This window comes from Oryctolagus cuniculus, chromosome 4 (assembly GCF_051225735.1).
Source record: "Oryctolagus cuniculus isolate XC-2025 breed Fujian yellow rabbit chromosome 4, ASM5122573v1, whole genome shotgun sequence".
In the NCBI taxonomy this organism is placed as follows: Eukaryota; Metazoa; Chordata; class Mammalia; order Lagomorpha; family Leporidae; genus Oryctolagus; species Oryctolagus cuniculus.
The window spans coordinates 109,786,834-109,903,275 of NC_142870.1; the positions used below are offsets into that span (position 1 = coordinate 109,786,834).

The following is a 116,442-nucleotide window of genomic DNA, read 5'->3' on the forward strand; positions in this document are numbered from 1 at the left end:
TTAACTGCGGATTTTATAAAAAGGGGAATGAAGGCAACAGCTCACAAGGTTTCTAAGGAGCTGCTGTGTGGGGTCATATTTATTTGCTGCTTTCTGAACGCTTGAAGCTAGAAGAGTTTTAGGTTTCTTTTCCTCATGTGTGACGCTGCCCTAGGGAAACCAGCTGCAGAGGACACGCTCCTGTCTCACAAAGGACTTTGCAGAAGAGCTAACATTTACGACAATCATCTATGGAATATCTGAGGGCATTATTTTCCTGGCCTGCTTTCAACATTTTTCCCTTTATTTCAAATCCATGCATCATTATTTTTTCTTTCCCATACCCTTTTTTAATACAGCCTCATGGCTATCTGTTAACTTTTTGAAAACAGAGAATTTAGAGACAGGAGGGTTCATAAAGCAGCCAGTGTCTCCAATTTCATGACAAGGTCGTTAAAGCCGCAGTTACACTAAATGCCACATCCCTTCCACTACCCACATAAAAGTTGACTGCAATGGGGCACTTGTTTGCATAAAGCTAATGAGTTTGGAGGAAGATTTTTCTAATGATTCTATTCATGCCCTGAGATTCAAAGCATCATTGTTTATTCTGCACCCACGGATTCCTTTTCCCATTTGTTTCTGTGTGTGGCACAAGCTCAATTTGTACCACATTTGCACACACCCTTAATTTTACCCCAAACCCACTATCAATCTGAATGTTCCAAGTTAAAACAACTGTTCACATGACACATCAATGTCCTTTCTGGGGCCGTATGTCTGTGAAGGAGGATGAAAAGATTCCACTTAGGATGCAAAGTACATTTCCTCACCTTCCAATCTGTTCCCTATCCCCTAAGAAGCACCCGAAGCACTTCCCAATTCATAGCAACAGTGAGAATCAGACTGACTCAGTACTAAGATCCAGGGTTTTCAGCAGCGTGATTTAATATGCTTTTTCATAGCTGAATACACAGAAACCCCTACCTACTGATCCCCACATTCTGGCTTCCACAAAGTAAACAAAGGAAATATTTCCATTAGGCCAAGATACGAGGTAGTGTTTCCAAAAACATGTTTTCTCTCCCCGACAGTTCCATATGTGGTGATGAGCCTGTACAAATTAGATATGATTAGAATACCCAGTTGCCCTGTGAGTTAGTGGTGTTTTTTCTCCAACAGCAATAGCAGCCATTTGCTGAACACTTACTATGTGCCAGGTACCATGCTAATAATTTCTATACATAGTTTCACTCTAGTTACCATCCCCAAACGTGGGCAGTATTATTTCTACTTTATAGTATTTATTTATTATAGCATTTATTGCAGCAAGAAAGTAGCACAGTACAGGTTCTCTGTGGTTGGGTCTGACTCCCAACTGACAAAGCAGAATGATTGGAGGCATAGTCACCTCCTGCCTTGGCAGGGAAAAGCAGATTGGATCAGCCTCAGAGCCACCGAAGATCTGAGGAGCCTGCTGCTCCCTGGGCAACCCATCTAGCTTAAGAAGCCAGCAGCATCCAGGAAATCCTTACTCTATCAGACTCCTGAGAAGAGAAAGTTGTTGCACAACAGATGCATATTCTGTAAGTTTCCAGAAAAAAAATAATTGCAGATTTTCTGATCAGGAAGAACTGATTTCAATGCAAAGTGCTCAAGGTTTCCAAAGCAGGACCAGCTGTGGCCGCCAGGGCTGCTCACCACCATTTGGTTAGCACCCACACCCCAGCTGGATCGCCATCCGGTGACCCCTGAGACCCAGCACAGGCCCAACGCTGGCCTCTCCCGGGGAGGCGGGGTGGGGGAGTGACAGAAAGCAAACCAGAGCCACACAAAGGGAGCCTTCACTCTCTCTTGCCCCTCCCACTCACTGCCAACAGGGGAAAACAAGGCACTTTTTGGGGCTCTGTGGGGAGATCAGCAGGTGCCACACTTGAGACAATGAGCTTTACATTTCCAGAGACGCTCATTGCAGTCACATCCAACCCCAAGGCCAGGGGTGGCCCGCTGAGCAATAATACAGACAGGAGCAACCCACGAGGAGAAAATGCAAAGCTGTGCAGGCGCCATTCCAGCCAGCGAGTGTGCACAAAGGTGCAGCCTGCCTGGGTGGGATCAGGCCACTCAGCACCCCATTTTCCCCATACTTTCACTCCAGGAAACAGGGAATGAGCGACCGGCATCTACCACCAAGCCCCACCTTGCTTTCCTCATCTATGATTCTGCCTGCCTTCGCCAGCCTGCCTTTAAAAGACAAACTAAGTCAGCAGGAAGTTGCAAACCACCAGCTGCTTTTTTATTTTCATAACCCTGATTATGGGGTTTTTTCCCCAAAACCAGTCTGTGTATACTTTGCTTTTATCCCTCTCTTTTCCCCAGGGTCAGCTGGTTCGCTTTAGTGCATTCGCTCTCTGCTGGATGTGCTATACTCTCATATGGAAGCCAGAATTTCTCAGGAGTAGCCCCTCTGACAACACGTTCATCCCTGGGCCCTGCCATGCTCAGAGTCCAAGAAAGCCTTCTGGGCTTCAGTGAGAATGCAAGGAACTGGCTGGAAGAGCCTAGGGAGAGGTTTCATCTGGATTCCACAACCCAGTTCGCCTGTAAAGCCGCTAGAACGGAGTAAAAAGGGGCACCTGTGAGTGGGATGGGGCACAGGATGCTGTGTGTTCTGTGTGCACTCTCACATGTTCTTTGTGGTTGGAGTCAAAATTGCCATGCCCAGACCCTTGTCTAGGGTTTCCAGAGGGCCTTTTCACTCCTGTCACACACACACACACACACACACACACAACCCACTTCCCCCCACCTCTGGCATCACTGTGGGTCAGGCTGAGAACCCCCAGGTGGGGCATGGCATCAACCCCCCAGCACCCTGTCCCCTCACTCCTCAAGCACAGGGTCTGGCCTTTCAGTTTGGGGATGAGCTCACTGACCCAGATCCAGGCCAGCTTCTCCTCACTGGATATGCATTTTGCACCAACAGCTGCAGCTTTTCAGATTCATATCCTCTATTAGGGCTTAGAACTTGCGAATGGAATTAGCGTTCAGTGGGGGGATAATGCAGAGAAGTGAAATCATCGAAGGGAGCAGGGCTGGCAGCACTGTCCCACGGGTTGTAGAACGGCGCCCCCGGTGCTCGGCGCAATCAGCGCAGCAATACGGAACAAGCGCAGGCCAGCTCCTGGGCCGCAGCCATCCCTCCCTCCAGCTCATGACCTGGCCACCTTCACTCCAGCTCTCGACATTCATCACTGGATGCCTCCGCCCTGGGAAACTCCTCTACTCCTGGTTGATGCCTTCCCAGGGGTGTGCGCAGCCCAGAGGTGAGTATCTCTTTTAGCTGGGCACAATTGCAATGCCCAAGCATGCTCAGAGCAGAGATGGTCTTTCCACGCCTCCCAACACTCTCAATGCCTACCACGACGCTGGCCCACTTGCTCTACTCCCGCTTCCGGGAGGAAAGATGGAATGATTGTCTGCTGGTCTGCCACCCTTGACACCTTGTTTTTCTCTTGCTCTCCTCTTTCTCCATTTTCTTTCTGTATTAACCGAGATGCCCTATATTGGTTGCACCTAAGAATCACCTGGGGAGCTTTCAAAAAATGCTCTTGCCTAGCCTAATAGCCAGAAAATTCCAATTCAGTTGGTCTGCAGTGGGAGCTGAGTGTCCATGTTCTGAAAGGGATTCCACCATGGGGCCACGCTATAACTCCTTCGGCTCGCCTGGTCTCTCCCTCGGGGATTTCCTGCCCTCAAAATCCTCCTCTTTCAATTTATTTCACGCTCAGTGTCCCCCACCCACAGACCTATCACCGTCTGTAAACTGTCCATGAACTAAAAGAGGTCACGGGTTGCAAGCATTTCTCCCCTACAGATTCATCTGGCCACCTTTCACACGTCTCTTAAACTCCACGAAGCAGCAGCCCTGAGGTGTGAGACTCATCAGGTTCACCCCGAGCTGGGGCGCCATGTAGGAAGCCGTCTTACCCACTAGGATGAGCAGAACGCCAGCCAGCTGTGCCCGCCTGTACTTGGCCACGCCAGGCTCATGGCCCATTCGGATGCAGGGGAGAACAGTGAGCAGCAGGAAGATGGCCGGCAGACCCAGGACGGAGGCAGCAATCATCAGGGCTCGGCAAGCTTGAACGTAGCCTGGAACAAGAGAGCAGATGGCCTGGGTTAGGCCACGGTCCTCCTGGGTCCTGCACCCTGCCTCGAAGGAATTCAGCGCCACCTCCCTTCCTCCCTCCCTCCCCATTCCAGGATGTAGGGCACGCAGAATGTTGTCCAAGATCACTGTGCACTTTCAAATTGTAAAGCAACTCAGCAACAAGAAAAGGGACTGGAGACATGGAAGGGGGAATCTCCAGTTTGGACCACATGGTCACTTCCCGAGATGGAGCGGCCACTTACATTATTACATCACTTTGAGAAAGGTCCAAATGAAAACTCAAATCCTCCAAGTGTTCTGTGGTGTTCTGTGATGTTCTGAGCTGGTTGCAGTCTGCTCTTGATATACTCTAGGTACTTGTGTGATCTTGGGCAAGTAACTTAACTGACATGTCTTACTCTCCTCATCATGGAGTGAAAATAATAATAGCAGCTGCATCTTTCCAACAGAATTCTATTGAAGATTAATTCATGCAGTGCTCAAAACAGGGTTTACGCTAAGTCATCATAACAAATTTGTTATTACTGGTAGTGTAACTCTGTGCCATGCAGTACTTTTATCACCAGAGGTACCAGGTGGTTTTCTCCCCAACAATGTCTTGTTAGTTTACATTGGGTTTGACTAGCGTATGGCCCTGAACTAGACTAAGCTAACACTCGGGCTTTCCCTTCTTGCTGTCTCTCTGGAGGCTGCTCTGCTCATGAGTTCTCCCTACAGGTGGTCGGGCTCCGTCTCCTGCCTCTCCCACAGTGCTCTGGGCGTGCCTCCTCAACTGTCCACCATTGCTTCAAAGAACCTCTCCAAGCCCCAGCCCTGGGGATTTTTGCAGGACAAACGCCTGCCTTGGTCTTCAAGGAGGTGACACAATGGCCACAACAGATGATGTTAAATAAACAATGTTGAGTAAGGGAGTAAGTGAATTGAATAGGAGGGTACAGCAAAACTGCCTTGAACATCATACGGATGGGTAAAGTCCCAAGAAACAGCTTTATTAAGAAGCAAATTATGTGTGCAATACTTACGTAGAAAAAGTCTGAGAAGATACAGAGAGAATTTCACATGCTTGAATCCATTGTCTTACTTTGAAATCTATCACTTTTCACTGCATCACTCTCCCTATTTAACAACTATTTTTTGTTACTATATTTAGTTCTCTCCATATTTATTCATAGAGATTCACAGATGGTGGCCTGAGGGCCTGAGTGAGGCAGAGTTCATGGCACAGCCAAGAATCAGCCCCAACTTATGCCTCACACACCAGGACCTTTGCCAAACGCAGCCAGCCTACACTCAACACCAGGACCCAACCTCAACAGGGCAGCAAGGCGTGTTTGCCAGCATTCAGACTCCGGAAGGGCCCTCTTCCAACCACCGCCCACCTCTGCTCCTTCAGAGTTCCTGATGGTCACGCGAGTGTCTGGGGACTTGAGGGCCCCTGGAGGAGCCATCCAGAATTTGAGCCCAACCCTGCCCCTGCAGCTTGTGGATGAGCCTGGGCAGACACACAGCAGGCAGTGAATGAGATTCAGAGATTCTGAGACGAATGACGTGGGCTGTGCACGCGCTGCAGTACCAAGGCCATGTCTGAAAAGCAAGATGGAGACTGAGGCCTGTCCCGGCCCCTACCCAGGGCAGGTGGGGCAGAAGCACTGAGCTCTCCCCAAAATGTACTACTACCTCCTGGGTGGTGGTCCCTCTCCTCTGCAAGCAAACCGCTCACACTGAATGCTCAGCAAACTCCACTCCAGGGCGAGGAAGCAGAGAGTAATTCTATGCTTCAGTCAGAAGTTGGTAGGAATGCTATGCAGCTTACTGACCATTTGCAGAACTTCTGCTACACCAAAGGAGGGTTCCACTTCTTGTCTCACTCAACAGTTTCAGCAGAAAGGTGATTGGTTTGATTTTAATTTTTAAAAGGAGAGAATGAGGGTGCATGGAGATAGGCAAATCACCCAGATAGTGAGCACTGGCCCCTGGGGTCTGCTCCCTGTCTACCAAGGCCAGCATTAACTGAGGCTGGACCCAGTTCCCTTGGGTTCCCTGATTTCTACTCTTCTGCGCGAAGACAGTGAAAGGCAGAGCTGGCAGGCACCGTGTGCACCTGCTGTGTGCACCTGCTGTGCACCCATGGCAATGCTGGGCACAGGCTCGGATGCAAAGGCCACAGGGTGCTATCTGTATCTTCAAGGAATGTAAAATGTAGGGAGAAAAACGGATTTCACCTTCACCAACAACCCATGAAAACCAGAAGTAAGGGGTTCAGACGAGGAGAAGCGGCCAAGTAGAGGAGCAGCAAGGGAACTGATCGCAACTGTGGGGAAAGAGGGCGTTCCTGGGGCGCTGAAGTGGAGCCACGGACTCCCCTGCCAGAAGGCACCAAGGCACAGCCCCGGATTCGCAGGTTTCTCCGCATTTTAAAAAACGCGAGCAGGACTTTAAATGCGCACACGATCCACCACGGCTGGCGGGACAAAAGGCCCCGGTGCAGAAGCCAAGGTGAGGATGAGCCTGTGCGCAGTCCGGGGGTTCCCCCGCAGAAGACCCGAGGGGGCGCTTACGACCTCGCCAGCCACCTACCCCAACTTTCCTGAAACCGCCCAAAGGGTTTCTATCGGGCAACACCTGAAAATGGGCTTGGGGGCCGGCGGGCGGGTGCTTGTCAATCAATTCTGCCCCCACCCGACTCCCAAACACAGCTTGGCGTGGGGAGGGACTCTCTGTCTCCTCCAGGAGCACCCAAGCTTCCCGCTCCGATCAGAGGGCTCGGAGCTGGGGAGGGGGCTCTGGGACCTGATGCCCCGCGGGAGTTGGAAGAGGCAGGGGTGGGGACCACGCTGGGGACCAGGGAGATAGGACGGACCCTAGAGCCTGAGGGCACCAACCTGGAGTTTGCTCAACTGCGCAGTCTAGAAACGTCCTGGGACGTGAATCGCTGGACCACCGGGCGCGCGCAGCTGGAAGAGCCCTAGCCTGGCCAGGTCGCCTAGCCCGCCCCCACGAGGACAGGGACACCCAGCCTGCGCCCTTCCAGTCGCTTGAACGCGTTTTCCTCCTTGTCCCCTCACCTGCTGGTTTGGAAACTAACGCGAAAGCAGGGGCGCGAGCGGGAGGAGGTCGAGTCCCCGTCGGTGGGAAGATGGGGCAGGTGGAGTGACGGACACCCAGTTCCTGCTCTGTGTCTGTCCATTAAATTTTCACAGCGACTTGGGCACCGTGGCCACCAGCAAATTATCACCTACATCCCCAAGTTCCAAATTTAAAAACAAAAATATATACTGAGGCTGGGAGAGGTTGAATTCAGATCTTGCAAGGTGGGGGTCCTTACCCGGCAGGATGAGGATGTCCACCAGGGGCTTGCAGTGGTACAACCCCGTGGCCATAACGCAGTCGGCCCACAGCCCCTTGGAGCCCAGTTCGTCCAGCTTGCGGCAGGTGGGGATGGTGTAGCCGCAGGTCACCACCCAGTCGTTGGTGGATGTGGTGACGATGATGCCGATCCAGCCCACGAAGCTCGTGACGAAGCCCACCACCTGCAGGCACGTGGCCACCATGGTGGCCGCCCCGACGTCCCCGCGCCTCACCCCTCACTGGCTGTACCGGGGGACCCCGGGCTGGACAGCGCCAGCTCCTGCGCTCGCTAGCTGCTGGTTGCCGGCTGCGACCGAAGGCGAGCGTCTGCGAGTCGGGCTCCGACGGCGCGGCGGGCGCTCGGTGGCGGGGACCGCTAGGAGCGCAGTGCGGGGACAGCGGCGCTGCTTGGCGGCGCGCCCCCGCCCCCCTCTTTAAACCCCGTAGCCCCTGCCTGCGAGCGCCAATCGGCGACGGCCCGGGGTCGAGGCGGCCAATCGCTGGACGGGGTCCGAAGTGGGCTGTGGAAGGGAGGAGTGACCCGAGGTGGGCCCCGCCCCGCCCAGCAGCCTGGCTGTCGGCGTTGCAAAGTCAAACAATTCGCTCCAGGTCCGAGTCGCGGAGAATGCAGAGCGCGCGCGTCGGGCTCGAGCAGTGTCTGCTAGTGAATTCTTCGCCCTTTCTGCTGACCTTGGGTCTCCGTTCCGCTCCGTCCGTCACTGCCCTCCCCATGGTGTCCGGGCTGTGTTTCTGACTGGTAATTGCCCTTAGCATCCAGCATACCGTCATCACTAGTAGGAACAAAACTGTTCTTTCCGTGGTCGAAATCCAGGAGGGAGCACTGGCCGTCTTAATGGTGACAACACGCAGGGATCTGAGCTGCGCCCTGGGCTGTGCGCCTGCCTTTTACAAATATTCGCCCATCTGATGCTCCTGACAACCTCTGTGGAGCAATAGTTGCCCGTTACACACAACAGGCACGAAGAAGCAGCAGGAGCGAGGCCAGATGGCCCAAGTTCGCCCGACCAATAAGGGACAGACTCCATGAGCCCGTCTCACCTCACGTCCAGAGCCATTTCTGGGAGTCTGTCATGACGATGAGTTTCTGAAAATTCCCACAGGCCTCAAGGGCCCCGCTTGTGACACCCTAGAAGCCAGGATGGCTGCTGCTTTGGCGCACTGAAAATAAATTAATAGCTTTACCCCACTGAGAAAACCTCCCAGGCCAGCCACAAGTGCAAGCTGCCGTCATCCCATCCGCATCCCATCAACAACGTTCCCGCCCCTTTCCCTCCATGCATCCTGATAGGCCCCACTACCTGCATCATTTTTGTAACTCCGAGGGAAGTTCTTCTTGTTCTCCTTGGTCTCATTGGTACTGAACAGGTTTTTTTTTTTTTTTTAAGATTTATTTATTTTATTTGAAAGTCAGAGTTACACAGAGAGAGGAGAGAAGGGGGTTGGGGGGTGGGGGGTCTTCCATCTGCTGGTTCACTCCCCAGTTGGCCGCAACAGCCAGAGCTGGGCTGATCCGAAGCCAGGAGCTCCTTCCCGGTCTCCCATGCGGGTGCAGGGGCCCAAGGACTCGGGCCATCTTCTACTGCTTTCCCAGGCCATAGCAGAGCTCTGGATCGGAAGTGGAGCAGCCAGTCCTGAACCGGCACCCATATGGGTTGCCGACGCTTCAGGCCAGGGTGTTAACCCGCTGCGCCATAGTGCCGGCCCCAACACTGCGCAGCTTTTATGCCCTTTGAGACATCATGCCTCTGCTCATGCTCATCCCCTTGGAGCACTGCCTTCTCACCCACTAAGGCTTTAAAGGTGTAAAGGACTTCAGCAAGCATCAAAACTTCTGCTGGACCTTCCGAAGTCTCAGGTACGGATCATGACTCACTGAGTCTTCGCGTGGCCGTTCCTCATGCAGGGGCCGAAGGAGACCTCAGTGCCTTCTAGGGACGCCCAGCCTTGGGGGACCGATCAGCTGTCCGAGCCGACTCCAGAGAAACTGAGTGCACCTGCAGAAATGGCCCTGCCATAGCCGGGTGCCAGGGCCACGACAATCGCCCACAAGCCGAGTGCTGCCAAAACTCAAACCCTGGCTTCACCACTTCACTGGCTGTGGGACAGGGATGCTTCACTGTTCCTGGCCTTGCTTTCTCATCGGTAAAATGGAGATGAAAATGGTGCCTATGTTATAGGTTTCTTCATGTTTAAGTGCATTGATACACATTCAGAGCGTAAAGCAACATCTAATGCCAAGTGTTCAGTGAAGCCTGGGCTTGTTACTACAACACGAAGCTTCAGAACACTTGTTTTTGCATTTATGTGTTCTCCCTGCATTCATATTAGTTTTATTTGTCAAACTGATCTTACAGGACTATGTGTTTTGTTTTGTTTTGTTTTGTTTTGTTTTGTTTTGTTTTGTTTTTTGAGTGAATTCTGTGTTTGGGAGGCATTTCCTCACTGGGGTCTATTGACCTGGTATTTCCTGGCAACATTTTTTTTTAACTTTTATTTAATGAATATAAATTTCCAAAGTACAGCTTATGGATTACAATGGCTTCCCCCCCCCATAACGTCCCTCCCACCCACAACCCTCCCCTTTCCCACTCCCTCTCCCCTTCCATTCACATCAAGATTCATTTTCAATTCTCTTTTATATACAGAAGATCAGTTTAGTATACATTAAGTAAAGATTTCAACAGTTTGCTCCCACACAGAAACATAAAGTGAAAAATAATAGATGATTTTTTTAAATGATGATGAAACCAGATCAGACCTATTGTCATGTTTAATCCCAGTGAGAGTCAAGTTGGGAATTGATAATTTGTTTTTTGGTTTTTTTTTTTTACAGAAGATCAGTTTAGTATACATTAAGTAAAGATTTCAACAGTTTGCAACCCCATAGAAACACAAAGTGAAATATACTGTTTGAGTACTCGTTATAGCATTAAGTCTCAATGTACAGCACATTAAGGACAGAGATCCTACATGAGGAGTAAGTGCACAGTGACTCCTGTTGTTGACTTAACAAATTGACACTCCTGTTTATGGCATCAGTAATCTCCCTATGCTCCAGTCATGAGTTTCCAAGGCTATGGAAGCCTTTTGAGTTCTCTGACTCTTATCTTGTTTAGACAAGGTCATAGTCAAAGTGGAGGTTCTCTCTTCCCTTCAGAGAAAGGTACCTCCTTCTTTGAAGACCTGTTCTTTCCACTGGGATCTCACTCACAGAGATCTTTCATTTAGGTTTTTTGTTGTGGTTTTTTGTTTTTGTTTTTTTTTTTTTTTTTTTTTTTTTTTTTTTTTTTTGCCAGAGTGTCTTGGCTTTCCATGCCTGAAATACTCTCATGGGCTTTTCATCCTGGCAACATTTTTTAAAATAGCTTTTGGGATGGGAGAGTGTTGTAGCAATTAATATGTGACTTGGGATGCCCGTGTCTCACTTCAAAGTGCCTAGGTTTAAGTCCCAGCTACACTTCCCATTCCAGCTTCCTGCCAACCCACACCCTGGAAGGCAGCAGGTGATGGCACAAATAGTTGGAACCTTGACGTCTACATGGGGATCCTAGGTGGAGTTCCAGGGTCCTGACTTCAGCCTGGCCCAGCCCTGGCTGTTGCAGGCATCTGGGGAGTAAAACAATGAATGGAAGATATTGCTCATTCTCTTTGTCTCCCCCCCACCCTCCACTTTCAAATAAAACAAAAATAAAAGGAAGGCCGGCCCTGTGGCTTAGTGGGTAAAGCTGCCATCTGCACTGCCAGCATCTCATATAGGCACCGGTTCATATCCTGGTTGATCCACTTCCCATCCAGCTCTCTGCTATGGCCTGGAAAAGCACCCTGCACCCGCACGGGACACCAGAAACTCCTGGCTCCTGGCTTCAGATTGGTGCATTTCCAGCCATTGCAGCCATCTGGGGAGTGAACCAGCAGATGGGAGACCTCTCTCTCTCTCTCTCTCTCTGCCTCTTCCTCTCTGTAAGTCTGCCTTTCAAATAAATAAATATTTTTTAAAAATAAATAGAAGCCATTTTTAAAAAATAGCTTTTGGACTAAGTATAATATATAACATAAAACTCAAGCAACATCAATTCATTGCAAAAGCAGCTGTGAAGTCTGCACATGACACTCCATTTGAAACTCGAAGTCATGCAAATCCCACCAATCGGAATGCACCGGTGCCCAGATTACCCATGGATCACACAGACAGGTGAGTGTGAAGCCAGATTTCAAAACTCAGGCACTCAGTGGCAACACGAGAGGCCCAGCTGCTAAGACTGCTGTCCTGGAATGGCGCCCTCGTCACCACCTGGGCTGCCAGTGACCCACATCACTCGAGCCCTTCCTCTACACGGTGAGAACGCCAAATGCTCCCTTGTGGTCATCGCGAGGACTAAGTGAAATAAGTTACCACAGTCTTAGCACAGCACCCGGCACTGATGGCCACTCACGAGTGTTAGCTACAGTTTGTGTTATTTAGAAGCAAAATAGGTTCATTGGAAATGTGAGTTGCTTTTAATAAATGTGAAAGCTAAATAATTAGGATATTATTATCTGATGAGAGAAATCAAAAGATTAGTGTCTAAAACATCCCAGCATGCATGAACAGAAAGCTACCCAAGTGGCCACCTGTTTGAATGAATCAGCTGTTAAGTCAAGAGAAGCCACGTCCATTTGGAAGGAAGCAGGCAGCCATGGACACCCAGGACCAGGAAGCCCAAAGCAGTTGCAGGTGATAAGGGTCCCGTACATCTACAGGAGATGGCACACAGATTCTCAGGATGCTGTCCCATTGGTAACGCTCTTGGTATAATGGGGAAGTCCCTTAAATCATGTTAGCTGGGGAACTCATGCTAACTCATGCTAAATGCATGCATAGGCACCAGCATTGTAGCGTGGTGGGTAAAGCTGTCTCCTGTGACACCACACCCATATCAGCACTGGTTTGTGTCCTGGCTGCTCCACTTCTGATCCAGCTCTCTGCTAATGGCCTGGGAAAGGCAGGGTAGGATGGCTCAAGTGCTTGGGCCCCTACCACTGCACCATATGGGAAACCTGGATGGAACTCCTGGCTCCTGGCTCCTGGCTCCTAGCTTCAGCCTGGCCCAGCCCCGGTCATTGTGGCCATCTGGGGAGTGAACCAGCTGATAGAAGTTCTCTCACTCACTCGCTCACTCGCTCATCTAGAATGCTCGATTTTTTTTTTTTTTTTTTTTTTGACAGGCAGAGTGGACAGTGTGAGAGAGAGAGACAGAGAGGAAGGTCTTCCTTTTGCTGTTGGTTCACCCTCCAATGGCTGCCGCGGCCGGCGCACCGCGCTGATCCAAAGGCAGGAACCAGGTGCTTCTCCTGGTCTCCCATGCAGATGCAGGGCCCAAGGACTTGGGCCATCCTCCACTGCACTCCCTGGCCACAGCAGAGAGCTGGCCTGGAAGAGGGGCAACCAGGACAGAATCCAGTGCCCCGACCAGAACTAGAACCCGGTGTGCCGGCACTACAAGGCGGAGGATTAGCCTATTGAGCCATGGCACCGGCTAATGCTGGATTTCAAATTAATTAATTAGTTAAAGGCATCCATAATACTTAGCTGTGACTCTACTTCCCAAGCCATCTTTGTGCTTAGAATCTGACTTCCCTGGGGCCAGCACTGTGGCTTAGTGGGCTAAGCCTCTGCCTGCGACATTGGCATCCCATATGGGTGCTGGTTCATGTCCCAGCTGCTCCTCTTCCACTCCAGCTCTCTGCTGTGGCCTGGGAAAGCAGTAGAAGATGGCCCAAGTGCTTGGGCCCCTGCACTCATGTGGGAGACCCAGAAGAAGCTCCTGGCTCCTGGCTTCAGTTCGGCCCAGCTCTGGCTGTTGTGGCCATTTAGGGGAGTGAATCAGTGGATAGAAAACCTTCTCTCTGTCTTTCCCTGTCTGTAACTCTGCCTCAAATAAATAAATAAAACCTTTTGGGGCCGGTGCTATGGCATAGTAGGTAAAGCTGCGGCCTGCAGTGCCACCATCCCATATGGGTGCCAGTTGGAGTCCTAGCTGCTCCACTTCCTATCAAGCTCTCTGCTATGGCCTGGGAAAGCAGTGGAAGATGGTCCAAGTCCTTGGGCCCCTGAACCAAGAAGCTCCTGGCTTTAGATCAGCACAGCTCTGGCCATTGCAGCCATTTGGAGAGTGAACCAGCAGATGGAAGATTCTCTCTCTCTCTCTCTCTCTCTCTCTCTCTGCCTCTCCTCTCTCTGTGTAACTCTGTCTTTCAAATAAATAAATAAGTCCTTAAAATAAATAAATAAATAAAATCTAAAAAAAAAAAAAAAAAGAATCTGACTTCCCACCTTAGTAAACTGGCATTCCAGAGCTACCACAGTCCCGAGTACCCTCCCAGTTGAGAGTCAGTCTATCAGAGTCCAATAGTCTCAGTTTTCTCCCAGAAAACTCTGCCATCCTGTGTCTTCACATTTCTACAGCTAAAACAGAACTAGTAAAGTGTACTCAGACCCGACTTCAGGCCTCTGACCCTCAGTCCTGTCTTCTTTCCATTATGAAAAATATAAGAGTCTTTCGTATGACTCCAGAGAAAGTTCCTTAATTTTACTTTTGATTCAAAGGAACTTACGGGGAGGATTAGAGGGCCACTCACGGCCCTAAAACCTGATGTTCACTGAACGAAGAAAATGGCCTGGTTAACTATTTTCTACTATTTACACCTACACGTCATTCATCAGACTAGTGATTTAGTTAGAGTGTCACTGCATATGGCAAGGCAAATGTTTGCAGACCAACTTCAAAAGCCCAAGCGGACAGCAAGGCCTAGGCCAAAGAGTGAGCTCTCAGCGCCTACTAGTGGTTGTCTTTTACCATGGCATGGCAGGTGAAACATTTTCTGTGTAAAAGAGGCTGTGGATTAGAGAAACATAATTAACCTCAACTTGACATGTGCCAAAGAAGTGCTAATTAGACACAACTCTCGTATTAACTTCTCTGAAAGCCTTTTTCATAGATTAAGAAAGATGCACTCTGTAGGAAACCAGACATGAAGACACAGGACATAAATAAAATTGTGTAGGCAAGATTTCTGATTTCAGATGTCTAAAAATGCTAATAAGATTTGTTTCTAAAGGATATATTCTTTGGGTAGATTTTAAATACTTGACAATACAAAAGCCCCAGGTACAAACATCTTCAGAAGTATTGTGGTACAGATTCACTGTATGTAAGTATATCAAACATAGCCTTCTAAAAAGTGAAATACCCTGGGAGCTCCAGGGTTCTGTGTTTTGGTTTTTGATTTTGTTCATCATTGTAACTCATGTGTGCCTTCAATACACGTCAGCTGAATGCAACTGAATTGAAGGATTGGGGCGGGGGGGAGGGAGAGAGAGAGAAAACTTACAAGTCCCTGCATTGGGCTGGTACAGAAATCTGAGACCCTGCACAGAAGAAATCGGAGGCAGGAATTAGAAGCGGTCAAGGGAGTTGGCTAGAGGCGGGGCATAGTCCTTGGTGGCCACAGGAATCCACTTCCTGTTCCTTGTAAAGTGCAGCCTTCTCCAATAGCAGGGGTTGTACCTCCCAGTTCCTCTGCAGAAAATCTCTGATTACCTCAAGCGGCATAGCTCCATCAAAGAGCAGCACCGTCACAGTGACTTCCATCTGGAGCTCCAAAAAACAGCTACAGGGAAAAGAAATTGCCTTTTCAGAATCCCACTTCTTACCTTCCGCACACAGCCCTGATACCATTCCTTCAGAGCATTTCATGTAGTGAATGTAGTGAAAACAATGAAATACCTGGAGTTTTTGGTCCTCTTGGTGTTTTCTGTCTTTGGACACTCAATTCTATTTATCTGCTTCTCTACCAGAGGTCTCAGGACACACTGGATGACAGCATGTCTAGTTCAACCTTTATAGTATGATGATGCTTCCTGAAGACTACATCTCAGTTGTAGCCCAAACTGGAGATCACATTTTCTAAAACTGTAATAATAATAAAATGTGTAAATTTGTAATGTATTTATTTGAGAGGCAGAGAGAGAAAAAGGCCAGCAGAGAGTTCTCTTCCATTGGTTCACTCCCCAAATATCTGCAATGGCTGGTAGCTAAAGCTGGGAGCCAGGAGCTCCATCCAGCTTTCCCATATGAATGGCAGGGAGCCGACTATTTGAACCTTCACCACCGCCTCCCAAGGTCAACATTAGCAGGAAGCTGGAACCAGAAGCCAGGGCCAGACATCAAACCCAGCACTCCAAAATAGAATGCAGGCATCCCAACCAGCAACTTAACTGCTAGACCAAACACCTGCCTCAAGTATGTCAGTACCGGAAGGAAAACTAAGAAATAACCTAAATATAAAGCTAAAATTCTTTTTTTTAATTTTTTTTAATTTTTAAAGCTAAAATTCTTTATATCAGAAATTATTTTTTTTCCAAAGATTTTATTTATTTTCTTGAGAGGTAGAGTTACAGACAGAGGGAGGCAGAGAAAAAAGTCTTCCATCCACTGGTTTACTTCCCAAATAGCCACAATGGCCAGAACTGGGCCTATCCAAAGCCAGGAGCCAGGAACTTCTTCCAGGATTCCCACATGGGTGCAGGGGCCCCAGTACTTGGGCCATCTTCTGTTTTCCCAAGCTATTAGCAGGGAGCTGGATCAGAAGTGGAGCAGCCTGGACTAGAACCAGTGCCCTTATGGGATGCGGGCACCACAGGCAGAGGCTTGGCCTACTACACCACAGCACTGGCCCCCAAGCTCAGAAATTAAGAGTATATGTTTCCATTTTGCTACCTAAAACATGGAAATAACAGGTCAAATTTTAACTTTTACTGAAAACATGAATTATAAAATGATCAAATCAATTAGGTGTCCTCTCATTCAATTAATACATAATTTTAAAAGCATAATTTGAATTATCAATAATAGAGTTTCCTTTAAAAAAAATGTCCAGAAAAGACGCTTCTGTCTCCACCATACCTATTGTTTTTGCTTTTTGTTTCTTACATAAATCAAAGTTCCATTTTGTTAAGTTACCTTGAGTGGGAACATTCTTGAACTCCAAGGTCTAGAATAATGCTAGAACAGGGTGGTTAAGAGCACTGGGCTGGGATCCTGACTGATCTCTTACTGATTGTGTCATGTAGCCTTTTTTTGTTAAATAATCATGTTAACAACTAATGTTCTATTTCCTGCCAGTAAAATGGCATTAGCAATAGCACTCACTTCGTGATGGTGGTGAGAATTTCATGTGCTGCTGTATGTAAAATGCTTGGAGGAGCATCCAAAACATAATGAGTATTCAGTAATTATTAGCTTCCACATCAAAAATAATAATGCACTTGGTTGTAAACCTGATTGGGAATAGACTCTTAACCTTTATATTACACAGCAGTGAACTTCAAAATATATCAAAATCCAGCAGCACATAAAGAATTTGAAAGGAAAGAGAATAACATCTCTTCTCTAATCAAGGCATTTTTAACTGCTAAGATTAGAATTATCTAGTCACCCTCTCTCTTTGCCATTTAGATTTAGGAACTAGATTTCAATTCCACTGAAGATAGTATTTTGTGCAGAAATTAGTTTGGCCACTAGGGGGCTCTCACAGTCTCCCGTTAGTGCTAGATAGACGTGACTTGTTAAAAATAACAGGAAGGATGAGCATTACAAAATACCAACAGCACCACTGACAGGCCGCTTTTCAGAAGTAATCTGACAACACATAACAAAAGGATTTAAAATGTGTATATTCTAAAACCAAGAAAATTATGTAAACATTTAACTAAGTTTTTCAAATTTACATGTCAATCAAGTGTTCAATTAAGAATTAGGTTATAAAACATGCATTTCATGGGGCTGGAATTGTAGCATAGCAGGTAAAGCCATGGCCTGCAATGCCAGCATCCAATATGGGCACCAGTTCGTGTCCCTGCTGTACCACTTCCGGTCCAGCTCCCTGCTAATGGCCTGCGGAAAACAGCAGAAGATGGCCCAAGTGTTTGGGCCCTGGCCACCCACATGGGAGACCCAGAAGAAGATACTGGCCATCTGGGGAGTGAACAAGAGTATGAAAGATCTCTCTCTCTCTCTCTGTGTGTCTCCCTCTCTATCTATAACTCTGACTTTCAAAAAAACCCTTAAACAATATATGAATTTCAAAATACAAATTGCTGGAGGGCCGGTGCAGTGGTTCACTTGGTTAATCTTTACTCTGCCTGTGGCGCCAGCACCCCAGGTTCTGGTCCCGGTGTGGATGCCAGATTCTGTCCCAGTTGGTCCTCTTCCAGTCCAGCTCTCTGCTGTGGCCCAGGAGGGCAGTGGAGGATGGCCCAAGTGCTTGGGCCCTGCACCCACATGGGAGACCAGGAGGAAGCACCTGGCTCCTGGCTTCAGATCAGCGCAGCACACTGGCCACAGTGCGCTGGCCGTGGTGGCCATTTGGGGGGGGGGGGTGAAGCAATGGGAAAGGAAGACCTTTCTCTCTATCTCTCTCACTATCTTTATCTCTACCTGTCAAATAAATTTTAAAAAATACAAATTGCTGGTTTCTTAAATATATGTATTTGGGAAACAGTTGCTGAAATAGCAACAAACAGTTCTATCAGGTACTGAGATTGAGGGATTTTCCTCCATTTTGTTCTCTAGGCATTTTCCAGCTTTCCATAATGAACACGAGTTGCTATGATAAGGAGAAATTTCTATGTTTAAATTTGAAATATTTTGGGGCCAGTGTTGTGGCACAGCGGGTTAGGATGCTGCTTGGTGACACCAGCATGCTCTATCAGTACACCAGTTCAAGTTCCGGCTGCTCAGCTCCCAGTTCAGCTTCTTGCTTACTGCACCTGGGAAAGCAGTGGATAATGGCCCAAATACCTGGGCCCCTGCCACCCACGTGAGAGACCCTATGAACTTCCCAGCTCCCGACTTGGGCCTAGTCCCAGCTCTTGTGGCCATTTGGTGGGAGAGTGAGCAGATAAAGATTCTCTCTCTCTCTCTCTCTCTCTCTCTCTCTCTCTCTCTCTCTCTCCATCACTCTGCCTTTCAAATAAACAAATAAAATTTAAAATATTTTAAGTATTTTATATATTCATTATTATGTAAAGGTCTATAAAGAGCCCAGTCCCCTACACCCTATGTGAACAGGTGGGTGTATAAGTTCCTCACTGGCAGTCCTGTTCCCCATTCAGAACACAGTTCAAGCCCTTAGGATTGAAGAGCTGGTGAGTGCTGCCAGCAACCCATCACCTCCACTGTGCGGCCGCTCCTCCAAGCGATGTCCTTTCCACGTGTCCTCAACTGCCTGGCTGCTCCCCTCTGGCAACGCCGCATTCTCTCAACCTCTGCGCCTTACACCTGCACTCCATTCTGCAGGAGATGGCCTCCACCAGCTTCCAGCCGCGCCTTCAGAAGCCTTAGTTAGCCCAGTGAGCTCAGCCACGGGACTCCCCTGCCTCCTCCCGGGGCTCTGAGGATCCCCCACAGCACCCTGTGCATGCTTTGATCAAAAACATGAATGATCCATTTTGTAGTTTTTACTTTTGAACTTCACTGTACGGACTGTTGACTTGGTATGTATGATCCTGCATCTCTAACTGGCTTCCAACCCACCCTCCCACAGCTCCTTCTGCCTCGAAGGCTTCCCAGTGCAATCACGGCTCCCCACCGCCACCCCTACCCTTACCCCAGCTCAGATCTTTCAAAGCTCTGGTCCGGTGTCTTCTTGCATGGGAGCAGTCCCCTCCCTGAGGTTGAGATGAGTTGCCCCCCACCCCCCGGGATTCCCGTGCCCTCCCCCCGTCCCCCCCACCCCATGTCAACCTCTTGTCTTGAACACAGCCATGCTGCTTTGAAATGATCTGTTCTGGTGTCTGTGAGCTCCCCAAGGGCAGAAGCTGTGTCTCACTCATTGCTCTAAATCCAGCACAGTGATCATTGTTCTCTGAGCTAAATCCCAGCCCTCCAAGTTCTCCAAGTGAAAACTCTAGCTTTAACGGATAAGATTCTCTGCCATTGGCCAGCGCCATGGCTCATTTGGCTAATCCTCTGCCTGCAGCGCCAGCACCCCGGGGTTCTAGATCCAGTTGAGGCGCCGGATTCTGTCCCGGTTGCCCCTCTTCCAGGCCAGCTCTCTCCTGTGGCCCGGGAAGCCAGTGGAGGATGGCCCAAGTTCTTGGGCCCTGCACCCGCGTGGGAGGCCAGGAGGAAGCACCTGGCTCCTGGCTTCAGATCAGCGCTGGCCACAGCGGCCATTTGGGGGGTGAACCAACGAAAGGAAGACCTTTCCTTCTGTCTCTCTCTCTCACTAACTCTGCCTGTCAAAAAAAAAAAAAAAAATTGTCTGCCATCAACCAAGACCTTTCAGGGGGAAATTTCTGGTACTGTTGTGTGATAAAGCAGCCTCTAAAACGGCCCCCACGGAGCCCCACCTCCTGACAGTCACGCCATGTGCAGTGCCCTCCCACACCGTTCCAGGGTTAGTGGGTGTGACAGAAGGAACGGTGCATCAGCTGCAAGATCAGGTGATGGAAAGATGGGGCCGAATAGGAGAGGTGGGGGTGGGGAATGGGGGACTAGGAAGCTCCAACTCTTGTTTTCCCACAGAAACATTCAAAAAAAAAAAAAAAAAAAAAAAAAAAACAGAACTGTTGAACCAAAGCCAGAAACCAAGCAAACACACAATCAAGAAAAAGCCATCTTTAAGGCCTGCGTTTGGCCTAGCTACCTAAGGTACCTACATCCCATTCTGGAGTGCAGGAATTGGATATGCATCTCTGGCTCCCAGCTTCAGCTTCCTCCCATTGCAGATCCTGGAAGGCAGCAGGTGGTGGCTCCAGTGACTGGGTTCCTGCCACCCACATGGGAGACCTGGATTGAGATCCCAGCTCTCAGCCATTGCAGGCCAGGGAACTCTGTCTATAGATCTCTGCTTCTTGAACAAATAATTTTTAAAAAATCTTCAAAATGATAGGAAGATTGTGTGGTGTTCTACTTTCCCTTCCCCAACCCTCTAGCCAGTGTGGTGGATGTCTTGACCCTAGAGGAACAACTGCCAGCCCAGTGCCCAGGTTCCTTCCTCGAACCAGTGAGACGAGAGCAATGACTCGTCGTCAAGAGAAAATGACTATGAACATCCCTTCTAACCTATCTGAGGACCACAGGAAGGATGGATGCAAAGCTCTCGTCTCTGTCTTGTCCATCCCAGAACTGGGATGAGGAAAGCAGTCGGTACTGCTCCTAAAAGACACAAGGTGGACCACAGACTCAGATGCCTGGCGCAGAAGTTCATAGCCACATAGGAAGGACCACCGGTAAGATGAGCATACCTAAGATGTCAGGAGACAAGTGGGAAAAGAGAGGTGGGAGCCATCAGTACCAGCAACGTAGCAGGAACCATGGTGGTACCAAGTGATCAGCTCTACAGAGAATACCAACAAACCTTGCCACTGACAATCTTTTTTGCTGTTGTTGTTAGATTTATTTCATCTACTTGAAAGGCAGAGTTACAGAGAGAGAGAGACGGAGAGAAAGAAATCTCCCATCTGTTGGTTCACTCCCCAGATGGCCACAACAGCCAGAGCTGAACCAATCCGAAACCAGGAGCCAGGAGCTTTTTCCAGGCCTCCCATGTGGATGCAGGTGCCCAGGCACTTGGGCCATCTTCCACTGCTTTCCCAGGTGCATTAGCAAGGAGCTGGATTAGAAGTGGAGCAGCCAAGACTCCAACCAGCACTCAAATGCTATGCCAGCTCAGCAGGCTGTGGCTTACCCAGTGCCATAGCACTGGCCCTGCCACTGAGATCATCAACAGCTATCTCCGCTAGAGAAACCCAGAGGAGATACCAGTGCACACTTCTTTCCCTTCCAAGAAGTGACCCCTATAGAGCCACTTCAATAAAGGAACGACCAAATCTCCCAACTTCCTGCGTTCCCTGCCCCAGAGCCCCAGCTGTGTTCCGAGTACTCTCATCTCCAGACTACACTGGGCCTCCCCAGGGCTCAGCAGTGATCTTGTTCAGAATCCCAGAGCCAAGACTTCACTACCTGGGCCTGCACCGAAGGCCTGGCTCAGCTAGACAAACAGGCCCCAGTCCGGCAACCATTGCAACGCTGCTAACGCCTGGGTTCCCACGCTCGGCTGCCCCGTGCTTCACAAGCATCCACACCTTGCACACTGCCAACAACACGGCAGCAGGGTTGATTGTACCCTCAACTGACACACCCAAAATGGAGGTATATGAACTGCTCGACAAAGAAATCAAAATAACTGTTTTCAGGAAGCTCTGCAAACCTGAAGAAAATACAGAGAAACAATTCAGTGAAATCAGGAAAACAATAAATGACTAAAATAACAAAGTTAGCAGCAAGATTGAAACCATAAAAAATTCTGACACTGGGGTTCGGTGTTTTGGTGAAATGTGTTAAGCTGCCGCCTGGGACGCTGGCCTGTTATCCAGGCACCGGTTCATGTCCTGGCTTCTCCACCTCTGATCCAACTCCCCTGATAGCGGCCTAGGAAAAGCAGCAGAAGATAGCCCAAGCGTTTGGGCTCCTGCCACCCCGAGGAAGCTCTTGTCTCCTGGCTTCAGCCTGGCTCAGCCCTGGCCATTGCAGCCACCTGGGGCATGAGCCAGCAGACAGAAGATCTCTCTGTCTCTCTTTCTGTAACTCTGACTTTCAAATAAATAAATAAATTCTTTTTAAAATGACACTGAAAAACAACAAAGGCAATGAAAAATGCAATTGAGGGTATCAAGAGCAGAACTGATCAAATAGCAGAAAGAATCTGAACTTGAAGACACTATTTGAAAACACAATCAGCCAGCACCCGCAGCTCAACAGGCTAATCCTCCACCTAGCGGCGCCGGCACACTGGGTTCTAGTCCCGGTCGGGGCGCCGGATTCTGTCCCGGTTGCCCTTCTTCTAGGCCAGCTCTCTGCTATGGCCTGGGAGTGCAGTGGGGGATGGCCCAAGTACTTGGGCCCTGCACCCCAAGGGAGACCAGGAGAAGCACCTGGCTCCTGCCTTTGGATCAGCGCGGCGCACCGGCCACGGCAGCCATTGGAGGGTGAACCAACGGCAAAGGAAGACCTTTCTCTCTGTCTCTCTCTCTCACTGTCCACTCTGTCAAAAAAAAAAAAAAAAAAAGAAAAAGAAAAAAAAACACAATCAGACAACAAAAAAGTAGGAAAAGTTGGAGGATTCATGGGATAGCAAATGTGTGGTTCACTGGCATCAAGGCGCACAGAGGCTTGCGCTGAGAGCTGGGGGGAGTAGTCAGGTGGGTCAGGTGGGTCTGGGCAGGCCATGGCCGTGTGGGGGCTGGGCTGGGCTGTGCTGTGAATGCTCCGACCTGATCCACAGGAACTTGGGGGAGGACGAGGAGAAGGCATGGCGGGAGGGGAAGTTGTTGTTGCTGGGGTGCTGAGGAGTCACGGAAGATCCCCATGAGGCGGGCTACTTGGAGGAGGAATGGCAGCCGCCCTGGGCAGTGGTCTACAGCAACACCGTCCAGTCCACCGTGGCCACTGTCCAGCCCTCGGACAACCTGCAGACGATGGGCGTGGGGCCCCTCCCAGGACGAGGCCAGGCAGCTAGCTGTTGGCACTGTCAGGCACCGCCGAGGAGCGGGGTGCTCTCCCACCTGACCTGTCCCGCGGCATCCGGAGGCTCCGAGCTGACCACCGCCCACCTGAACCACCTGCCGCGCGGGGCCGCCGAGTGGGTGTGCTTCTGCCCCGCGTGAGGACCACAGGCACGGCAGATGCACACTTCACCTTCAAGGCCCTGCACTTCAAGACGCTTGCGATGGAAGCATAAGAAGCGGGTCCACTGCTCCTAGGGCCTCACAGCCCTCATCTCTTGCATAGCCTGGAGGGCCAGAGGACTCGGGGCTAGCGCCTGAGAGCATGGAGCCGTGCACAGCATCCACTACAAACGGTTCCCGGCCCCGTCCAGCCTCCTCCTCCTGCAGCAGCAGCTGTGTGAGAGGACCGCACACAGCCCGCTGGCTGTCAACCTTCCGAGGACACAGGGGCCAGCAAGTGCGACGGGGCAGTAGGCTACACCCCGGGACGGCCTGAACCTGAACGTCCGCAAAGATTACCGAGGAGATCTACACGCACTGACGCCGGGAACAAGCGGTTCGTGTGGGACGCCTCATTGACGTCAGTGACGTCCGTGACGTCACAATCATGAACAACCGAGACTCTTCTGAAGGGAGGTGGGTCTGGCACAATGGGCGACCGGTACTCTGCTCGTCGGGGACAAGATCACGCTCTCCTAGGCGTTTTTGCCCTCTCCTCTCTGTTCTCGGTGCTGTGCCCCGCCTCAGTTCCAGATGGGGGAGGGTCTGCCCCAGGCCGCCTTGTTGGAAGCTTGCCCCTGTGCAAGGTGCCCCGGGGGGCCACAGGACCGGCTTCACGTGCGTCTGTGCTCCCTGGGCATCTTTCTCGGTCAGTTGTTTTGTTCTGTGATAAAGAAAGGTCACATGCGGACTCCCCCCAGGCCTGTGTCCAGAACAGCACCCACTTCTCCAGCCTGGACCCCTGAGGCCTCCCAACAGCTGCCTCTGACCCAGCCCAAGGCCAAATGTGACAGGGATTGTCCTGTCGCCACTGCTCAGAGGCCCCAAAGGAAAAAGCACAGGAAGCCTAAGACACCACCGTTCCTGGAGACCGCGGTCCACCTGCTCATTCTAGAAGCCTTTTCAAAAAGTGAAAGCAAGCCGGCGCCGTGGCTCAATAGGCTAATCCTCCACCTTGCGGCGCCGGCACACCGGGTTCTAGTCCCGGTTGGGGCGCCGGATTCTGTCCCGGTTGCCCCTCTTCCAGGCCAGCTCTCTGCTATGGCCAGGGAGTGCAGTGGAGGATGGCCCAGGTGCTTGGGCCCTGCACCCCATGGGAGACCAGGAAAAAGCACCTGGCTCCTGGCTCCTGCCAGGATCAGCGCGGTGCGCCGGCTGCAGCGGCGGCCATTGGAGGGTGAACCAACGGCAAAAGGAAGACCTTTCTCTCTCTGTCTCTCTCTCTCTCTCACTGTCCACTCTGCCTGTCAAAAAAAAAAAAAAAAAAAAAAAAACAATCAAAAAGTGAAAGCAAAAGCTGCAAACAGAAAACTTTTTAAAGAAAAATTACTTGAGGGGGCCGGCGCAATGGTAGCGGGTAAAGCCGCCACCTGCAGTGCCGACATCCCATATGGGCGCCAGTTCATATTCTGGCTGCTCCACCTCCGATCCAGCTCTCTGCTATGGCCTGGGAAAGCGGTGGAGGATGGCCCAAGTCCTTGGGCCCCTAGACCCGCATGGGAGACCTGGAGGAGGCTCCTGTCTCCTGGGTTCAGATCAGCACAGCTCTGGACATTCTGGCCAACTGGGGAGAGAACCAGTGGATGAAGATCTCTCTTTGTTTCTCCTTCTCTCTGTGTGTAACCTTTCAAATAAATAAACCTTTAGAAAAAAATGAAAATTACTTGAAACTGTCCAGTCCTGACCAGCACTAACCCATAGTGACTCTGTGCCTGGAGTGTGCCCGCTGTTTTACACCTGACCCTCTGCTGGGCACTCCCTGTGCGAGGGGCACCCCTGCTCTGTCTGCCACAGAGCTGGGTTCCCAGGGCTGTTTCTGACAACTGCCAAGGTCACGGAAGGCCATGCCCACCAGCCCTGGGCCCCGGCTCTATTAGCCCAAATGTAGCACTAACCTAGGAACTACTGCTGCCTGCTGAGGACCCCGCTGTGGGCCCCTCACCCCCTCACACCCACGAACCAGGCCCTGGGGCCTTCACCGTTGAACACTTCCTGCCTTTTTTTCATGTCTGATGGAATTGTTCACCTGGTTTGAAATAATAAAATGTAGAAACCAAAAAGGAGCAGAGAAAGAAGATTGGTTTAAAAAATAATAGAAAAGGGGCCAGCACTGTGGCACAGCTGGTTAAAGCCCCAGCCGGCAGCACTGGCATCCCATATGGGCACTGGTTCATGTCCCGGCTGCTCCACTTCCAATCCAGCTCTCTGCTATGGCCTGGGAAGGCAGTGGAGAATGGTCCAAGTCCTTGGGCCCCTGCACCCATGTGGGAGACCTGGAGGAAGCTCCCGATTCCTGGCTTCGGATCAGCACAGCTCCAGCCATTGCCGTTATTTGAGTGAACCAGCAGAATGGAGGACCTCTCTCTCTGGCTCCACCTCTCTCTGTAACTGTCTTTCAAAATAAATAAAATAAATCTTTTAAAAACATTTTTTAAAAATAATAGAAAAAAGTTTCCAAACCTGGAGAAAGACATAAATGTCCAGGTACAGGAGGGTCAGTCTCCAGTCAAGTTCAATCCAAATAAGACCACCCATGACATGAACTGATAAAGATCAAAGACACCTAGGATTCTCAGCAGCAAGAGGAAAGAAGCAAATGACAAATAATTTCAAATCTGCCCAGCAGGGACAGTCGCAGGCCAGGAAGGAGTGGGATAACCAAAGTGCCAAAGGAAAACAACAGTCAACCACGAATACCTTACTCAGCAAAGCTGTCCTTAAGAACAGACAGATAAAGATTTCCAGACAAAAGCTGGAGCTCCCTGTCACCAGACCTGTTTTACAGGAAATGCTGAGGCACTTCAGGCCAAGAGAAAAGGGCTGTACTGAGAAAACATATAACAGTGTAACACTCACAGGAAAAAGTGAATAGGGTCTAATTCAGAAGACTGTAAACACTGTAAAGGTGGCATGGATATCATGTATCTTTAGTATTGAGGCTCAGAGACAAAATATGAAAAATAATATTTAAAAACTTTGACATATACGATACAAAAAGAAGTAAATCATGATGTCAGAAAGCATAAAATATAAGAGGAAAATAAAAGTTGCAGTTATTTTATGAGATCAGGATTCAACTGTAATCGGCTCAAAATACCTGTTATAAGATGTTTTATGTAAGCCTCATGGTAACCACAAATCAAAAATTATGATAGACTAAAAGGAATCAAAGCAAATCCTTTGAGAAAGTAACCTAGACAGAAAACAAGAGAGGAAGAAAGGAACAAAGAGTCTACCAAACAACCAGAGAATAATTAATAAAATGGCAGTAGTCTTTATCAATAATTACCTTGAATGTAAATGTTTTAAATTCTACAGTCAAAAGACATACATATTTAAATGCCTGGGTTCGGTGCCCAGATCTAGCTCCTGACTCATGCAGACCCTGAGAATCACCACTGATAGCTCAAGTGATTGGGCTCCTACCACCACATGGGAGACCTGGATTCAGTTCTGGGTTCTCAGCTTTGGTGCCCAGCCCAGCCCAGCCCAGCCCAGAGCCAATGCAGGTATTTGGGATATGAACCAGCATAAGGGAAGCATTCTTTCTCTCTCAAATACACCAATAATTTTTAAATTACAAAAGACATACAGTGGCAAAAAGAACAAATAATCAAGGTCCAATTTTATGGTACCTAGTCATTTCAGCTTTAAAGATCACATAGATTGAAAGTGAAAAGATATTCCATGCAAATAAAAACTAAAAGAAAGTAAGGATACCTATACTTTTATCAGTAAAATAGATTTTAAGTAAAAAATTGTAAAGCAAAACAAGATTATTTTACAATGATAAAGGGACTGATAAATCAAAAAGATACCATAATTGTAAATATTTGTGTACCCAATATTGGAGTAAATACATAAAGCAAATATTAATAAATTTGGAGAGAGAAAGATGACAACACAAATTAATAAGCAACTTCAATGCCCCACTTTCAATAACAGACAGGTCATCCAGACAAAATTAATAAGGGAACATTGTATTTGAACCACACTTTAGATCAAATGGATGTAACAGTAATATAGATTCTACCCAACAGCCATAGAATGCTCGTTCTTCACAAGTGCTCATGGAACATTCTTCAGTACACACCATTTGTGAGACCACGAAACAAGTCTTAAGAAGACTGAAATCATATCAAGTATCTTTTTTTTTTACCAGTATAGTGTGAAATTATAAATCAATAATAGGGGAAATTTTAGAAAATTCACAAATACATGGAATTAAACAACATACTCCTGAATAACCAGTGGGTCAAAGGAGAAATCAGAAGGGAAGTTTAAAGCTACCTTGAGGCAAACAAAAATGGAAATGCAGCATGCCAAAACTTAGAGCAATCAGCAAAAGTGGTGCTAAGAGACAAATTTATAGTAATAAACACCTACATTAAAAAGCAGAAAAATCTCAATCAACCTAATATTATGCCTTAAGGAACTAGGAAAAGAAGAACAAATTGAACCACAGTTAGTAGAAGGGATGAAATAATAAACACCAGAGTAGAAAAAAAAAGGAAAATAGAGACAAAAAAAGCAATATAAAAAATCTACAAAATTAAGAGTTGGCTTTTTGAAAAGATCAACACAAACAAGACTAGCTAGAGTAAGAAAAAGAGATATTCAATAAATAAAATCAGAAATGAAAGATACATTACAACTGATACAACAGAAGTACCAGGAGCTTCAAAGCAATGTACAACAAACTGATTAACTGAGAGAACATATAAATACTCAGACATGGGGCCAGTGTTGTGACATGGCAAGAAAAGCCACTACCTGCACCATCAGCATCCCACATGGGCACAACACATATATGTCCCAGCTGCTCCACTTCCAATCTAGTCTCCTGCTAATGCACCTGGGAAAAGCAGTGGACGATGACTCAAGTGTTTGGGCCCCTGTACCAGTGTGGGAGAACTGGATGAAGCTCCTGGCTCCTGGCTTCAGCCTGGACCAGCTCTGGCTGTTGGTGGCCATTTGGGGCATGAACCAGTAGATGGAAGATCTCTGTGTAACTCTTTGAAAGAAATAAATGAATAAAGCCTCTTTTAAAAAACATTCTCAGACACCTGCAACTATTAAGGTGAAATCCTCAGTTAATAGAAAATCTGAACAGATTAATCATAAAGAAGGGTCTGGCACTCTGACGTAATGAGTTAAGCCTCCCCTTGCATTCCATATGGGTGCTGTATCGTGTCCCAGCTGCTCCTATTCTGATCCAGCTCTCTGCTTATGGCCTGGGAAGGCAGTGGAAAATGACCTGAGTGCTTAGGCCCCTGCTGCCACATGGGAGACCTAGAAGAAGCTTCTGGCTCCTGGCTTCAGATAGGCTCAGTTCCAGGCATCGTGGCCACTTGAGAAGTGAACCAGAGGATGAAAGACAGTTCTCTCTGTCTCTCCCTCTCTCTGTCTGTAACTCTACCTCTCAAATAAAAAAAAAAAAACTTAAAAAAAAAAAAAGAGTAAGGAGACCAAATCTATTTAAAACTCTTCCATCAAAGGCCAGAATCCGATGGCTGCAGTCCTGAATTCTACTAGATATTTATGGAATAACACCAATCCTTCTCAAATTCTTGAAAAAAAAATTGAAGAGGAAGAAAAACTTCCAAACTCATTTTATGAGGCCAGCTTACCCTGATGCTAAAGCCAGATGAGGACACTACAAAAAAATTACAAACCAATATCCTTAATGAACATAGATGCAAAGACCCTTTACAACATACCAAAAAACTGGATTCCACAGAAAATGTAAATGATCGTTCATAATGAACAAGTAGAATTTAATACTGGGTTGCAGGATGGTCCAACATATCCAAGTTTATAAACATGATGCAACACATCAACAGAATGGAAGACAAAAATAATATGCTCACCTTAATAGATGCAAGTCAGCATAATTTCATGATAAAAACTGAACAAAGTATATAAAGAATGCATTAAGAAATGTACTTCAACACAATAAAGGACATAAACAAGCCCACAGCTAACACAGAATTTATGATAAAAAGTTAAAAGCTTTTCCTCTAAGAACCACTTCAAGACAAGGAAGCCCACTCTTGCTGCGTCTATTCAAAAAAAAAAAAAAAAACCCCTAAAGACATCATACTACCTCACTTCAAACTCTACTACAAAGCTATAATAATCAAAACATCATGGTACTAACATAAAAACAGACACATAATTCGATAAGCAATGAAACAGAGGCCCTACAAGTAAATTCATACATTCATAATCAATTTTCAACAAAGGTGCAAAGAACACATTAAGGGGAAAGGGCAGTCTCTTCAATGACCAATGTCTGGACTAATGGATCCTTAGATGCTGAAGATATTAGATGCAAAAATCAACCCAAGATGAATTAAAATCTTAATGATAAGACCTCAAACCACTAAAAGAAAACGCAGGAGAGAAGACGAATAACGTTGGTCTGAGCAATGTTTTTTTTTTTTTTTATGTGAACCTAAAAGCACAGACAACAAAAGCAAAAATAAGCAAGTAAGATTCATCAAGCTAAAAAGCTCCACACATATAAGGAAACCAATCAACAGAGCAAGAAGACAACCTATGGAATGAGAGAATATACTTGCACACCATACACCTGAAATAAGATTACTACCCAAAACATGTGAGGAACTCAACGCAAAAGTATGAAAATAAGTAACATAATTTTTAAATGGACTAAAGATCAGTGGAGACCACTGTGTGGCACAAGATGTTAAGCCACTGCTTACAACACCAGCATCTCATATCAGATTCCTAGTTCTAGTCCCAGCTACTCCACTTCCAATCCAGCTCCCTGCTAATGGCCTAGAAAAGCTGTGAAAGATGGCACATGGCCTTGTGCCCCTGACACCAACACGGGAGACCCAGATGAAGCTCCTGTCTCCTGGCTTTGGCCAGGCCCAGCCCCAGCCATTGCGGCTATTTGGGGAGTGAACCAGTGGATGGAAGATTTCTCCCTGCCCCCTCACTGTGTAACTCTGCCTTTCAAATAAATCAATCAAAAACCAAAACATATTGACACAATTTTTTTTTTTTTTACTTTCTTTATTTGAAAAACAGATTTATAGAGAGGCAGAGGCAAAGAGAGAGGTCTTCCATCTGCTGGTTCACTCCCCAGATGGCCTCAACAGCTGGAGCTGTGCCGATCTGAAGACAGGAGCCAGGAGATTCTTCCAGGTCTTCCACACAAGTGCAGTGGCCCAAGGACTTGGGCTATCTTCTACTGCTTTCCCAGGCCAGAGCAGAGAGCTGGACCAGAAGTGGAGCAACTGGGACTCAAATTGGCACCCATATGGGATGCTGGCACCACAGGCGGTGGCTATACCCATATGCCATAGCACTGGCCCAGCACAGTGTTTTTTAAACAATCCAACCACATGCTGTGTGCAAAGACACTCATTTAAAATCTAGAAAAAATAGGATAAAAGTGAAAGGATGAGAAAAGATATTCCATGCAAATAGTAAGCAAAGGTAAACTAAGGTGGCTACATTCTCAGACAAAATAGACTTTAAAAGCTATTGTGGGGCTAGCCTGTGGCATAGTGGGTAAAGCTGCTGCCTGAAGCACCAGCATCCCAGGTAGGCACCACTCCAATTTCCAGCTATTCCATTTTGGATCCAGCTCCCTGCTAATGGCCTGGGAGAGCAGCAGAAGGTGGCCCAAGTCCTTCAGACCCTGTCACCCGCTTAGGAGACCTCCTGGCTCATGGCTCCTGGCTTCAGATCTGCCCAGGTCCAATCATTGTGGCCATCTGGGAAGCGAATCAGCAGATGGTAGACCTGTCTGTCTCAAGTAAATAAATCTTTAAAACATACACACACACACACACACGTAAGACTTCACACTCATAAGGATAGCCATTATCAACAAAATACATAGAAAGTAACATGTTGGTGAGGATGAGCAGAAATGAACCTCTGTGCATTTCTGGTAGAAAGATAAAATGATGCAGCCCTGTAGAAAGGCAAACTTTAAACACAAGATCAGCATGTGACTTTCACGCCCAGGTATCTTCTAAGAATCTGAATATTGTAGATCCCTGTAGTCCAGTGTTCACAGCAGCATTAATCCTATTAGATAAATGGCAGAAACAACCCATATCCACCAACAAATGAGTAGAATGTTGTACAAACACAGAATATTCAGCCATAAAAAGGAATGAAATGGACAGCTTGAAAATACGCTAGATGAAATAAGCCAGACACAAGGACAATCTTTTGATTCCACTTAAATATCCAGAAAAGGCAAATTCTTAGAAAGTACAATAGAGGTTTATCAGGGCATAAAGGGGAAAGGAAAACAGTGAGTTTGTTTAATAGGTTCAGAATTTGTTTGGAATAGCTAAAAAAAAAAAAAAAAAAAAACCCTGGAAATAAGTGACGGTTGAGGAACACTGTGAATCATGTACTTAGTGATATTAATTCACACATTTCCCTGGCAAGTTCTGTTTAGTTACCACAAAAATAAAATTAGAATTTAGAGGCATTATAGTCAGACTATCTGGTCCCCGCCTTCTGATACTCATTCTTGGATCGTGTGTGAACTGGACTAGTGGCTAGCTTCTGACAAACAGGATGAGGCAAAAGTCAGAGTGTGATGTAAGAGTCTAGGTCATAAAGAAACTGTGGCATCACTGGAGTAAGCCAGTCACCAGGTCCACAGAGTGAGCAAGTGAGCACCACCTGTTAACAGCGATGTGACAAGCTCAGAAGCAAATCCTCCAGCTCAAATCAAACTCTCAGATGACATCTTGGCAGCATCCTAATCACATTCCTACAGGAGCTCCTGAACCAAAACACCAGTAACCGATCATCCAACCTGCAATCCTCAGACAAGTAAGCTATTTGTTGTTCCAAGCTGCTACATTTTGAGTAATTTACTATGCAGTAGTAGGTAGCGCACTAGGGGTGGAGTAAATATTTAAAGCAAGAGGCCACAAGAAAAAGAAACATCATCAGATGGTGGTATTATAATCACCTGGAACTTTGCATAAATTTTCTTACTTTATAAAATAGGTTTTTGAAGTTAATCACATAGTGTGTAATGAGTAACAGCCACTGAAGGAATGAAAGGAGAAAAATGTCAATTTTAGGGGACAAGAAAGTTAACTTCACACAGGATACTGAGATCAATCAAATTTCATTGGCATTAAAAGTTTTTATTTGGAATTTGATCCACAATCTATACAAGTTATTTACAAGCCATGAAAATGGAAAACAGCACAAAATACAATTGAGGTATAAGCTAAGAGCACAGTATGCCATGTTTCAATAAATATAATTCAAAATTTGTAAACTAAGTGACCAGATAAATGAGTCTTATATTTTAGTAAAACCATATAAAATATTTATTTCACGTGAGGTAGAGGACAGTTTTGTTTGTCATGTAATGCAACCAACCACAGCAATTTTAACCATAAAACTGTACATCATTGGCAAAGTTTTAAATTGAGTTATGGTCAATAGTCAGCAATGTGTACAACAGTTGCAGAACAGCTAATTCCCATTAACCGCTTCACAGATTAAGTTTAGAAATAATTTAAGACTTCTATGTTGGCTTAAAATTATCAAGATAAACATACAGTCCTAACAAGATGTTTTAAAGCAAGTATATTTTAATTCTCAAAAATTCTAATTCTTCAAAAGATACCTAAGTTTAGCAATTATTTTAGTAAAATGTTTTTACCAGAACTACTTCTTTAAGTATGCTGTGCTTTATTTTCAAGTGAGGTATCTATAGTGAGGAAAAAAAAATCTTATAAATTTCTTTTATATTATACTAACTTAATACACTATTTTGTTTTCTGGGCTTAACTTTTAGAATTGTTTTTACATTTGATCACTTTCTAATTCAAAAACAGTAGCGCTACATAAAACATTTAACTGTATTACTAAACAGGGCTCCAAAGTGTATTAGTTTAGAAGCCATTTAAATGGAAAGATTTTACCAAAAAAGAGAGACACTGTCCTTTGAAACAAGATGCAATATAAAATACCCTTAATGCTTTTTTTTCCAATATTGGAAGGAGCCTATACTACAACAAAAATTTAAGCTGTTTAAATATTCAATTCCACAACATACATTACAGCAGTTATAAGTCCCTTATTGCTGAGAGCTTCCATAAAAACTATTAACAAGTAGTTCTAAGCACAGAAATAGATGTACAGTATAAGCACAATTTTTCATTGTTAATTTTTAATGTCCTGTCATGTGTATTGGACTCATAAAAGGCAAATAAAAAACGAGGATTCTTCCCTAGATAACCAAAACACAAGTCTTAACTGTTGAGAAAATTTTAGAAGTTGATCAAAAACCATCAACACCAGCTTTAATTCTAGAAAAAATACCTTGAGCATGTTTTATATTACTTCAGTTTCCTTACCATTTTACTTTCCTTCAAACAGAAGCCACAGATGTGCAAATAAACTGGTTGCTCTGTCATAACTTCTAAAAGGTATGAATAACCTGCAAATATAGTACTCAATCTATTTAACCTACTTCAGTAACTGCTTTATAATTCAATATGTACAAATGTTTTATATCTAAACCAGTAATATATTAAATGCTATAAAATTGGTTCAAGAAGCATAAAACATACTGGTTCTCATGACGCAGAAATTCAAGCAAAATATGCTTTACAAAATCTAAAGTACAAGCCAAATTTAAGTTGTTGGTCAAATGTTTTTATAGTGTTACAAGTTACACTTATGAAATTAGGATGTTTTAAGAATTTCCTCAATGACAGAAGGAAGTTTTACGCAGATTACTTTTTAGATTTGGTACATTTTTCTCATAATATTCAGACTATGTTAACTATCACCACCCAAATTAAACCACCCAGTAAGCTATTCTTTCCTCCTTCTAAAGACATACAAGTTAAAACTTTTTAAAGGTTGTTTCTTCTATGCAGCCTTTTAGAGTAAACATTTTTACTTTTCTTAAAAAATAAAAAGTAATATGAAGTTTAGAATCTGCTAAAGAATGTGGCACACATAAACTAATACCAAAACAAACTTTAAGGTAGCAACCCACACACAAAACACGCATGCAAAGAAAAAACAAGGGTTACATGGATAATACATTTTAGCAGAGGCCACTTTAAAAGTTTTACAAAATCTATTGTTTTCAAGCTGTGTGGTACAGTATAACTTAAGAGTTACTTTTAACAATAATAGCTGTAATATCTACAATTGACTAAAAAACTATTTTCAAGGAAGTTAGAAAGCTATGGCACACTAATGTACTGGAAATGAAGAGTATCATATGGCAAGTTTCCTTTAAGTTAAGGACTACAAAAATAAAGAGTTTAAAATAATTCAAAAGTATTTAGACACTGCTTAGAATTTTATAATGTATTTCAAAGGCTAAGCAAGTTATTTTAGAAGTTTTGGATTGACACAAGTAAACTTATCATTTAATAAGTAACATAAATGATAAGAAAGCTTATCATTTAATAAGTAACATAAGCAGAACTTATCATTTAATAAGTAACATAAGTGAATTAGAAAACTAAATGAAACTATAGGTACTTGATTTTGCCTTCCAAAAATATGAGTTACTACACAACTAATTTACAACTAAAATAAAAGTGTATCATAAGTGTAATTTTTTTGCAAGGTCTAAATAAATTATATTAGGGAGATATGCATTTTCAACATTTGTTCCATCTTGAGATTCCAAGAATCAATAAATTAAATTACAGGGTAAATATAGTAAAAATTGAAATGAAAAGTAGAAAATACACATTTAGATCATACTCTGTTTAGTAAAGTTCCCTTTTAGGAACTATAGAAATTCTTTTGGGATATATGAGTACCATTAAGAACAATCTGAAAATAACTGGTTAATGATAAGCTATGTGATTTTTTTTTTTTTTTAAGTTCTACCAACATTAGAGTACCTGCCTTCTACAATGGACATAGCACACAACTTTCATTCTAGTTCACTTGTAATAATTTCATACAGAACCTTGTCAGAAAGCATGAAAAACAAAATTCATGGGGTTAATAATGTCAACTACTGGTGGTTTCAGGAAACTTTCCTTTAAAAAACTGCATACTAACAATTTTTTTTCTATTATCTTTTAAGCCAAGAATTAACAGGAAATTTGCTTTTAAAGAGTGACAGACTTTTCTGTGCAAAAAAAAAAAAGTACAGAAGATGTTGCCTCTTCCCAAACTATGGAATTCTTTTGTAAACTAAAAATTATCTAAAAATTTTAGTAGCAGATAATTAAACTCCTATACAAAGCTATCATACACTATCAGTTGACTGTAAATTCCTGATTTTGATATTAAGTAGTAATTGAAAATGGTCCATTCGTGCAAATTTTTGGTAAGACTTAACATTTAACATACAAAAGTCCAAAATAACCTTCAATATGTTTAATATTTTACAATTTAAAGGAAAACAAATCCATTATATAAATTTCATTCCAACCCATAGCTACATACAAAACCTGTACAGAAGGACTGTGGATTCTATAGAAACTGATGTACATCAATGACACCAATTCTTCTCAACATTATTATTTTCACACCACTATTAACAACATAAACAAAAGTTCAGAAATCATTATTTTTCTGAAGATACAGCGTAAAAAATTTCTAAATATAACCACATTAAACCTGAAAAACAAATTACAACTGCTTCTTACATTTAGCAGCAATGCGTAACAAAACATCTTACTCTTTCCAATGACACCCATGGGTTATGCTATTCCTTCATTAATGAAATTCCTCTTAGGAGACATTTAAAAGAGAACTGAGGATTGAAGAAATTCATTCCACAATCTGAACAAAGTAAAAGCTAATGTCTGTGTATAATAATGAGTATATATATCACTTATAAAGGAGATTGTGTTAATAAGAAAAATGCAGATTCAACTCCTTGAATAGTTCTATAGTATATATTTGAAATATAATGCCACCATTATATCTAAAATTGAGTCTGAAATATGGATAACAAAATTGACCACAGCTATTTCCCATCACATAATGCAGCTTTTAAAAAGTATACAACTGTTAAATTCACATTAGAAATATAGGCAGGTTATCTACTACTTGAAATCCTATATTGTTACTAAGCTGAAAAAAAAATACAAAGAAACCTACATTTTCATTCATTTGGAAAATGTAAAAATTTATGTACTAATATATAATCTCTTCACTTTCTTTGATCTACAAATGGGTAGAATGCCTAGCTATTGTCATGCGGATAAGTTGTTCAGAATTCTATTACCAAAGCAAGCAATAAACAAAAAAACCCTGTCAGTATACACAGATGATCTCTTTAACAGTTCCTATTCTTTAGCAGCCTTGGATGACTTCAAAATTTGCAGCTTTAACTCTTTTATCATCATCTCTAACTTCTGTCTTGCCTCCCGCTCCTGTCTGAGTTCATCTTGGAGTTCTTGCCTATCAGCTTCAGCGTGGTCCAGTCTCTGTCTCAGTTCTGCTAGCTGTGTGATTTAAAAGGCTGTGTCAATATTCATTTAGTTTTGTTTTTCCATTTAATCTTATACCACAGCAAAGACCTACTTTCACATTATGTTTTACAAAACAAACTATTTCATGCATACCACAGTCTTTTAAGTATCTAATACTATTACCTTGACATTCAACATGACATTAAATTGAAGGTAAAGCAAAGGATCAAGAGGAATAAACACCTAAAACACCTACAGCACTTTAATTATTTTCTGTGCATTACTAGATCCTTGTTACAACCTGTTCAAGCTAATATTTGTACATCTTCCCTCAAATGTGAGCAACTATTAACATAAAGGATTTACTTATTTATTTTTGCTTCAGTGCTTTTGAATAGAGTAGGCAACAGTTATTTGTTAATATGTTGATTTGAAAGCATATATTATTAAAATAATATTTGATCATCAGAGAGCTAGATTTACAATTTAAGTAAATAAATTATAGAAATCCAATAAACTTTAAAGTAATAAACCAATAAAAGTCAAAAAATCATCATAGACAATCTAGCATAAAATTGTGTTTAACAGAATTATCTACATTGAAATCTAGCCTAGTGAATGAGCTTGACAAAAAGTAATTTCTTTAACAGAGCAGTAACACTTTCCATTCATGTTGAAAGGGCACATTATACAAACTGAGTAATTCTTACCTGTGCTGCATATTCAGCCTCTTTGTCTTTTTCCAAATTTGAGTCACATGTACATTTTTGCTTCATTACCTGCTCTAATTTTTTCTCTAAGTCCTTCTGTTCAACATAAAATTCTTCCATTCTTTGAGCATGTTCAGTCTGCAAAGATTCAAGTTCTTTCTGCAGATTCTGTTGTTCTTCAGTGAGTTCCCTCATAGCTTTTGAACTACTCAACATTTCCACTTCCTGTAAGTACAGAATCACAATACAATTTTATTTCCATCAGGTTAAAAATTTCAAAAAAAAAAAAACAAAAAAACTTTTAGTTCAGGAAAAAATAAGTCAGAAAATATATAAAATTCGTATTAGTTCTATATATCAACAGTTATATTGAAAAATATCTTCTCTATAAATGTATTAAAATTGCCTATCAGTGTGAAACTGAACAATCTAACATATATTTGCAACATATCTTGACTCCTCTGAGAATGTGCAAAAGTATCTTTTCATAATGAATTATCATTTAAATAACAACTTTACCATCTGAAGTTGTTGCTTCTTTTGCAAAATTGAGTTCAGTTTTTCCTGTTGTTTTACATAAGTCCTCATTACTTCCTCCATGATTTTTCCTTTATCATCTTCACAAACGACATCTTTGACAAGGAGTGGAGATGATTCTGCAGTATCATGGCCAATTCCCAACTTGTTTGTGTCTCTGACTAAGTGGCAAGTGGTAGAGTCAGATTTCTTTTTACTCACAGAACTATGTAAGATTGATGGATCTTTGAGAGGGAAAAAAAAATCAAGTAACAAAGAATAAATATCACTGTGTTAAAAAGTCACTGGAAGAATCCAGGAATGCTATTAACAAGACAATTCCATTCAAAAATTAAATCAACAAGAATAAAATACTTAGGAATAAGTTTAACAAAAGTAGTTAAACATGTACAATAGCAACAACAAAACATCAAAGAAAGATGTGAATACATAAAAAGACAGTCCATGTTAACAGATTGGAAGACTAAGTATTTTTTTTCTATTTGACAGGTAGAGTTATAGACAGTGAGAAGGAGAGACAGAGAGAAAGGTCTTCCTTACGTTGGTTCACTCCCCAAATGGCCGCTACGGCCAGCACTACGCCAATCTGAAACCAGGAGCCAGGTGCTTCCTCCTGGTCTCCCATGCGGGTGCAGGGGCCCAAGCACTTGGGCCATCCTCCACTGCACTCCCGGGCCACAGCAGAGAGCTGGACTGGAAGAGGAACAACTGGGACTAGAACCCGGCACCCATATGGGATGCCAGTGCCACAGGAGGAGGATTAACCAAGTAAGCCACAGTGCCGGCCCCCAGAAGACTAAGTATTTTTAAGATAATAATATTCCCCAAATTGATCCATATGTTCAGTGCAATCTCCATTAAAATCCCAGCTGGTTTTCTGGCAGAAATTGATAAGCTGATTCTAAAATTCATATGGAAATACAAAGACTCCAAAATAGACAAAAAATCCTGAAAAAGAATTAATAATTTCCAATGTTAAAGCTTGCTACAGATATCAAGTCCATTGTGTAGTACTCACATAAGGAAAGATACATAGATCAGTGAGAAAGAATTCAGAGTCCAGAACCAAGTAAACCCACAATTGTTTTTTTGTTTTCCCCTCCCAGAGAAACCTTTTATTTAATGGATGTAAATTTCCTAAGTACAACTTTAGGAATATAGTGATTCTACCAACCATACCCATCCTTCCCACCCCTACTCCCACTCCTCCTCCTCCTTCCTCTCCCATTCCTAGTCCCATTATCTATTAAGATTCGTTTTTTTTTTTTTTTTTTTTTTTTTTTTTGACAGGCAGAGTGGACAGTGAGAGAGAGAGAGAGAGAGAAAGGTCTTCCTTTGCTGTTGGTTCACCCTCCAATGGCCGTCATGGCCGGCGCGCTGCAGCCAGTGCACTGCGCTGATCTGAAGGCAGGAGCCAAGTGCTTATCCTGGTCTCCTGTGGGGTGCAGGGCCCAAGCACTTGGGCCATCCTCCACTGCACTCCCAGGCCACAGCAGAGAGCTGGCCTGGAAAAGGGGCAACTGGGACAGAATCCCGTGCCCCGACCGGGACTAGAACCCAGGGTGCCGGCGCCGCAAGGCGGAGGATTAGCCTAGTGAGCCGCGGCACCAGCCAAGATTCATTTTCAATTAACTTTATACACAGAAGACCAACTCTATACCAAGTAAAGATTTTAACAATTTGTGTGCATGCACACACTCACAAAGACTGAGAACAGTTTTACAGTTAACTCATTGTGGACAGAGGTCCTGCATGGGAATTAAATGCACAGTGACTCCTGTTGTTAATTTAACAATTAACACTCTTAAGTATGATGTCAGTGATCACCCAAGGCTCTTGACATGAGCTGCCTAAGCTATGGAAGCCTTTTGAGTTCACAATCTCCGTCAGTATTTAGACAAGGCCATATGCAAAGTGTAAGTTCTCTCCTCCCTTCAGAGGAAAGTACATCCTTCTTTGATGGCCACTTCTCTCCATTGGTGTCTCGCTCACAGAGATCTTTTTTTTTGCCACAATGTCTTGGCTTTCCATGCCTGAAAGGCTCTCATGGGCTTTTCAGCCAGACCAGAATGTTTTAAGGGCTGATTCTGAGGTCAGAGTGCTATTTAAAGCGACTGTCATTCTATGAGTCTGCTGTGTAGACTGCTTCTCTCCTTTTGGAACATTCTCTCCTTTTGAATTCTATTATTATTACCAGACACTTGATCTTATTTATAAGATCCCTTTAACACTTAATCATACCTATATGATCACTTTAACACTTACTATGATCACTTTAACAATTAAGATGGCATTTTTTTCCACCCAGCTTAATGGGATTTGGGGTCCAATGCAAAGTTTTTAAACTGTACCCTTAGAAGTTAGTCCATAGCAATGAATGCAGAACTACACAGCTTTACAGTTACAAACTTCCTCCCCTCTCTTATTCCCAATCTTATTGTTTACTGAAATCTATTTTCAATTGAATTTATACACATGATTAACTCTATGCTAAGTAAAGAGTTCAACAAATAATATGAAGAAGGAAAAAAAAATGTTCCTTGACAGTCAAGACAAGGGCTGTTCAAGTCATTGCTTCTCAAAGTGTCAATTTCACTTCTACAGGTTTCCTTTTAGGTCTCTATTATCACAGATCAGGAAGAACATAGGGTATTTGTCAACTTGGGACTGGCTTATTTTGTTTCATATGATGTAAACCCAAGTTTTATAGGCAATTGTTTTTTTGAGAAGACTGTCAAAAAATTCAATCTGAAAAGAATATTCAACAAATGGGCAAATGGATCTACATCCAAAAGAAAGAGACTTGGTACAGGATGGGGAGTCAACAAGTGAAGCAGCAGCTTAACTGCCTGCATCCCATATCAGAGTGCCTGATTCAAGTCCCAGCTATCACACCTCTGATCCAACTTCCTACTATTTTGCCTGAGAGGCAGTAGATGATGGCCTAAGTACTTGGACTCCTGCCACTCCCATGGGTATCAAGATGGAATTCCTGGCTCCTGGTTTTGATCTGGCCCACCCCTTGACTGCTGCAGACATTTGGGGAGTGAACCAGTACATGGAAGATCTCCTCTTTCTATGTCTCTCCCTCTCTTCATCACTCTTTGAAATAAATAAATATAAATCTTTAAGGGAAAATGAAAGTGAGGTTGGGGCCAGCACTGCAGCACAGGTTAAGCCTCTGCCTGCCACGCTGGCATCCTATACCAGTTTATGTCCCAGCTGCTCCACTTGCTATCCAGCTCTCTGCTGTGGCCTGGGAAAGCAGTGGAAGATGGCCCAAGTGATTGGGCCACTGTACCCCTGTGGGAGACCCAGAAGAAGCTCCTGTCTCCTGACTTTGGATCAGCCCAGCTCTGGCTGTTGCGGGCCATCTGTGGAGTGAACCAGCGGATGGAAGATCTTTCTGTCCCTCCCTCTCTCTGCCTGTAGCTCTCTCAAATAAATTAATAAAATCTTTTTTAAAATGAGGTTGGAACTTACACTGTATATAAATGTTAATTCAAAAGGAATCAAAGATATGTTAAGATCGAAGAGCTAAATATAAAGAGTTCTGAATTAGGCAATAATTTCTTCAGTATAAGAAACCATAAAGCAAGCAATCAAAAATTTACAGTTCTTACAATTTTAAAACTTCAATTGCTATACATTTTTTAGAATGGCAATAGCTGTAGAGTAAGAAAGCCAGTGTATAAGGATCTAGGGCCAGGACTGTATAAAGAACTCTTGGAACTCAACAGTAAAGAGACAACCCAATTTAAAAAGAGGCAAAAGATCAGAACAGAATTTCTCCAAAGAGATGCACTGTCCAAGAAAAACATGAAAGGGGCCAGTGTTGTGGCACAGTGTGTTAGGCTGCTGCCTATATCACCAGCATTCCCTTTTAGAGTGCCAGTTGAGTCCCCACAGCTCCACTTCGGATTCAGCTCTCTGCTAATGCACCTGGGAAAGTAGTGGAACATAGCCCAAGTATTTGGGCTCCTGCAACCCAAGTGGGAGACATGAATAGAGTTCCAGACTCCTGATTTTAGCTGGTCCAGCCCCAGTCATCACAGCCATTTGGGGAGTGAATCAACAGATAGGAGATCTCTTTCTGCCTCTCCCTCTCTGTCACTCTGCCTTTCAAATAATAAGTAAACAAATAAATTCAAATAAATTAAAAAATTATGGCCTGTGAATTGTGTGTTTTTCATGTTACTAGGATTAATCTGGGTAATAAAATATTATGTAACTGTGGCATACAGGTAGGTTACTAATTACTACTTAATGTAATTAAATCCAAAAAAAAATCTGAGTTTTTAAAACCTCAAAAAGAGTACAGAAAATCTTAAAGAATTTCAGCCGGCGCTGCGGCTCACTAGGCTAATCCTTTGCCTGCAGTGCCGGTACCCCAGGTTCTAGTCCCAGTTGGGGTGCCAGATTCTGTCCCGATTGCTCCTCTTCCAATCCAGCTCTCTGCTGTGGCCCGGGAAGGCAGTGGAGGATGGCCCAAGTGCTTGGGCCCTGCACCTACATGGGAGACCGGGAGGAAGCACCTGGCTCCTGGATCGGTGCAGCATGCCAGCTGCAGTAGCCATTTGGGGGTGAACCAACGAAAGGAAGACCTTTCTCTCTGTCTCTCTCTCACTAACTCTGCCTGTCAAAAAAAAAAAAAAAAAGAAAGAAAGAAAGGAAAAGAAAATCTTAAAGAATTTCAATTCCCTATGGGAAGTGTTAAATAACTGGAAGATTCTCTAACTGTTGCAAGGCAGTCACACTGCCTAAGCACAAAGCACAAAGCAAAGTTGTGCTGCTCTATGGGAAGCAGCATTTGAGGGAAAAGTTGTTTGATTCGCAGTATTTTCATTTAGATGAAGTCAGCATTCTGCATTTAAGCCAACTGCCCAGTTTCCAGAGCTTTTAATCTTTGCTTTTTATTCCATGACTGTTTCCCTGACTTACATAATTAACCATTCTTATTTATATATACTCCTTAATATTAATAAATAACTTTCTTAGTTCATAGCAAATTTGTAAAAAATACGGATCTACTAAAGAAATCTGACAGCAAAGAAAATACAGGGGAAAAAAATGACAGAAAATCACTTGCAGCGATTATATACTTAACACATGTAGTCCTCTCACGACTCTATTACATTACACATACACACACACACACACACACACACACCACTCTCTCACTAACCTCTATAGTTACTGCCATTCTAAAAAAGTACAGTAATTGAAGTTGGGAGAGAAAAAAAACCACTCATTTTAAAAGGTCACATTTTTTAGGGTGAAAGCAGTAACTAACTGAAAACCTTGCTTAAATAGAAATCTTCTTTGAAAATTATCAATAAATTGTGTCTATTAGATACTTGATTTTAAAAAGATAATTTCTGGGGGCCGGTGCTGTGGCGCAGCAGGTTAAAACCCCGGTCTGCAGCACCAGCATCTCATATGGGTGCCAGTTTGTGTCCCGAATGCTTCTCTTTCAATCCAGCTCTCTGCTATGGCCTGGGAAAGCAGCAGAAGATGGCCCAAGTGCTTGGGCCCCTGTACCAGCGTGGGAGACCCAGAAGAACCTCTTGGCTTCAGATCAGCTCTGCTCTATCCGTTGTGGTCATTTGGGGAGTGAACCAGCGAATGGATGGAAGACCTCTCTCTCTCTCTCTTTCTCTCTGGCTCTACCTCTCTCTGTAAATCTTTCAAATAAATAAAACTTAAAAAAAAAAAAGTAATTTCTAACGCCAGCATTGCCGCAGAGTTAAGCCGTTGCCTGTGGCACTGGCATCCCACATGGGTGCAGGTTTATGTCCCAGCTGTTTCACTTCCAATCCAGCTCTCTACTAATGCAGAAGAGTATGGTCCAGTACTTGAACCCCTAAACCCATGTGGGAGACCTAGAAAAGCTCCTGGCTTTGGCCTGGCCCATCCCTGACCACTGCAGCCATCAAGGGAGTGATCCAATGGACTGAAGATCTCTCTGTCTCTCCCTCTTTCCCTATAACACTGCCTTTCACATAAATGGATAAATCTTTGAAAAAAAAAAAAAAAAGATACTTTCTGAATACTTACCTAAACGGTTATATAATTCTCTACTTATTTTTAAATCCATTTTCTCCTGTTCCTCAAGTGAGACATCTGGGTAAGACACTGCTTTTTGATGTTTACCACTACCGTGAGGCTTCTCTGATGTTCGTGACACAGACTTACTTGCCTCTGTCTTTGTGACCTCTTTAGACTGAGATATGGCAGAAGTGAGTGACACATTGGGGGCAACCACTTTATCACACATGTATAAATAGTAGCTGAAAACAAAGAAAAGCAAAATAAGATACTTACTACATTTAGGTAAAAAAATCAAAATATGAAACATTTCTATGCATAAACTTTTTTTAATCAAGACAGACAATGTAACAACTCAGAAAATAAGGGTCACAGAAACAAACTCTTAAAAAAATGGACATTTTAGGCATTAAGAACAAAGTTGATTTTTGTTATTTTGTAAATTTCTTCACATTACAAAGATACTCACTAAAAAATAAAATCCGTTTTCTCCTTTCCTCAAAATCAACTGAGAACTACAGGCAGTAAGCATTTTAACAGCCCTGACTAGGTACGGTTAATTCCAAAAGACAAGTCATATGCTACTTTGGAGGACTGTTTTCATATTCACTACCCCTCCAAAGCAGGGAATTGTTGCTCTCTGCCTGTGGTGAGGTTGCTTCATGATAGGCCCAATGAGGAGTTCCAAAGGCCCTTCTTATATAGCTCAGAGAGAACGGGTACTCTGAATGCTGCTGCCTACCTACTCCACAGCTTTACTTGTATCAAATACCAGAGCACAATCTTCTTAAAATAGTTTGGTGCGGGGGGCCAGCACTGTGGCATAGTAGGTTAAGCCTCTGCTGCTGGCACTGCAGGCCTCCCATATGGGCACTGGTTTGTGTCCCAACTGCTCTACTTCCGATCTAGCTCTCTGCTATGGCCTGGGAAAGCAGTGGAAGATGGCCCAAGTCTTTGGGTCTCTGCACCCATGTGGGCAACCCAGAAGAAGCTCCTGGCTTCCAATCAGCCCAGCTCCGGCCACTGCAGCCATTTGGGGAGTGAACCAACAGATGGAAGACCTTTCTTTCTGTCTCTTCCTCCCTCTTTATCTCTACCTCTCAAATAAATAAATAAAAATCATTTAAAAATTTCAAAAAAAAAAATGGAGGCCAGCGCTGTGTTTAGCGGGTACAGGGCCTGCATCCCATATGGGCGCTGGATCGAGACCCAGCTGCTCCACTTCCAATCCAGCTCTCTGGTATGGCCTAGGAAAACAATGGAAGATGACCCAAGTCCCTGGGCTCCTGCACCCACATAGGAGACCAGGAAGAAGCTCCTGGTTACTGGCTTCAAAATGGCGCAGCTCCAGCTGTTGTGGCCAATTGGGGAGCGAACCAGTGGATGGAAAACCTCTCTGTCTCTCTGCCTCTCCTTCTCTTTCAAATAAATAAATCTTAAAAAAAAAAGGGAAAAAAAATTATTGGTACTCCTACTTATCTGATAAAATAGCAGTAATAAACTGTGCAAAATTAAGATTGAAAGGGTAACATAATTTTACTCAAAGTTCACACACACTGTTCAGGAGAGTACTTGAGAGGCTTATGGAACACAGCTGAACGAAATACTCAAGTACTATGTTTGTAACTGCAATCTGAATAATCTTTATCAAAAAGACAACCATTCAGACTAACACTTCATCCTCTATACTCCAGGCAATCTCCTAACATCACTTTATTTATACAGAACACTTACACTGTTCTTTATCACATGAATTCTAGGACTAAATACTCACTATTCTGCTAAAACAAAAAACACCAATCTGACAGGTTTAGTAATGTTCAAAAGACTTATTTCAAAATGTATCTTACATATGGTAGTGATTATGCAAATACAGATAATAAGACTAAGACTCTTCATATCACCATGCTTGGGGATAAGATTTACACTAACAGATAAAATCTAAATAAAAAGCATAAAATCTATAAAAATAGAAAATCTCCTTGGAATACTGAAAATACAAAAACTTGATTTTTGAGGGGTGTGGCTATTAATAACTCAAGTTTCAAAAGAATTTCCTTTTAAAATATCAAAGTTCCATACCAATCTCTGAAAAAATTAGTTTATCTCTTGAACAGAAGGAAATTAAATAACTTTGATTTTCTTGCTTGAAGTCAAGAAAAAATGAAAAAACATAAAAGCATTAAGTAAAGGTTACCACAAATATGTAATAAAATTTACAATTCATTTCATTTTAGATTCTTCCTCTGAATTTTTTTCTAATTAGAATGACTAGGTGATGTAATTCTTCTACAATATCCTTACAATGATAAATATTTAAACAGCATTAAATCACAATGTGCTTGTTTATAAACAGTTTTGAGGGCAAGAATTTGGTTATGACTCTGGATGGGACATCCCATATTGGTGTACCTGAGTTTTGATTCCCAATCCATTCTTATTTCTCACTTCCTGTTAATGAGTACTCCAGGAGAGAGAAGGTGATGGCTCAAGTAGCTGGGTCCCTTCCACCCACTCAGAAGACCTGGTTTGAGTTCCTGGCTCCTGGCTTCAGCCTGGCCCAGGTCCAGCCATTATGGGCACTTGGGGAGTGAACCAGCAGACAGGAGCTCTTTCCATCCGTCTCCCTCTTTTCTCTTTCTCTGTCTGCTTCTCAAACAAAAACTTTTTTAAAAGAACAATTTCGAATTTTCAAAGGTAATACACTAATTTACAAGGAAGTTTGAAACTAAATAATGAACTCTCAAGTCCTAGACTAGTACTTGGCATATAGCTGTTGAACGAACAAGCAAACATATAAATGAAGATCCACTCACCTGGGATGTAAAAATGAATGTGTCGGAGAAACATGGTCACCTTCCTGCTTTATAACAGGATACCATGACTGTATTTCCATTCCTGATGGTGCATCTGTCTGTAGAAAAATGTGGAAGGAGAAAAGTTTATTAATGGGGAAAATCTGATGGTTAATTTTATATGTCAAGTTAACAGAGCCACTGGATAAAGAGTTTCATTATTTAAGAGTCATCTTGTAATAAGGCAGTATTTCCTCAAAGTGTGGGCAGGGAACCTTTTTTTCTGCAAGGGTCATTTAGATTTTTTATTTATTTTTTTTTATTTTTTGACAGGCAGAGTGGACAGTGAGAGAGAGAGACAGAGAGAAAGGTCTTCCTTTGCCATTGGTTCACCCTCCAATGGCCGCCGCGGCCGGCGCACTGCGGCCGGCGCACCGCGCTGATCCGATGGCAGGAGCCAGGAGCCAGGTGCTTTTCCTGGTCTCCTGTGGGGTGCAGGGCCCAAGCACTTGGGCCATCCTCCACTGCACTCCCTGGCCACAGCAGAGAGCTGGCCTGGAAGAGGGGCAACCGAGACAGAATCCGGCGCACCGACCGGGACTAGAACCCAGTGTGCCGGCGCCACTAGGCAGAGGATTAGCCTAGTGAGCCGCGGCGCCAGCCCATTTAGATATTTTTAACATCATTTTCAGTCCATACAAAATTATTAATTTAAAAATCAGCTTGCTATAGATTTACTGAATTTCAAGTCCTGGCTGTAGTTGTGTTGGCAGGACCAGAGCAAATGACACCACAGGCCTGACATGGTCCACAGGCCAGACATTCCTCTCTCCTCCTTAAAGTCTATTCACTTGGAACTCAAGGAGACTGAGTGAACTATGCCCCAAGAATAGTTTCAGCATGCAAGCTGACATGGATTATCAGAAATTACTTCATATCAAATTTCATACTTATAGAATCTATTATAAATAATAATACTCTTCCAATGTATAGCAGTGTGAAGCTGATTCTATTCTTGCTGCTAGAATCAACTAGTTTATCCTACTCCTACAGTATGTTAGCGTATTAACTTGATAACATTCTACAGCAATAAATATTTTACCAAACTAAATTTGAAACCACTTTTTGTTTTAAACAGTGCTTCCTGATGGATATGAAAAGCTTTCTTTTAGTGTAAAGGAAGAACTACTAACTGTACCTGTAAACAAAGGAAACAAAGTATCTACCTGCTGAAAACCTCATGTATTCTACTTAATGCTAACAAATACTCATTAAGTAAGCATCATTATCTCCATTTTACAGATTAAAAAATGTGGAACAAAAATTGAGAGAAAAAAAGTGAATAGCATAGTTACTAAACTTCTCCCTAATTTTGGTTTCCCTCCTTGCCTGCTCCCCACAGACTATATATTTCTTTTCCTTTTTATTTATCCAAAAGAGTTACACAAAGAGAGGAGAGGCAGAGAGAGAGAGTGATCTTCCACCCAATGGCCCACTCCCCAGCTGGGCGCAACGGCCGGAGCTGTACCAATCTGAAGCCAGGAGCCAGGAGCTTCCTCCAGGTCTCCCAAACAGGTGCAGGGGCCCAAGGATGTGGGCCATCTTCCACTGCTTTCCCAGGCCATAGCAGAGAGCTGGATCAGAAGTGGAGCAGCCAGATCTCGAACCAGCGCCCATATGGGATGCCAGTGCTTCAGGCCAAGGTGTTAACCTGCTGCGCCACAGTGCCGGCCCCCAGACTATATATTTCATATGACAGTAATTATCCTACTCTTACAGAGGGGAAAAACTTTTATTTAACTTTATTTATTTAATTTTATTTTAAAGGCAGAGAGACAGACATACAAGATGGACAGAAATCTTCCATCCACTGGTTCCATTCCCCAAATGCTGGCAATAGCAGAGCTGGGCCAGGCTGAAGCCAGAGGCTAAGAACTCAATTTGGGTCTCCCACACAGGTGGCAGGGACCCAACTACTTAAGTCCTCACACGCTGCCTCATAGGGTACACAAGGAATAAACTCAGAACTTGAACCCAGTCACTGATATGAGATGCAGGTGTCTAAAGTGGCATTTTAAGTGCTCACGCCAGAAAAAAAATACCTTCTCACTGGCAGGAGAGGGAGACACTAAAAGATGGCACGGTTACAGTAAACAGCAAAGACAAACTAACCAGACAAGCACAGTAGCCTCAGGGAGCATGGGATAATGAGTTGAAGGCTATGACAAAACAGGAGTGTTGGGGTTTTTTCTGAACCCTGCCTCTGTGAGGCTTCAATCCCTTCAGCAACTAGGCAGTGTTAGAATGACAACTTTATTCAACAATGAATAAATGCCACATGCAGTGGAGAGCTCCTAAACCTAAGAAATTTGGAAAGCCGTTTTGCCTGATGTCCTAATATTCCAGTTCAGAACCAAAGGACTATGGAAAAGAAAGGAAAGAGATCTCTAAATGTTAAGCAGTTGTGACGAGAAACAAAATCAATTCTAAACCCATGGGTTTGATTAAGAAGATTCCACTAATGGAGGCAACCGAGGGTGAAGAAACTGGAATAACTTGACCTAACACACTGCCATGCCCCAAGGAAAGAAGCTGAAAACAGAAAAGCAGCAGCTCCTGGGATACACGTCACAGAACCTAATCAATCAGGAGCTGTCTGAAGGCCAATTAAAAGCCAAGAGCCAGGAGCTTCTTCCAGGTCTCTCACGTGGGTGCAGGGGCCCAATTCTTAACAAAAAACTAATTTTTGTTAAGAATTACTGGGAAAGTAATTTGAAAAACTAACAAGAGTACAAAATCTTAGGGAAAACAGTAATATATTAAAAGGATCTGCAAATTGAGCATTCAGTGAAGGTCCCTAGACTAGACATAAGAGCAGAATATTTTTCAAAATCCCCAATCCTAATCAAATATTCTAAAAACCCAAAACACAATTCTGATCTAATACTAACTATCTGAGCAAATTCAACTGCTTATTTATAAAATAAATCACATTTAGTTTCTAAGCCTAGTTTTGTTCTGGCAGTGAATTAGAAAAATGACTTCTGGGGGCAGAGCCAAGATGGCGGAATAGTGAGGGCGCGCACTGATAGTCCAGGAAAAGATAGTTTAATAAAAGTGGAGTTACTGTAGTCTCAGGAAAAGGCTCGGGAAGAAATTGCAGAGGAAACTCTCCCGAATATAGTAGATGTGACACGGGGGACCTACGGGGAGAGCAAGGATGCCCACGGTGCGGAGGACACCCGTGGAGTCTGCGCACCAGCACTGGAAGGGGAGCTGTGCAGAATTGCTTCCCTTCTGAGTCAAAAAAAAAAACAGAGAGAGAGCGAGCAAGAGAGAGAACAACTTGGGTGAGTCACCTTTGACACACCCTTAACCCTAAAGAACCAAACAGAGCTCTCTGGCCACACCCATCACAGCCTCTAAGGATCCATCAAAAGCAGAAAGTCCACTTAATCTAGAGTCATAGTATAACAAGAAAAAACACCACAGCGAAGAAACCAAAGAATATCTCCAATATGCCAAACAACAAACGCAAAAACCGAGGTAACAAGAACAAGGAAGACACTATGACGCCCCCAAATGAAAAAGACACCCAATTCAAGATTATAAAGATGATGAGATAGAAGAAATGCAAGAAGCAGATCTCAAAAAATTGTTAAGAACATTAAGAAGTTCTCAAAAACAAATTCTTGAACTACAGAAATCCTTACTGGACAGGACAGAAAATCTCTCGCGCAAAAATGAAATATTAAGGAGGAATCAAAATGAAATGAAACAACTAGTAGAACATGAAACTGTGATAGTGATGAGAAATCATAATGAAATGAAGAATTCAATAGATCAAATGACAAACACATTAGAGAGCCTTACAAACAGAATGGGTGAAGCAGAAGAGAGAATATCAGACTTAGAAGACAGAGAACAGGAAAGGATACAGTCAAACCAAAGAAAAAAAAGAGGAAATTAGAAATCTAAAAAATATTGTCGGGAATCTACAGGATACTATTAAAAAAAACAACATTTGGGGTCTAGGAGTTCCTGAAGGCATGGAGAGGGAGAAAGGATTAGAAGGCCTTTTTAGTGAGATATTAGCAGAAAATTCCCCAGGTTTGGAGAAGGACAGAGACATCCTAGTACAGGAAGCTCATAGAACCCCTAGTAAACATGACCAAAAGAGATCCTCACCATGACACGTTATAACTAAACTCACCAAAGTGAAACATAAAGAAAAGATCCTAAAATGTGCGAGAGAGAAACGTCAGATTACTCTCAGAGGATCTCCAATCAGACTCACAGCTGACTTCTCATCAGAAACCCTACAAGCTAGGAGGAAATGGCGAGATATAGCCCAGGTACTAAGAGAGAAAAACTGCCAGCCCAGAATATTATATCCTGCTAAGCTCTCATTTGTGAATGAAGGTGAAATAAAGACCTTTCACAGCAAACAGAAATTGAAAGAATTTGTCGCCACTCGTCCAGCCCTGCAAAAGATGCTTAAAGATGTGCTGCACACAGAAACACAGACACACAGTCATCAATATGAAAGAAGGCAAAGGAAGGAAACCTCACAGCAAAAGATCACAGGAAGAACAAAGCATATATTAGAAAATACCTTTGGCAAATGGCAGGGCAAAGTTACTACTTATCAATAGTCACACTGAATGTTAATGGCCTGAACTATCCAGTTAAAAGACACCGATTGGCTGATTGGCTTAAGGAACAAAATCCATCTATCTGCCGCTTACAAGAAACACATCTTTCCAACAAAGATCCATACAGACTGAAAGTGAAAGGCTGGAAAAAGATATACCATGCCAACAGAAATGAAAAAAGGGCGGGCGTAGCCATCTTAATATCTGACAACATAAACTTTACCACAAAAACTGTTAGGAGAGACAAAGAGGGGCACTATATAACGATTAAGGGATCAATTCAACAGGAAGATATAACAATTATCAATGTATATGCACCTAATTACAGGGCACCAGTTTTTTTTAAAAGATTTGTTAAGGGATTTAAAGGGAGACTTAGACCCCAATACAACAGTACTGGGGGACTTCAATACTCCACTCTCAGAAATAGACAGATCAACAGGACAGAAGATCAACAAGGAGACAGTAGATTTAAATGACACTATAGCCCAAATGGATCTAACAGATATCTACAGAACTTTTCATCCTACACACAAAGCATTTACATTCTTCTCAGCAGTACATGGAACCTTCTCTAGGATTGAACACATACTAGGCCATAAAGCAAGTCTCAGCAAATTTAAAAGAATTAGAATCATACCATGCAGCTTCTCAGACCATAAAGGAATGAAGTTGGAAATTAGCAACTCAGGAATCCCTAGAGCATACGCAAACACATGGAGATTGAACAACATGTCCTGAATGAACAATGGGTCATAGAGGAAATCAAAAGAGAAATCAAAAATTTTCTGGAAGTAAATGAGGATAACGGCACAACATACCAAAACTTATGGGATACGGCAAAAGCAGTGTTAAGAGGAAAGTTTATAGAAATAGGTGCCTACATCAAGAAATTGGAAAGGCACCAAATAGATGAGCTTTCAATGCATCTCAAGGATCTAGAAAATCTGCAGCAAACCAGACACAAATCTAGTAGGAGAAGAGAAATAATTAAAATCAGAGAAGAAATCAACAGGACTGAATAAAAAAAAAAAAAAAACATTACAAAAAATCAGCCAACGAGGAGCTGGTTTTTTGAAAAAATAAGCAAAATTGACACCCCATTGGCCCAACTAACTAAAAGACCCAAATCAATAAAATCAGAGATGAAAAAGGAAACATAACAACAGACACCACAGAAATAAAAAGAATCATCAGAAATTACTACAAGGACTTGTATGCCAGCAAACAGGGAAATTTAGCAGAAATGGATAAATTCCTGGACACATGCAACCTACCTAAATTGAACCAGGAAGACATCGAAAACCTAAACAGACCCATAACTGAGGCAGAAATTGAAACAGTAATAAAGGCCCTCCCAACAAAGAAAAGCCCAGGACCAGATGGATTCACTGCTGAATTCTACCAGACATTTAAAGAAGAACTAACTCCAATTCTTCTCAAACTATTCAGAACAATCAAAAAAGAGGGAGTCCTCCCAAATTCTTTCTATGAAGCCAGCATCACCTTAATTCCTAAGCCGGAAAAAGATGCAGCATTGAAATAGAATTACAGATCAATATCCCTGATGAACATAGATGCAAAAATCCTCAACAAAATTCTGGCCAATAGAATGCAACAACACATCAGAAAGATCATCCACCCAGACCAAGTGGGATTTATCCCTGATATGCAGGGATGGTTCAATGTTCGCAAAACAATCAATGTGATACACCATATTAACAGACTACAGAAGAAAAACCATACGATTATCTCAATAGACGCAGAGAAAGCATTTGATAAAATACAACACCCTTTCATGATGAAAACTCTAAGCAAACTGGGTATGGAAGGAACATTCCTCAATACAATCAAAGCAATCCATGAAAAATCCACGGCCAACATCCTACTGAATGGGGAGAAGTTGGAAGCAATTCCACTGAGATCTGGTACCAGACAGGGATGCCCACTCTCACCACTGCTATTCAATATAGTTCTGGAAGTTTTAGCCAGAGCTATTAGGCAAGAAAAAGAAATTAAAGGTATACAAATTGGGAAGGAAGAACTCAAACTATTCCTCTTTGCAGACGATATGATTCTTTATGTAGGGGATCCAAACTCTACTAAGAGACTATTGGAACTCATTGGCAAAGTAGCAGGATATAAAATCAATGCACAAAAATCAATAGCCTTTGTATACACAGGCAATGCACGGCTGAGAAAGAACTTCTAAATCAATCCCATTCACAATAGCTACAAAAACAATCAAATACCTTGGAATAAACTTAACCAAGGACGTTAAAAATCTCTACGATGAAAAGTACAAAACCTTAAAGAAAGAAATAGAAGAGGATACCAAGAAATGGAAAAATCTTCCATCAATCAATATCATCAAAATGTCCATTCTCCCAAAAGCAATTTACAGATTCAATGCAATACCAATCAAGATACCAAAGACCTTCTTCTCAGATCTGGAAAAAATGATGCTGAAATTCATATGGAGACACAGGAGACCTCGAATAGCTAAAGAAATCTTGTACAACAAAAACAAAGCTGGAGGCATCACAATACCAGATTTCAGGACATACTACAGGGCAGTTGTAATCAAAACAGCATGGTACTGGTACAGAAACAGATGGATAGACTAATGGAACAGAATTGAAACACCCGAAATCAATCCAAACATCTACAGCCAACTCATATTTGATCAAGGATCCAAAACCAATCCCTGGAGTAAGGACAGTCTATTCAATAAATGGTGCTGGGAAAACTGGATTTCCACGTGCAGAATCATAAAGCAAGACCCCTACCTTTCACCTTACACAAAAATTCACTCAACATGGATTAAAGACTTAAATCTATGACCTGACACCATCAAATTATTAGAGAGCATTGGAGAAATCCTGTAAGATATAGGTACTGGCAAAGACTTCTTGGAAAAGACCCCAGAAGCACAGGCAGTCAAAGCCAAAATTAACATTTGGGATTGCATCAAATTGAGAAGTTTCTGTACTGCAAAAGAAACAGTCAGGAAAGTGAAGAGGCAACCAACAGAATGGGAAAAAATATTTGCAAAATATGTAACAGATAAAGGGTTGATAACCAGAATCTACAAAGAAATCAAGAAACTCCACAACATCAAAACAAACAACCCACTTAAGAGATGGGCCAAGGACCTCAATAGACATTTTTCAAAAGAGGAAATCCAAATGGCCAACAGGCACATGAAAAAATGTTCAAGATCACTAGCAATCAGGGAAATGCAAATCAAAACCACAATGAGGTTTCACCTCACCCCAGTTAGAATGGCTCACATGCAGAAATCTACCAACAATAAATGCTGGCGAGGATGTGGAGAAAAAGGGACACTAACCCACTGTTGGTGGGAAATGCAAACTGGTTAAGCCACTATGGAAGTCAGTCTGGAGATTCCTCAGAAACCTGAATATAACCCTACCATACAACCCACTCATCGCACTCCTTGGAATTTACCCAAAGGAAATTAAATTGGCAAACAAAAAAGCGGTCTGCACATTAATGTTTATTACAGCTCAATTCACAATAGCTAAGACCTGGAACCAACCCAAATGCTCATCAACAGTAGACTGGATAAAGAAATTATGGGACATGTACTCTATAGAATACTATACAGCAGTTAAAAACAATGAAACCCGGTCATTTGCAACAAGATGGAGGAATTTGGAAAATATTATGCTGAGTGAATTAAGCCAGTCCCAAAGGGACAAATATCATATGTTCTCCCTAATCGGTGACAACTAACTGAGCACCAAAGAGGAAACCTGTTGAAGTGAAATGGACACTATGACAAACAGTGACTTGATCAGCTCTTGTCCTGACTGTTGATGTACAATGTAATACTTTATCCCTTTTAGTATTTTTTTTTATTCTAGTACTATTGGTTGAACTCTGTAATTAACACACAATTATTCTTAGGTGTTTAAATTTTAACTGAAAAGTGATCCCTGTTAAATATAAGAGTGGGAATAAGAGAGGGAGATGTACACTTTGGTACATGCTCAATCGGACTTGTCCCAAATGGTGGAGTTAGAAATGTGCCAGGGGATTCCAATACAATCCCATCAAGGTGGCATGTACCAATGCCATCTCACTAGTCCAAGTGATCAATTTCAGTTCACAATTGATCACACTGATAGGTCTAAGAGTCAAAGGGATCACACAAACAAGACTAGTGTCTGTTAATACTAACTGATAGAATCAAAAAGGGAGAGAATGATCCAACATGGGAAGTGAGATACACAGCAGACTCATGAATGGCAGATGTCCTAAATAGCACTCTGGCCTCAGAATCAGCCCTTAAGGCAGTCGGATCTGGCTGAAGAGCCCATGAGAGTATTTTAGGCATGGAAAGCCAAGACACTCTGGGTAAAAAAAAAAAAAAAAAAAAACTAAATGAAAGATCTCTGCGAGTGAGATCCCAGTGGAAAGAACAGGGCCATCAGAGAAGAAGGTACCTTTCTCTGAAGGGAGGAGGGAACTTCCACTTTGACTAAGACCCTGTCGGAATAAGATCAAAGTCAGCGAACTCAAAAGGCTTCCATAGCTTTGGCAACTCATGACTAGAACCTAGGGAGATTACTGACGCCATAAACAAGAGTGTCAAATTGTTAAGTCAACAACAGGAGTCACTGTGTACTTACTCCTCATGTGGGATCTGTCCTTAATGTGTTGTCCAATGTGAAGTAATGCTATAACTAGTACTGAAACATTATTTTACACTCTGTGTTTCTGTGTGGGTGCAAACGGATGAAATCTTAATATATACTAAATCGATCTTCTGTATATAAAGATAATTGAAAATAATCTTGATGTGAATGAAATGGGAGAGGGAGCTGGAGATGGGAGGGGTGCGAGTGGGAGGGAAGTTATGGGAGGGGGGAGCCATTGTAATCCATAAACTGTACTTTGGAAATTTATATTTACTAAATAAAAGTTAAAAGAAAAAAAAGGAAAAATGACTTCTGGCAACAGAAATACTAAATGATAGATGCTAACTGACAGCCTAAGGAGAGAGGAGAATTTTAAGATGCAAATACAAAAACTGCTTCAAAATGCCAAACAGGGGGCCAGCGCTGTGGCAAAACGGGTTGAAGCCCCAGCCTGCAGCACCAGAATCCCACATGGGTGCCGGTTCAAGTCCCATCTACTCCACTTCTGATCCAGCTCTCTGCTATGGCCTGGGAAAGCAGTGGAAGATGGCCAACTCCTTCGGCCCCTGTGGGAGTCTGGGAAGAAGCTCCTGGCTCCTGCCTTCGGATCGGCACAGCTCTGGCCATTGCAGTCATTTGGGAGTGTTAACAGCAGGAACGGAAGATCTCTCTGGCTCTACTTCTCTCTGTAACTCTTTCAAATAAATAAAATAATTCTTAAAAAAAAAAAAAAAAAGTCCAAACAGGGGTAAGATGTTGTGGCACAATGGATTAAGTCACCACTTAGAATGCCCATATCTCATACTAGAGTGCCCGGGATTAAGTCAGATCTCCTCCACTTCCAGTTCAGCTTCCTGATTATGCACCAAGGAGACAGCAGTTGGTGGCCCAAGTACTTGGATCTCTGCCATCTGTGTGGGAAACCTGGATGAAATTCCTAGGCTCTTGGCTTTGGCCTGGCCCAGTCCTGGTTGTTGTGGACATTTGGGGAATGAACCAGTGGATGGACAGTAACTAATTTCAATATCTCTTTTCAATATCTCTATCTGTATCTCTGTCTCTCTCTCTCTGCCCTCCCATCACTCTCCCTTCCAAATAACTAAATCTTAATTTTAAAAAATAGGAGCTGGCGCTGTGGCATAGCAGGTAAAGCCGCCACCTGTAGTGCCAGCATCCAATATGGGTGCCAGTTTCGGGTCCCCTAGCTCTCTGCTATGGCCTGGGAAAGCAGTGGAAGATGGCCCAAGTCCTTGGGCCCCTGCACCCTTGTGAGAGACCTGGAAGAAGCTCCTGGCTCCTGGCTTCAGCACAGCACAATTATGGCCGTTGCGGCCAATTGGGGAGTGAACCAGTAGATAGAAGACCTCTCTCTCTCTCTCTGCCTCTCCTCTCTCTGTGTAACTCTGAATTTCAAATAAATAAATAAATCTTAAAAAAAAAAAAAAAGGCAAGACAATCAAGAGCTTTAACATAAGCTAGAACAAATAATTTATCAGTAGTAGTTCCCTACCTACCCCTAATTCAACAGCATATAATACTGATGTTTGGGGCTGGCACTGTAGTGTAGCAGGTTAAGCCTCTGCCTGAGGCGCTGGCATCCCATATGGGCACCTGTTAATTTCCTGACAGCTCCTCTTGCAATCCAGCTCTCTGCTTACAGACTGGGAAGGCTTTCCCAGGTGCATTAGCTGGATCTGAAGTGGAAGAGTAGCGGGGTCTCAAAGTGGCATCCATATGGAATGGCAGTGTCACTGGCAGAAGCTTAACCTGCTATGCCACAATGCTGGCCAACTCAGGTTTTGCTAAACATCAGTTTTTTTTTTGTAATATTAATTTCTTACAAACTTTTTTCTTTTAAAGATTTATTTATTCGAAACAGAGAGAGGGAGAGACAGAGACAGATCTTCAATCCGCTGGTTCACTCCCTAAATGGCCACAGTGGCCGGAGCTGGGCTGTTCCAAAACCAGGAGCCAGGAGCTTCTTCCGGGTCTCCTGAGTGGGTGCAGAGGCCCCTAAATCTATTCATGGGAGATCCAGAAAAAGCTCCTGGGTCCTGGCTTCGGCCTGGCCCAGCCCTGGCTGTTGCAGCCATTTTGGAAGTAAACCAGCGGATGGAAGATTATCTCTCTTCTTCTCTCTGTAACTCTGCCTTTCAAATAATTTTTTTTTAAAAAAAAAACTTAAAAATAAAATCTTAAAATAAATTTGAGTTAATGTGATATAGTTAAATTATATTCTATAAGTCCACTTAGATTCAGAATTATTTAAAACACTTTAAAATTCACAAATGTTAAAAAAAAAAAAAAGTGCTTTCAAAAGTAACTTAATGAGGGGCCAATTTTATCGTGCAGTGGGTTAATCCTCTGCCTGTGGTGCTGGCATCCCATATGGACACTGATTCTAGTTCCAGCTGTTCCTCTTCCAAACCAGCTCTCTGTTGTAGCCTGGGAAAGCAGAAGATGGCCAAGTACTTGGGCCCCTACACCCATGTGGGAGGCCAAGGAAAAAGCTCCTTTCTCTCTGTCTCTCCCTCTCACTGTCTATAAATCTCTCTCTCAAATAAATAAATCTTAAGAAAAAAAAAGGTAACTTAATGGGTAAGGACATTTTGCATCTCAATCCTGTATGGTAAAAGAGCTGTTAATGAGCACAGATAAGTTCATTCTAACAAATCAACCATATCTAAAATCATCTTAATTAGTAATTTCTTTTTAAGAAATCATCTGTTAAACTCATTATTTAGAAAAAGCTCCTCCTTATATTAAAATAAGTCTAGATGGTACTATGCAAGAAATAAATTGTTTCCAGATTTAATTAAAATTATTAAAATTGATTTACACAGTTATAAGTCCTCCTAGTATGCATACTGCAATCTCAAGTCTTTAGGAACAGTAAGGAAACTCTAAACATCTTCAAAGACCTCAACTAGAAATATGGTTCAACTTTGATAACTAAGTTCATTTCAAAATTCTATAGTTTGTGTTTTATTTTTATTCATGATGCATCCTACCATTTCTTTATTTCCATATCTCAAATACTTAAAACACTACCTTAATAATTACTAGCACATTCATATACTTTTAAGAACATTCATCCCTCAGTTCCTGTTCTTTATTTCCAATTTTCGTAGAAACCCACCAACAGAGCCACAGACTTCAAGGAAATCTTGCCTTAAGGATCACCTGGTATAGTCCCCTAGCCAGTGTCTTAATTCCCTATTCAAAATCCCAGATAAGCAGCTGTCCAGCTTCTTTCTGCTTGAACATCAACCTGAGTTCAAGAACCATCTTATTTTATCAGTACCTAATATATGTAGCAGGGAGTCAATAAATACTTGTTGAGTCAATAAATATCTGAATGACAGCACAGCCTATTAATTCCCCAGGCTGCCTTTTACGAGGTTACTCTACCACCACAAACCTCACAAGACAGTCTCTTTCACATCTAACATCTTTCTACTTTAAGAAGCACCAAAGAAGCCCACCTGTGTCTATGGGGTATTTCACCAGATAAACAAATTAAATAATGCTTATTATGGAGAAATGCACAACACTAACCTTGATAAAATGTTGCAAGTTAATTTTACCTAGCATTCTGTGGCAGGACATAAACACATTTATAACAAATTATCCTAACTGCATATTAAAAACAATTAAGAAAAACACATATTACACAACAAAACATTCACAGACATGCCTGATTTTCTCATCTAGTCTGCATTTGTGTCAACATACAAATTAGGTGTTCAAAAAAAACAATATAATTAAATTGCATAGCAGTAATACTAATGATCAGAAATAAAAATTAGATTCTGAGACATGTGCATCTACTGCCTTTTTTCTTACCTTTCAACAAGACAATAATTTATTTCTTTATATATTAAATACATTGTATTACTCGGCAGAGTGGTTGCATTAATTAGAGGCTTAACATTTTAAAATGTTTTTATCACCGACCTCCCCCACCATTATCTACTCTAAAATGAACACATGGCATTTTCATCCTAAAAAAATAAGCAAAATTTCAGGCATTATTTCATTCCAAAGGTTCATCCTCTAAATCATAAAACTCCAAATAATTCTTGTGTATGAAAGCAAAATCTAAGTAATTCAAAATATGCAGTAAAAGATCATTTAAACTAAGTAAAAAATTGCGAATGTTTTTTGAAATCAGACGTCCCAGTAAAGAACCACTGTATTTTAGTGATACAATGTTTATTAGTCTCATAATACAAACAATTTAAAGCTTGATTTCATTTACCAAAAAAATAAATATGGCAATACATTTAAATGGCACAGCCATTTCTAAATACAAGAGCAATTCAACCTACTCAACACTATTCATTAAAAAAATTCCAATCTGTACATAAAAAAACCAAAATCTCTAGACTGATTTTTTTTTTTTTTTTTTTTTTTTGACAGGCAGAGTGGACAGTGAGAGAGAGAGACAGAGAGAAAGGCCTTCCTTTCCCGTTGGTTCACCCTCCAATAGCTGCTGCACTGATCCGATGGCAGGAGCCAGGTACTTCTCTCCTGGTCTCCCATGGGGTGCAGGGCCCAAGCACTTGGGCCATCCTCCACTGCACTCCCTGGCCACAGCAGAGAGCTGGCCTGGAAGAGGGGCAACCGGGACAGAATCCGGCGCCCTGACTGGGACAAGAACCCGGTGTGCCGGCGCCGCAAGGCGGAGGATTAGCCTAGTGAGCCGTGGCGCCGGCTAGACTGATTTTTAACAGTAAACTTTTAGCTGGCACTTTAGTTTTTACTTATAGTGTTAGATTAATATTACATTTTTTAATTAATATTAATGACAAACTGATTAAAGAAATCAAGACACTGCCTCAAAATACTGGTGGAATTTCAAAAATTCCAACGAAAGAATTCAGCCTTTTAAAAGTATATGGAAAATTAAGTGCAGCAGTTAAAAGACACCATTTCGGACACTCATATTCCATACTGGAGTGCTTGGGTTCAAGTCCCCAGCTCCATTCCCAACCCCTGCTTCCTGCCAATATGCCTGGGAAACAGCAAGCAATTATTCAAACACTTGGGTCTCTGCCACCCACATGGGAGACTGTGATTGAATTCTGGGCTCCTGACTTTGGCCTACCCCAGCCCTAGCTATCACAATCAGTAAACTGAACAAGTAGATGGAAGATCTGCCCCTCTCTATATTTCAAATATTTTTAAGTGCTATAAATGGTCGAAGATTAATTATTAAATTTCTGTGTACATAAGAATAGTAGGTTGGTTAAACTTAAGTCTATCCTCTTAATGGTATGTTTACACAAGAAATAAAATATAATGCATATTAAATTCATATTATTTTGTACTAACCCAACATAAATTATTAGCAATCTTACTAACCAAACACATAACTAGACACACAGCTGGAAATAATTTCTTAGGTATAAAGTGATTATACCTGCTAGGGTCTTTCTACTATGTTTAGTACTAAAACATTCAAGTGGTCAATAAATGATTTCAGAAGTATACAGAAGACACCCAACCAGACAGCTGCCAACAACTCTTACTGAAAGAAAACCAAATCCCTCAGTACAGGATCACGTTTCCTCAATAATTCCAACATACTGTGAATAAGAGTTTGGACAAATGAAAGGGAATATTGTTACAAGGTTGCAAATAGCTACTTATGAGATTTTAAGTCTATGCCTTGCACCCCACTTTATTGTATCACTAGTATTAATCAACCCAATGCAAAACTAGGCATCTGTACTAACTTACTAAAGATGAACCTTCAGAAGGCACAAAAATGCCTGCTGCCCCCATCGACTATATAAGTCATTCATACCACCAACCTCACAGAGTTCATTCTAGGTTTGAAGTGCTTAAAAATGCTCAAAGGAAAAGTAAAGGCTCTATAATCAATGCACAGCTATTATCTTAAATCCATCTTATGAAATGAGCAACACATCACTCCAAGGTATAAACAACCTGAAGGAAAAGGAACCAACTAATTACAGTTCAATTAACTCCTGGAACTTCACAAAATTTTTTAAATTTTTAATTTTTTAAAAATTTATTTTTATTTTTTATTTGAAAGGCAAGACTCGGGTTCACTCCTCAAATGCCCACAATATCCAGGGCTGGGCCAGGCCAAAGTCAGGAGTCCAGAACTCAATCCAGGTGTCCCATGTGTGTTGCAGAGACCCAAGCACTTGAGCCATCATCTGGTGCCCCCTTCAAATTAGCAAGAATCTGGAATCAGGAGCATAGCCAGGCTTGAACCTAGGCACTGCAACATGGGATACAGGCATTCCAAATAGCATCTTAACTACTGCTCCAACCACACCCAGAACAAAAAATTTTTATATTGGAATTATGTGGTGTTTAATCCATTAAAATTGTAAGTACTTGGAAATCTCAATGTCATATACATATTTTCACTGAAATATTTGTCAGAAATTTTAATCAGTATAAACCTCAGGCTCCACTTTTCTCATTTCAACACATATGCTTAAAAAATCATTGGCTTTCAAATAATGTTAATTGACAGTAATCAAAAAGTAGATTGGGGGTAAATGTTTGGACTAAAGCCAGGAGCTTTTTCTGGGTCTCCTCTGCAGGTGCAGGGGTCCAAGGGCTATCCTCCACTGCTCTCCCAGGCACATTATCAGGGAGCTGGATCATAAGTGCAGCAGCTGCCAGCTTTATCCACTAGGCCACAATGCCAGCCCCCGGACTAGCGACCAAGACATTAGTTGGGACGCCCATGTTGCCTGTCAAAGTGCCTGGGTTCAGATCTCACTTCCAGCTCCTGACTCCAGCTTCCTGCTATTGCAGACTCTAGAAGGCAGTAGTGATGGCTCAAGTGGTTGGATTCCTACCACTCATATAGGAGACCTGGGTTGATGTCTCGGCTGCTGGCTTCAGGCATTTGGGGAGTGACTAAAAATTTAAAAATTTTTTACACTAAACTTCGTAAGTTGGGTTCTCAAGAGAATTAAAAATGCCCCAATGCATCCACTGTATGCATAAATTAACCTCTTTCTAATGCATTCAACTATGTACCAACTCTGAGAGAACACACAAGAAACATCAGTCAGATCATTTTCTATAGGGCTTAATTCTCCCTTCACATAACCCCAGATGAGAAAGGCTGCATGGATGACAAACTGTAGTCTGATGAGGAACTTAGATCAAAAGGACAACTTTCTAAGTTTTTTATCACAAGCTTAAAAAAGAACGTTAATGGCTTCATTCTTTTTAAAAAGATTACTTATTTATTTGAAAGGTAGAGTCAGAGTGAGAGAGTGAGGAGGGGAGGGAGGGAGGGAGGAGAGGAAGAAGGAGAGGGAGAGGGGGAGAGGGGGAGAGGGGGTAGAGAAGGAGAGAGGGAGAGGGAGAGGGAGAGGGAGAGAGAGAGAGAGAGAGAGAGAATTCCATCTGGTGGTTCATTCCTCAAATGGCTGCAACACCCAGGGCCAGGCCAGGCCAAAGCCAGAAACCAGGGGCTTACTCCAGGCCTCCCACATCGGTGCAGGTGCCCAAGCACTTGGGCCATCTGCTGCTGCTTTACCAGGCATAAGCAGGGAGCTGGATCAGAAGAGGAGCAGCTGGGACTCAGACAGGTGCCCATACACCATGCCAATACTGCAGGCTGTGGCTTAACCCACTGCCCCACAGTGTAGGCCCCAACATCTTCATTTTCTTAATAGTAAAAATAAAAGATGTATTTCTTAAACAATAGAGGGCACTATTCCCAAAGCCATGACACAGATTCCCAAAAAATGCCAGAAGGAGGATCTACAAATCCTGCTGTTAGCAGAATGAACTCCAAAATCTAAAATTACTCTGAACTCATTACAAAGGCCCAGTAAGAAATGAGAAATGTATTCTAAAAAAACTCTTAACCAATTGAAAAAGGTCTACGTTTGTCTCCATCATCCAAACCTTAATGTCAATCAAGTAATCACAATGGGCAATACCTCTAAAGAACAAATCGTAATATTTTGGGTTTCAAGTCTAATAAAATGATTCAGAAAATATCTTGCATTTCTTCTAACAAACCAGTTTCATCTTTTCTTGCTAACAGATAGCCAACTAGCATAATTACTGTGTATAAACAACTATGGGGGCCGGTGCTGTGGCATAACAGGTAAAGCCACTGCATGCAGTGCCAGTATCCAATATGGGCACCAGTGGTTCACTTTCCAGCTGGCCACAATAGCCAGAGCTGTGCCATGCCAAAGTCAGGAACCAGGAGCTTCTTCATCATCTCCCACAAGGATGCAGGGGCTCAAGGACTTGGACCATCTTCTAATGCTTTTCCCAGGCCACAGCAGAGAGCTGGATCAGGAAGCAGATCAGCTGGGACTCGAACCAGCACCCATATGGGTGGCTGGCACTGTAGGTGGTAGCTTTACCTGTCACACCACAGCGCCGGCCCCCAGCTACTCCATTTCTAATCCAGCTCCTTGCTCATGTGCCAGGGAAGGCTGTGGAAGATGGCTCAAGTCATCCATGCAGAACTCCAGGGTATAGTTCCTGGCCCCTGGCTTTGGCCTGGCCCAGGACTGGGCTAATTATAGCCATTTTGGGACTGAACCAGCAAATGGAAGATTTCTTTGTCTTTCCCTCTCTCTGTTGCCCTGCCTTTCAAATAAATTTCATTAAGTAACTTTGACAAGCCAGGCTCCTGAAGAAAAGTATAATCATTTGTGATAGGGAAGAAAGTTTTGTTATTATTTTTATTCCAATGACTCCTACAGAAATGAAGAAGTGAAATGCAAATGCAAAACTAAAGGTAGTAAGGAAGTAAAATACATGTTTTCAGGGAAAAATTTTTTTAAAGCTAGTATCTTTAGGTCACCTACTTGCATCACAAATCTAAAGATTCTTTTTCCCTACATGCAGTAAAAATATGTTGTTTAACTTACCTAACAGTGTTCCAATCTGAATATTAGAAATCTAAATATTTTTAAACTTGTCTGAGAGGTAGAGCCACGGAGAGAGAGGGGAAGAAAGGTCTTCTGCTGGTTCACTCCCCAAATGGCTGCAATGGCTGGAGCTGAGCAGATATGAAACCAGGAGCCAGGAGCTTCCTCCATGCCTCCCATGTGGGTGCAGGGGCTCAAGGACCTGGGCCATCCTCACCTGCTTTCCCAGGCCATAGCAGAAAGGTGGCTTGGAAGTGGAGCAGCTGGGACTCAAACCGGCACCCACATGGCATGCCGGCACTGCCGGCTTTACCTGCTAAACTGCAGTGCCAACCCCGAGGAACACATTTTTAAAGTGTGCAGTGGCAAGCCACAATAAAACAACCACTCAAATATGTATTAAATGTGAACCAAGGGAGCCCAAGCTGTGGGGCAGTGTGTTAAGCCACCACTATGGATGATACTGAGATCTCACATCTGAGTGCTTATTGGAGTCTCAGCTGCTCAGATTCCAATCCAGCTTCCTGCTAATGTGCCTGGGAAGGCAGCAGAGGACGGCCCAAGTAATTCAGCCCCTGCCACGCAAGTGGGAAACCAGGATGGAATACCAGGCTCCTGGTTTCAGCCTGGCCCAACACTGGTTTTTGTAGCCATATGGGCTGTAAACCAGCAGAAAGAAGATAGATCAATCAATCTCTGTCTCTCTAGAAAGTGAACTTCAAAAAATTTCTTAAACAATTTGCTTGTCCCAAGGCCAGCATTGTGGCGTAGCAGTTAAAGCCGCTACCGCCTGCAATGCTGGCATCCCATATGGCGCTGGCTGAGTCCCAGCTGCTCCATTTCCAATCCAGCTCCCTGCTAATGGCCTGGGAAAAGTAGCAACAGATAATCCAAGTGTCTGGCCCCTGCCACCCACATGGGAGATCCAGATGAAGCTCCTGTCTCCTGGCTTTGGCCTGGCCCAGCCCTGGTTGTTGCAGCCATCTGCAGAGTAAACCAGTGGATAGAAGATCAATCAATTTCTGTCTCCTCTCTAACTCTGACTCTCAAACAACTAAATAAATCTTTTTCAAAATAAAATTCACTTGTTCTGGGTTTTCTTAAATTCCCTTAAAATTCCTTGAATTTACACAAAATTGGAAGCAATAACTATTGCTTAAATATTGCAAAAAATAACAGAACAAAAAGCAGGGGAAAAATCTAACACTTTCCCAAAATAAAAAATATATTCAAATTGACAAATTCAAAGACAATAGGGACGATACCCCGATGAAGGATGGTTTCAATTTTAGCATGTTCAGTTTCAGTTAAGCAAATTCATCCATTTTCTTTTTTAATCTGTATCACAATTCCCACAAAGGGCCAAAAATTAGGCAAAGAAGTCTATCACTAAAATACTGTCAGAGTTAACAGATTTAAGCAAGACTATACGGCAAATAAGGTGGCCATCTACAGACATGTAAAAGTCAAGCCCCCAGCGAAGTGGCACAGTGGGTTAACACCCTGGCCTGAAGCGCCGGCATCCCATATGGGCGCCAGTTCTAGTCCCAGCTGCTCCTCTTCCAATCCAGCTCTCTGCTATGGCCTGGGAGAGCAGTAGAAGATAGCCCAAGTCCTTGGGCCCCTGCACTGGCATGGGAGACCAGGAAGAAGCTCCTGGCTCCTGATCGGCGCAGCTCCGGCCATTGCGGCCATCTGGAGAGTGAAAAGGCCCATTCCATAATTTGAGAATATAGTTTATCTCTGAACACACACTTCAGCACTGGACAAGGCCACTAAAAGCCAGTTCCACACTCTGAAGCTTGATTCAGTCATTCCTGCTTTAAAATCAGTTAATAGCTGCACCTGTAGAACATAAACTTATCTAGCTGCCACTGGCAAGGAATTCTGAAGTATACACCTTTTGGAAGTAGTAAGCTATAAACAACCCTAATGAGAGTCTCAAATTAGCTTCACTGAACTTCAGGAGTAAACCACTTTATCATTCACTAATTTTTCCTTAAAACCTTAAAGACACCATAATAACGAGTATGACACCAAATCTTAGTTTCTAGTCAAAACTCTTAAATTTGTTGTAAATAACCTTCATTCATTCAATATGCTTCATTCAGTCTCTAAAAATAGAAGCAGCAGAGGTATTTCAAGGAATCAAAATTAAATAATGGAAAAATCAGAATTTGTCAAACAAAACATAGCCAGTCTTTTGTTGTAATTATACATGTAAAACTGTAAGAGCAATGTTTGCTATATTTTAAACACTTAGCATTAATTATATATCCATTTTAGCAAACTAGGAAAATACATAAAGTAATCAGACCAACAAGTTGAATATTTAGTAACCCAAATCTTGTGGATTGCCCAAGCACTAAAAATCTTAAATCAGAATAAAAATATCAGTTTTATCTGCCATATAACACAACGGGGAAAAAAAAAACAAGTTAATGATATCTTTGTTGACAGTTTTTTACGTCATTAGTCAAAAACAAAATTTTATCTGTGTCATAATAAAGTATTTCTTTGTTTTAAAATAGTCAGGGGCTGCCTCTGTGGCATGGCAGGTAAAAGCTACCGCCTACAGTGCTGGCATTCCATATGGGCACTGGGTCAACTCCTGGCTCCACTTCCCATCCAGCTCCCTGCCAGTGCGCCTGGCAAAGCAGCAAAGGATGGCCCAAGTACTGAGGCCTCTGTACCCATGTGGGAGACTAGAGGAAGCACCTTGCTCTTGGCTTCGGCCTGGCCCAGCCCTCACCGTTGCAGCCATTTGAGGATTGAACCAGCAGATGGAAGATCTCACTCATCCTCTCCCTCTCTGCCTCTCTGTAACTCTGCCTTTCAAATAAATAAATAAATCTTTTATAAGTCTTGGTTACTAGAGTCATAAAGTCACAAAATCATGGGTGTACCTTTGAAAACTGTTATCTGGGCCAGTGCCGCAGCTCAGTAGGCTAATCCTCTGCCTTGCGGCGCCAAAAGAACAGGTTCTAGTCCCAGTCGGGGCGCCGGATTCTGTCCCAGTTGCCCCTCTTCCAGGCCAGCTCTCTGCTGTGGCCAGGGAGTGCAGTGGAGGATGGCCCAAGTGCTTGGGCCCTGCACCCCATGGGAGACCAGGATAAGTACCTGGCTCCTGCCTTTGGATCAGCGCGGTGCGCCGGCCGCGGCAGCCATTGGAGGGTGAACCAACGGCAAAGGAAGACCTTTCTCTCTGTCTCTCTCTCACTGTCCACTCTGTCAAAAAAAAAAAAGAAAAAGAAAAAAGAAAACTGTTATCTGAAGCCCAAAGCCTGAAGTGTTGTGGCTTGCCATTATTATCTTTTGTATATGGAGATAATAGCTAAGTGTAAATTATCTTTAGTCCTAGGAAAAAAAACAGATTTTGTCTTCAAGAAGCAGGATGTGTGAAAAAGAAAGGGTATGATTTGAGACAGTCGCCCCAACTCTTCCACTCCCTGGATACATAATTTTGGAAGGGTCATTTCATTTTCTTAACTTCATTTTCTTATCTATAAAATAGGAGTAATCCTACTTCATTCACAAGGTTATCTGGAAGGTCAAATGAGAAAACATACAGAAAAAATATTTTATAGCCTAAAAATTACAATAGAAACATAGCACACTGATCAATGTTTTGTTGTTATCAGTACTAAATCTCTTGACAGGTGAAGTTACACACTAAAGAGATTTCTGACTTCAAAGTAAACCATTTCCATTATTCAAAATTGTTTATTATAAAACAAACTTGCCTTAGACTGAGTTCTCTTTCCATTTCTCATGGTAAATTTCTCCTTCATTTCTTCTAAAATTACCTTCAGTTTCTTTTCTTCAGGTGTTCCTAAGTACTTTTGGTTAACATGAAGATAACAATGCCATTTGGCTGATTCAAAACCCCAGTGGCAAGTTCTTTTGTCAGGTGACCTGTGAGAATGCATCACAAATGTCTGAGGTGCGAACATTCCACAGCACTCTAGACACTGAATACATGGAGCATCAGGCTGAACATAGAACTGGGGTGCAAACAGACCCTGACATTTGCCCAGGCATTCATGTTCCACTTCAAAGGCACTGCCAGTTTCCTTTAACTGGGCCAATGAATTTTTAGCAGGAAGTACGCTACCGTTCTGAGGAAAAGTTCGTGGCCGCAACAGAGCGTTACAGAGTCTTTGTGCATCAGTCAATGTGATCAGCCCACAAGACGGGGCATTGAATGGAAGTATTCCCAGGACCTTTAAGATATGAAGCTGGTCTGAAGTACACCTTGAACAATATATGTACAATTCATCACACACTGTATTTATTTGCTGAAGTGAAAATTCTCGAAGAACAGAATTTAAGACTTGCGGCAAACAGAGTCTCTTTTCTCCTCCAACTTGAAAACAAGAAATAGACTCCCCTTCCAACATAGTCTGGGTAAGTTCTGTGGAGCTATCAGAAGGGATGAGCAGTGGACCAGGAAGAACCTGAGGCGATGGAAGAGGCAGAAATACAGTAGGGGACATGCTCTCTTGGGAATAGCGAGCAGAAAATGCTGCTGGCCCACCCAGAGAGCTCTGACTACTTAAATGGAACTGTGCCAGCGTGTGCTTCAAACTGGGATTTAGATTTAAAGATTCAGGCACAGAAGTACAGGTTCGCTTGACATGCTCTCCGTCAGTCTCCATCGGCGCTTCTCCAAAATCATCCACATGCTCCTTCTTCACCGTTGGCACCTTATTTATCATCTTTCCATTTGCATGAATGTCTGTCATCATTTTTTTCACGGGGGGGCTGCCATCATCTGCCATCCCATTCAGTTTTTTATTTGAGCCTTGAACCAAGAAGTTTGTCTGTAGGTTTTCCATTGAGACAAAATGTGTTAAATAATTAAGTCTGAGATTTGCATTTTCAATTAATTTCTTATCTGGAGAAAAGTACTGTCCACAAATACTTACGGTAACTTAACTAATAGAAAACCTTCCAAAGCAATCGCCTCATTCAATAGGTTCCGTACCTTTTAGCTTGTGTCTGCTTAAACCCTAGTATAATTCTACTGCAAATGCTGAAAAACTTGTTTTAGCTCTAGTAATTGATTTTAAGAGTCACACCTCTGAAGAAACCTTTCTTTTCTTGAATTCTTCAGGCACATTTAGCAAAACAAAGTTACCAATTTCTCAAGTCAAGATATCCAGATTCAATGCAATTGTCTGGTTTGGTTCTTTTAAAGTAAAACACATGGAAGGCTCATTCCATCACTTGTGCAATAAAATCTAGACTCAAGCACAAGTCAAAACGATGTAACCAGATTCATTTCTGCCGCTGACACCATAAAGGTGTTGGGGTAAGTATTAGTTCCTCTAAAATGATGGCATTAGCCTGTGTTGGCAAAATGAAGACTTGTATAAATCCTCACACCAGTAGGAAAAGCCTTTAACTCCACTAAACGTTCATAATTCAAATTGATATTTAATGAAAAATTGCCCAGTTATCTTCAGGGATTACAGTTCATTCTTCTTTTAATTAATCTGGAAGAAAAAAAGGGGAATGAAATCTGAATTTGTTCCAGAGGCCAAAGGGTCAATTTGAAATCAGTTTCTTAATCTTAAACTGTGTTCACTTTACCAAAGGTGACACTTGAGTAATTTCTTTAATAACAGTTAACTAGAAGAACACTTATTTAAATAGAAAAGCAATTTGTAAAGCAGGGAAAGGAGCAAGACTATCCCTCAAAAAGAGAAAGACTACTCAAATTCAGGATACGAAGAACCTTAAACAGATCATCCGAACTAAAACTCAGTACCGGAGGCTTTGTCAACCGCAACACTTAACTAAAAAAAATCCATTACTTCCTCTCCTAATAAAAAAAAAAAAAAAAAAAAAAAGGCGGCTCAATCCGAAAAAATCATATCCAAGTTACTGTATCTACCATATGTAACTAAGTTACAGTTTTAAGTGCATTAATTCATCCAGTTAGGGTAAATTATTCTTCTGGAATGACTGCAGGCAAAAATTAACTTTCCCTTTAAAGGTTAGCGAATTTGCTTAATGGAAGCCAAAAGCGAGAGAGACTCCAAGCCTGGGAATCTCCATCCTTGAACAAGACTAATCCGGGACAAAAAGCACAAGGCAGACAGACCTTACAAAGAATGCAAATGGAGGAGGAGGGAAAAAGAAAAGATTCCCCTTCCACTTCCTTCTTGAGAGAAAATCCCAAAGAAATCCAATAAACCGAAATTTTTGCTTCCCAAACTCCCCGCAATTACCTTAAAACCCAAAGGATTAAGGACGAAAGCTAACTACCCACCGTACCGACTGTCGCCACCTCAGGGACACCTCAGCCAGCCCTGGCCTAAGGAGAGAGTAGGAGGGCATGACCTAGACCCGGGGCGCCCCTAAAACCCCGCAGTCCTCAGCCCACGTACCGCCACCCGCCCTGTTCTCACCTGAAGTGGGGGAAGGACCCGGGACCCGGGACGCCCGGGGGCGCTCGAGGAGGTGCAGGGAAGTACAGGGAGGAGTCCCCCAGCCCCCACCCGCGAAGGAGGGTAACCCCAAGTGCTCTCCCAACACCGCCCCACTGCGGGGGCCGCGGGCAGGACGGTGGAAATCCCCCGCGCGCCCTCGCCCCGGGAAGTTCTGGGGTGTTACCCCGGCGTCCCCAAGCTGCGCACCCCCCTCCGCCCGCCCGCCCCGGGCCAGGGAGAAGAGGGGACCGCGAGCAGGTCCGGCGCCAAGCTCGCATCGCGCGCCGCCAGGCGCTGACCGCCCGGGTCGAGCCCAGGGCATCCCCGCCGAGCACAGACGGGCGGGGGGAGGAGAGGAGCAGGCGGTGACGGGCGTCCCGGTCGCCGGGGTCCTGACGGCTCAGGTCAAGTGCAGGGCCCTCCCCCCGCCGGCGCCCACCGTCCGAGGTCAGGGAAGCGCGATCCGCCCCGGGACCCCCCACCCCGCGCCCCGCTCTGGCTCCGACCCCACCCGGGACCCCGCGCATCAGGACCCCCTGACTCCGGCCTCTTCGCCTGGAGGAGCCCGACGAGCTTTGTTAACTCCTCACAGCCCCAGTGGCCCCGTCAGACTCCCCGGAGGCCGCGAGCCCCTTGCCTCCCACAGCGCGCCCCTCGCGAGCCGGAGCCGCACCTGTGCCCGCCGCCGCCGCCGTCGCCGCTCGCCCGCTCCCTTCGGCAGTGCCGGCGCCGCTCCGAACCCCACACACATCGCTACACACAGCCCTCTGACGTCACCGAGCCCTCGGCCCGCCCACGTCACTGCGGAGACACTCGGCTTCCCGCAGACGCCGCCGCCGTCTCCGGCCGCCCGGGGGAGAGCGAGGGCGGCGGGGAGGGGGGAAGGGCGGGGCACGGAGCCAGCGGCGGCGCCGCGCGCGCGCGCGCGCACAGGCCCGCCGGCGTCGCCGTGGCCGCCAGCTGGCGGCTCCCGACCCCCCACCCCACCCCGGGGACGCGCGCGCCGTCTGGCCTATTGTAGCTCCTCGGGGCACCCCTGGCAGGGTCCGCGCGCGCGCGCGCCCCTCCCCCCAGGCGCGCGCCCGGCGCTCCTGGCCTCGCGCGCCGTCTGGGCGGCTGGCGCGCGGCGCTGTCTGCGGTGCACCCGGCGCAGACAGGATGTTCCCTCCCCGCCCCACCCCCACCGCCGCCCGCCCTCCTTCCTTCCTCGAGTCGCCCAGCCGGCTGTCTGGGGCCGCCAGCGCCCCGCCCCCGCCCCACCCGCCGCTCTGTGGTGACGGGCCAGACCCGGGGGCGCCCTGCCGCTCGGCCGCCGCGGGACAGGGAGGGAGGGGCAGGGCGGCCGCGCGGTGCACTGTGCGCGACCCCAGCAGCCGGCAGGGCGGAGGCAGGACCCGCCCGGCACCGCGCCGCCGCCCGAGGTCAGGCGCGGGCGACCCTCCCCCCGCGGGGCCGCAGCTGCGCCGCGCCGCGCCGCCCCGCCCCGGAGGTAGCCGGGCGGCGGCCGCCCCGCAGCGCCCCTCGTGCTGGCGCGGTCCCCCGGGCCCGCCGCGCAGCCGCCCCCGCCCCCGCGGGGCCTCCCGCCCCGGCCGCCCCTCGCCCCCGCGGGGCCTCCTGCCCCGGCCGCCCCGCCAGCTGCCAGCGCGCCTCCCTGCCCCGGCGGCCTCCACCCAGACGCCTTCCCGGGGCTGACCTGCGGCCGCCGCCGGGCCGGGCCGGGCCGGGCGGGAGGGGTGGCCAAAGTTCTGGCACCTCCGAGAGAACACATTTCTGAGCCGACTTCGCAGCCTCCTGCCCCGCCCCACCCGAAGACACTCTCGGTTTCGGAAGGGAGCTGTAAATTACATGTTTTTACAGTTTTACTGAGGGCTGGCGGGCGGGGAGACGAGATGAGGTGGGGCGGAAGACGCGACTTTCGGAGCCCGGGCTGTGGCCGCGGGGGACGTGCGGGGTGGTCTTCTGGTACGCGGTCCCCGGCAGCCACTTAGCATATTGAAGTCTGCGGAGCTGTTCCGTCATATTTGGAAACACCAAGAAATCCCCTTTTCTTCACCCCACCGCAAGATCGAGAACTGAAATGGCCCACCGAGTAGCCGGGGACAGGAGACTCCGGCTTCGCCCCTTCCCCACCCTCCCCCATCTTCTCTAAATTTTTCTTAGTTTTACTGGCTCAGGGTGGCTCACATGGGGGACCCTATTTGGAGTCGACCGACTGGGAATACTACTGCTACGCTCGTCCATCTCTCCCCCGCCCCTTTCCTCACGACGGGTCCATCAAAGGCTCCTAAGCCCCTCACCCCGCCCGCAGCCTAGGTTCCCTGCCCGACGCCCCCGTCGCCATGCCCCTAGGTCGCGCCCCTTCTACCACCCCCCACCTTTGCCTCCTCCTTGCCTGCCTCCTTTTCTGAACATGAATAATTCCACAGCACTTCCCATCTGTTATTGCCATAGAGACAGAAGCTCGGCAAAGATAATGATGTTCTGTGCAGAGCCAGTGGGGGGAGAGCAGCATCTGCGAGTCTGGGGGGATAGATTTTCTCGCCTCGAGAACATTCGCAAGGCCTGTCTGAAGATCCAGTGAGAAACACTGGGCAGTCTTGAGACGTGGCTCCTGGTCAGCGCTGGGCGCTGGGCTCCTGTGTCTAATGAAAAGAATTTTTAGGAACCAAGACGACTGGTTAAAAAAAAAAAAAAAAAGTGATTCCCAAACTGCAATTAATGGCAAATGTGGAGTAGTCCATTACAGCCATAGAAATAACTGGCTAGCCTGTCCAAAGGCTTACGAAGCAATATAAATTGGGCAGGAAATAGACTTTTGGAAATCAAGCACCTTATCTCCCTTCCGTGTTCGGATTGGCTTTCCCCAGGAATCTGTTTTTGAGGACAGGCTCTTTGCCGGTGATTTTATGTATGATGGTTTGAGAAACAGTTATGGGCAAATGTGGCTGGACCCAGTCAAGCTTTGAGAGCATGTTTTTTTCCCCATCAGTCGTCAAAGTACAAAATGTACCAAATTAAAATTCAGTTTGCCCTTGAAATCCCAAAGTCTTGGCCTCAAAGGTACAGGTTTGGACGCAAGTGAAACTGAGCAGGGTACATTTGCATAGATCCGAAGCAGATGGCCAGACACTTGCTAAGCCGCGTTTTTGCAGGCCTTCTGAAAGATTTTCAGAATTGATCAGTAAAATTGATTGTATAACATGAAAAGAAAATCGCTGAAAATAAATAATGGTTCTTTATCCAAAAAAGAAGATTGATCAGACGCAGAAAACACAGGCCTTGGAAAAAAAAATAAGCACGTTGAGGTAATGAATGTTGTAATTCCACATACTGATGGCCTTTATCAGCGGGGAAGTCAGCTTCAGGACTGGTCAGGAAATAGCTAGGAGATGGCTCGGATGGCCCCCTGCCACTCCTTCCTGACTGGGAGGGTGGGCCTGTGTGCTTGTGAGAATTCCAAAGGACCGAGGGCTACCCTTTATTCCTTCTTCTCCCATTTAGTACAATAAAGAGCAAAATTCACCGGGCACTAGGAGATCTAGAATTTCTCCTTCAGCCCTCATGGCTGGCTGATACTAGAAACCAAGAATGTGGAGGTTACAACTTTGAAGGCCAGTTCTGGCCTGTGACTTGACAAAATAGTTTGGAACAAATGCTTTCCTTTTGTCTTCACTTACTGATCTACCAGTAATGACCTGCTAATATTAATTACAAATAATATGAAAATAAGGGATGCAGTAGGATGAAAAGCTCAAATTGTGTTTACAGAGGAGGAGGGGGAAAAATATCAAATGCTAATTCAGCATACAAACGCTGTTTTGTGTTTTTCCTTTGTCGTTCCAGGCTGTTTTCCAAAGAAGAGAAACCACTTGTAGCTCGGTGATCCTTCTGCCCTTGCTTCCTTAATCCTCAACAACAAAAATTTGAAATTTTTTTTTTAGCAGCAAATCACATGCTAGGAGATCCTTCAGTTTCACAAAAGAATCTTAACCGTTTCTTTCTCCACCTCATTTTTTGCTGCAGCTTTTCATTTCTATCTATTTGTCAGGATGATGATGGCCTTTCACTTCTTCAGAGCACTTTTAGTCTTCTTCCTTCTTGCCCAGTATTTGTTCAGTCCTGCTGGTCCCAGCCAGTGTAAAGTCCCCTCCCCTCATTAAGTAGGCTTGCTCCTCAGTACTGCTTTTTCCTCTGATCTGCCAAGTCAATACTGGACCTACAAGGTCCCAAGTCCCATTTTCATGCCTTAAGATGAAAACCAGATGCTTAAAAACGATTAACACCCCCTCCCTCAACTGTGTCACACAGCACTTCTTTTTTTCAGGTTTTGATTGGATTCTGTGAAATTGGAAGGGAAAGAAAAAGAACACAAAAAGATAGAATTAGAAAGAGTAAAATAGGAAAAGTTCATGTTCAAAATGTTCAAATATTCATTGTTTAAATTGCAAAAATTTCCAAAATCAATGTAGTATTAAGTGTATTTCATCAAGTCTAAGAATTTCATAACTATTTAGAAAGGGCAGCAAAATTTTATTCACTGCAAATCAGAAGGCTTTTTACTTTTTTCTAAAGGAAAAAAATAGGATTCATAATTAATCCTGTGATATTGCCAAGCTTTGATTTACAACCTGCAAGTTGAGAGATGTTATCTAATAAGTAGTGCCAGACTGAATAGTTCAAAGTGTTTCACATACTCCTACGAAAAATTCCCTTTTAACAGAAAGAAAGTTGAGGCAGAATTTAGGTCACTTGTCAAACACCATATTGTTCAACATCAGCAGAACAGGCATTAGAACCAAATGCACTTGACTGACATCAATGGAGTTTCCATTCTTCATTTCCACACTCTTCTTGGTACACATTCAAATGAGCTATAAGAACATTCAAATTAGTCAAAAAGAGCAAATATTGAAACTCACAGGCTGGGAACACTTATCACAACCCACAAATGAGTAATACACTTAATATGTGCAAAGCTCTGTGATATTTTATTCTATTGTTTGTATTTCAATACACTATGAATGCATTGCAACCTTCAGATTAAGAAACAATGAATTAAAGAATAATAAGCAATGTTAATATTTATATAGTGTTTACTATTGCTAGGCTCTGTTCTAAGGATTTTACGTATAATAACTCGTGTAATACTCATAATAACCCCATGATGCAGCCACTATTATCATACAACTTGATAAAGCTTTCCCCTCCAATCGTAAGAATATTAATATTCAATTTTTAAATCTGAGTTCTATGGAGGATCAATCTGGATGTTGTTAAAAATAGGGTATCAGTGTTTATGTTATATGATTTGAGGGCCACTAGCAATTCCATCTCTCCCTCACTACATTAGGACATAGTGTTTAAAATTCCCAGAAGACGTTTTATTTCCATTAAGATCCAAGTTAAACTGAAAATGTGTTAGAATAAAATAAGCATGATTGTTAATAATTACTGTTATTTTTAACCTCCAAACTTCACAACAATGCTTCAAAGTAAGCAATATTACACTGGTAGTCTGACTTTCTACATCTTTGTCACAGTTGTCAGTGTTATATTAACTAGTCATCTAGCAGATACATTGAGCAGTCTATTGTAATGAAACACAAAATAAAGAAACTTTGGGGGGCCTGCACTGTGGCATAGTGGGTAAAGCCACTGTCTGCAGTGCTGGCATTCCATATGGGCGCCTATTCGAGTCCTGGCTGCTCCACTTCCAATCCAGCTCTCTGCTGTGGCCTGGGAAAGCAGTAGAAGATGGCCCAAGTCCTTGGGCCCCTGCACCCACGTGGGAGACCCAGAAGAGGCTCCTGGCTCCTGGCTCGGATTGGCATAGCTCCCGCCGTTGTGGCCAATTGAGGAGTGAACCAGCGGATGGAAGACCTCTCTCTCTCTCTCTGCCTCCTCTCTCTCTCTCTCTCTGCCTCTCCTTCTCTCTCTGTGTAATTCTGACTTTCAAATAATTAAATAAATCTTTAAAAAGAAAGAAAGAAACTTTGGTTAGAGGAAGGTGGAGGAATAGAGTGGATGCATGGTAGAGCTCAGAGAAGGAGAGCTCGGGCGGATGGCTAAAGTGGCAAATACCAGGCCTCCACATGGTAGAGTGAGAACTGCAGTGGTTTTCCAGGGGCTTGGCTGCCTAGCCCCCATTTCCTTGTCCCCCATTCTGCATCACATAGCCATAGCACACAACTATTTTTTGAGCTTGTCTTGAGAAACATCCAGTTGGACCAGAAATAGGTACCTGAACCAAGCTAGATTAATGAGCACCTTCCCAGTGGTATTTAGAATGAGCACTGAAAGAGCCTGGTCTGGCCTGGCTGGTGGATTGAATAGAGGAAATACAACCTTGGGAACTTCTGGTGGTCAGACCTGCCTGCATCATGGAGTGGAAAAGCAGAGTAAGCCAGTCTGCAGAGAAGAACCCAAAGGAGGGAGACAAGAGAGGAACAGATAAAGTGTTGATAAGACTCAAGTCTTAGGTTCCAGTTTGTTCCAGAGGCCGAGCTGTGTTCTTGTCCTTGGATGCTCCTGTAACCTTGGACTGAGTCCCCTTCTTGGCTTTAGCTAGACAGAATGGGCTTCTGTTACAAGCAGCGAAGAGTCCTACTAATTGAAGAGCGACAGGCTCTAAGGGTGAAGTGGAAAGGCAGGACAATGGCAGCAAAGACCTTCCACTTCAATTTTCTGTATCACTGGACTTAATTATAACTGCTGAATCTCAGTAGCATTAGATTCCTCAAACAAAAAATTAAAACACTCTACTCTTTTGCCTTTGGTATAGAATGTAAAATATTCAAGAATATCTTGCTTTTTTAAATGTTGGAGTCTCTAGACCAAAGCAATCCAATAGAACTTTGCTCAGTGATGGATATCTTCTATAATTGCATTGTCCATTAGGGAAATTATAGCTCCATGTAACTGTTGAGTTCTTGAACTGTGGCTAATATCAATAACAAGTTGAATTTTTTATTTTATTTTAAATAACAAATTTAAGTAGCTAAATTTGTTATTTAAAATGTGTTATTTGTTATCACAGCTCTCTAACCATGCTTCTGTGACAAGAAGCAAATAGTAAAGTTGGTTTCCAGTATTAAGATGAGACTCAAAAGAAACTGGATTTGAGTACTTCAGAAACAATAGGGTACAGCTGTGAACTACCTAACCCAGTAATTGCAAACTGTGTGCCTACCTCCCCCTCCATCAATAACTTGGAAGAAGGATTTCAAGATGTGTCTCTGAGAATTACTTGTTTTTTTTTTAAAAAAAAGGAACAAAAACAACGAAGGAAGAAGAATCATTTTTTAAGATTTATTTTATTTATCTGAAAGGCACAGTTACAGAGAGAGAGAGAGAGAGAGAGAGAGAGAGAGAGAGATGGCTGCAAAAGCAGGGATTGGGCCAGGCTGAAGTCAGGAGGCAGGAGCTTTATTGGGGTCTCCCACGTGGGTTCAGAGATCCAAGTACTTGAGCCATCTTCCACTGCTTTCCCAGGGGCATTAGCAGGGACTGGATTGGAAGTTCAGCATCATCTATAATGCCCTAGGAAGAAGAATCTTTAATCTCACTTGAAAAAGATACAATGGTTCAGAATAAAATGTAACTGATTGCGTTAATAATTCTGCAAAATTAGTGTAGCCCTAAAGAGGAGTAACTGGTCAGAAAGGTTAGCAAGTTATCTCAATTGTGGAGAATAATGAATCAGCCCCAAGGTGTTCAGAATGTAAATTATATATTTAACCTGTAGTTGTCCATTTTTCTTTTTTTTTTTTAAGATTGATTTATTTATTTGAAAGAGCTATAGAGAGAGAGAGGCAGAGAGCGAGCGAGCAATCTTCCATCTGCTGGTTTACTCCCCAGATGGCTGCAACAGCTAGGCCTGAGCCAGGCTGAAACCAGAAACTGTTACCAGGTCTCTTACATGGGAGGCAGGGGCCCAAGCACTTGGGTCATCTTCTGCTGTTTTTCCCAGGCCATTAGCAGGGAGCTGGATCAAAAGTGAAGCAGCTGGGACAAGAACTGGCACCCATATAGGATGCTGGCACCGCAGGCAGAGACTTAGCCTACTATGCCATAGCACTGGCCCCTAGTTCACAGTTTTAGAGGTTCAAGGGCATGATGTGAGCATCAGCTCAGCTCTGGTGATGGCCAAGATGCCACGTGGTATCACATAGCAACAGACAGAGAGCCTGCATGTGTCTGGATTCTGTCCTTCTTATAAAGCCACTAAGATTCGATCATAAGGACTCGACCCAAATGACTTTATCTAAACCCAATCACCTTCCCAAGGTGATACTATCTTAGTCTAAATAGCATAGTCCAACTTAGTTTCCACCCTCTTCATACCATTAACATAACACTCTAGGGATTAAACTGCAGCATGGACTTGGGGGACAAACCATATTCAAAGCAGAGCACCTTCCTTATTCTGATTTCTTCCCCATGAGGCCGCTTCCTGATTCTAATGGGGCTTCCCAAATCACTTGCACACAGGGAGATCTGTTCTGATGCAAATGTTCCAGTTCCTTTTCTAACTGTAAACCGTGGTCAGCCATTCTGGTTGTGTGTTTCTGGCATTTTGAGTTTGGTTGATGTGAGCTTGCTTATAGACCAGATCCAATCTTTTTTGTTGACAAAATCAGGTGTCTGAAGCTTCAAAACAAAGAGCCAGATTTTAATTAACCCAGATAGCATAGGCCTGGTCAAGTCCCTGGCAGACAGCCAAGTGACCTCCCTGCCCTGACCCAGGGACATGGCTTCAAAATATTACTTCCTGAAGTAGAATCAGAAGGAAATCTTGCAATCCTCAATGGACCCTGGCATGGCCCAGTAAGAACAGGAGAACAAGAAGGATTAGGAATGGAAGACCGACTGACAGACAGATGAGTTCGTTAAACGGGTAACAGGGGCTAGTGTTTAGCCTAGTGGTGACGATGCCCATATCCCACATTGGAGTGCCTGGGTTTGATCCCTGGTTCAGGCCCCTGACTCCAGCTTCCTGCTAATGCAGACCCTGGCAGCACAGATGGCTCAAGTAGTAGTATTCTGCCATCCACATGAGACTTGGATTGAGTTCCTGGCTCCCAGCTTCAGCCTGACCTAGTCCTGTCCAGGGTAGACATTTGAGGGGTGAACCAGTGGATGGGAGCTCTCTATCTGTATCTCTTTTTCTCACAAATGAGTTATTAAAATGGAGAAAGAGTTAACAGTAGGAAGATACAAGGGGTAGAAGCATCCTTGTCTGAGAAGCATTGGGAAGACAGAGTTCCATTTGGGTTATTTAATGAGACCCAGAACCGACGGAGGAAACAAAGAGTGGCATAACCAATGTTTCTAAAAAGAAAACTTTCATCTGATTTCCTCACCCCCAAAATATCTAGTCCCCAAAGCAATTCTCAAAGTAGAATTTACTAAACTCTTGCCCTGGAATCATCTGAGGATCTTGTTAAAAATGGAAATGAGTCTACAGCCATACCACCCTGAACGTACCCGGGCTTGTCTGATCTCAGAAGCTAAACACAGAAATGCCTGGGCCCCAGCACTACCCAGTTGGAATCTCTTGGATTGCAAGGTGATACCTGGCAATCCCTGCTCTTACAACAAGCTCCCAGGTGCGTTCCTGTCCTCTCCAGTTTGAGAAGCTTTCCCTAGCAGAAGGGCAATGTGAAGCAAAGGGAAAGGGAAGAGCTGCACCTGAAGTGTGCCAAGCACTGTCACTCAGACTCTCCTTCAAGAAAGGCACAGGTCCAGTTTTGCCAGCTCTGTCTGCTCTTCCGTCATCCTGACAATGGTTTGCTTTTTAAAACTCTTTTACAAGATTAGGTTGAAAAAACAGCTAGAATATCCTCTCCCCTCCACCTCTCACCAGGATTCTAGCCTCCCTTGCAGCAGTCAAGCCACCCAAACCTTCTCTGGAAGTAAAAGCCATTCCAGAACTATGATTAGTTCCAAAATCACATTGAAATGCTCTCATAAAGAGTGTCACAGAACAGGAACAGAAAGTGTTGTAAAGTTCAATGATGTTTGTGAGCTGATTACAAAAGAAAAACATTTCTTATACATATCCACATATAAAAATGAGGGAGTGAATACCATACGTATGGCTTTCAGTAAGTAAAATATGAAGAGAAGAGAAACATAATGGTAAAAATAGGCAGGAAAGATATAAAAATTCAAATTTTTTAGGGGAGGCCAGCGCCTGCAGTGCCGGCATCCCGTATGGGCACTGGTTCAAGTCCTGGCTGCTCTACTTTTAATCCAGCTCTCTGCTATGACCTGGGAAAGCAGCAGAAGATGGCCCAAGTTCCTGGGCCCCGAACCCATGTGGGAGACCCAGAAGAAGCTCCTGGCTCCTGGCTTCTGATCGGCACAGCTCCAGCTGTTGTATCCAATTGGGAGTGAACCAGTGGATGAAAGACCTCTCTCTTTCTCTCTCTCTCTCTCTTTCTCTCTGCCTCTCCTTCTCTCTCTGTGTAACTCTGACTTTCAAATAAATAAATAAATCTTTAAAAAAATATTTTAGGGTGGGCACAGTGCAGTGAGTTAAGCCACCACTTGGGACATCCACGTCCCATTTCAGAGTGCCAGTTTGGGTCCCAGCAGATGCTGGCTCAAGTGTGTGGGCCCCTGCCACCCATCTGGAAGACTCAGACCGGCCTCAGCCTGGCTTAGACCTAGCTGTTGTGGCCATTTGAGAAGTGAACCAGTGGATGAAAAGACTCTGTCTCTCCTTTCTTTTCTCTCTCTCATTCTGCCTTTCAAATAAATAAATCTTTTTTAAAAAACTTAAAAGCTAACATTTTTCAAACCCTTTGGTTCAAGAGTTACTCATCAAGAAATTCATCTTTACAAAGTTCATAGACAAATGCAAAAACGTGTATATCAGTGTCATTTACCGAATGGAAAAATTAGAAACTTTCTAACATGCAACATTCGATCATATTGCATGCAGCTTCTCTCTCCTTCCAAAGGAAAACCACCCCACTCACGGTCCCCGGCTGTGGCCTTAGATTATCCCTTAGGCAAAGGATGGTCGCTGAAAGGATGGAAAACAGGGAGCTGCAAGGCTGGCCAACAACCTAGATCCAAAACGCCTGGCCCAGAGGGTCGATAATGTTTAATTAGGCCAACTAGACTTTCTCCATTTACAACTTAACAGAAAAAGTCAGCCAATTGGAGTGGATGTATGTAGTTTCCTTTAGAAATAAGTTATATATTAAAACCTCAGGCAGTAAAATGATTATTTGCAAATATGCCTCTTAAATATATATGTAACTTTTTTGAGAAAAATATTAACAGAAATATTGTTTTATTCATCAATATCTTTATAATTAACAGTTAAACCAATTCCAGTAGGTGGTCAAAATAATCTTTCAATTGACAGCTTAGGAAATAAGTGTTGATAATGAAGTCTCATATACACAAAGTTAACTATCCTGAATTTTAAAGCTCATTAGAATTGGCCTCTGTTGGAAATGAATATTGGCTCTGTTACCAAAATGAGAGACTGGAATGCTAATGAGTGGGTTTTCTTTACACAGGTAATATAGATTTTAAAGAAACCACATGGGCTCATTAAAGGTTAATATAAATGTGAAATTACTACCCTGAAGCTCCATCAGCCATTTTGTTGATTTTTAAATAAATCAACTTGTCAAATAAAGCTCTACATAATATTTTCCTCATGGTTTTAGTCACATTCTCTTGGGTGGACAAGGGCCAGGCATTCAGTATTCAATATTTAAATATTTTATATATTTTAAAATGGATTAAATAAATATCATATTGCCATACTTTAGCAAAGTGGAGAACAACTTGCCAATAAATGTTACAAAATGATTTTGTTGTCCACAGTCATTCATGCTGAGGTAGACTCCTAAGGCCATCCATGAAAGGTACACTGCAGAGGTAAAGGTGAGCCAGAACCCTGCGTGACCTCACAGCCATGCCACACCTGCTCACGTGCTCCGCTGACACATCTAACTAAACTGGAAGGTCTCCTGGTGTCACCTCTCGGGTTGGCTTTCTGCTTCCAGAAAACAATGTCAACCATAATGTCGCTCCACTGATTGTCCAAATATCAAACTGCCAGAAATGTGCATTGCTGCTCATCAGCTGTATTGGACTTCTGCCCTTCAGGATATAAGCTCTCTGTTCTTTAATTCCTAGCAAAGCACAGCAGTGAGGAATGCTGTTCATCAAAGAGTGTGTGGAGAACTGAGGGCTACACACTTCTCCAGGCTTGTTAGGCTTTTTCCTCCTGGAATTTTTCCTTTGGCTCAAATCACACCCACCAGAAATGTCCATACTTAAAACACGGATAATTCCCTTCTTAAAGAAGGTTGTTGGCATTATGTTCTCCATCTGTGTAAGGAGTTTTTAAAAAAAGATTTATTTATTTGAAAGGCAGCGTTACAGAGAGAAAAAGAGACAGGGAGAGATATCTTCCATCTGCTGGTCCACTCCCCAAATGGCCACATGGTCAGGGCTGGGCCAGGCCAAAGTCAGGAGCCTGGAACTCCATCTGGGTCTCCCACATGGGTGGCAGGGCCCCAAGTACTTGGGCCATCTTCTGCCGCTTTCCAGGGCAATATTAACAGGGAGAGCTGGATCAGAGTTGGAGCAGCCACTACTCAAACTGGCACTGATAAGGGATGTCGGTATTGCAGGCAGTGGCTTAACCCTCTGTGCCACAATGCTAACCCCTGGAATTTTCTCAAAAAGAGCCACCAATAATTTACTGGTTGAGCATGACTCATGTCCCTTTATGAGGACCATGAGAAAAAATTGTTGGACCGGCTTTGCTCAAAAATACTAAAATGATTGTTATTAACCATGTTCTCCCCAGCTCCTCAGAAACTAAGAAGCACATTTTTACTCTACCTCCAACTATAACTGTGTGTTGACTCCACACACTGATGGGTTTTATTTCTGACCTTAAAAATAACTCACAGCTCTCATTTCATATAGGAGACCAGAAGGAAAGAGAAGGAGAAAGGGAGAGAGAGAGAAAAGTACGGGGTAAGAGAAAGGAGCTTGAAGTTCTGGTTAATATGTCATTTATTGCTTCCTCTTGCATGCAAATGTGAGGGCAATGTCCACCCTATAAATACTAAAATGACTTTCAAGGTGTTTGTAGTAAGAGGCGCTCAGAACTAAGAAGGGGGAAGGGGAACCCCACTGTGCTGTATTATTATATGTTTTAATTGGATAATTTTGGTTAAAGAGAGAGATCTATGCCGTTTACTTAGAGTGAAGAATTATATGGAGATCTATAATTGGACCAGAAAGTCTTCAAGCACCAAGGTCTCCTAGTGCCACCTTCTTTGACATGAGTTCTTTCCACATTCCTGCATTTAAATTGGCCAGGGCGATTCTCGTTGTCTCAGATCATACTGGTCAGGCTGTATGAGACTGACAGTCCTTGGGTCACTACTTGTCTAACTGCTAGAACAGATGGTCATGGGCATTAAAAACTTAACTCCCCAGAACAGCCTTTGGGCAAGGAGCTTCCTTGGAGGGCAAGCAGATGAGCAGGCACATACACCCTGAAGGAATAAGAGAAGACGTCGACTTTCTCTCCTCTTAACACCTGGTAAAATCAGGGCTAGCTGTCAGAGCTGGGGTCAACGTCCAGCTCTTCCCTAAGCCCAGCTGGCTCATCTCACTCTTTCCTAATCTCACCATCATTTACGTGCACCACGTTCTGTCTTAGAATGTAATCTATGCAATGCAATGTGATTCTTAGATAGGCATCTACAGTGTAAGATCTGACCCGGCAGGAGCTGTGTGTGATGTCTGGGTCCCCCACAGGGCTTGCGTGGTTCCTTTACCCTGGATTCCTAGGATCTGTTCTTGACAATTCGATGTGGATACAGTAAGCCCTTTTTGCTAACCCACCAAATAATCATAATCTTAGCTACTGAGCAAGATAGGGAAATACAGCAAAAATCCCATTTTTTGTAGTGGCCTCCCCCCCGTCACACACATTCTTTCTCTGGTATTTTAGAAAGAATCTCAGAAATATTTTTAATTCAATAAAAATCAACCAAAGGGAGGAAAGTGAAGTAGGACACATGTGTCTTGCTTAGACCCCTAAGCCTCACCTCTCAGCAGCTGCAGCGCCCAGGAAGGCCTCCTGTGCCTGGGAAGTCTGGCTGTGCCCTTTGCCTGTGTGTGCAAGGGATGCCCTTTGGAGCCGATCAGTGTGTCTAGAGGCCATCGGTCTGCCAGTCGACTCTCCGCCACAATGGATTTCCTGTGCTGGCTGACACCCTTAGTGTACAGATTCTTATCGTTAAATCAACATAGTCAGGCTCCTCAAGGGACTGCCTTCTTCCTGGTAGAGCAGTTCTTGTTGTGTCAGTTTGATAAGCATAATATGTTTTAATCCACTTGGACTAGGTGCTAGAGTTCTCTGCTGACTGTCAAAGAAATAAAGGTGGACAGCACTTACACTTGCAAGGAAAACCTGGATTTAGCTCAAGCCTAGGTTTAGGTCTACTGCAGGGATCAGGAAATTGGCTACAAAGTGCAGCCTAGACCTGTGCCCTCTTTGGTTTCTTTCTCTCTCTCCCTTCCTTCCCTCTTTCCTTTCCCTGTTCACTGGGTGTGAATGATGTCTCCAGGTAGGGCACGCTCTTTAATTTCTCCTGGTCCTACCACTCTGTATCAGGACCCGGTAGGACATTTCCATTTCCCCTATGCACTGGGCCAGCAACCCTGGGTCTTTCTGGGCTCTCACACCTAAGCTGACCAGGAGGGCCAGGAAAGCAAACTCTGTAACAAGTCAGAGGGGCCTGTGTCAGTTTTCTTTCTTTCTTTCTTTCTTTCTTTCTTTCTTTCTTTCTTTCTTTCTTTCTTTCTTTCTTTCTTTCTTTCCTTTCTTTCTTTCTTTCTTTCTTTCTTTTTGTTTAAAATTTTATTTGTTTACTTGAAAGTCAGAGTTACTTAGAGGCAGAGGCAGAGAGAGAGAGAGAGCGAGAGAGCGAGCAAGAGCGAGGTCTTCCATCCAATGGTTCACTCCCCAGATGGCTGCAACAGCCGGAGCCAGGAGCTTCTTCCAGGTCTCCCACGTGGGTGCAGGGGCCCAAGGAATTGGCCATCTTGTACTGCTTTCCCAGGCCACAGCAGAGAGCTGGATCAGAAGTGGAGCAGCCGGGACTCGAACTGGTGCCCACATGGGATGCCAGCACTGCAGGTGGCCGCTTCACCTGCTACACCACGGCACTGGCCCCCCCACCCCCGCCCTGTGTCAGCTTTCTGTTTCTGTTGTACAGAAGGCCTGCCCTGTGGGGTAACAGTCTGTAGGACAAGAAAGGCAGGACAAAGAAGCCTCTCTTAAAAAATTATTTTATTTATTTGAGAGGAAAAGTTATAGACAGAGTGACGGAGAGACAGAGAGAAAGATCTTCCATCCCCTGGTTCACTCCCCAAATGGCTGGCCAGAACTTGGCCAATCCAAAGCCAGGGCTGGAAGCTTCTTCTAGGTCCCCCATGTGGGTGCAGGGGCCATCTTCTACTGCTTTCCCAGGCCATAGCAGAGAGCTGGATCAGAAGTGGAGCAGCCGTGGCCAGGGAGTGCAGTGGAGGATGGCCCAGGTGCTTGGGCCCTGCACCCCATGGGAGACCAGGAAAAGCACCTGGCTCCTGGCTCCTGCCATCGGATCAGTGCGGTGCGCCGGCCGCAGCGCGCCGGCCGCGGCGGCCATTGGAGGGTGAACCAATGGCAAAGGAAGACCTTTCTCTCTGTCTCTCTCTCTCACTGTCCACTCTGTCTGTCAAAAAAAAAAAAAAAAAAAAAAGAAGTGGAGCAGCCAGGGCTCAAATCAGAGCCCATATGGGATACGGGCGTCACAGGTAGAGGCTTAACCTTCTATGCCACAACCACAGCACCAGCCCCAAAGAAGCCTCTCTTTACTGCGGTATACAGCTCTGGATAGCAAGAGGCCCTTTTACCAATAGTACTGTAACTTGTATAATTAACAGCAAGTCCTTAATGTCATCAAATACTGAGGCATTGTTCACATTTCCCTGGTTACCTCGTAAGGTTTTGTTTGCTCGCCGTGTGTACGGTTGGTATATTTGAATCAAGGTCCACATACTGCTCTTGAGCATGTTTCTAGGGTTTCTGTAGGTACCACTTGCTTTTCCTTGCACTGTTTCTGTAGGAGAACCCATGTCATTTGTCCTATAAAGTTTCTATATTCTGAGTTTTGGTGACCATATTGATTGCTTTCCTATAGTGTCAATTTATCATGTTCTAGCTCCCTGATTTTTCTGTTACAGTAAAACCTAGATATGATTAGATAACAAGTGATTTTGGTGGCAAGAATATTTATTGGCAACATTGGGTACTTTCTCCTACATCACATGAAACATGAAACATGTGATGTCTGCTTGTTTCTGTCTTTTCTAATGGTGTGTTCAGGTGCTGTCAGCCTGATCCAGTTTTCAACAAATAGTTCTAGTATCCATTGAAGGTTACTGCCTGGATCCATTGTCTCCTTAGAGGTTGCAATATCATTTAGTACTTCTGCATTTATTATTTTTAAAAAGAACTCTCTTGGGGCTGGTATGTGGCATGTGAGTTAAGCCACCACCTGCAATGCCAGAATTCCATATGGGCACTGGTTCAAGTCCTGGCTGTTCCACTTCCGATCCATCTCCGTGCTAATGCACCTGGGAAAACAGCAGAAGATGGCCCAAGTCCTTGGGCTGCTACATCTACATTAGAGATCCAGATGAAACGCCTGGCTCCTGGCTTCAGTCTGGCCCAGCCCCAGTCATTGTGGCCATTTGGAGAGTGAACTACTGGATGGCAGATATCTCTCTCTTGGTCTCTGAATCTACCTTTCAAATAAAATAAATCTTTCTTAAAATTTGAAAATTAAAATAAAATTTTAAAAAAGAAAACTCTAGGCCAGTGCCGCAGCTCACTAGGCTAATCCTCCATCCGTGGCGCTGGCACCCCGGGTTCTGTCTCGGTTGCTCCTCTTCCAGTCCGGCTCTCTGCTGTGGCCTGGGAAGCCAGTGGAGGATGGCCCAAGTGCTTGGGCCCTGCACCCACCTGGGAGACCAGGAGAAGCACCTGGCTCCTGGCTTCAGATCGGCGCAGCGCGCCGGCGGTAACTGCCATTTTGGGGGTGAACCAATGGAAGGAAGACCTTGTTTCTCTCTAACTGTCTAACTCTGCCTGTCAAAAAAGAAAGAAAGGAAGGAAGAAAGAAGGAAAAAAAGTAAGAAACTCTCCCAGGGCTGGCTGTGTGGCACAGCGAGTAAGCCTCTACCTGTGACACCAGCGTCCCATAGGAGTACCAGTTCGAGTCCCAGCTGTTCCACTTCCAATCCAGCTCCCTGCTAATGGGCCTGGGAAGGCAGCAGAAGATGGTCCAAGTATTTGGTCTCTGCTACTCACAGGGAAGACCTGGATGGAATTCCAGGCTCCTGGCTTCCGACTGGCCCAGCTCTGGCTATCATCGTCATTTGTGGCATGAAACAGCAGATGGAAGATCTCTTTCTCCATCTTTCCCCCTCTCTCTATAACTCTGCCTGTCAAATAAATAAAATACATCTTTAAAAAAAGAAGGACTCTTCCTTATCATCTATTGGTAGCCTTAAAGTATTTTTTTTAGGAAAGGCAGGATATTTGATTTTTTTCCACCTTATTTATCAGTTTTGTAATGATGAACATCCTCCAAAACTGGACAAAGAGTTGTTGTATTATTCTTATGAGAGATTTTAGCATATTTTATGTGTTTCAATCATTTACAATTTGTTTTTAACTCAAAATGTCCCAATTTTTGCAGGGCCATGTTTTTCTTCCTTAGAGACTGAAGACCCACAATCATATAAGCAGTCACTTTCCCACTTAACTGAGGGCTGCTTTCCAGAACTTATGAAATGAGTCACCAGGGTACTTGAGTCTGGCATTGTAGACTAAAATGAGTGTCTCTTTACCATTTCTTTCTTTTCTTAAAAAAAGATCTATTTATTTATTTATTTGAGAGGCAGAATAAGGGAGAGACAGACAGAAAGGTCTCCTATCCACTGGTTCACTCCCCAAATGGCTGCAAGGGCCAGAGCTGAACTGACCTGAAGCCAGGAGGCAGGAGCTTCTTCTGGGTCTCCCACGTGGGTGCAGGGGCTCAAGCACTTGAGCCATTTTCTGCTGCTTTCCCAGGTGCATCGGCAGGGAACTGGATTGGAGGCGGAGCAGCCCATATAGGAGGCCGGCACTGCAGGCGGAGGCTTAACCTGCTACACCACAGCTCAACACCTGAGGGCTCTACTTTCTACCAGGAAGCCCCACAATCACAAAGTTTGGTTGAAATGATCTCAGCCTGGGAAATGTTACCTTCCCAGGACCTGATAAGCCCTCCTGAAAATACAACATCTGCACCTTTCTGAATCCTTAAAATGGAAGTAAATGAATAAAATGCACGTAAACCCACAAGGACCCAAACAGCACAAGGGACGAGGACAGAGGGAAACGGAAGACTGAGGCCTAAGTGAGGCCCAGTGCAACAGCCACACTCCTGAGTAGTGCAGGAGCAAGGGAAGTGACCGGAAGCCAGCCACTGCTGCCTGTCTGAGCTCACTGAGAGAGATCTAGCGATCAGTGGGAAAGCTTGACATGAAGCAGTGGTAAACGGGCAAATAGGAAGCTGAGCAACATTTTTCTCTTTACAGGTATTTATAACTAGGAAAAACAAAAGGTTATTCAAGAAAGGAAAAAGTGTAATACATTATTTGTCTCTGTGCTGTGGATAAAATTGACATAATCTTAATAACGTAACCACTATTAACCAAAAAGTGATATATAACTACATTGAGAGATGAGGCAAGGTAAGGAGTGTGTGTGTGTGCACGCGCATGTGAAAGAGTTAAATTTTCATCTTCCAAGTAAGAAGCCCTTTAGATAAATTGTAAAACACTAAAAACTTTAGAAACAGCAGTTAGGCTACATTACAAGAGATATCCAAAAAGTATGTGGAAAATGAACATTATTAAAAAACATGAATTTCAAAAACATTTTTGCACCAAAAAATGACCTTTTAATTCCATTTTATCCATAAACTTTTGAAAGCACTCTCATATATAGAAATCATGGGGGCAAATGTCAGAAGCAATAGCTAAAAATATGACAGGTATTTAATTCCTGGGGATTGGGAGTCTGGAGTGTGAGGGTGGGGGAGGAGACTTCTGTTTTTATTTCTATTTGACATTTTAAATTATGTAACTATGTGCATTTATTAAGATATTTTAAATTAAAAAGTTATTTTATTTCCATGCATCTCTGCTTCAAATAATTCTGCTGCCAAGAAATTAATTTCTGTCATGATTTGGAGCTCTCTCCTTCCCCAAGGTCATGCGAGAGTCCCAGATGGTTTCCTGTTCTCTGGAATATACAAGGTAGGCCTTCAGGTCTCCAGTGCACAAGGTCCCCACGCCTTGTCCAAGCCCCATAACCTCCTCGGTTCTTTGATCAGACTTGGAGAGAGGATCTTTCGTTCCTGCCTGCAAGCTGTAGTCTCTCCCAGCCTCTCTCATCAGAAATACCTTGTCGCCTCTTGGGGCCCTCAATGGAATGGGGCTCCCATCTGCTGCTCCCAGACAGGGAAGCAGGTACAGTTGCTCCTGAGGCTGCAGTCACATCTTCTCCAGCACTTTCCTCCTCCCCCACCTCTCCTCGACCCTGGGAAAGTCAGGAAAACCTCCTCTTCATGCACCCTCAGTAACCCAGAGCCCACTGCTCTAACTGCAGAGGAGCCGGTGAGAGAAGAAAGCATCACAGAGCAGCACGGGCCTGCCCTGGACCCTCTCCTGGGATCTTTCACTCAGGTGACAGCTTTGCAATTTTGTGAAAGTTCATTTTTAAAATTTATCTGAGGGGCAGAGTGACTCACACAGAGAGGGAGAGAGAGAGAGAGAGAGAGAATCTCTCCCCAAATGTCTGTCATATCCTCAGCTGGGCCAGGCTAAAGCCAGGAGCCAGAAACTCCATTCAGGTCTCTCACATGGGTGGCAGAGACCCAAGCACTCGGATGATCACCTGCTGCCCCTCCCAAGCTGCACATTAACAGGAAGCTGGATCAGGAGCAAAGGCTGGTCTTGATCGCAGACCCTGTGACGTGGGATGTGGGCATCCCAGGTGGCGGCTTGCTGTATTACATCGCAGTGGTGGACCTGACATCTTCTCAGTTTGATGTACCATTCTATGTGGAGAAGTCTCCCTGCTGGCAGCCAGGCCTCTCGCGGGAGCCCTCCTCCATATGTCACCCCCCCCCCCAGCCCTGCAGCCGTAAAATGCAACGCAACCTGACATCTGCCTTTTTTCTGTGACATTTTTCTTCGATTGCATTTATGCAATATGTTTATTGTTACAATTCTTATTGTAATTTTGTTTCTCCTCTGTTACAGTCACTCAGTTCACTCCCCAACAAAGGAGTTGCAAGGGATGTGTCCCCTGGCTCCACGAGAGCCAGGTCTAAGGCAGCAGTCTCAGCAGACGCAGTCAGGGCACACTTGATGCTCACTGGGGTGTGCAAAGAACAAAAGAGGACCTCTGGTCCGCTACATGTTGTCTATCGTTCATCTTTGCTTTCTACATTCTCAGACTTGTTTTTTCAGTGATGAAGTGTGTGAACTAAGGTACTTGAAAGTTATATTCTAGGGCAGTGTTGCTCAATAGAAACATAGGGATTGAGCCTCATGTGTAACTTTAAGTCTTACATGCCACAATAAAAAGGGGGGGAATTAAATTTAATAACATATTTTATTATTTATATCGGAAATATTATTCCAACCTGTAATCAGTGTAAAATTAATAAAATATTTTACTTTTTTTTCCCCTTAGTTTTCGAAATCTAGCCTGTAGCTGAGAGTGACAACACATTTGGTTTAGACTAGCACGTGGCAAGTGCTCAGTGGCACGTGTGGCTCTCCGAGCCACGTAAGACAGAGTACTCCGCTGTAACAGAGGTATCTGAGATAAATCTTGTATCTAGAACTGCTTCTGACAACAGAGTTGAGACAGAACTGTGCTGGCCTCGTCTCTGTAGCACACCCGGCACAGTGATGAGAAGAGAACCACGAGTCCTTGATCATCTACTTTGCACTTGAGCACTTCTGTGTCTGTTTCATTCCACTATCTAACCCGCCCTTGATTCAACCAGGTCAAAGGCAAAGAAATGGAGCTCAGGTCACAGATGCAGGGAGAATGCCAGTCGTCATCCAAAGCCCTGACCTGCAGCAGCTTCTTCTGGATGATACCCCCTCGCCTTTGTGAAAACTCCCGAATGCATTGCGGTCACTGCTGTGCAACGGGGTTGCCAGTTGAGAGTGCGGTCACGGAGCAGGCAAGCAAAGTCTGGACCGTGGCAGTCACAGCGCCCTCCTCCAAGCCCCGGGGGAACAACAACAATGCAGATGGTCGGGCCCTCTAGCCTCCAGGTGTACACGCTGATTTCCCAGCCCAGCAGGCTCCTCCTTGGGGCTTCTGGCGGTGAAGTCAAACTGAAGTCGATTAATTAAACACTGTATTGATTGCAGGTGCTCTGGGGGTTTCTAAAAGGGCTAGCTCCCTGAAGTAGCTTCTCTTGAGTTAGTAGCTCATCTTCCCCTTTGCAAGTGTGACACTGAGAACTTGGTCACAGTCCTCCCACACACCCACCCTGATGTCGGCTCCCGCTTCCTTGAAAATCCTACTTCTTGCCTTTCCCAAAAGACAGTCACGGCAAGGAAAGAGAGAGGCCTGCTGGTTTCCAGGTCATGTTGATTTAACACTTCGTCATTGATGCATCCTGGCTGTCTCACTTGTAGATTTTCATTTTTACATCCTGCTAAATACCTTGCAGGGGTGTCGTCTCTCTTCATTAGTGAATGTTAGCGAAGCACGTTAGAGAGGGAAGTGCTGTGTCAGTGCTAAATGTGACCCATCAGGGATCCTCATGCTCTCCTTTGTCTGCACAGGGCTTTTTAGTAGCACACTAACCATGAGAGGGATTTGCACTTGGCAAAAAACTTGGGTAGTCTCCGCTGGATTGCAGATCACTGGAACGCAGGTTCTTGGTGCAGGAGCAATTGCACAGGGCATTTTGCATCACCACACCTTCTGTCCCGGATGTAACAGAGTTTTCTCTGTTGATTCAGAGTGCTGTGATCTGATGAGGGCTGAGGAAAGACTATTTCCTGTGAATTGTGCTGCTTTCGTGGTAGACCCTTAACCTTCCGGGTACGTAGTGAGAAATCCATGGCTGGGTTTTGTTTGTTTCCTTTTTTTGTTCACTGAGAGGGTTACTGAAACAATTGAACTGTGTTTCCAATGTGTCTAGAGTAGGAAAAGACTGGTTTGAAATTACAGCATGTGAAATTAAGTGTTGGGTAATATTTCACTAAGAAAGAATTTAAATACTGCTTTCATTTGCTTTTGTTAACATACTCAGTAAATCTGAGTTTATAAAATGTCTACATAGAGGATCAGGTCCAGAATCCTTATTAAGCTGTTTTATTTCAGCAGCCCATCTCTGCAAACAAAAATAATGTTTTCTTGTAGAATACTGAAGGGTTTCCATTCTTTATTGTTTTCTAATTCTCAGGTATTAACCAGGTGGATATTTAAAACAAGAAACCTGGGGCAGGCATGATGGCTCCTGCTGCTTAGGATGCCAGCATACTATATTAGAGGGACAGTTCAAGTCCCAGCACCTGCGCTTCTGGTCCAACTTCCTGCTAATGCATCCTGGGTTGGCCCCTGGCACCCTTGGAAGAGATCTGGATGGAGTTCCTGGCTCCTGGCTTCACCCTGGCCCAGCCCCGGCTGTTGCCAGCATTTGGGGAGTGAACACAAATGGAAGTGGATGGAAAGTCTTTCTGTCTTTCTCCCTCTGCCACTCTACCTTTCAACTAGATGAAAACAAATTTTCTAAAAAATAAAAAACTGCTTAAAACAAAGCAGATAAAGTTGCAAGTTTCTATTTTGCTTAACAGTGAGGGTTTATGAAAAACATGACTTTTTTGTTAAATTTTTATAGAAACAAAAAATAAACTATAATTCGCAGCCTGAAACTCACTTGATATTTCTTTGCAAATCCACACAGTGGCTGTTAACTGCAAATAATTACAATAGTGTTGCTAAATCCAGACTTCATTGTAAGAACACGGCTTATCATCCTTTATCTTCATTTTCAGTGTAAGAAAATCCTCCATTTATTTTTAATAATCAAAATTCCTCAAGACTCCAGCAGGATCCTCAGTCAATGCAAATTTGCCTAGTTCATCTTCTTCCACTCAACTTGTTTTTCTATAATTAGGTGCAGCTGTCACCAGGGAGCCACGTTCTTGTGGGCAGGTAGCTATGGGTACAGCAGGCAGGCTTCAGTCAAACATTTCCCTTAAAAACATCTCTCCACGTTTCTCCTCATTTCCAGTGTGACTGGTTCTGTAAAGAAGAATTTGTTTGCTACCTGGCAGGTGTCTCGCTTGTCACTGTTGACCCTCATCCCTCCCTTACAGCTCCTTCTTCAGGTTCATTTAGTGAGAGACATAAAGGCATCTCTAAAGAATGTCTCATCGGGCCAACTTTTAGCCTGCATACATGATATTTCTCTTTATAGCTTCCATATTTTTATCAAGACATATCCTCATTTCAAAATGTAGTTATAACACTGCTAAACACTTGGCAAGACCGTATGATAAGTATAATGACAAGACAAGCTTCAGAATAATAGAGTAAACACCTTCCACGTCCTCCCCTGTATATGTATAATCTTTACATTGCCTTTCTCTTCAGTGTTTGATAGAAATAGGACAAACGGAGGTGTTTTTCCTACTTCACACGCAGGTAACCCGATCCTTCAAGCCCTGTCACCAGAATGTGTGGGCATTTCACCTCACCCACAGCCAATCAGTTCCCCAGCTGTCACTGCCTGGGAGCCCACAGTTTAACTCCATTCCGACTCTGCCCACCTGGTAACAGCGTCAGATCCCACAGGTTAAGGGCTGTGTCCCACAAGACCGCGCCCTCTCCCCTCCCCCCATCAGATGCCCATGCAAAGGCCCAGGTTATGACCTGTGCTTCTGGCCAACTGGCCATGAGTCAGGGATCCCACAGCCCCTCCCCGGGTTCCGTGGATGTGCTGAGCCACACACAGAAGCCAGGGGAACGCTTCCTTCCATTCGCCGGTTTGTTATAAATCATGTAGCACATACCACAGAGATGCAGAGGGCAAAGTGTGTGGGAAGGGGCATGGAGCCCCAGTGGTCTCTCAGGGGTGCCACTTTCTAGGAATTTCTACATGTTCAGTGACCCAGAAGCTCTCAGGACTCTGTCCTTTTATTTTTTTTTAATATTTATTTCATTTATTTGAAAGACAGAGTTACAGAGAGAGGTAGAGACAGAGAGGGAGGTCTTCCATCTACTGGTTCACTCCCCAGTTGGCCGCAACAACCAGAGCTGCTCTGATCCAAAGCCAGGAGCCAGGAGCTTCTTCTGAGTCTCCCATGTGGGTGCAGGGGCCCAGGAACTTGGGCCATCTTCTACTGCTTTCCCAGGCCATAGCAGAGAGCTGGATTGGAAGAGGAGCAGCTGGGACTAGAACCGGTGCCCATATGGGATGCCGGCGCTTCAGGCCAGGGCTTTAACCTGCTGTGCCTCAGTGCTGGCCCCGTCCTTTTAGGTTTTTATGGAGGCTTCCTCACAGAGGTGTCATTAGCCAGTGGTGATCAACCCAATCTTCAGTCCCTTTGCCCTCCCTGGAGGTTGGGGGTAAGGCTCACACTGTCTTGGTCTGTTGTGTGCTGCCATAACAGAATACCACCAGCCAGGTAATTCATAACGAGGAGACCTTTATTTTTCACAGATCTGGAGGCTGCAAAGTTCAAGGTCAAGGTGCTGGCATCTAGTGAGGGCCTTCTTGGTGTGTCATCCCAAGGTAGACTGGCAAAGAGAAGATGAGAGAGAGCAAGAGGGGGCCAAACTCCTCTTTTTACAAAGGAACCCACTCCCAAAATAATATACCGACTGCTGCGATAACCACATTAATCCATCCACTCTACCCCCCTGGTCTAATCCCCTCTCATTAGGCCCCACACCCTCCAACACCATTGCATTAAAGATTACTTTCTACCTGCTTTTTGGGATATGTATTCAAATGATAGTGAATGCATTGGCAGCCAGCCCCCATTCTAAATCCATCTGGGGGTCCCCAGCCACCAGTCATCTCATTACCATGCAAAACACTCATCACTCCAGAGATTCCAAGGGTTGTAGGAGCTGTGTGCCAGGAAACTAGGACAGAGACCAAATATATATGCCTTCCTCTATTGCAATATCAAAGGCATGCTGTATATTCAGGCTTTCTAGCACCCATTCTATTGTTGCTATGTTCGTAGCAATTATTTTCAGATCTGAGTACCCAATGTTTTAAACCATCTAAATCTTTACTATGAAAAGAATTTCCAGAGAATTTTAGCTTAGCGGCTAAGATGCCTGCATCCCACACTGGAGTGTCTGGGTTTGATTCCAGCTCCAGCTCCTGATTCCAGCTTCCTGTCAATGCAGACTCTTGAAGTCAGTGACGATGACTCAAGTAACTGGGTCCCTGTCACCCAAATGGGGGACTGGATGGCAATCCTGGCTCCCAGCTCTGGCCTTGGCCCAGCCCAAGCTGTTGAAGGCATTAGGAGAGTGAGATAAAGGGTGGGAATGCTCTGTTTGTTGTTTTTCTCTGTCTCTGTCTCTTTGCCTCTCAAATAAACAATTAAAATTATTTTTTAAAAAAAGAATTTCCCTAACATCATTAAATGGATAAGAAAAAAAACTAATATTAACAGTATTTACTTTGGGGGCCCGCCTTGTGGTGCCTTTCAACTGAAACCTTTTTAAAAAACAACATTTACTCTCTAGAAGAGACATCTGCACTCTGGGTTTTTTGTTTTTTGTTTTTTGTTTTTTGTTTTTTTTTTGCAACACAGTCCGCAATGAGCAAATAGAAATGGTGTAAGTGCCCTCCGTTGATGAATAAAGAAAACGTACAAATACGCAATGGGGTACCACTCAGGGTATCTGAAATACCATCCTTTGCAACAACATGGATAGGAGTGGAGTTCATTCTGTTAAGTGAAATAAACCAAATGAGAAGGACAAGTACCACACGCTCTCAGCCATGTATAGAGTCTCAGAAAGTTGATTTCACAGAAGTTGAGAGTAGAATGGGGGTTACCAGAGGCTGGGTGTGGCAGTGGGTGGGGGAGGGGGAAAGCTTGATTAATACTATGACGTTATTAGAAGAGGAGTAGGAAGTTCTGCTGTCCTGTTGTACACCAGCGTGGCCACCGATCGTTATGGTATGCTGTGTATTTGTACCTCTCTTTCTCTCTCTCTCTCTCTCTGTCTCTCTCTCTCTCTGGCTTTTCCTCTCTCTGTCTGTAACTGTACCTCTGAGATAAACAAATAAAATCTTAAGAAAAAAGAAAAGAAAAGAAAAGAAAAACCCCATTCCGCCCTTACAGGCCGGTGACAAATGCTAAGTGACAAGAGGGGCTTCTTCCTGGGACACGTCGTGTCCCCACGTCTTCTGAGTTAGCTGGGTCAGGAAGCTCTTCCAGAAAGCAAAGTCTCGGGCCCCCAACACAGATGCGCTCTTGAAGGGGGTATGGGATAGGTTCAACTTATCCCTGCCTGAGGCCAAAAGCTGAGTCTTCAAGGGTTAGTGGGACAGCCTCAAGATGGCCAAATCCAGGAGAAAGGCTTCTGGTGGGGTGAGAGAACTGAAAGAGGAACAGAAAGTGCCGAGGCCGCGGCAGGGCTGCAAAGGGCAGTGGTCTGGGCGTGGGGCATCAGGGACCCCAGAGCCAACAGACACGTGAACCAAAAGCCACGGAGGCCAGCAGGCAGCTGGATGAGGGCCGGGAGGCATGGCTGGTGAGCCGGGTGGCAAGGGAGCCCGGGCACCGGGGAGAGCGCAGGAGGAGCTGGAAGTCCAGCCAGCCAAGCCAGGGGTGGAAGAGGGAATCAGAGTGGGATGCAGCAACTGCACGGACCCAAATCCAGAGAGGCCTGCTGATCCTGGGGTCAGTTCAGGGCCTCCAGCCCCGAGACGGGTCAAGTCTGACACTTGCTGACACCTGGTGATGGTCAATGCTGGGCTTCTCATGCGATTTCTGCCAGGCTGCCGGAAACGCTGGCCCAGCCTTGTGGGGCACATGGCACCCACATCCATTTGCCTCTCTCTCTCCCTTTCAAGATTTATTTATTTATTTGAAAGTCAGAGAAAGAGAGAGAGAGAGAAAGAGAGGTTCGCTTCTCAAATGACAGCAACAGAAAACCCTTTTCACCAAGATGGCGCCGAAGGCGAAGAAGGAAGCTCCTGCCCCTCCTAAAGTCGAAGCCAAAGCGAAGGCCTTGAAGGCCAAGAAGGCAGTGCTGAAAGGCGTCCACAGCCACAAGAAGAAGAAGATCCGCACGTCCCCCACCTTCCGGCGCCCCAAGACGCTACGCCTCCGACGGCAGCCCAAATACCCTCGGAAGAGCGCCCCCAGGAGAAACAAGCTTGACCACTATGCCATCATCAAGTTCCCCCTGACCACGGAGTCGGCCATGAAGAAGATAGAAGACAACAACACACTGGTGTTCATTGTGGATGTCAAGGCCAACAAGCACCAGATCAAACAAGCTGTGAAGAAACTCTATGACATTGATGTGGCCAAAGTCAACACCCTGATCAGACCTGACGGAGAGAAGAAGGCGTATGTGCGGCTGGCTCCTGACTATGATGCTCTGGACGTTGCCAACAAAATTGGGATCATCTGAACGGAGTCCAGCTGGCTAATTCTAAATATATGTTTTTTCACCATAAAAAAAAAAAAAAAATGACAGCAACAGCCAGGGCTGGGCTAGGCCAAAGCCAGGAATCAATAGCTTCTTCTGGGTCTCCCATGTGGGTAGCAGGGGCCCAAACACTTGGACCATCTTCTGCTCATTTCCCATTAGCAGAGTGGGAAGTGGAGCAGCTGGGACACAAACTAGTGACCATATGCGATGCCAGCATCACAGGTGGCAGCTTCACAACAGTGGCCCATCTCTCTTTTTCTCTCTTTCAGTGTATTTATTTAAAAGGCAGAGTGCATGTGAGAGAGAGGTTTTCTCTCCCCTGGTTCACTCAGCAAATGACCACAATGTCCAGAGATCTGCCAGGCCAAAGCCAGTAGCCTAGAACTCCATCTGGATCTCCCACATGGGTGGCACAAACCCAGGTACACAGACTCTCTGCGGCTGTTTTCCCCAGGCACATCCGCAGGGAACTGGATTGGAAGTGGAGCAGCCAGGACTAGAACCAGTGCTCATTTGGGATGCTGGTGTTGCAGGCAGCGACCTAACCCGCTGTGCCACAACGCCAGCCCCTTGCCTCTTCCTTCTGAACACACACCCAGCCGACGTTCCTCAGCCTTTCTCGCTTTGGGAAAGGCCATGGAATTAAGCTCTAACCAAAGCGATTCAACCTAAGCAAGGCAACTTACTCTCAGGCCTCCCAGCCTTTCCACTTCCTAAAACGCAAGTATTGAAGAGGGCAAAGCCATCACCAGCCCGATCCCTGACTGTCATCAGGGAAGACAGCCCCATCCTCCCAGCTCTAGACCCTGAGCATCTGGCCTGCTCTCTTAGGAGAGGAAGAGATAAACTTTCATCACCCTCTGGCTGTATGCTTCAGAGCAGCGTAACCTATCCCGAGTCATACTCAATGTGGCCAGAGCTCTCCCAAGACCCCAAGAGGGCTGCCACAGAGAACACGCCCCAAAGCACCACTTATAAGTATGTGAGGTGCGTGCCCACCCGTGGATTCAGAGAGGTGGCTGCCACAGGAACATCAGGGCCGCTAGTTTGCTTGTTTGTCCTTTGTCTGGAACATAGGAAATCTTTTCCCAGACAGGTGTTAGAAAAGGCACTGAGGGCCCCACCCCTACACCTGCAGGCAGCTGAGTGCAGTCCACCATCATTTATAACTTCTCTTTGCCCAGTGGCAGAGGCTGAAGACAACAGGAGGTCAGGAAAAGAGATCAGACATGGCTCCTCCCAAGTCAAAATGCACAGCAGGAGCCTCGGGAGGTTACCACAGCTTTACCAGGAGACACGGGCTGCCCTCAGTCTCCAAGCCCCAAAGTTGTGTTAGAACAGGGAGACTACGAGTCTCAGACGCAGACTTGGAGAGAGGTAGCAGAGGGTATTATTCCTCACGGTGCGAGATGTCTGATTTCTTAGACAAGAAATTTAGGAGTGACCAATAAAGAATGAATTAACTGAAAACAAAATCAAGGCCAATCCCATTTTAAATCCTCACCTTTCAATCACAGAGTGCACGTGTCCTCTACCCATCCTAAAAGCAGAGATTGGGGAATAGCCAAGGAGAGCAATGGGCAGGAAGGGCAGGGTGTGGAGAGAGGCATGGTGCACTCTGCTGCTCTAGAGGGCACTCACGAGAGAACACGCAGGGCCTGGAGCTGTCACTTCTGAGGACCAGGATTCTCAGTGGGGTGCCACGCTGCTTTATCACCCCTATCACCCCAGCTATGTGAAATCTATCACAACGGGGCCATGGCTGAGGTGCAGTGGGTTAAGCTGCTGCCTGCAGAGCCAGCATCCCACGTGGGCGCTGGTTGAGGCCCAGCTGTTCCGCTTATGATTTAGCGCTCTGCTGATGCACCTGGGAAAGCAGCAGAAGAGGGCCCAGATACATGGGCCCCTGCCACCTACACAGTAGACCTGGAAGAAGCTCCTGGCTCCTGGCTTTGGCCTGGCCCAGCCCTGGCTGTTGTGGCCAGTTGGGTATTTGAACCAATACATGGAAGCTCGATTTCCCTCTCTCTCTCTCTCTCTCTCTCTAGCTTCTCTCTGTTACTCTGCCTTTCAAATAAATAAATCTTAAAAAGGAAAAAGAAACTGTATCACAAGGAACTTGGTATAAGAATGAATGAATATTTTCCGGGTTCTGTGAGCCCTGATGGAAGAGCTTCAGAGCCAGACAACGCCCTATCCCTGGCACACAGCAAGCACCTGGGCTCAGTGCAGACAGCATGGAGGAATCACTATGCTGCAGATGGGTCTTCTCCCCTGAAGACAACTGACGCCGAAGAGAAGGCTCCAGAAGCCAGCTTGAGAAGTCATCCACCAGCAGCTCCTCTGTCCGATGAGGGGTCAGATACTCAGACCCGTATTCCCCAGTCTGCCTGCCACACTGACTGACTCCAAGTGGCCTTTGTGTGTTTCTGGGAACCGGATCCATCTTCAAGGTACAACGAGCACCACCAATGGAGGACGTCCGGTCTCGTTTGCTGAGTGCTTGGGAGGCCATCTGTACGCTGCAATGCTCTCCTCATTCTCATGATGAAACACAACAGCCAGCTGATCAGGAACTACAATTCGTCTTTGTTTTCCAGGCTCCACAACATTTCAGGATTCCCCGGTCCCCTGATTTCCTCGTCTTCCCTGAGTAGCTGCGGGCTGCTCTCAACGCTTATTTACATCAGTGCTGGGGAATCCCAAAAAAACCCCAGAGTGATTCACCTTCCCGGCTACAGCAGGCCCAAGTCAGCATTTGCTGTGTGGGGGAAGGCCTTGCGCTAGTGCACTTTTCCAAACGGTATCAAAGCCCCACGTCATCCTGGTGGTCACTAGCACACAGGGTTCCCAGCCCCAACCCAGCTGCAGCAATGAACGGTTCCCTGCCGACATCCACTCATGACAGAGCCGCAAGGCCCTGCCAGCGCTCTCTCCACTCGCTCATTTATCTACTCAGTCTACGTAAGGATGTCGCAAGGTTCTACGTGCTGCACGTGGTTCTAGCTGCTCCAGCTGCAAGTGTAAAGGAAATTGATATGGCCTCTGTCCCTGTGGAACACACAAGGGCAGGTGAAGACTGACTGAGGACTGGTGAAGGTGACAGATGATAATGACACAAGCCGGCAAACAAAATTACACAGTGTGGACGCTTTACGTGGAAAAGAGGCCATGACAGAGAACTGTGGAGGGACCCACTACATAGGTGGCCTTGGATAGCCACTCTGGGGAAGCGACACACATAGTGGGCAAGGCTACAGGGTGCCTTGAGAAAGAGGCACGAGAGGAGAGTATTATAGGCATGAAGACACCTTGTGTTAAGGTCCTTAGGTGGAAACAAATGGGGCAGGGAGAAGGCTGATAAGCAAAAGGGACAGGTGGCAATGTCGTGGCACAGTGGGTTAAGCACCTGCTTGCGACACTGACATCCCCTATCGGAGCTCCAGCACATATGCGAGTCCCAGCAGCTCTGCTTGTGCTCCAGCTTCTTACTAACGCACCTGGGAAAGTGGTAGATGATGGCCTAAGTCCTTGGGCCCCCGCCACCCACGGGGGAGACCTAGATGGAATTCTGGGCTCCTGACTTTCGTCTGGCCCAGCCCTGACAGTTGCAGCAGTTGGGAAGTGAACCAGAGTATGGACGATCTCTTTCTACCCCTCCATCCCCACCCGTTTCTCTCCCTCTCTCTGCCACTCTGCTTTTCAAATAACAAATAAATCTTTGGAAAAAGGACAAGATAGAAGGCACGGGGTTGGGGGGGAAGTGTTTGGCTGGCTGTTGGCTTCCTGACCTAGGTAGATACTGCAGGTGTCAAGGTCTACAGGTCTAGAGCAGAGCAGTCAATGAACCCGCAGCCAAAAGAGGTGGGATCCGCAGGAATGCAAGGACGACAAAAAGGCAAAGCCATGTAGCATGAGGCCCGAGAAGCAGGGCTGGTACACATGCAAGCAGCACGAAGCAGTCGGAACGCTACTCTGGAGCTATATCGGGGAGGAGCAGTCTGCCCTTAAGAGGGTGCTGAGAGAAGCCATGGCTCCAGGAGACTGTCAGATGGGGACGCAAAGTGCTATAAGTAAGCTGAGAACAAGTTTGCACCTTTACCAACATCGGGGGAGGGGGGGGGCTGCTGGCAAGGGGCAACTTAGGAGGGGAGGGAAGGGGGCAGGCTGAATTTGGGAAGCGCAAGATCAGAGCAGAACGGGAGCTGTGTTGCAGGGCGGTGGAGGGGGGCCCTCCCTGATGGCACTCGGGTCACCAGCAAGCCAATCCAGCACTCACTCCCCTAGGGGCTTAGAGGACTGTGTGTGTGTTTCGGGGGCAGCCTTGTTACCAAGGAGCCAGCAGCCTCCTGAACATCTGTATCTGAGGGAGCCACAGATGGTTGTGGAGCGGCAACAAGACTAATTCTTTGGGCCAGCTCACACCGGGTTTTGGGCATGGGGAGTTTCTGGGGGTGACCACACAGTTCTGAGTGAGTGCTTGAAAGAAAGGGGATTTGGCCTGTTGAGGAGAGTGCATTTCCTAAGTAGAACCAGCATGGATGGATTTCAAAATGTTTTGCACCAAAATAAAGATTTATTTATTTATTTGACAGAGTGACAGAGAGAAAGGGAAAGGCAGAGAGAACTTCCGCCCTCTGATTCACTTCCCAAACGGCCACAACTGCTAGGCTAGGCCAGGCCAAAGCCGGGAGCTCAGAGCTCCCGCTTGGTCTCCCGTGAAGGTGGAAGGGACGCCGGCACTTGGACTTTGACTGCCTCTCAGGCGCCCTTAGCAGGAGGCCCAGAGGAGCGTGAGCCAGAACTGGCACGCTGATGTGGGATGCCGGTGTCCTAAGTGGGGCTTCAACCCACTGCGCCACCGCCCCCAGCCCAAGATTGACATTTTAGAGCGAGTTTTATATGCGGCATGCTGAGAGATAACGAGCACAGGGCAGCCATAAGGACCGACAAGCTACCTGCCTCCTTTCGTCTTTTTTCCTCTCCATGTGCTGAATGAGAAGAACAGCCCATGTTAGTGAAGCTTAGTGTGCGATGCTTTGTGTCCCCGCAAAGACCCCTGTATCAAAAACTTGGTTCCCAGGCTGGCACCAGGGAGAGGTGGTGGAATCTTTAGGAGGTGCAGCCTAGCGTGAGGTCCTGGGGTCACTGGGCTGTGCCCTCAGAAGGTAATTCTTTCGGGACTTCTGGAGCGCTTGTGTGTGTGTGGGGGGGGGGGGGCGCGGATTGTACAGCCCGGGGTTGGGCCCATCTGCTCTCTGCTTCTGGCTTGCGTCTGGTGCTACCCCTCCCATTCTCTGCCATCCACCAAGGGGCTTCGCTAGAGCATGAGCCACCTTATTTGAACTTTCAGCTTCCAAAACGGTGAAAACACAAGCCTCTCCTGCCTTCACAAGTGGCCTGTCTCCAGTATTTTGTTGGAGTCACACAATGCTGATGAACACCTAGTGGTTTTCAAAATTTACTCGAAACAAGTCTGAGATGGTGATCCCAGGTTCTACCTACGGAAAGTTTCAGTTCCCAAGTTCTAGGGCGGGAAACACTGTCAGGCGATTGCTACAATTAAAGGAGCCAAGTGCAAAATGTTTAACCCCTACCTGGCCCAGGGCAGCTATTTTAACCCATAAATAATATTTATTTTGGGTGGCTCTAACATAAGGATCAACTTTGGTGGGAACAACTTTCTTTGGCATCAGTGAAAACCAAACAGAAGGTAAACCGCTTGGCTTCATCACAAGGTACAAGCTTTCTCTTCTCTTTTAAAAGGCAAAACCATGAGCTGGCATTGTGGCAAAGCAGGTTAAGACTCTGCCTGCAATGCTGGCATCCCATATGGGTGCCGGTTCATGTCCCAGCTGTTCCACTTTCGATCTAACTGCCTGCTGATGTGCCTGGGAATGTAGTAGAGGACAGCCCAGGTACTTGGGCCCCTGCAGCTATGTGGGAGACCTAGAAGCAGCTATGGGCTCTGCCTTCAGTCTGGCCCAGCCCAAGTCATTGCAGCCATTGCCTTTCAAATGAATAAAATAAAAAAAGATTTATTTATTTGAAAGCCAATGTTAAAGAGAGAGAGGGCTCTTCTATCTGCTGGTTCACTCCCCAAATGGCCACAATGGCTGGGGCTGGGCCAGGCTGAAACCAGGACCCAGGAGCTTCTTCCATGTCTCTCATGTGGATGCAGGGGCCCAAGCACTTGGGCCATCTTCCACTGCTTTCCCAGGTGCGTTAGCAGGGAGCTGAATTGGAAGCAGAGCAGCCAGGCCCCAAATGGGCACCCATATGGGATGCCACAATAAACAATGCCTAAAATAAATCTTAAAAAAAAAAAAAAAAAAGGAACATGAATGCTTTGCAAACCTAGCAGAAATTCTGGTTGAATGTGAAAGTATTACCTACAATTAAAAAAAAGACAAAACCATTTCTTCAGATTTCAGACTTCCCAGTTAGTCTTACTACAAAATTACAATGCACAGATTATAAACTGGTGTCAACAACACAACAAATCTAAAAAAGTTGTTGGTGAAAAACCCAAGAAGGTGTGAGGCTGTTTAATGCAAATTACAGCACACTGTACAGTCAGTTATTTTGGGTAGTGAAGTAAAAAACTGCCAGGAATTGAGATGTGCTGGAAATGAATTTTCAACAGGAGTAGAAGGAAAATATCTTTCCTTGGTAAACAGATGACTTCCTCTGTTTACCTCAGGTGCCAGAGTGTTTGGTGTTTGTGAAACAGCAACACAGTCAAAACTCTGCTGAAATCATTTTGAAATGGACATCTGAGTATACACAAACATTCATGGGTTTATTCTACGAATAACATTGTTTGAATGACCTGCAATATTTGGTAAAGAAAGTTCACAGCTGGGACAGGCATTTAGCCTGGTGGTTAAGGCGCCAGCTAAAATGTTTGCATCCCATATTGGAACGCCTGGGTTCACTGCCCGGCTCTGGCTCTGGCTCCTGACTCCAATTTCCTCCTAGTGCAGCCCCTGGGAGGTGGTGGTAATGACTCAGTCCTTGAATCCCTGCTACCCACGAGGGATACTTGGATTCAGTTCCTGACTCCCGGCTTCAGCCCAGGCCAGCTTGGGTTGTTGCGGGCATTTGGGGAGTAAGTCAGCAGGTGAAATCTCTCTCCCCTCCCTCTGTCCTTATGTCTCTCTCTCAAGTACATAAATGGGGAAAAAAAACCTCTTTTTAAGTTCACAACTAAAGGATATAGAGAATTTCCTGGATTTTGTTTTAATGGAAGTTCTTTATGTTTAATTGAACAATTCAGCCCTAGTTTTATTTTCAACTAAATTAGGTATTTCCCATAGATGAACCATAGCATAATAAGACTCTTGCTTGATATTCCACCAGGACCTGGCACGTTGTAGGCCCTCATTTGTGTTCGATATGGAAATTCTAACATGCAGAATGGTTAACAAGGGCAAAGCAATGCTGTTGGAAAAAACTTATCAGACTCCTAGCTAACATATTACAGAGTTCCTTCGGGAGAGCAATTCAAATGCTATACTGACTTCTAATAGTTCTGTCAAAGCAAAATACATGACCAGCACAGCTAAAATCCTGGAACTTCTTGATGACGGGACTGTAGTGAATGCACCGGCTCCTCCAAAGGAAAGGAGGCTAACTCTGACCTTCATTACAGCAAGACACTGGCCCCTGGTGGTGGGGAAGCAGATAGAATCACCGCTCAGGCCGCACTAGGCATGCTGCCACCAACCTCCACTTACTACTCACTCCCCAGACCTCACTATTAGGAGACTATTAACTTTTATTCTACTCATAGCAAATATCTCCTACATAAGGAGATAACAGGCATGTAGACTTTTAAAAAATGCATTTATTTATTTGAAAGCAGAGTAACAAAGAGAGAGAGAGAGCTTCCATCTCTGTTGGTTCAGCCCTTAAATAATTGGAACGTCCAGGTCTGGGCCAACCCGAGGCTGGGAGCCTTGAACTCATCCTGTCTCCCATGTGAGTAGCAAGGACTCAAGTACTTGAGCCATTATCCGCTGTCTTCCCAGGTGCCTTAGCAAGAAGCTGGCTGGGAATCAGCATTCCAAGCTGCAGCCTAACCCACTGTGCCACGATGCCTAACCTATTTTTTGTAACTTTTTTTTTTAAAGATTTATTTATTTATTGAAAGTCAGAGTTACACACAGAGAGAGGAGAGTCAGAGAGAGGGAAAGAGAGAGAAAGGTCTTCTATCCGATGGTTCATTCCCCAGCTGGCCACAACAGCTGGAACTGTGCTGATCTGAAGCCAGGAGCCAGGAGCTTCCTCCGGGTCTCCCACGTGGGTGCAGGGGCCCAAGGACTTGGGCCATCTTCTACTGCTTTCCCAGGCCATAGCAGAGAGCTGGATTGGAAGAGGAGCAGCCAGGACTAGAACAAGTGCCCACTTGGGATGCCGGCACTTCAGGCCAGGGTGTTAACTTGCTGCGCCACAGTGCCAGCCCCTATTTTTTTTTGTAACTTTTTGCAAACTTTTATGAAATGCATTTCTCTCTTATATAAAAAAATTCCTTAAGATAGCATTTTTCCAGATCCTGCCAAATTAGCATAGTGCTACACACATTGTAAAACCTCCAATAAATATAAGAATTAAAATTTTTAAACAAAAACATTTAAGAATAATTTAGAAAAATACCAAGTCTTTGGTATACAGGTTCACATTTCCCCATTTGAAAATTAAATAGTTTCAAATTAGGCTAACGAGTCATAAATGCATATTTTTCCCATGACCCTTACATTTAAACTTGAGGGTGGGAGTTTGGCAAAGCAGTTAAGATTCTGCTTGGAATGCCCACAGCCCACATCATGGCACTTGGTTTTAGTCCCACTTCTACGTCAGATTCCAGCTTCCTGCAGGTGATGGTCAAGTACTTGGGTTTCTGCTACCCATGTGAGAGATCTGGATGGAGTTCCAGGCTCCTGGATTTGACCTGGCTCAGCCCTGGCTGTTACAGGAATTTGGCAAGTGAACCAGGGGATGGAAGATCTGTTTTTCTTTGCCTTTCAAGTAAAAATTTTAAAACATTAAAAAATATGTCTTAGATAAAATAAAAAAATCTAGTGCTTAGAAGAACACTTTTTTTTTTTTTTTTTTTTTTTGGCCAGGCAGAGTTAGACAGTGAGAGAGAGAGACAGAGACTTACAGACAGTGAGAGAGAGAGAGAAAAAGGTCTTCCTTCCATTGGTTCACCCCTCAAATGGCCGCTACGGCAGGTGCACTGTGCCGATCTGAAGCCAGGAGCCAGGTGCTTCTCCTGGTCTCCCATGCGGGTGCAGGGCCCAAGCACTTGGGCCATCCTCCACTGCTCTCCCAGGCCACAGCAGAGAGCTGGAATGGAAGAGGAGCAACCGGAACAGAATCCGGCGCCCTGACCGGGACTAGAATCCGGTGTGCCGGCGCCGCAGGTGGAGGATTAGCCTAGTGAGCCACGGCGCTGGCCGAAGAACATTTTTTTCTTTAAAGATTTATTTATTTATTTGAAAGGCAGAGTTAAAGAGAGGCAGAGAGAGAGAGAGAGAGAGAGAGAGAGAGAAAGGTCTTCCATCCACTGGTTCACTCCCCCAAGTGGCCACAGTGTTCAGAGCTGTACTGATCTGAAGCCAGAAGTCAGAAGCCTCTTCCAGGTCTCCCACGTGGCTTCAGGGGCCCAAGGACGTGGGTCATCTTCTACTGCTTTCCCAGGCCACAGCAGAGAGCTGGATCAAAAGTGGAGCAGCCAGGACTTGAACTGGCGCCCATATGGGATGCCGGCACTGCAGTGGTGGCTTTACCCGCTACATCACAGTGCCAGCCCCATTAGAATAAATTTTGATTTAAAAAATGTCTGGGGGTGGGTGTTTGGATCAGTAGCTTCAGTTGCTGCTTGGGACACTCACATTCCGCATCAGGGTGCCTGGTTCCAGTCCAAGCTTCTCCACTTCTAACCCAGCTTCGTGTTGATGCACATTTTGGGAGGCAGCAGATGATGGCTCAAGTACCTCCATTCCTGCCACCCACGTGGGAGACCCAGATGGAATTCCTGGCACTTGGCTTTGGCTTGGCCCAGCCCTGGTTATTGTAGGCATTTGGGGAGTGAACCAGTGGATGGAAGATCTCTCCCTCCCTGTGTCTATCTTTGTTTTTCAACTAAAATAAAAATGAACTTTAAAAATTTTTTAAATTTCTGTAAAAGGACATAGAACATGAGAATCAGATTTTTGTGCCTTTAACTGCCTTTATATGATTTTGTTCCTAAATATATTATGAATAATATAAAACATCCACAAGTGTAGGTACCCACATCACAGATAGTTTATATCATAGAAGCTTCCGATGTGGTTATCCACCTCTAGAAACCCTTTGCTGTCATGGAAAAAACAAAGCATCTAATTTCTCAAGGATTTTGCTAAGGCCTTTTAACAGGCTCTTTCTTACACAACTAGAATTTGCTCTGACCACATCAACTGGTAATAAACACTTGAGCTAACACCATACTCCCTCAAGTCTAGTGAACCCATCTGGCATGAGATTTTTTCTCATTATTTTAATTGCGCATATTTATGGGTTATAGTGTGATAATTTGATACATGTATTCACTGTGTGATGATCAGATCAGGCTATTTAGCATTTCCATCTTAATAATTTTTAAAAAAGCCTTTTTTTCCCCCTTTTCTATTTGAGAGGCAGAAACAGAAAGTGAGAACTAGAGAGAGCGCTCCCCACATGCCTGCATTAGTCAAGGCTGCCTGGGGCTGGAGCCAGGGCCACATCTGGATGTTCTCTATGGTAGGCAGCCATTTTTGGGGTGAACTGGTGGATGGAAGATTTTTCTCTCTCCCTCTCTGTCTCTGTAACTCTGCCTTTCAAATAAATAAAATACATCTTTTAAAAAAAATTGATTGCAGGCACTCTGACACAGGATGCAGGCGTCTTAGCCCCAAAGTGAAACACTCCCTCCTTAAACAGCAAGACAAATGATTTTGGATTAACACTTAATAATTGTGTACATTTAACTGTGTGCTACTTCAGGAAGCGTAGACAATACATCCTGATCGAATCAGGGTAATCAGCGTTTCTCCTTGTCATTATGTTTGGGGCCTTCAAGCGCCTCTGCTCATGCAACTCGTCTGAGGTTACTGTGAGGACAGCTACTCTGCTGAGGTGCAGAACGCTAGGACCCACGCCACTTAACTGTGTCTTTTTTTTTTTTTTTTTGGTCAAAGATTTATTTATTTATTTGAAAGGCAGAGTTAAAGAGAGGCAGAGAGAGAGACAGAGAGAGAGAGAGAGAGAAAGGTCTTCCATCCACTGGTTCACTCCCCAGATGACCACAACAGCTAGAGCTGTGTCAATCCAAAGCCAGGAGCCAGGAGCTTCTTTCAGGTCTCCCATGCGGGTGCAGCAGCCCAAGGACTTGGGCCATCTTCTAATGCTTTCACAGGCCATAGCAGAGAGCTGGATTGGAAGTGGAGTAGCCGGGACTCAAACCGGTGTCCATTTGGGATGCTGGTGCTGCAGGCACTGGCTTTTACCTGTACCCCAGTACTGGCCCCTTAACTGTCTTTTTTTTTTTTGACAGGCAGAGTTAGACAGTGAGAGAGAGAGAGAGAGAAAGGTCTTCCTTTTTCCGTTGGTTCAACCCCCAAATGGCCGCTACAGCCGGCGCTGTGTCAATCTGAAGCCAGGAGCCAGGTGCTTCTCCTGGTCTCCCATGCCGGTGTAGGGCCCAAGCACTTGGGCCATCCTCCACTGCCCTCCCGGGCCACAGCAGAGAGCTGGACTGGAAGAGGAGCAACAGGGACAGAACAGGCGCCACAACCGGGACTAGAAGCCGGGGTTCCGGTGCCGCAGGTGGAGGATTAGCCTAGTGAGCTGTGGCACTGGCCAGCTGTGTCTTGTATCTGGTGTCCAGCTTCCCGCGGTCCTCCCCTCTCCCTGACCCTTCCCAACCTCTAGCAATTACTCTACATTCGAACCCGCTTTTTAAGTTTCTCCATGAGAGAACATGGGTATTTTCTTTTCTGAGTCTCACTTCTTTCTTATAGAATGATGCCCTCCAGTTCTCTGCATTTTGCTGCAAATGACAGGTACCGTTCTTTCTCGTGGCTGACTAGTATTACAGCATGCGCATACACCATACTTCCTCAGTCATCTGTTGATGGGCACTTAGGTTGAGTCCTCCTTAGTTATTCTGAACCATGCAGGAATAAACATGGGAGTGCAGTTATCTCTGATACTCTAGCATAGGTTTTAACTTCCAAATATCCTGTATGATCATATTACGATCCCTTAATCCATAGATACTTAAAATTTCAGTCTCCTCCAACAAAATTAAAAATCGTAATTGAAGTAAAGATACAATGTAAACACCAGTCAAGTCAACCTTGCTACACCAAGGCAAATTACACTACTACATTCTCCTTCTCTCTGTAACTCTGCCTTTCAAATATATATATAGGAGCCGGCGCTGTAGCATAGCAGGTAAAGCCCTGGCCTGCATTGTTGACATCCCACATGGGCGCCGGTTCGAGTCCCGACTGCTCCTTTTTCATCCAGTTCTCTACTATGGCCTGGAAAAGCAGTGCAAGATGGCCCAAATCCTTGGGCCCCTGCACCCGTGTTGGAGACCCGGAAGAAGCTCCTGGCTCCTGATCGGTGCAGCTCCAGCTGTTGTGGTCATCTGGAGAGTGAACCAGCTGATGGAAGACCTCTCTCTCTCTCTCTCTCTCTCTCTCTCTCTCTCTCTGCCTCTCCTTCTATGTAACTTTGACAACACCGGCCCCCAGAAACACTATTATTTAGCAATCCCACTTTTTAAAATTGCAATCTCATTTTTTTTTTTTTTTTTGACAGGCAGAGTGGACAGAGAGAGAGACAGAGAGAAAGGTCTTCCTTTGCCATTGGTTCATCCTCCAATGGCTGCCGTGGCCGGCACGCTGCAGCCGGCACTTTGTGCTGATCCCAAGCCAAGAGCCAGGTGCTTCTCCTGGTCTCCCATGTGGGTGCAGGGCCCAAGCACTTGGGCCATCCTCCACTGCCCTCCCGGGCCATAGCAGAGAGCTGGCCTGGAAGAGGGGCAGCCGGGACAGAATCCGGCGCCCCAACCGGGACTAGAACCCGGTGTGCCGGCGCTGCAGGTGGAGGATTAGCCTATTGAGCCGCAGTGCCGGCCTAAAATTGCAATCTCAAGGCATGTGTGGAGAGATCTAAGATCTTATTTTTAAGATAATGATTTGAGGGGCCGGCGCTATGGCGCAGTGGGTTAAATCCCTGGCCTGCAGTGCCAGCATCCCATATGGGTGCCGGTTTGAGTCCTGGCTGTTCCTCTTCCGATCCAGCCCTCTGCTATGGCCTGGGAAGGCAATGGAAGATGACCCAGGTGCTTGGGCCCCGCACCCACGTGGGAGACCCAGAAGCTCCTGGCTCCTGGATTTGGATGGGTGCAGCTCCGGCTGTGGTGGCCATCTGGGGAGTGAACCAGCAGATGGATGACCTCTCTCTCTACCTCTCTGTAACTTTCAAATAAATAAAATAAATATTTTTTAAAAGATTGATTTGAAAGAGAGACAGAAAAAGAGAATGAATGAATGTTCTTACTGCTGGTTAAGAGGTGGCAGGAATCCAAGCACCTGGACCATCATCTGCTGCTGCCAAGGTGCATCAGCAGAGAGCAGGACCAGGAGCTGAGTAGCCACGACTGGAACAGCACTCTAACATGGGATCTGGGGGTCCCAAGACACAGCCTGACTCTGTGCCACGATCCCTCCCCCTTGAGATTTTAATGCTTACTGTGTATACAAGGACCAGCCATCTGCAATATCTACTATAAAGCTGAAAAAATGTATACCATGGGTCAATTACAAAAGAAATGTTAAAACAAATTCTACTTGTGAAGTTGATGGACTATCATTACTACATATTTTACATATAACATATTATACCGCATTTATTGCATTTATCACTTGACTACTTGCTGTAGAGATGAACCTTTCTCGGTGTGATGCTTACTTACTCTTAGCTGTCAACCTGACTAAGGAATACCTAGAAACCAGGAAAAACATGACTGTGGGTGTTTGTGAGGAATTTCCGAACAAGATCACCATGAGTGGAGTGGTGCAGATGAGGAGAACTGTGTTTAATGTGGGCGGCGCCATCAATGGCCTGGAGGTCTGCAAAGAATACATATAGGAGGCGCGTTGGTCTGACTCCTGCCTCGGATAGCAGTTGCTGCCCTTTGGACTCCGGGATTTGTGGAACTTAAGTTACACCCTTGGCATCCCTGGTCTGAGGTCTTCAGATTTGGACTGAACAGGGTCTCAGCCTACAGACCACCTGTGTGAGACCTCTCAGCTGCCATAACCACATGAGCTTATTATCCTAAGAAATCCTTCTTCATCTGTCTCACCCTATTGATTGTCTACCTACAGAACTTTCACTGATCACACTCAGTGTGCTGCTTCTCCATCCTCAATGTCAAGGGCAGCGGTTCTTTTTCCTTGGCCTTATTTAGCACCATGCATAGTAAATTCCAGTAGATGCTGGAACAATAAACTACGCATACACCTACTCAGACTATTTGGGTCTTAAATAATCCCACAACACATAGGGGAAGAGGGTAATTCTACAAAAGATCCTCAGATCTACCAAATGACTCACTGGTGGGTGTTGTCAATACACCAAGCTGTTGAACTTGAAGGATTAGAGCCCAGTGTTACCTTTCACAGAGAAATTGGTTGCCCCAGTAACTGAATGCCTTCATAGAAAAATGCTCCAAAGTTTCAACTCCCTCTTTGGGCTCTGTTTTGGGATTTTTACTAATTCACAGAAAACAACCGAATTTATGATGTGATACAGGGAATAACCTGGACAGCATTTCATTAATACTCCTTATACCTTCATTTTAAGCAAGAGCCGAAATTAGGACAATACAATAGTGAAGACACAGGTCAGCCTTTGGTGGTTTTCATGTCCTTGCTCCATGACAAGTCAATTAAGAAAGCAGACACTTTGAAGATTTCCTTCTTCAAAGGAAGCAAACAGTAAGCAAATATTAAGTAACGTGGATTTTAACTGTGGAACTTGGAGCTAGCATTGTAGCCTATCAGTGGGTTAAACTGCCACCTGCGACGCCGACATCCCATATGGGCACCAGTTCAAGTCCCAGCTGCTCCATTTCCCATCCAGCTCTCTGCTAATGTGCCTGGGAAAACAAGTACTCAGGCCCCTGCCATCCAAATGGAGTTGCAGGCTTCTGGCTTTAGCCTGACCCAGCCCTGGCTGTTGTGACCATATGGGGAGTGAAGCAGCAAATGGAAGATCTTTTTCAGAATGATTAAATCTTTAAAAAAAAAAAAAAAGTGTGGAATTTATATATACATGGACATATACAATTGAGAAAGGTAAAGTTCTGGACTTCACTTGTAAAACATTAACATGGAAACAGTATATTCTGAATCAGTTTAAATTTGCTTCAGTTTTAAAACTAATTAAAATGTTCTAGGCTCAGATGTCAGCCTTGTGGTGCAGAGGGTTGAGCAGTTGTTTGTAACACCAGCATCTGTATCAGTGCCATCTTGAGTTCCCACTGCCTTTTTTTTTTTTTTTTTTTTTTTTTGACAGGCAGAGTTAGACAGTGAGAGAGTGACAGAGAGAAAGGTCTTCCTTTCAGTTGGTTTACCCCCCAAAATGGCCACTACGGCTGGTGCGCTGTGCTGATCTGAAGCCAGGAGCCAGGTGCTTCCTCCTGGTCTCCCATGTGGGTGCAGGGCCCAAGCACTTGGGCCATCCTCCACTGCCTTCCTGGGCCACAACAGAGAGCTGGCCTGGAAGAGGGGCAACCAGGACAGAATCCGGCGTCCCAACCGGGACTAGAACCCGGGGTGCCGGTGCCACAAGCGGAGGATTAGCCAAGTGAGCCGCAATGTCAGCCCCCACTGCTCTGCTTCTGATTCAGCTTCCTGCTAATGCACCTGGGAAAACAGCAAAAGATGGCACAAGTACTTGAGGCCCTGCCACCCACACAGGAGATCAGGAGTTCCTGGCCCCTAGCTTCTGCTTGGCCCAAACCTGACTGTTGTGGCCATTTGGAGAATGAACCAGCAGACAGAAGCTCGCTGTCTCTCTTTCTCTCACTATGCCTTTTACATCAGTCAACAAATGAATCTTTTAAAAAATAGTCTATGTTGGGCTGAATTCTTTACTAAATTGTTTTCTGAATGGAAGTCTGAATTAATATATTGGAGAGGGGGCGCTGCCACTGTGGCGCAGTGGGTGCCATCCCATATGGGCACCAGTTCAACACCCAGCTGCTCCACTTCTGATCCAGCTCTCTGCTGTGGCCTGGGAAAGCAGCAGAAGATGACCCAAGTCCTTGGGCCTCTGCACCCACGTGGGAGACCCGGAAGAAGCTCTTGACTCCTGGCTTCAGATTGGTGCAGCTCCAGCTGTTGCAGCCAATTGGGGAGTGAACCGGTGGATGGAAGTCCTCTCTCTCTCTGTGTAACTCTGACTTTCAAGTAAATAAATCTTAATATATATATATAATATATATATAATATACATACACACACACACACACACACACACACATTGGAGAGGGGCCAGCACTGTCATAATAGGCTAAACCTCCATCTGCAATGTCGGCATCCCACATGGGTGCTGGTTCGTGTCCCTGCTGCTCCTCATCCCATCTGGCTCTCTGCTATGGTCTGGGAAGGCAGTGGAAGATGGCTCAAGTGCTTGGGCCCCTGCACTCCCGTGAGAGACCCTGAAGAAGCTCCTGGCTCCTGATCCTCCTAGCTCTGGCCATTGTGGCCATTTGGGGAGTGAACCAGCGGATGGAAGACCTCTTTGTCTTTCTCAAATAAATAAAGAAAATCTTAATAAAAAAAAAAAAGAAAAAATACATTGGAGAGTATTTTGTTTGATGAATGAATGTCTACACTACAGCAGAATGCCACTTTTAGTATATGAAAATTCTAATCTGTGGGGTGGGTGTTTGGCACAAGTGATTAGGATGGTGCTTGGGACTAGGACACTAGCATAAGTTAGTACAGTGCAAGTGCTCGGATCCCAGTCCTACTTCCAGCTCAGCTTCCTGATGACACACACCCTGGGAGACAGCAGATGATGGCTCAAGTAC

At 44.8% G+C, this 116,442-nt stretch overlaps 3 protein-coding genes across 5 annotated transcripts in view; 1 reads left to right on the forward strand and 2 right to left on the reverse strand.

Moving 5' to 3' along the window:
- Nucleotides 1–7,981, reverse strand: part of CLDN11 (claudin 11) — a 14,727-nt gene extending 6,746 nt beyond the window's left edge. The window contains exons 1-2 of the mRNA XM_002716414.5: nt 7,479–7,981; nt 3,970–4,134 (exon numbers count right to left, since the gene is read on the reverse strand). Coding sequence (XP_002716460.1) covers nt 3,970–4,134; nt 7,479–7,704 — 391 coding nt within the window. The 5' untranslated portion in view covers nt 7,705–7,981. The remainder of the gene's footprint in view (nt 1–3,969; nt 4,135–7,478) is intronic.
- Nucleotides 7,982–32,431: 24,450 nt separating this feature from the next.
- SKIL (SKI like proto-oncogene) lies at nt 32,432–73,303 on the reverse strand. 3 transcript variants are annotated; one of them, XM_070072528.2, is made up of 7 exons: nt 73,164–73,303; nt 68,777–70,531; nt 46,833–46,930; nt 44,026–44,258; nt 37,951–38,192; nt 37,432–37,656; nt 32,432–36,754 (listed from the first exon to the last, which is right to left on the reverse strand). In XM_070072528.2, the coding sequence occupies exons 2-7, from the start codon at nt 69,869–69,871 to the stop codon at nt 36,596–36,598; spliced, it is 2,052 nt and encodes a 683-aa protein (XP_069928629.1). In that variant the 5' UTR covers nt 69,872–70,531; nt 73,164–73,303; the 3' UTR covers nt 32,432–36,595. The 3 variants fall into 3 exon arrangements, with proteins under 3 accessions (XP_069928629.1, XP_069928630.1, XP_089187072.1); XM_070072529.2 differs by having other exon boundaries at nt 72,144–73,171; XM_089330946.1 differs by lacking the exon at nt 73,164–73,303 and adding an exon at nt 72,144–72,593 and having other exon boundaries at nt 46,833–46,926; nt 68,773–70,531.
- A 25,481-nt stretch (nt 73,304–98,784) lies between these two features.
- LOC108177974 (large ribosomal subunit protein uL23) lies at nt 98,785–99,353 on the forward strand. The gene has a single exon (XM_017346913.4). The coding sequence runs from the start codon at nt 98,808–98,810 to the stop codon at nt 99,276–99,278; it is 471 nt and encodes a 156-aa protein (XP_017202402.1). The 5' UTR covers nt 98,785–98,807; the 3' UTR covers nt 99,279–99,353.
- Nucleotides 99,354–116,442: the final 17,089 nt, after the last annotated feature.

Excerpts from the sequence above, each read along its gene's own strand:
- SKIL (XM_070072528.2), bottom strand. The coding sequence starts at position 69,871 with ATGGAAAACCTACAGACAAACTTCTTGGTTCAAGGCTCAAATAAAAAA. Across the intron at positions 46,931-68,776 it reads GAAAGAGAACTCAGTCTAAG|ACAGATGCACCATCAGGAAT; the intron begins GCAAGTTTGTTT and ends ATTTTTCTACAG. Across the intron at positions 44,259-46,832 it reads CATTCATTTTTACATCCCAG|CTACTATTTATACATGTGTG; the intron begins GTGAGTGGATCT and ends CTTTGTTTTCAG.
- LOC108177974 (XM_017346913.4), top strand. The coding sequence starts at position 98,808 with ATGGCGCCGAAGGCGAAGAAGGAAGCTCCTGCCCCTCCTAAAGTCGAA.